At 38.4% G+C, this 136,816-nt stretch overlaps 21 protein-coding genes and 2 long non-coding RNA genes across 32 annotated transcripts in view; 19 read left to right on the top strand and 4 right to left on the bottom strand.

Annotated features, from left to right (window-relative positions):
• LOC145889778 (uncharacterized) overlaps positions 1-512 on the top strand; it is a 1,700-nt gene extending 1,188 nt beyond the window's left edge. Inside the window, exon 5 of the mRNA XM_082980809.1 lies at positions 1-512. This exon is cut by the window's left edge and continues 15 nt beyond it. Within this exon, the coding sequence (XP_082836935.1) occupies positions 1-175 (175 nt within the window). The 3' untranslated portion in view covers positions 176-512.
• A 9,152-nt stretch (positions 513-9,664) lies between these two features.
• On the top strand, positions 9,665-10,392 carry LOC145890394 (uncharacterized). Its single transcript, XR_014399553.1, has 2 exons — positions 9,665-9,769; positions 9,884-10,392. It is a non-coding gene; the product is annotated as an uncharacterized LOC145890394 (long non-coding RNA).
• Positions 10,393-12,517: 2,125 nt separating this feature from the next.
• On the top strand, positions 12,518-14,196 carry LOC145889789 (uncharacterized). Of its 2 annotated transcripts, none has more exons than XM_082980821.1 (4): positions 12,518-12,642; positions 12,706-13,268; positions 13,333-13,534; positions 13,642-14,196. In XM_082980821.1, the coding sequence occupies exons 2-4, from the start codon at positions 13,142-13,144 to the stop codon at positions 13,700-13,702; spliced, it is 390 nt and encodes a 129-aa protein (XP_082836947.1). In that variant the 5' UTR covers positions 12,518-12,642; positions 12,706-13,141; the 3' UTR covers positions 13,703-14,196. The 2 variants fall into 2 exon arrangements, with proteins under 2 accessions (XP_082836947.1, XP_082836946.1); XM_082980820.1 differs by having other exon boundaries at positions 13,610-14,196.
• A 13,134-nt stretch (positions 14,197-27,330) lies between these two features.
• Positions 27,331-28,099, top strand: LOC145890587 (uncharacterized). The gene is made up of 2 exons (XR_014399564.1): positions 27,331-27,443; positions 27,847-28,099. It is a non-coding gene; the product is annotated as an uncharacterized LOC145890587 (long non-coding RNA).
• A 3,967-nt stretch (positions 28,100-32,066) lies between these two features.
• Positions 32,067-33,552, top strand: LOC145889498 (uncharacterized). 2 transcript variants are annotated; one of them, XM_082980462.1, is made up of 5 exons: positions 32,067-32,159; positions 32,237-32,437; positions 32,731-32,796; positions 32,891-33,062; positions 33,118-33,552. In XM_082980462.1, the coding sequence occupies exons 1-5, from the start codon at positions 32,120-32,122 to the stop codon at positions 33,290-33,292; spliced, it is 654 nt and encodes a 217-aa protein (XP_082836588.1). In that variant the 5' UTR covers positions 32,067-32,119; the 3' UTR covers positions 33,293-33,552. The 2 variants fall into 2 exon arrangements, with proteins under 2 accessions (XP_082836588.1, XP_082836586.1); XM_082980460.1 differs by having other exon boundaries at positions 32,494-32,796.
• Positions 33,553-40,041: 6,489 nt separating this feature from the next.
• Positions 40,042-41,717, top strand: LOC145889659 (uncharacterized). Of its 2 annotated transcripts, none has more exons than XM_082980652.1 (5): positions 40,042-40,313; positions 40,370-40,582; positions 40,642-40,947; positions 41,116-41,356; positions 41,501-41,717. In XM_082980652.1, the coding sequence occupies exons 1-5, from the start codon at positions 40,247-40,249 to the stop codon at positions 41,676-41,678; spliced, it is 1,005 nt and encodes a 334-aa protein (XP_082836778.1). In that variant the 5' UTR covers positions 40,042-40,246; the 3' UTR covers positions 41,679-41,717. The 2 variants fall into 2 exon arrangements, with proteins under 2 accessions (XP_082836778.1, XP_082836777.1); XM_082980651.1 differs by having other exon boundaries at positions 41,495-41,717.
• A 4,076-nt stretch (positions 41,718-45,793) lies between these two features.
• Positions 45,794-55,328, top strand: LOC145889583 (uncharacterized). 2 transcript variants are annotated; one of them, XM_082980560.1, is made up of 3 exons: positions 45,794-46,057; positions 54,571-54,811; positions 54,934-55,328. In XM_082980560.1, exons 1-3 carry the CDS (start codon positions 45,931-45,933, stop codon positions 55,130-55,132), a joined length of 567 nt encoding a protein of 188 aa, XP_082836686.1. In that variant the 5' UTR covers positions 45,794-45,930; the 3' UTR covers positions 55,133-55,328. The 2 variants fall into 2 exon arrangements, with proteins under 2 accessions (XP_082836686.1, XP_082836688.1); XM_082980562.1 differs by lacking the exon at positions 45,794-46,057 and adding an exon at positions 54,093-54,375.
• LOC145888872 (uncharacterized) lies at positions 46,077-46,813 on the top strand. Its single transcript, XM_082979740.1, has 3 exons — positions 46,077-46,143; positions 46,297-46,477; positions 46,615-46,813. Exons 1-3 carry the CDS (start codon positions 46,077-46,079, stop codon positions 46,811-46,813), a joined length of 447 nt encoding a protein of 148 aa, XP_082835866.1.
• LOC145889582 (uncharacterized) lies at positions 50,163-51,918 on the top strand. Its single transcript, XM_082980559.1, has 5 exons — positions 50,163-50,279; positions 50,336-50,551; positions 50,605-50,907; positions 50,987-51,194; positions 51,277-51,918. Exons 1-5 carry the CDS (start codon positions 50,240-50,242, stop codon positions 51,461-51,463), a joined length of 954 nt encoding a protein of 317 aa, XP_082836685.1. The 5' UTR covers positions 50,163-50,239; the 3' UTR covers positions 51,464-51,918.
• Positions 55,329-55,880: 552 nt separating the features above from the next.
• On the top strand, positions 55,881-58,332 carry LOC145889546 (uncharacterized). 3 transcript variants are annotated; one of them, XR_014399514.1, is made up of 6 exons: positions 55,881-55,915; positions 55,982-56,212; positions 56,323-56,607; positions 56,870-56,987; positions 57,113-57,734; positions 57,857-58,332. XR_014399514.1 is itself a non-coding variant. In XM_082980525.1 (5 exons), exons 1-5 carry the CDS (start codon positions 55,894-55,896, stop codon positions 57,234-57,236), a joined length of 777 nt encoding a protein of 258 aa, XP_082836651.1. In that variant the 5' UTR covers positions 55,881-55,893; the 3' UTR covers positions 57,237-58,332. The 3 variants fall into 3 exon arrangements, 2 of the variants coding, with proteins under 2 accessions (XP_082836651.1, XP_082836650.1); XM_082980525.1 differs by having other exon boundaries at positions 56,873-56,987; positions 57,113-58,332; XM_082980524.1 differs by having other exon boundaries at positions 57,113-58,332.
• Positions 58,333-58,883: 551 nt separating this feature from the next.
• On the top strand, positions 58,884-60,855 carry LOC145889665 (uncharacterized). The gene is made up of 5 exons (XM_082980658.1): positions 58,884-58,910; positions 58,980-59,210; positions 59,320-59,604; positions 59,867-59,984; positions 60,113-60,855. Exons 1-5 carry the CDS (start codon positions 58,889-58,891, stop codon positions 60,243-60,245), a joined length of 789 nt encoding a protein of 262 aa, XP_082836784.1. The 5' UTR covers positions 58,884-58,888; the 3' UTR covers positions 60,246-60,855.
• Positions 60,856-61,275: 420 nt separating this feature from the next.
• On the top strand, positions 61,276-63,720 carry LOC145889558 (uncharacterized). Of its 4 annotated transcripts, XR_014399516.1 has the most exons (6): positions 61,276-61,303; positions 61,370-61,600; positions 61,711-61,995; positions 62,258-62,375; positions 62,501-63,122; positions 63,245-63,720. XR_014399516.1 is itself a non-coding variant. In XM_082980537.1 (5 exons), the coding sequence occupies exons 1-5, from the start codon at positions 61,282-61,284 to the stop codon at positions 62,622-62,624; spliced, it is 777 nt and encodes a 258-aa protein (XP_082836663.1). In that variant the 5' UTR covers positions 61,276-61,281; the 3' UTR covers positions 62,625-63,720. The 4 variants fall into 4 exon arrangements, 2 of the variants coding, with proteins under 2 accessions (XP_082836663.1, XP_082836662.1); XR_014399517.1 differs by lacking the exon at positions 63,245-63,720 and having other exon boundaries at positions 62,241-62,375; positions 62,501-62,522; XM_082980537.1 differs by having other exon boundaries at positions 62,261-62,375; positions 62,501-63,720.
• Positions 63,721-64,268: 548 nt separating this feature from the next.
• Positions 64,269-66,243, top strand: LOC145889695 (uncharacterized). The gene is made up of 5 exons (XM_082980697.1): positions 64,269-64,298; positions 64,368-64,598; positions 64,708-64,992; positions 65,255-65,372; positions 65,501-66,243. The coding sequence occupies exons 1-5, from the start codon at positions 64,277-64,279 to the stop codon at positions 65,631-65,633; spliced, it is 789 nt and encodes a 262-aa protein (XP_082836823.1). The 5' UTR covers positions 64,269-64,276; the 3' UTR covers positions 65,634-66,243.
• Positions 66,244-66,770: 527 nt separating this feature from the next.
• LOC145889353 (uncharacterized) lies at positions 66,771-67,479 on the top strand. Its single transcript, XM_082980296.1, has 2 exons — positions 66,771-66,988; positions 67,099-67,479. The coding sequence occupies exons 1-2, from the start codon at positions 66,979-66,981 to the stop codon at positions 67,401-67,403; spliced, it is 315 nt and encodes a 104-aa protein (XP_082836422.1). The 5' UTR covers positions 66,771-66,978; the 3' UTR covers positions 67,404-67,479.
• A 557-nt stretch (positions 67,480-68,036) lies between these two features.
• On the top strand, positions 68,037-71,143 carry LOC145889351 (uncharacterized). Its single transcript, XM_082980295.1, has 5 exons — positions 68,037-68,956; positions 69,124-69,336; positions 69,477-69,800; positions 70,150-70,288; positions 70,733-71,143. Exons 1-5 carry the CDS (start codon positions 68,923-68,925, stop codon positions 70,902-70,904), a joined length of 882 nt encoding a protein of 293 aa, XP_082836421.1. The 5' UTR covers positions 68,037-68,922; the 3' UTR covers positions 70,905-71,143.
• Positions 71,144-71,328: 185 nt separating this feature from the next.
• Positions 71,329-72,266, bottom strand: LOC145889962 (C-reactive protein 1.4-like). Its single transcript, XM_082981010.1, has 3 exons — positions 72,093-72,266; positions 71,603-71,781; positions 71,329-71,506 (listed from the first exon to the last, which is right to left on the bottom strand). The coding sequence occupies exons 1-3, from the start codon at positions 72,264-72,266 to the stop codon at positions 71,329-71,331; spliced, it is 531 nt and encodes a 176-aa protein (XP_082837136.1).
• A 1,746-nt stretch (positions 72,267-74,012) lies between these two features.
• LOC145888473 (ARF GTPase-activating protein GIT2-like) lies at positions 74,013-81,395 on the top strand. Its single transcript, XM_082979228.1, has 17 exons — positions 74,013-74,148; positions 74,800-74,888; positions 75,382-75,539; positions 75,667-75,844; positions 76,162-76,387; positions 76,449-76,531; positions 76,756-76,931; positions 77,382-77,482; positions 77,796-77,906; positions 78,037-78,143; positions 78,340-78,529; positions 78,949-79,064; positions 79,421-79,557; positions 79,806-80,001; positions 80,478-80,597; positions 80,899-81,015; positions 81,255-81,395. The coding sequence occupies exons 1-17, from the start codon at positions 74,091-74,093 to the stop codon at positions 81,342-81,344; spliced, it is 2,253 nt and encodes a 750-aa protein (XP_082835354.1). The 5' UTR covers positions 74,013-74,090; the 3' UTR covers positions 81,345-81,395.
• A 1,827-nt stretch (positions 81,396-83,222) lies between these two features.
• LOC145888474 (methylthioribose-1-phosphate isomerase-like) lies at positions 83,223-85,531 on the bottom strand. Its single transcript, XM_082979229.1, has 6 exons — positions 85,343-85,531; positions 84,971-85,197; positions 84,674-84,849; positions 84,337-84,513; positions 83,839-84,063; positions 83,223-83,359 (listed from the first exon to the last, which is right to left on the bottom strand). Exons 1-6 carry the CDS (start codon positions 85,472-85,474, stop codon positions 83,223-83,225), a joined length of 1,074 nt encoding a protein of 357 aa, XP_082835355.1. The 5' UTR covers positions 85,475-85,531.
• A 342-nt stretch (positions 85,532-85,873) lies between these two features.
• On the bottom strand, positions 85,874-89,095 carry LOC145889223 (protein downstream neighbor of son homolog). The gene is made up of 13 exons (XM_082980126.1): positions 88,865-89,095; positions 88,608-88,756; positions 88,370-88,487; positions 88,172-88,254; positions 87,927-88,023; positions 87,669-87,853; positions 87,473-87,590; positions 87,280-87,412; positions 87,124-87,204; positions 86,961-87,001; positions 86,767-86,901; positions 86,288-86,431; positions 85,874-86,215 (listed from the first exon to the last, which is right to left on the bottom strand). Exons 1-13 carry the CDS (start codon positions 89,033-89,035, stop codon positions 85,880-85,882), a joined length of 1,791 nt encoding a protein of 596 aa, XP_082836252.1. The 5' UTR covers positions 89,036-89,095; the 3' UTR covers positions 85,874-85,879.
• Positions 89,096-89,977: 882 nt separating this feature from the next.
• LOC145889961 (aminopeptidase Ey-like) lies at positions 89,978-99,390 on the top strand. The gene is made up of 25 exons (XM_082981008.1): positions 89,978-90,092; positions 90,281-90,399; positions 90,794-90,868; positions 91,163-91,341; positions 91,793-92,026; positions 92,408-92,564; positions 92,739-92,870; positions 93,139-93,265; positions 93,436-93,590; positions 94,183-94,296; positions 94,637-94,750; positions 94,897-94,962; positions 95,049-95,114; positions 95,529-95,722; positions 95,977-96,071; positions 96,414-96,544; positions 96,713-96,768; positions 96,855-97,002; positions 97,284-97,372; positions 97,438-97,548; positions 97,829-97,981; positions 98,217-98,399; positions 98,529-98,604; positions 98,836-99,091; positions 99,371-99,390. Exons 1-25 carry the CDS (start codon positions 89,978-89,980, stop codon positions 99,388-99,390), a joined length of 3,165 nt encoding a protein of 1,054 aa, XP_082837134.1.
• A 424-nt stretch (positions 99,391-99,814) lies between these two features.
• On the bottom strand, positions 99,815-107,093 carry LOC145889261 (aminopeptidase Ey-like). Its single transcript, XM_082980182.1, has 19 exons — positions 107,047-107,093; positions 106,593-106,724; positions 106,188-106,314; positions 105,747-105,901; positions 105,346-105,459; positions 104,772-104,885; positions 104,550-104,615; positions 104,398-104,463; positions 103,761-103,954; positions 103,416-103,507; positions 102,917-103,047; positions 102,577-102,632; positions 102,342-102,489; positions 101,963-102,051; positions 101,787-101,897; positions 101,376-101,528; positions 100,883-101,065; positions 100,645-100,720; positions 99,815-100,419 (listed from the first exon to the last, which is right to left on the bottom strand). The coding sequence occupies exons 1-19, from the start codon at positions 107,065-107,067 to the stop codon at positions 100,180-100,182; spliced, it is 2,268 nt and encodes a 755-aa protein (XP_082836308.1). The 5' UTR covers positions 107,068-107,093; the 3' UTR covers positions 99,815-100,179.
• Positions 107,094-113,536: 6,443 nt separating this feature from the next.
• On the top strand, positions 113,537-119,458 carry LOC145889960 (uncharacterized). Its single transcript, XM_082981007.1, has one exon. The coding sequence runs from the start codon at positions 113,537-113,539 to the stop codon at positions 119,456-119,458; it is 5,922 nt and encodes a 1,973-aa protein (XP_082837133.1).
• A 10,194-nt stretch (positions 119,459-129,652) lies between these two features.
• LOC145890730 (methionine--tRNA ligase, cytoplasmic-like) lies at positions 129,653-136,594 on the top strand. Its single transcript, XM_082981876.1, has 22 exons — positions 129,653-129,819; positions 129,896-129,959; positions 130,240-130,432; positions 130,673-130,840; positions 130,894-130,983; positions 131,049-131,143; positions 131,363-131,479; positions 131,566-131,671; positions 131,865-131,962; positions 132,069-132,173; positions 132,450-132,546; positions 132,608-132,682; positions 132,862-133,032; positions 133,357-133,449; positions 133,517-133,637; positions 133,699-133,782; positions 134,154-134,283; positions 134,454-134,585; positions 134,908-135,012; positions 135,228-135,417; positions 135,780-135,914; positions 136,174-136,594. The coding sequence occupies exons 1-22, from the start codon at positions 129,717-129,719 to the stop codon at positions 136,327-136,329; spliced, it is 2,628 nt and encodes an 875-aa protein (XP_082838002.1). The 5' UTR covers positions 129,653-129,716; the 3' UTR covers positions 136,330-136,594.
• The last annotated feature ends 222 nt before the right edge of the window (positions 136,595-136,816 follow it).

The raw sequence follows: 136,816 nt of genomic DNA, 5'->3' as shown, positions 1-136,816 counted from the left end.
TCTACCAGGCAGTGAACAGCTGCCTGAAACCCACAACCAAACAACAGGAAGCAACGTTAACCATGAAAATCCTTACATCTTGGCTGATCAGGAAAGAGAAATGGTTGAAAACCAAATCTATGACTCGGGTCAAACCAAAGAAACTGTCCACAATGAGCTTTACCATATGAGCTGAAATGTCGTTGTTGTCTCTTTATGTTTAAACACAGTCCTATGGCCACCAAGGGTTGCTCGACCCGCGATATGGTATGATAAAGCATCATTGCTCATTCCCAGTCAATTTTGTGGCTCTAACTGTGATTCATATTATTATTTATTTTTCCGCGACTGAAAGGCTTATTCGGTCAGATAACTACACGTGATTTTTTATTTGAGAATAGCAGCATAGTTTGTTGATCAGCGTTCTTGAAATAAAGCGTCTTACTTTACTTCATTGACATTTCAACAACTTTCTAAACAGTCCACATGTTCGAAACTATACGATGAATCACTTCCTTGTGAGCATTATAAATAGGAACACGGAACAAATCCTTCCACTGATATCATTACTTTGCAGCCTAATCAAGCGTCAATCGTGTGCTACGTTAGCGTCATGTTTATTATAAATACATTTATAAAAGATTTGACAATATTTTTCGGAACAAGGACATCGTATGATAGCTGTATATAAAAGGCATGTTACTCGTATCGTTTTTTTTTAATTTTTATTAGATATATTTTCTATCGCGACAGAAAGTCCAGTATTTATTAGACCTGATTGAATTGCTGTGTTTAATACATTAAAGTGCGATGCAAGATACAGTGAACTACATCATTTTATTTCTTTGTGGTGAGGGATAGTATCGACCTGTATTTATAAGCATGTATTTCTCTCGCTCCAACAAACAAAATTTTCTCTTGTTTAATTTTTATTTGGGGAGTTTGTGATGGATGTCCGGGTGATGTCGTCAACAACAATGGTTCAATGGAATGCCACAAGTATCATCATGACAAGTGTACATGGATACTTGGCCAGGAAAATATTGCAACTGACGTAATTCTTCCGATTACCTTTCTGCGGTACCACAGCTTGCGAGGTGGTCAATCAAACAGAACTTTACCAAACGGTAAATGTCTGTAGTTTTTTTCAAGACAGTGCCAAAATAAAATCTTTTTTACAAGGCGATGCACTCGAGGATCAAAATTTGTACAACGACGGATATTGGTGTGGATTGTACGTAAAAAAGAACTCAGGAAGTGAAAAAACCTGCAAACCCGATATTCCACTTCCCACATCTTATAGAAATAATCCAACCACAACTATAAGTAATGACTGGCCACCGGTTATGAAAACCATAGCTAAGAACACCTATATTGCGCTGCAATACGAAATATCTCAATGCTCCGGAAACCAAGTTATTTCTATAACAACTCCTATTAAAACAACGCAACGCATCGTTACAACAACCAAAGGTTATATTACGATCATTTTGAAGATTGACCACTTCCAAAATTGATGCTGTAATGATGTACTTATATATTTATTATTAACAGTCCAACGTCTATCGTCAACAACGTGACATTGGCTACAACAAACACAGTAACGTTGTTGCACCAAGATCCAAATGAGAAAAATATAAGTCAAAGCTTCAGCAACAAAACATTCACCACAGCAGGTGTAATCTTAATAATTGCGGAATCGGAATTCTTGCTTTCAAATTAAGGTGAGATATTTGAACCAGTTGGTAGAATCACTTCGTTTGAAGGAAAGTACACAGAATCATTCACCATACTCAAGGAATAAACACAGCTGCATCAACGCAACGGAGGAAAATGGCAATACCAACTCACACATCGTCAGTGCGTCCGGAAGAGAAATAATTGACAATGAAATCTACAACTCTGGAAATGAAACCAAACAGACTGTTTACAACGATATATACCATAACTCATAGGTACAATGCCAATTTATTGTAAAATTCGGAATATTTACGTTGTTATTATTTTAGTGACACAAAATACCATGATACGAATATCCTCTCGTGAAATACAACTACTTGTCGTTGCTTGTAATACTCGTTTATTGAAAAGCTGCAGACAGGGTGGGTGCACGCACTATTTCGACCTGTAAGGTCTCATCAGTGCAGCTGTTGAGTGGCACTGTGCTAGCTTTTACACTAGCAGGCACACTAATCTCCACTTTGTGGTACCTTTCGGTCAACATCGAACTGCAGGGTACCCTATACTGTACTTAAGCATATTTTGCAATTTAAGTAAGCGAAACTTTATCGGGTAAGTGCGATGCAAGGAGTGTGCGATACAGTTTGTATAGCTTGTTATCAAAAACAATTAATAACTTTATTTTCATAAGAGTTTATTCTTCGTTATTGTGTGACACAAAAAACAATCGACTTACGCTTCGTGGTTGATAAAAACTATTGCGATGCAAGGTTAAGCGAAAAGCAACTTCATTGCTCTTTGTGGTAATGGATATTAGCATCTTGTAGCGATACGTATGTACCATTATTAACCCAGAAGACGTTTCGCAGTTTTACTGTTGACTTTGGCAGTTGACAATAAAGCATGCCAGAGGCTTGCCAGCAGCATCAGGGGTGGAATAGCTCATTATTCTCCCACCTATGAATATGAAAAATGCACATGGACATTTGACAGGGAAACTAGACCAACTGACGTAATAATCGTAAGGTTTGAAATTTACTACAGCACGACGGGAGGCCATGGAACTGGAACACTGCCGAATGGTAGATGTTTGCGGTTTATTTAACAAGCAGTGTCAAAGTTATGATTTTCTGAAGGCGATTCATTCGAGGATCACAATTTGTACAATGAAAGATATTATAACAAACCCTGGTGTCGGTGTAGATCGTACGTAAACTCGGGCAATGAAAAATCTCGCAGGCCCAGCATTTCATTTCGCACCGGTTGTAGAAACAATCCAACCCCAACTGTAAGTAATGACTAGCCACCGGTCATGAAAACTAATTTAAGGAGCATGGATTTGAAAGTGGAATATGAAGAACATAGATGCTTCGGAAACTTTGCTTTTCCTGTTACATCTGCCATTAATACAACACAACCAACTACTAGCAAAGGTATTGCGGTATTTTTAAAGGTTAACTATTAATTTTATGACTTCGTAACATGATATTGGATACAACCAAAACAATAATTTCATTTCTTCAAGGGAATGATGATGCCGTAACAACCATCCGGCGCTGCAGCAATATCCCTTGGTGTATTGCTAGTAGTTGCATTGGTCATGATTGTTTTTTAATAAAGGTAGGACATTTTGGCAGCATCAATTTGTTTAGGGAAGTGCATAACACAAAAAATGTCGGCTTTAAAGGTCAAAGATCAAAAACTGGTTCAAAAACTCAATGCAAAACAATTTTAATGAAAAAGCCACCAACCCCTACATTTCTGATGAGTTGAAGAGAGAAATGGTTGACAATCTATACTGGACAGTCGTAATGCTACTTTGATGCAACAAAACAGCTTTATATTAACTTGTAGTGAAAGCATTCTTGCTTTACTAACAAAAGACATAAGTGGATCATGTTTAATTTGATGCTTGATTGTTTTAATACTCGTTTGAAAAAAGTTCAAAGTTCAATATAGTTTCGACACTGTAGCAACAAAGCAGCAGGAATCAGAGAGCAAAGTTCACTGAATCACGTCACTGTGTTCATTGCTACAAACCTGTCGTGCTAACCAACCAACGGAAGTGCGTATAGGGGGATAGAGCAGGGTATTTTACTTGCAAGAACATTCAGTGCGAAATTTCAGATCTTTAAATCCTCAATACGACACGACATTCGCTAGTAATACGTTTTCACTTGGGGTCAAAATGCATATATTTTGCCATTTTCAAGAAATTGCGTCACCGAAACCATGTGTCAATTTGTATGTATATCTTGTTGTTTGAACATGGACATTAATATCAGCGCAAGCAGATTTTTTTAAAAAAAGGGTCAGCGACTGGTCTGACGTTAAAAGGAGTATGTCGTCTTTCAAATAAATGACATAAGCAGGGACTGTTTAATTTGGTGATTGATAAATGTATTTTTGCAAAACTTGATTTAATTTTGGAGTTCAAAATCGCTTATGTTTCTGCGTTTCTGTTTCAATTATACCGCAACAAACAAACCATAAGGACCAGTATGTATAGTTTCCACACTTCAAAGACTATACTGTGAAAAAAACGTGCTACTAAGGCTGCAGCTTTTTGTACAAGCATAAAAACCGTATCAATCATTGAATAGATCGTATGCCCTATAGACTATCATAAACCTGCTGAGCTAGGAGAAATCATTCAACGGAAGTACGCAGAGGAAGACAGCGTAGGGTAATTTGGTTGCAACAACAAGGAGATTTAATATAGAAGGTCAACTCTTCCCGACATACACCGTTTTTAGAACTTTTTTGCCAGTGTATCTGCCAAAGCAAAGTTTACAGTAGCAGAAAGGAATTGTCCTGATGTGCCTGGTTAACTGTGTTTCACGATGTTATTATGAGTCTACGCAGTACATAGAGTTAAATGCCTTGTTTTGTGCTCTGTTGATATCTTAGCAAAGTCAAACCCGTTTGGCAGTTGAAGTTTTGGGTTGCGTATGCCAGGTGTAATAGTGGACACATGTGTATGATAAAGTTAGAAACCTTTGTAGTATGGTAGTTATGTTATTCATGCTGTGTTAGACCCATACTTTTTCCTGCTTAAATACATTTGTGATTGATATCTAGTAGAGAGCCTAATCAACTTATAGATAAGTAACTTAGTCTTTACCGTTCAACCCTACATAGAATTGTGTTGGCTGCAAAGAATGTCAATTTACCATAAAGTTATTTTTTTCTTCAGAATTCTGTTGTATTGCTGTCGTTGAAATCATGGCGTGTTAAAATTTTCTTTCCTTTTCTTGTGTATAAAGGTAAATTGTTCGATGTTTAGGTTTTAAGCAATTCAAACAGTTGGCTGATGTTTGCACAAATTTGGCTTATTACTTTCGGTAGGAAAAAAATAACTTTGTTACAACGCTGCAGATATATAACAATACAATCGATTTTGCAGTTATTTTTTTCTGGAGCTCAACGGAAGCAAAATGTCCACGAAACGCCACAGGGTTGTTTGGCTACATACGGTATTGGGAACTGAAATATAGCTTACAAACTTGTGTGTGGGTGCTCGGAGCAAAAGACATTAAAAGCGACGTAATGGTAGCTATTAAATTCTCAAGACATTATAACATCAATAACGGGAAGGAAGCTTCAGCAGTCGTTACGCTACCAAACGGTAATTGCGTGTTTCCTTTCTTCAATATTACATCTCATTTATTATTTCAACATTTCAGGGAGAACAATAAATGGAGATGCCATAACAAGTCCTACTCCCAGCGAACCGAACCCCTGGTGTGGTTTGTACATTAAACAAAACTTGGGAAACGAAACAACTTGCGCACCAGGAATTACAGTTAAAGACGCTTGTCGCAACCAGCATGTCTCGGTGGTAAGCGAAACATGGCCACCTCGCATGACCTCTCACATGAAAAACACACAAACAGATCTAACGTATGCAGTTATTCCATGCACTGGGCACCTTATACAACCAACAACAACAATGAACGCTGTGATACCAACAGGCAAGTAGCTCAGTGAATACAAATTATTTCCTTACAAATCAAATTAATTCGAGAAACCTTAAAACGAACCAAACGATTCGTTAATAAATAACTTAACTCATAATATTTGAACCAATTTGTTTCAGAGCGAACAAACGTTCCGGCTATTCCTGCAAACGTATCCCACACAACAACTGTCGTAAAAACACAGAGCAACAAATCACTCATTAAGGGAAAAGAAAGAGAGAACGACTCCATGATTGCAGCAATAACTCTCGGTTTACTACTAGTTATGACAATCATTATTATTGCTGTGTTACTGATGAGAAACAGGTTAGAAGTTTGCAATATATCTTTTGTGTAACAACAATACAAGCAATTGCAAGAAAGGGGTTTGTACAGGGCTTCTTAACCGCGGGTTACTGTACCTTAAAGTACCCATATATCGCTGGGGCACACAGGACTTTTTCAATCAGTGTTATTTTAAGTGAAGAAGGTCTTTTTGCATACGTAGATCACCAAAAAGGTTGTCAAAACTTTTGCAGGAGATGGGGATCCACAGAGTTTACTATATTGACCATGTAGTCCACGGACCCATACAAATTTAGAAACTATAGGTTAAACTAGAGGTTGCACAAAGTATGAAATATAGTGGCATGCATCTAATACACTGATTTGCTGTGGTGTTAAGAAGTCGACAAAAAAAAACGTGGTATGTGTTGTAGATCAATGAAGGAAAAATCACCAGATGGCGAGGAACACCTTCATAAAACCCACAACCATAATAGAGGATTGAGCGGTAACCTCGCCTTGGCTGAACACGAAAGAGAAATGGTTGACAACCAAATCTATCACTCGGGTCAAACCAAACAAACCGTCAACAATGAGCTTTACCATATGAGCTGAAATGTCGTGCTTTGCTTAAGGATGTGCTTTCCATATGCCAGGAACCAAGCGCTTTTTTATTGTCAACTTGTTATTTATGATTCTCTGCTGATAAGACATCTATATTTAAACACGTGACTGTCTACACTCAGGGATGTAATTACGATTCATGTATTTTTATTTCTTTAAAGTGTTAAAATATTACTTATAGGTGACGAAATGTTATTAGTTGCAGACGGAAACGAACGTCTTATTAACAAAACAAACTTGGCGGTGAGTTTTTTGTCCTTGCGAAACCATTGTCGTGCTTGCCTTTCGTGTATTTATTACGCATGTTTGATTTACATGGATTGAAAAAACATGGATGCTTCGAAAATCTGTGTCATGTGTGTTTAGCCTCAGTCATGAACTGTGATTGCCTTACAATAAAATGCATCTTGTGATATATGTGATAGAAAATGTGGATTTAGACGCACAATACGGAGAACACGGTCAAATAATACTGCTGGGGGGCTTTTTCGCATTTCGTTGCAATGAACTATTCCGAAATATAGATTCGGGCTTTCATTGATAACTAATAGGTAAAAACTTAGAGAGTATGGACGATTATAAAGTCTTTTGCATTCGGTCGAATTCAAACATTACATTTAGCTGATAGAGAGTACCATTCACCAGGGAAAGATGAAATAGAGTTATTATTTGGTACCATATACGATTTCTCTATCTAGTGGCGCGTGATCTACCTCTCGTGTGAAATGCGTGCGCGCGTGGAAGTAGACAAGACAGGTTCCAATCAATAGCAACACAAACAACACGACATGCCTATAGTTTTTTTGGGTCAGTTGGACAGCTATGATTTTTCGTTTTTTTATTGTCCAGAGCAAACAAAATGTCATTTGTTATTTATAGATTCTACATTTATTTTCGTTTGGATGAGACCTTCAGCAAATCGAAATAATCCATTGTGAGTGGTTGGTGACAAAAAGCATTGTATATAGGGGTGGTGTTTTATTACCGAAAATTTTACTGCTATTTACATATGCAAATATTCTATGACCAGTTTAGTACCACGTTATTAGCATATGCTGTGAGTATAAGCGCAAGCAACACAAAGTGACAAGACTAATGGTCTTCACGGGTTCAGTAAGAGAGGGTTGGTGGAAGAGTTTGAGTTTTTTTTACCAACGGCTGCCATTCTGCAAATTGAATCATTGATATAGTATGAGCGTAATCAACTGAAGATTTGCATTAAAATGTCCGAAACGTTGGGATAAGTCTAGGAACAGTACAGTTATTTTCTCTGCGGAGAAATTTAATCAAGTTTGTTTGCATGCATCTGAATGAGGTGGGGCCATTTTTAAGAACACATGATGTAGAAAGTATGTATTTTGTTTATGCTAACTATGGGGCATTAAGCATATCTTTTCGCTTTAAACGGCATTGTTTTGTGTTGAAGAAAAACAACTTTAAATGTTAACCGTTATTCTCGCCAGGTATAAATTTGTCCACAGTCACTAAGTACTACATTTTCTGTGCCTACATTAGGGCATCGCATGCTTGTGCTTCGTTTCATAATACCACAAAACGGTTGAGGAAGGTGGTCGTTAGGTGTTTCTAGTTAACTGATATATTATAGTGTTGTAAAAGCCTCGTATTTAGAATGTTTTCAGATCATTGGTACAGGTAAAATCTCTACCTGCGCAATGTTGGTAGAATGTTAAACTTGTATTGTGTCAAAGCACCTAACAGGAACAAAATTTAACCAAATTAAGTAGTTGCTGAATATTATGCTCAGTTTTGATTCCAATCGTCCATATAAGACTCTATAAAGCTATTGTTGGCATTGAGTCGATATCGCTATATAAATGTATTTGTTCAAGGCAATGATATGGCAACAGACACAGATTAGTCATACCACGAAGGTGACGTTGGGTGCCCTGAACTCACGATAGGTCAAAAAACAGCCATAGTCTCGGAAATCGTTGTAGAAAGAAGGGTTGAACTTTGCTGGAGTTAGCGGAAGTAGTAAAGACATTGGGGCCAAACCAATTTTGGGTGCGTGAGAATGGATAAACAATTCTGCACCGCCAGAGGTGTAAAAATAAGTATATTGCACTTCGTATTTGTCAGTTTATAAATTAGATGGCAAACAATATTACTACATCGTAGGACCAACATTTTTGGATGAAACCTGTTGCATTATAGAAATCATGGTTTATTTTGTTGATAGATTTTTATAAATTTTTGGATGATTTTTCCTGCTAGGATTGGGGAAAGACGAATTATTTGAGTAATGATGTCACAACAACAACTTATTACTTTCGGTAAAAAAGTTCAATGTCAAAGCAAAATACTACAGTTTTGTAACAATACAATTGTTATTGCAGTTATTTTATGGAGTACAACGGGAGCAAGATGTCCACAAAACACCACAGCATTGTTTGGTTCTCTGTGGTACCAAGCACCAAAAGAACGTTCGGAAATTTGCGTGTGGATGCTTGGTGCAAAAGACATTAAAAATGAAGCAATAGTGGCAATTACGTTTAACCTACATTACAAATTTAATAACGGCCTAGGAGGCTCAACAAACGTTAAATTGCCAGACGGTAAATCGAAGTTAATTTACATGTTTTTATTCCCAACATCAACACCAAACACACATTTTTAGACAAAGAAATTAAATACCAAGACATAAAGTATTCAAGCACAAAACCAAACCCCTGGTGTGGTTTGTACGTTAAACGGAACATGGGAAACGAAACAACTTGTGCAACAGGAATTTCGATGTTGGATGCTTGTCGCAACAAGAAAGTCGTTACTGTACAAAGCAAGACTTGGCCACCAATCATGACTTCTCAAATGAGAAACACATACACGGCTCTATCATACGCAGTTTTTTCGTGCTGCAAAGACAACCCTGTCCAACCGATAACAACGAAGACCGAAGCGGTATCAACAGGCAAGTCATATGGTTGATCAATAATCAATCAAGAATAAATGGTACAATTTATGTCAAAACATTTTAATCCAGAACAAACAACCACAAGAGGGCACCAAAGTACCATGACTAACTTTTCTACAAATTCATCATCCAAACTTCTACCTGCAAACGGAACAGTCGATTCAGGCACATCAACCGCTGCAAATACAAACCCCCATAATGATGCCATTCAGATTAATGATGGAAAAGCAGCAATGATTGCAGCAATAACTCTCGGCTCATTGTTGGTTGTGGCAATCATTATTATTGCTGTGTTGCTGATAAGAACGAGGTTAGAGGTTTGCAAAGTTTAAATCAACAATCCAATTCAAACGACGAAATATCGAAATAAACGTTGCAATTTTACCAATCATGCGAGGACCAACGGTAAACAAATGTTTTGTAGATCAAAAAAGAAAAATCTGCCAGGCAATGAACAGCTGCCTGAAACCCACGACCGAACAACGGGAACCAACGCTAACCACGAAAATCCTTATGCCTTGGCTGATCAGGAAAGAGAAATGGTTGAAAACCAAATCTATGACTCGGGTCAAACCAAACAAACTGTCTACAATGAGCTTTACCATATGAGCTGAAATGTCGTTGTTGTCTCTTTATGTTTAAACACAATTCCATGCCCAACAAGGGTTGCTCGACCCTCGATATGATATGATAAAGCATCATTGCTCATTCCCAATAAATTATGTTGTTATTGCTGCGATTTTTATTATTTTTAATTTATCTGGGCCAGGCTCAACATGATGGGAGAATTCATTTGTGGAATCACATTACTGTATGTCGACCAGCTTTCTTGAAGTTAACGTCTTACTTTACTTGATTGACATTTCAATAACTTTCTAAAGAGCCAACGCGTTCGAAACTACCCGCTGTATGGCTTCCTTGTGGGCAGCGACACTGTACAAAAGTTTTCACCGATTACATTTCGTTGAAGCTATAGCAAGCGTTAGTCATGTGCTACGTTGGCGTCTTTCATTGTTAATTTATTTTATACCATAGATTTGACTAAGGGTATTGTTTATTGTGCTCTTAGAACATATTATGGGTGATAGCTTTATGAATGAAAGGCAAATGAAAGGTTTCATATTCATCAGGTCATTTCTGTAGTGTGACAAAATTTATGAGACTTCTTTTAAAGTGCTGTGTTTGATAAATACGAGTGCGATGCACGATAAAGCAAAATATTTCCCAGGTTTACTTTTTATCTGGGAGTTTGTGAAGGATGCCCAGTATATGTCAACCTAAGATGTCCTGTACTCACGATAGGTCAAAAAGCAGCTATAGGGACGGAAATTGTTGCAGACAGAATGGTTAAACTTTGCTTGAGTTAGTGGACGTAGTAAATACATTGGGACCAAACAATACAGTATGGGTGGATGACAATGGATAAACAAAACTGCGCCGATGTATTGCTGTAAACCTAAAGCTTTTGTGTGTTCGAAAAACAGTTGTGCTGAAGAGTGTAAAAGTATAAAAATAGGTATATTGCACTTCGCATATGTCAGTTTATCAATCGTATTGAAAGCAACATAACTGCATCGCAGGACAAACATTTTTTGGATGGAAACCTGTTGCATTGTAGAAATCATAGTTTATTTTGTTGGTAGATTTTTGTACATTCTTAGATGCTGTTTTTACGAATTATTTGACCAATGATGTCACAACAACAACTTATTACCTTCGGTAGAGAAGCTCAATGTTAAAGCAAAACATTGAAATTTTATTAACAATACAACTGTTATTGCAGTTATTTTATGGAGCACAACGGGAGCAACATGTCCACAAAACGCCAAAGGATTGATTGGTTCTCTGTGGTATCGTGTGGTATTATTTGTGGATCTTTCGCAAATGAAATACCTCAAAATTTGTACAACGACATACAATTAGTGCATATACAATGACATTTTCCTCCTTTGGTGCCAATTACAAGAATTACAAGACTTACATGATTTAATGCAACACGCTTGTATGTTTAGTGGCGCATCATAAACTATAGCTCTAATATCGTGTGAAATGCGTACACGCGTTGGTGTCGGCATAACAGGTAGGCGACCATTCAACAGAAGATAAATAAACTACAGGTCTATCTTCAGTGTTGTCTTTGTTAGTACATTGTTTTCCAAACCAAACGACGCACCGTCTTCAAATGCATAATTCACACAATTTGTTTGCTTAACAAAAGCGTTTTGTAATATGTTTGAAACAGTCTCAGTTTTTTGATAAAACGCTTTTGTATGGGGGAATTTTGCACTTAATCTTTTGCCCCAGTAAATATTTGTTCTATAACTCTATCCATCTGCAAAGTGTGTATACACAAGCATAGTAAATAAACGCCTCACTGTGTGTAGTGAGAGGTGACGGAAGTACCTTCTACAGAAGGAAGTGTTGGACTTCAGCGTGGTGAATCATTCAAAGAACCTTTGCGTCACTGGCCCACTGATGACGAACATACCAGTGTTAGAAATGTTTAGATAGGTCTATAAACAGCTTACTCAGGCTCATCTCTTTGTAGTTCGTTATGGTGCTTGTATTTATGTGTGATCGAACACATATAACTGTTAAGTAAACTGACAAAGATAGTGCACTTGATGTAATGTTTTAACATATTTGCGTCAGTTAGGAAGTGTATTTGCAGTACAGAAACGAACAGCTTTCTCGTGCTTTGAGGCGAGTTTTCTCTTTTTCTTCTCAATTCTTGTCGTGTGGTAATAACCCTCACGATACTCCGGTGGGATATGTTGTATATATGTATAGCGAAGCTTAGGGGCTATGCAATTGTAACTGCTGTGCTGTCAGCAAATATTTCAAAACAAACGCCCCGGTACTGTAAGGACTAATAGTGAAGTTATTTGGTGGTTGGAGTAACATGCTAAATTTGTGAAAGTTATACATTACCTATGCCGACACTGCATGAATGCGCAGTCCTAAATTGATTGTAAGACTGCGTAAAACAACCTGACTTGCAGTTCACCACACACATGGACTGCAGGCCATTCAAGTAGAAATGTGTTTTATTTTCATTAGATTTTCTGTTTAGTATTATGCGTCAAAAATAGACAGGGAATATGCCCTTGGTGCTTCTCTTTTGATTAAATAAAACTGTTATGATGCAAAATAAAGCTAAGCACACCTTTACAATTTTCTGTGGTGAGCAGTATTGTTGCTTGTACCAGCATGTACGCTGTTCAATTAAAAAATCTCGTTTTTTAGGTTTACTTTTTATTCTGGAAGTTTGTGATGGATGTCCGGGTGATGTCGTCAACAACGGAGGTTCAAAAGATTACTACGCGTATGAACAAGAAAAATGTACATGGATACTTGGCCAGGAAAATATCGAATCTAACGCAATTGTTAAGATTACCTTTTTGCGGTACTACAGATGGGATGGTGGTGAATCAAAAGTAACTTTGCCAAACGGTAATTGTCTGTAGTTTTTTAAGGGTAGTGCCAACATAAATTTTTTCCACAAGGTGGTGCACCCGGGGATCAGAATTTGTACAGATACAGCTCTTCCACCCAACCTTGGTGTGGATTGTACGTAAAAAGTAACTCAGGGAGTGAAAAAACCTGCAAACCCGATATTCCACTTCCCACCTCTTGCAGGAATAATCCAAACACAACTATAAGTAATCAATGGCCACCGGTGATGAAAACCATTGCTGGGAACTTTCGTATCAGGCTAAAATACCAAATATCCCAATGCCCCGAAAACCACGTTTTTTCTATAACAACTGCTATAAAAACAACACAGCCAATCGTTACTACAGCAAAAGGTATTGCGATAATTTTCAAGATTGACCACTTCCAAAATTAATAATGTAACTACATTTTTTACAGAATTTCAGTATCAAAACAGACAAACATCCATCGTCAACAACGTGACATTGGCTACAACCAATACAACAACATTATTGAACCAAGATCCAGATTATAAAAATATGTGGCAAAGCTTCAGCGATTCGTTTACCGCAGCATTATCACTTGGTGTATTGCTAATAATTGCACTTATCGGAATCGGAATTCTTGCTTTTAAATTAAGGTGAGATCTTTGAACCAGTTGGTAGAATCACATCGTTTAAAGGAAATACACAGCATCATTTATCATTACTTAAAGTTTAAGGAATAAAAACAGTTACATCAACTCAGCGGAGGAAAATGGCAATACCAACTCACACATCGTCGGTGGGTCCGGAAGAGGAATGGTTAACAATGAAATCTACGGCTCTGGAAATGAAACCAAACAGACTGTTTACAACGAGATATATCATACATCATAAGCGAATTACTCGCTGTAGAAGACGGCAGTGTTTTGGATATAAATACAAACAAACAACATTCATTGAATCTTCCACGTCAACATTATTCAAAAACTAATTAACAAAGATTCTGTATTGCTGTTTTTAAAGTTTTGCGTTGTTGAGCATGGCCTACACTTCCTATTTGTACTGCTCTTACAAACAACAGTTGGTTGGGACAACATATAGGCCTACAAGTTCCAGGAATCGCAACGTAAACGACTTTGGGATAATGTCTTGTATATTTGCCATCTATCACGTAACTGTTCTTTGTTATAAAAGCTTTTGTCCAGATAGTAGCATTATACTCTCTGGTCATTGGCACTAAACGTACGCGTGACAAAATTTGTTGTCAAGTAGGTTTGTAGAAGCATATCAGCTACTATCATTTACGGAAAATGCTACTACACCGGGTCACAAAGCTTTTTTCTAACTTAATCCACATATAAGTATGTGTAGAACACAAATCTTTGTGAATTTTTATGATTAGGCGTGAACAGGGCCACCACCTGTTATTTTTGTTTATAAATTTGAGTTGAAATATTACACGGAATTGTATCGTTAATATTTGCACAGATTTCTTTGTTACATGGGCTTATACGTGGATCAAGTTTAGAAAAAACTTTGTGACCCGGTGTAAAAGTATCTTCCATCATTTACGTGCGTACCATGTAAATATATGCAAACTTTTGCCAATACTTTTGCCAAACTGAGTGTTATTGGAGAGTGAGGAGGAAACATTTTGTGTAAATACCTGCTTGTGGCTCAAACACGCCTTTGAGCTTGCTACATAGCTGCTGTGACATCCGCACACGCCATGTCACGTTTGCGCGCGCACAACAGTTTCACTCGTCACACAACCAGTGTAGGAGGCAAGTGACAACGCGCTACACAAAAAAGTCAGGTGGTCTATTGATTGAAGTATGTACAGTTATGTTTATTAATGCCACCGTATCTGTCTTTTATTGTCAGATATCCAAAAATACGCACGAATGAGTGGCAGACGATCAGCACCAGTGCGATATTATATCATCACAATCAACACCAATATTAATTTTGCACAAACGAAATCAAAGTTTTTTTTAATGTATACAATTCTTAAACTTTCGGCAGACAGTTTGGAAAATTCTCATCAAGCGATGCGAAATTTTAAACTTTTGGTGCTACCGTGCAAATCAAGTGTGTACTACACGCATGTTGTAAACTGCAAACATGTGAAGGTGTAATGGACAAACGTAGTTAAGCATATATGCAAAAAAAGCCATATTATTGCAAAGCTGCAGACAGGGTAGGTGCACGCACTGTTTCGACCTGTAAGGTCTCATCAGTGCAGCTGTTAAGTGGCACTGTGCTAGCTTTTACACTAGCATGCACACTAGTCTCCACTTCGTGGTACCTTTCGGTCAACATCGAACTGCAGGGTACCCTACAGTATACTGTAGTTAAGCATATTTTGCTATTTAAGTGAGCGAAACTTTAATGGGTAAGTGCGATGCAAAGAGTGTGCGATACACTTTGTATGGCTTCTTATCAAAAACAATTAATAACTTTATTTTCATTGGAGTTTATTCTTCGTTATTGTGTGACACAAAAAACAATCGACTTACGCTTCGTGGTTGATAAAAACTATTGCGATGCAAGGTTAAGCGAAAAGCAAACTTCAATTTTACTGTTGACTTTGGCAGTTGACTATGAAGGATTCCAGAGGCTTGCCAGCAGCATCAGGGGGTGGAATAGCTCATTATTCTCCCACCTATGAATATGAAAAATGCACATGGATATTTGGCAGGGAAACTAGACCAACTGACGTAATAATTGTAAGGTTTGAAAATTACTACAGCACGACGGGAGGCCATGGAACTGGAACACTGCCGAATGGTAGATGTTTGTGGTTTATTTAACAAGCAGTGTCAAAGTTATGATTTTCTGAAGGCGATTCATTCGAGGATCACAATTTGTCCAATGAAAGATATTACAACAAACCCTGGTGTCGGTGTAGATCGTACGTAAACTCGGGCAATGAAAAATCTTGCAAGCCCAGCATTCCATTTCGCACCGGTTGTAGAAACAATCCAACCCCAACTGTAAGTAATGACTGGCCACCGGTCATGAAAACTAATTCAAGGAGCATGGATTTGAAAGTGGAATATGAAGAACATAGATGCTTCGGAAACTTTGCTTTTTCTGTTACATCTGCCATTAATACAACACAACCAACTACTAACAAAGGTATAGCGGTATTTTTAATGTTACCTATTAATTTTATGACTTCGTAACATGATATTGGATACAACCAACACAATAATTTCATTTCTTCAAGGGAATGATGATGCCGTAACAAACATCCGGGCACTTCAGCAATATCCCTTGGTGTATTGCTAGTATGTTGCATTGGTCATGTTTTTTAATAAAGGACATTTTGGCAGTATCAATTTGTTTAGGGAAGTGCATAACACAAAAAATATCGGCTTTAAATGTCGAAGATTAAAAACTGGTTCAAAAACTCAATGCAAAACAATTTTAATGAAAAAGCCACCAACTCATACATTTCTGATGAGTTGAAGAGATAAATGGTTGACAATCTATACTGGACAGTCGTAATGCTACTTTGATGCAACAAAACAGCTTTATATTAACTTGTTGTGAAAGCACTCTTGCTTTACTAACAAAAGACATAAGTGGATAATGTTTAATTTGACGCTTGATTGTTTTAATACTCGTTTGTAAAAAGTTTGTTTTCAAATAGATCAAGCACCACAACGACAAGTACGTGTATAGTTCCGACACTGTTGCAACAAAGCAGCAGAAATCAGAGGGCAAAGTTCACTGAATCACGTCATTATGTTTATTGCTATACAAACCTGTCGTGCTAACCAACCAACGGAAGTGCGTATAGGGGGATAGAGCAGGGTATTTTACTTGCCAGAACATTCAGTGAGAAATTTCAGATCTTTAAATCCTCAAAACGACACGACATTTGCTAGTAATACGTTTTCACTTGGGGTCAAAATGCATATATTTTGCCGTTGTCAAGAAATTGCGTCACCGAAACCATCTGTCAATTTGTATGTATATCTTGTTGTTTGAACATGGACATTAATATCAGCACAAGCAGATTTTTTTTAAAAAGGGTCAGCGACTGATCTGACGTTAAAAGAAGAATGTCGTCTTTCAAATCAATGACATAAGCAGGAAGTGTTTAATTTGGTGATTGGTAAATATATTTTTGTAAAACTCGACTTAATTTTGGAGTTCAAAATCGCTTATGTTGCCTTTCTGTTTCAATTGTGCCGCAACAAACAAACCATAAGGTCCAGTATGTATAGTTTCCACACTTTAAAGAATATACTGTGCTGATAAGGCTGTTGCAATCATTGAATGCATCATGCCCCATAGACTATCATAAACCTGTTACACTTCTTAATTAACGCTTTCCAAGGTCCTCAGGACGCTGCATTAACGGCCAACTACAAGCCTGTTCCAGCACAACGGTTAAACAATTCAATTCAATCTTGTTCATAAAAACTCTAAAAATGCCACAGACGAATCACAATCTGCCAAAAACGGTCTGTCTCGCGATCTTTTCTTAGAGTCTCGTGTTAGCCCGGTTTATCTTTGGTCTCCCCCGTCATTGGCCCAACCGTGTCACGTGAGAGAAAGGGAGCTAGCGCTGCGATATAAAATCAACGTGTGGTGACTGGTGCGTTCGAGACACTTCGTAAATAAAAATATAAATCAACACAAAACATTTAAATGAACAGGTGGAAGGTGAAATAACAAAAGGTGAAAAAGAACGTGGCGTAAAAGAATACGTGATATAACAAAGCGTGCAACTTGAAAATGAAACGGAACAAGTGGGCAAATTCTTTTGCGCTACACACTCCCCCCTCTATGTCGAGGCACTCCCGTGCAGACTTATGGGGAATAGCGCTGAGTGGGACGGCGATTTACGCGAAGGCGACTGGCAATTCCGTTGTCATCGCGAGAGTTCGGTGCCTGCGCATTTTCTTCGTTTTCGGTATATTGGTCCAGGTCACCACCTGTGTCGTGGGGTCTCCCGTAGGTTGCAATGTCCGGACTTCCTCTTCCACGGCTGGTCGTCCCTCCGTCTTGTCCGCCCCTCCACCTTGAGTTTGTTTGAGGCGATTATGATGGACGACTTTTCGGTGTCCTTCTTCGTCCTCGATCTCCTACGTCACGGCTGACTTGATGTCCACCACTTTGTACGGGCCTTTGAACGGAAGGTGGAATTTCCTCGCCATCCCTGGCTTCACCGCGGGGTCTGTTAAGAGAACAAAATCACCCACATTCAGCGGTTTGCCCCTCTTATGTCGGTCGTACTGCGACGCCATGCGCCGTCTTTGTTTCCGCAACGTCTCACCTAGCGCGTAGACCTTCCAGTGGTGCCGGGAATGGATCGCGCTGGGCGGGAGCACCGAATAAATCTGCTGGGAGTCGTAGAGCGTGGCCATTTAACAAATAATGTGGTGACACACCTGTACTTTCATGGACAATCGCATTATAGGCGGCGACCACCGCCGACAGCGCCTCATCCCAGCACCGTTCATCGCGCTGCACGTAATTCCGTATCATGGAGAGTATTGTTCGGTTGTTGCGTTCGCACGCACCGTTTCCTTGCGGATGATACGCGGTCGTCCGGGTCTTTTGGCAGCCCATCAACCGTGCTAGCTCTTTAAATAAAATAGATTCAAAGTTTGCACCTTGATCGGAATGGATTACGTCCGGGACGCCGTGTACCGTAAACCAACGATGAAACATTGTCCCGGCTACGTCTTCTGCCCTTTGCGTCCTGAGTGGCCATGCGCGCACGTATTTAGTGAATATGTCGCATGCAACCAATACGTATTGATTACCACTGGAGGCCGCCGGGAGTGGCCCCATTATGTCCACCTCGACCCGCTCCATTGGTTGCATCTCCCCGGAAGGAACCAACGGAGCACGGGGCCTTGCTGTAAACTTCTTACTTCTTTGGCAGTGGCGACAGGAACGGACATAAGCCTCCACGTCGGGCCTCCAGCCGGGCCAGAAGTGTCTTTCTTCGATCTTCGAACAGGTTTTTGCCATCCCGAGATGGCCACCGTCAAGTGGTGCGTCGTGCAGAACGGACATAATCATTTCTCTAGTGGTTTGTGGAGTGATAAAACGGTACACACACGCGCCCGGTTGATGTAAGATTTCACTTTTTTGATACAACAAGTTGTTTTGAACGATTAATCGCCCGAATTGACCCCAAAGGTGCTTGGTCGTCGTCGAGGCAGACCTAACAGTTCTGTAAGGTGGCCTCTTGCCAAGGTTTAACCACCTGAAAGCCGGGGAAATTTCGGGATCGTCGTGTTGGGCTTTAAATATTTCCTCATATGACAGTCCAATGGAGCGACGCAAGTCCAAGGAATAAACTTCTCCTCTACCGTTGCGGCGACCGTGTGTGCCGTAAGAAGTGTTGGCCCGGAATGGCAGTGTCGGTCTTTGCTGGGCTATGTTCACCACCTGCGATGTGGGTTGTTGACTTGGTCTAAAAGGTATGGATTTGAACGTCCTATCGCCACCGCGTGGTCGACAACAATCTCTTGCCATATGGCCACGTACACCACAGTTGTAGCAATAAAATGTTTTTACTTCATGAAATCTACCTAACCAGCAGCACTTCTTTCACGTGACACAAGTTAACCATCAATTCAATTTTAAATGTTACTAGAACAACTTTGTGTCCACGCTTCTGGTTTTAGAAAACATGTTTCGCTTTTTATTAAAGCATCTTCAGTTCTACAAACAAAATAAACAGAAAAGACATAGTTAGACGCTAAAAATCGTGCAGTATGTTAGCACCAGAGGTTTCTACTGTTCGGCCAGTTTTATCGTTTTATCATTCTTAAGCTACCAAACGGTAATTACGTGTTTTCTTCGTTAATATTACATCTCATTTATTATTTCAACATTTCAGGGAAAACAAGAAATGGAGACGCCATATCGCGCCCTACGCCCAGCGAACCGAACCCCTGGTGTGGTTTGTTCGTTAAACAGAACTTTGGAAACGAAACAACTTGCGCACCAGGAATTTCAGTAAAAGACGCTTGTCGCAACAAGCACGTCTCGGTGGTAAGCGAAACATGGCCACCTCGCATGACCTCTCACATGAAAAACACACACACAGATCTAACGTATGCAGTTATTCCATGCACGGGACACCTTATACAACCAACAACAACAATGAAGGCTGTGATACCAACAGGCAAGTAGCTCAGTGAATACAAATTATTTCCTTACAAATCAAATTAATTCGAGAAACCTTAAAACGAACCAAACGATTCGTCAATAAATAACTAGACTCATATTATTTGAACCAATTTGTTTCAGAACGAACAAACGTTTCGGCCATACCGGCAAACGTATCCCACACAACAACTGTGGTAACAACACAGAGCAACAAATCACTCATTAAGGGAAAAGAAAGAGAGAACGACTCAATGATTGCAGCAACAACTCTCGGTTTACTACTAGTTATGACAATCATTATTATTGCTGTGTTACTGATGAGAAACAGGTTAGAAGTTTGCAATATATCTTTTGTGCAACAACAATACAAGCAATTGCTGTGTTGCTAGCCAGAAAGGGGTTTGTACAGGGCTTCTCAACCGCGGGTTACTGTACCTTAAAGTACCCATAAATCGCTGGGGCGCACAGGACTTTTTCAATCAGTGTTGTTTTAAGTGAAAAAGGTCTTTTTGCATACGTAGATCACCAAAAAGGTTGTCAAAACTTTTGCAGGAGATGGGGATCCACAGAGTTTACTATATTGACCATGTAGTTCACGGACCCATACAAATTTAGAAACCATAGGTTAAACTAGAAGTTGCACAAAGTATGAAATATAGTGGCATGCATATAATACACTGATTTGCTGTGATGTTGTGAAGTCAACAAAAAAAACGTGCAATGTGTTGTAGATCAATGAAGGAAAAATCACCAGATGGTGAGGAACACCTTCATAAAACCCACAACCAAAATACAGGATTGAGCGGTAACCTCGCCTTGGCTGAACAGGAAAGAGAAATGGTTGACAACCAAATCTATCACTCGGGTCAAACCAAACAAACCGTCAACAATGAGCTTTACCATATGAGCTGAAATGTCGTGCTTTACTAAAGGATGTGCATTCCATATGCCAGAAACCAAGCGCTTTTTTATTGTCAAATTGTTATTTATGATTCTCTGCTGATGAGACATCTATATTTAAACACGTGACTGTATACACTCAGGGATGCAGTTACGATTCATGTATTTTTATTTAAGTGTTAAAATATTACTTATAGGTGACGAAATGTTATTAGTTGCAGACGGAAACGAACGTCTTATTAACAAAACAAACTTGGCGGTGAGTTTTTTGTCCTTGCGAAACCATTGTCGTGCTTGCCTTTCATGTATTTATTACGCATGTTTGATTTACATGGATTGAAAAAACATGGATGCTTCGAAAATCTATGTCATGTGTGTTTAGCCTCAGTCATAAACTGTGATTGCCTTACAATAAAATGCATCTTGTGATATATGTGATAGAAAATGTGGATTTAGACGCACAATACGGAGAACACGGTCAAATAATACTGCTGGGGGCCTTTTTCGCATTTCGTTGCAATGAACTATTCCGAAATATAGATTCGGGCTTTCATTGATAACTAATAGGTAAAAACTTAGAGAGTATGGACGATTATAAAGTCTTTTGCATTCGGTCGAATTCAAACATAACATTTAGCTGATAGAGAGTACCATTCACCAGGGAAAGATGAAATAGAGTTATTATTTGGTACCATATACGATTTCTCTATCTAGTGGCGCGTGATCTACCTCTCGTGTGAAATGCGTGCAAGCGTGGAAGTAGACAAGACAGGTTCCAATCAATAGCAACACAAACAACACGACATGCCTATAGTTTTTTTGAGTCAGTTGGACAGCTATGATTTTTCGTTTTTTTATTGTCCAGAGCAAACAAAATGTCATTTGTTATTTATAGATTCTACATTTATTTTCGTTTGGATGAGACCTTCAGCAAATCGAAATAATCCATTGTAGAGTGGTTGGTGACAAAAAGCATTGTATATAGGGGTGGTGTTTTATTACCGAAAATTTTACTGCTATTTACATATGCAAATATTCTATGACCAGTTTAGTACCACGTTATTAGCATATGCTGTGAGTATAAGCGCAAGCAACACAAAGTGACAAGACTAATGGTCTTCACGGGTTCAGTAAGAGAGGGTTGGCGGAAGGGTTTGAGCTCTTTCAGCAAAGGCTGCCATTCTGCAAATTGAATCATTGATAAAGAATGAGCGTAATCAACTGAAGATTTGCATTGAAATGTCCGAAACGTTGGGATAAGTCTAGGAACAGTACAGTTATTTTCTCTGCGGAGAAATTTAATCAAGTTTGTTTGCATGCATCTGAATGAGGTGGGGCCATTTTTAAGAACACACATGATGTAGAAAGTATGTATTTTGTTTATGCGAACTATAGGACATTAAGCATATCTTTTCGCTTTTAGCGACATTGTTTTGTGTTAAAGAAAAACAACTTTAAATGTTAACCGTTATTCTCGCCAGGTATAAATTTGTCCACAGTCACTAAGTACTACATTTTCTGTGCCTACATTAGGGCATCGCATGCTTGTGCTTCGTTTCATAATACCACAAAACGGTTGAGGAAGGTGGTCGTTAGGTGTTTCTAGTTGATATAGTATAGTGCTGTAAAAGCCTCGTATTTAGAATGTTTTCAGATCATTCGTACAGGTAAAATCTCTACCTGCGCAATGTTGGTAGAATGTTGAAATTGTATTGTGTCAAAGTACCTAAAAGGAACAAAATTTAACCAAATTAAGTAGTTGTCGAATATTGCGCCTAGTTTTGATTCCAATCGCCTGAATACGAATCGATAAAGCTTTTGTTGGCATTGAGTCGGTATCGCTATATAAATGTATTTGTCCAAGGCAATGATATGGCAACATACACAGATTAGTCATACCACGAAGGTGAAGTTGGGTGCCCTGAACTCACGATAGGTCGAAAAACAGTCATAGTCTCGGAAATCGTTGCAGAGAGAAGGGTTGAACTTTGCTGGAGTTAGCGGAAGTAGTAAAGACATTGGGGCCAAACCAATTTTGGGTGCGTGAGAATGGATAAACAAATCTGCACCGCCAGAGGTGTAAAAATAAGTATATTGCACTTCGAATTTGTCAGTTTATAAATTGGATGGCAAACAATATTACTACATCGTAGGACCAACGTTTCTGAGATGGAAACCTGTTGCATTATAGAAATCATGGTTTATTTTGTTGATAGATTTTTTTAAATTTTTAGATGATTTTTCCTGCCAGGATTGGGGAAAGACGAATTATTTGAGTAATGATGTCACAACAGCAACTTATTACTTTCGGTAAAAAAGCTCAATGTCAAAGCAAAATACTACAGTTTTGTAACAATGCAATTGTTATTGCAGTTATTTTATGGAACACAGCGGGAGCAGCATGTCCACAAAACGCCACAGGATTGTTTGGTTCTCTGCTGTACCTTTCCCCAGAAAATAATTTGGAAACTTGTGTGTGGATGCTTGGTGCAAAAGATATAAAAAATGATGCAATAGTGGCAATTACGTTTAGCTTACATTACAAAATTGGTTGGGAAAGCACATCAAACGTTATATTGGCTGACGGTAAACCAAAGTTAACTTACGTGGTTTTATTAAAAACATCAACGCCAATCACACATTTTTAGAGAAGGAAATTACATACCAAGATATAAAAATGTTTTCAAGTACAGAACCAAACCCATGGTGTGGTTTGTACGTCAAACGAAACATGGGAAACGAAACAACTTGTGGAACAAGAATTCCAATGTTGGATGCTTGTCGCAACCAGAAGGTCTATACTGTAGAAAGCAAGACTTGGCCACCAATCTTCATCTTCAAAATGAAATACACATACACAGTTCTATCATACGCAGTTTTTCCGTGCAGCAAAGACAATCTTATCCAACCGACAACAACGAAGACCGAAGCGGTATCAACAGGCAAGTCATATGGTTGATCAACAATAAATCAAGAATAAATAATACAACTTGTATCAAACAATTTAATCCAGAACAAACAACCACACAAGGGGGCCAAAGTACCATGACTCACTTTGTTACAAATTCATCATCCCAACTTCTACCTGCAAACGGAACAGTCGATTCAGGCACATCAACCACTGCAAAGACAGAAACCTTCAATGCTGCCATTCAGATTAATGATGGAAAAGCAGCAATGATTGCAGAAATAACTCTTGGCTCATTGTTGGTTGTGGCTATCATTATTATTGCTGTGTTACTGATGAAAATGAGGTTAGAGGTTTGCAAAGTTTAAATCAACAATCCAAATAAAACGACGAAATATCGAAATAAACGTTGCAATTTTACCAATCATGCGAGGACCAACGGTAAACAAATGTTTTGTAGATCAAAAAAGAAAAATCTGCCAGGCAATGAACAGCTGCCTGAAACCCACGACCGAACAACGGGAACCAACGCTAACCACGAAAATCCTTATGCCTTGGCTGATCAGGAAAGAGAAATGGTTGACAACCAAATTTATGACTCGGGTCAAAGTAAACAAACTGTCCACAATGAGCTTTACCATATGAGCTGAAATGTCGTTGTTGTCTCTTTATGTTTAAACACAATCCCATGGCAAGCAAGGGTTGCTCGACCCGCGATATGATATGATAAAGCATCATTGCACATTCCCAGTAAATTATGTGGCTCTAACTGTGATTCATATTATTGTGCATTTTTCCGCGACTGAAAGATTTATTTGGTCAGATGACTACACGTGATATTTTATTTGGGAATAACAGCATTGTATGTTGATCAACATTCTTGAAATAGGGCATCTTACTTGTTTTACATTTCTATAACTTTCTAAACAGCCAACATTTATACGATGTATCACTTCTTTTGCGCATTATATTGCAACACATAACAAATCTTTCTAGGCATGCGTTAATCGTGTGCTACGTTATCATCTTGTTGATTATCAATGCATTTACAAAAGATTTGACTAATGAAAATGTTTAGTGTGTTCGATGAACATATTTTGCGAAAATAGGACATCGTATGATAGCTGTATATAAAAGGCATGTTAATCGAATCGTTTTTTTTTTGCTGTGTTTAATACATAAAAGTGCGATGCAAGATACAGCGAACTACATCATCTTAGTTCTTTGTGGTAAGGGATAGTATCGACCTGTATTTATAAGCATGTATTTCTCTTGCTCCAACAAACAAAATTTTCTCTGGTTTATTTTTGTTTGTGGAGTTTGTGATTGATGTCCGGGTGATGTCGTCAACAATAATGGTTCAATAGAATACCACAAGTATCATCATGACAAATGTACATGGATACTTGGCCAGGAAAATATTGCAACTGACGTAATTCTTACGATTGCCATTTTCACGTCGACGAAAGAAACTGCATCACCGAAACCATGCGTCAATTTGCCTAATACTTCGTTGTTTGTACTTTTTGTTTCAGTTGTGCCGCAACATACAAACCATAAGAACGAGTATGTATAGTTTCACACTTTAAAGACTAGGCTATATGCTGTGAAAGTAACATGCTGCTAAGGCTGTAGCTTTCTGTATAAGCATAAAAACCGCATCAATCATTGAATAGATCGTATGCCCTATAGACTATCATCAACCTGCTGAGCTAGGAGAAATCATTCAACGGAAGTACGCAGAGGAAGACAGCGTAGGGTCTTTTGTTTGCAACTACCAGGAAATTTAATATAGAAGGTCAACTCTTTCTGACATACACCGTTTTTATAACTTTTTTGCTAGTGTACCTGCCAAAACAAAGCAGTACATGGAGTTAAATGCCTTGTCTTGTGCTGTGTCGATATCTTAGAAAAGTCATATCCGTTTTGCAGTTGAAGTTTTGGGTTGCATATGCCAGGTGTAGTTGTGGACACATGTGCATGATACAGTTAGAAACCTTTGTCGTATGGTAGTTAAGTTAGTCGTGCTGTGTTAGACCCATACTTTCCTGCATAAATACATCCGTGATTTATGTCTAGTAGAGACCCTAATTAACTTATAAATATGTGACTACGGTATATTTACACATCCTATGTTATAAATAATCTGAAAAAAACCCTGTCAACAATTTTGTACATATTTAGTAAATAATGTACAATTACTGTGTACACGTGCAGTGAGTAACACTTTGTTCATGACGTTTCCTTCTTGTTTTTGCACCATTCAACTCGAATTATGTCTTGTTATCTAGAGACGCATGAATTATTGAATCCAAATTTTCTGCAGCGTGTAGAACAGCACATAGTGGTGGTAACTTAGTCTTTACCATTTAACTCCCCCCTTGATATCTATGGGTTCCCCATATAGAGTTGTATTGGCCGTGCGCCTCACTTGCTGCATTTACTTTTGTGGGCCCTAAGTAATGGCAATACTACCGTAAAGAATGTCAGTTTACCAATTCGTTGGGTAATTTCTTTCTTCAGAATTCTGTTGTATTGCTGTCGTTGAAATCATGGCGTGTTAAAATTTTCTTTCTCTTTCTTGTGTATAAAGGTCAATTCTTCGATGTTTAGGTTTTAAGCAACTCAAACAGTTGACCGATGTTTGCACAAATTTGGCTTATTACTTTCGGTAGGATAAAATAACTTCGTTACAACGCTGCAGATGTGTAACAATACAATCGTTTTTGCAGTTATTTTTTTGTGGAGCTCAACGGAAGCAAAATGTCCACGAAACGCCACAGGGTTGTTTGGCTACATACGGTATTGGGAACTGAAATATAGCATACAAACCTGTGTATGGGTGCTCGGAGCAAAAGACATTAAAAGCGACGTAATGGTAGCTATTAAATTCTCAAGACATTATAACATCAGTAACGGGAAGGAAGCTTCAGCAGTCGTTACGCTACCAAAAGGTAATTAAGTGTTTTCTTCGTCAATATTACATCTCATTTATTATTTCAACATTTCAGGGAAAACAATAATTGGAGATGCCATAACAAGTCCTACGCCCAGCGAACCAAACCCCTGGTGTGGTTTGTACGTTAAACAGAACTTGGGAAACGAAACAACTTGCGCACCAGGAATTGCAGTAAAAGACGCTTGTCGCAACCAGCACGTCTCGGTGGTAAGCAAAACATGGCCACCTCGCATGACCTCTCACATGAAAAACACACACACAGATCTAACGTATGCAGTTATTCCATGTACAGACAACCTTATAAAACCAACAACAACAATGAACGCTGTGATACCAACAGGCAAGTAGCTCAGTGAATACAAATTATTTCCTTACAAATCAAATTAATTCGAGAAACCTTAAAACGAACCAAACGATTCGGTAATAAATAACTTGACTCACAATATTTGAACCAATTTGTTTCAGAACGAACAAACGTTTCGGCCATACCTGCAAACGTATCCCACACAACAACTGTCGTAACAACACAGAGCAACAAATCACTCATTACGAGAAAAGAAAGAGAGAACGACTCAATGATTGCAGCAATAACTCTCGGTTTACTGCTAGTTATGACAATCATTATTATTGCTGTGTTACTGATCAGAAACAGGTTAGAAGTTTGCAATATATCTTTTGTGTAACAACAATACAAGGAATTGCTGTGTTGCTACCCAGAAAGGGGTTTGTACAGGGCTTCTCAACCGCGGGTTACTGTACCTTAAAGTACCCATATATCGCTGGGGCACACAGGACTTTTTCAATCAGTGTTATTTTAAGTGAAGAAGGTCTTTTTGCATACGTAGATCACCAAAAAGGTTGTCAAAACATTTGCAGGAGATGGGGATCCACAGAGTTTACTATATTGACCATGTAGTCCACGGACCCATACAAATTTAGAAACCATAGGTTAAACTAGAGGTTGCACAAAGTATGAAATATAGTGGCATGCATCTAATACACTGATTTGCTGTGATGTTATGAAGTCAACAAAAAAAACGTGCTATGTCTTGTAGATCAAAGAAGGAAAAATCACCAGATGGTGAGGAACACCTTCATAAAACCCACAACTATAATACAGGATTGAGCGGTAACCTCGCCTTGGCTGAACAGGAAAGAGAAATGGTTGACAACCAAATCTATCACTCGGGTCAAACCAAACAAACTGTCAACAATGAGCTTTACCATATGAGCTGAAATGTCGTGCTTTACTTAAGGATGTGCATTCCATATGCCAGAAACCAAGCGCTTTTTTATTGTCAAATTGTTATTTATGATTCTCTGCTGATAAGACATCTATATTTAAACACGTGACTGTATACACTCAGGGATGTAATTACGATTCATGTATTCTTATTTCTTCTAAGTGTTAAAATATTACTTATAGGTGACGAAATGTTATTAGTTGCAGACGGAAACGAACGTCTTATTAACAAAACAAACTTGGCGGTGAGTTTTTTGTCCTTGCGAAACCATTGTCGTGCTTGCCTTTCGTGTATTTATTACGCATGTTTGATTTACATGGATTGAAAAAACATGGATGCTTCGAAAATCTATGTCATGTGTATTTAGCCTCAGTCATGAACTGTGATTGCCTTACAATAAAATGCATCTTGTGATAGAAAATGTGGATTTAGACGCACAATACGGAGAACACGGTCAAATAATACTGCTGGGGGGCTTTTTCGCATTTCGTTGCAATGAACTATTCCGAAATATAGATTCGGGCTTTCATTGATAACTAATAGGTAAAAACTTAGAGAGTATGGACGACTATAAAGTCTTTTGCATTCGTTCGAATTCAAACATAACATTTTGCTGATACAGAGTACCATTCACCAGGGAAAAATGAAATAGAGTTATTATTTGGTACCATATACGATTTCTCTATCTAGTGGCGCGTGATCTACCTCTCGTGTGAAATGCGTGCGCGCGTGGAAGCAGACAAGACAGGTTCCAATCAATAACAACACAAACAACACGACATGCGAATTTTTTGTGGGGGGTCAGTTGGACAGCTGAGATTTTTCGTTTTTTTTTTGTCCAGAGCAAACAACATGTCATTTGTTATTCATAGACTCCACATTTATTTTCGTTTGGATGAGACCTTTTACTGCTATTTACATATGCGAATATTCTATGACCTGTTTAGTACCACGTTATTATCAGGATATGCTGAGAGTGTAAGCGCAAGCAACATAAAGTGACAAGACTAATGATCTTCACGGGTTCAGTAAGAGAGGGTTGGCGGAAGGGTTTGAGCTTTTTCAGCAAAGGCTGCCATTCTGCAAATTGAATCATTGATAAAGTATGAGCGTAATCAACTGAAGATTTGCGTTGAAATGTCCGAAACGTTGGGATAAGTCTAGGAATAGTACAGTTATTTTCTCTGCGGAGAAATTGGATAAAGTTTGCTTGTATCTGAATGAGGTTGGGCCATTTTATAAGAACACACATGATGTAGAAATTATGTATGTTATTTATGCGAACTATAGGGCATTACGCTTTTCTGTTCGCTTTAAAGAGCACTGTGGTGTTTTAAAGAAAAACAACTATAGATGCGAACCGTCGTGTATAAATTTGTTGTCGTGTATAAATTTGTCCACAGTTACTTAGTAGTTTCTGTGCCTACATTAGCGCATAATAACACAAACGGTTGAGGAAAGGTGGTCGTTAGGTGGTTCTCGTTAACTGATATAGTATAGATTTGTATTTAGAATGTATTCACGATAGGTCAAAAGGCAGTCATTGGATGGGAAATTGTTGCAGAGAGAATGGTTAAACTTTGCTTAAGTTAGAAGAAGCAGTAAATACATTGGGGCCAAACAGGACGTTATGGATGGGTGACACGCAGCCATCTATTCTGCTGTGAAGCTAAAACTTTGGTGTGTGTTCGGAAAACAGTTGTACTGAACAGAGTAAAAGTATAAAACATGGTGTAAAATTAGGTATATTGCACTTCGCATACGTCAGTTTATCAATTGGATTGCAAGCAACATTACTACATAGTAGGACCCAGACATTTTGGGTGGAAACCTGTTGCATTATAGTTGAAATATGCGGCTTGTTGCAACCCATCACCGCCTACGGTGCGACTTGCTGCGATTTTACAGCAGACGGTTATTCTTCGTCAGATCGCCTTTACATGGGCGCCTGACTCGACAACCTTTATGGTTTTATTGGTGCGCCATGCCATTTTATATCTGTTGCATTTTGTTCATATGCGTAGTTGCTTTTTTTCACAATCAACAATGGATTCGGTTTTGATTTGAAACCGTGGTTTATTTTGTTGATAGATTTTTATAAATTCTTAGCTGCTTTTTCTTACCAGGATTTGGGAAACACGAAATATTTGAATAATGATGTCACAACAGCAACTTATTACCTTCGGTAGAAAAGTTCAATTTTAAAGCAGAACATTGTAATTTTACTAACAATACAATTGTTATTGCAGTTATTTTATGGAGTACAACGGGAGCAGCATGTCCGCGAAACGCCGCAGGATTTTTTGGTTACCTGGTGTACAGTGCACCACACAATAATTTGGAATCTTGCGTGTGGATGCTTGGTGCAAAAGACATTAAAAATGATGCAATAGTGGCAATTACGTTTAGTCTACATTACAAAATGGATAATAGTTGGAGAGGCTCAACAACCGTTACGTTACCAGACGGTAAACCAAAGTTAATTCACATGTTTTTATTCCAAACATCAACGCTAAATACACATTTTTAGAGAAAGAAATTACATACCAAGACATAGAAAAGTATTCAAGCACAGAACCAAACCCCTGGTGTGGTTTTTACGTTAAACGGAACATGGGAAACGAAACAACTTGTGCAACAGGAATTTCAATGTGGGATGCTTGTCGCAACAAGAGAGTCGTTACTGTACAAAGCAAGACTTGGCCACCAATGATGACTTCTCAAATGAAAAACACATACACAGTTCTATCGTACGCAGTTTTTCCGTGCAGCAAAAACAACCTTGTCCAACCGATGACAACGACGACCGACGCTATATTAACAGGCAAGTCATATGGTCGATCAACAATAAATCAAGAATAAATAATACAACTTATATCAAACAATTTAATCCAGAACAAACAACCACACAAGGGCGCCAAAGTACTATGACTAACTTTGTTACAAATTCATCATCCCAACTTCAACCTGCAAACGGAACAGTCGATTCAGGCACATTAACCACTGCAAATAAAGTCCCCCACAATGAGGCCATTCAGTTTATTGATGGAAAAGAATCAATGATTGCAGCAATAACCCTTGGCCCAGTGTTGGTTGTGGCAATCATTTTTATTGCTGTGTTGCTGATGAGAAAGGGGTAAGAGGTTTGAAAATTTTGTGTTTCTTTTATCAACAAACCAAACAAAACGACGAAATATCAAAATTAAACGTTGCAATTTTACCAATCATGCGAGGACCAACGCAGAAACAAAGTGTTTTGTAGATTAAAAAAGGAAAATCTACCAGGCAGTGAACAGCTGCCTGAAACCCACAACCAAACAACAGGAAGCAACGTTAACCATGAAAATCCTTACATCTTGGCTGATCAGGAAAGAGAAATGGTTGAAAACCAAATCTATGAATCTATGACAAACAAACTGTCCACAATGAGCTTTACCATATGAGCTGAAATGTCGTTGTTGTCTCTTTATGTTTAAACACAGTCCTATGGCCAGCAAGGGTTGCTCGACCCGCGATATGATATGATAAAGCATCATTGCTCATTCCCAGTAAATTTTGTGGCTCTAACTGCGATTCATAGTATTATTTATTTTTCCGCGACTGAAAGGCTTATTCGGTCAGATAACTACACGTGATTTTTTATTTGAGAATAGCAGCATTGTTTGTTGATCAGCGTTCTGGAAATAAACCGTCTTACTTTACTTGATTGACATTTCAATAACTTTCTAAACAGTCCACTTGGTCGAAACTATACGATGAATCACTTCCTTGTGCGCATTAAAAATTGCAACACGGAACAAATCCTGCCACTGATATCATTACTTTGCAGCCCAATCAAGCGTCAACCGTGTGTTATGTTAGCGTCTTGTTCATTATAAATACATTTACAAAAGATGGGAAATGTTTAGTGTGTTCGATAGACATATTTTTCAAAAAAAGGATATCGTATGATAGCTGTATAAAAAAGGCACGTTACTCGTATCGTTTTTTTTTTAATTTTTAATAGATATTTTTTCTATCGCGACAGAAAGTCCAACATTTATTAGACCTGATTGAATTGTTGTGTTTAATAAATAAAAGTGCGATGCAAGATGCGGTGAACTACATCATCTTGGTTCTTTGTGGTGAGGGATAGTAACAACCTTTATTTATAAGCATGTATTTCTCTTGCACCAACAAAAAAATTATTTCTCTGGTTAAGTTTTTATTTGGGGAGTTTGTGATGGATGTCCAAGTGATGTCGTCGACAACAATGGTTCAATAGATTACTACACGCATAAACAAGAAAACTGTACATGGATACTTGGCCAGAAAAATATCACAACTGACGTAGTTCTTATGATTACCTTTCTGCAGTACTACGGCTGGCGAGGTGGTCAATCGAAGGGATCTTTACCAAACGGTAAATGTCTGTAGTTTTTTTTAAAGCCAGTACCAACATAAAAAGTTTTTCACAAGGCGATGCATTCGAGGAAGAAAGTTTGTACAGATACGGTTATTCCACCCGACCTTGGTGTGGATTGTACGTAAAGAGGAATTCAGGAAGTGAAAAAACTTGCAAACCCGATATTCCACTTCCCACCTCTTGCAGAAATAATCCAAACACAACTATAAGTAATGACTGGCCACCGGTCATGAAAACCATAGCTAAGAAAACCAGTATTGTGCTAAAATACAAAATATCTCAATGCTCAGGAAACCAAGTTTTTTCTATGACAACTGCCATTCCAACAACGCAACCCATCGTTACAACAACCAAAGGTATTGTCTTTAGCCAGACGTTTACTGTCACTCAAGTTATTGCAACGATTGTAACATTTTATCGCAAATGAAGGCCATAAATATACATAAACAGAGATTCAAAACCCTACAACTCCACTGAACACAATACACAGTTATCCCCAAGAGACAGAAGATAAAACGATGAATCAAAGCTTGAGAAACCAGCTATTCACTACAGCAATGTCACTTGGCGTGTTACTCATCATTGCATTGATCATCATTGGGATTCTGGCCATCAAATTAAGGTGGGTTCTCTTGACCAACCACACCTTTTGCGTGATAAAAAATTTTGCTTTGAAGGTTGAGGAATAAGAACAGCAACTCAACGCATGAAAACCGACCCCGTTCACCTGTCAATCAACAAGCGATGGACCCATACGTTGCTGATCGAACGGAAAGAGAAACGGTGTACCAACAAATCTACTCAGGAGATCAAATGGCACAGACTGTCCGCAACGAAATATATCATATCTGAAAGAAAAGAAAGTGGTTTTGATACAAAAATACAGTTTCCAAATTAACCCTTATTTTCGATCAATACAGGAAGATTTTTTTTGTTTTCAGACGCGATCGAATTATATCAAGTATTACTTTTTCTGTGTGCAGCATGTGCACATATTGTCAATCTAACTGTTATATAGTGAAACATTGAATTTGCATATCGGCAAACCTAAATATTCACCAGGAGATAAACCAAATCGATACACATGTTCACCTGAAAGTTACCAGCAAAGATTCATTTATTCAGGAATTTATGTTTGGTTGCTGCACCTTATTACAACATTTTAAGTATAATTTTATTGTGCAATCCATTGTAACATAGTTTCTTTAAATTCGTTTTTTTTTATTGGATGACTTTTTTCAGCAAAACTCCTGTGGGAAAGGGGTTCTCTTTATCAAGTGTAAATCAAACGTATTCGAAAATATATTAATATCGCTGGTTTGCAAAGAACGCAATACTGAATCTCTATTGAGTTTACTTGTAACCTGGCAAACTCTTCCGCATCCCCATGCAGCCCACAAACATCTATCATGGTGACAGAATGTCGTTTGATTTATTGGGTTTAACGATATTTAAACGTGATTTCCTGGTTTAGTTTGGAAACCAAACCAAACCAACCGTTTCGATACGCAGTTGGAAGTGAAGTGTTTACAGTATGGAGCAAAACCAACCCGTGTATCTTTACTTCCTCCACATGTAGTATTCTCTGTTTTCCACGTTAATGCATTTACATTTGACCAATGCTTTTCCATGGTTCACAGTGGTGGCAGTTGTATACTTGGGGTGTTCCAAGCGCGGTTGGAGCAACGCATACAACGTTATTTGAGTAACTTGCACTTATTTTAACCACCTTACTTACTCTTGCCTCGTGTCTCATTTATCGGACTGATGTTATATTGACATTTCAGACATGTTACGTAGTTGTATTTGCTTTATCTATATTTGCTAACCATGTCGTTTGGCGCGTGGATTTCTACTGTTGATCAATGTACAAATAAATCGTTTCCTGGTCTTGAATTACAACTGAAAGGCTGAGTTACAGATGCTGTTTCAACCAAAATATGGCTGGTTGTGATTTAACCATGTTCACCATTAATATTTGTGAGTTGACGATAGTATATGTTTCACCCTTCCATTAAATTGCGGAGGAAAAAGGAATTTTGCTAAGGGATTTTTCATCTTAAAGCGTTACGTTATGGCATAGATAGAGGCTGTTCAGTCTAACGATACAGGCACGCCAGACATCGGCACCTTTTGCGTCACTGGCTAAAGGTATATCAGCTGAATGATGATTGGGCCGAAAAAAGACCACTTCACTTTGACTTTTAATCAAATAAAAGCTCATATATATTTGAATGCTTGGAGCACAATTGACTAAAATGTATGTAATCGTGGCATTACATAATACTGAGTCGTCGTTGTATAATCGCAACTGATTGTGGATAGTGCGTCTCAGCACTCGTTACCACACGGTAAACAGAAACTAGTGGACGTCTTTGCTCAGTAAATATCAACGTTTCTAACACAGCGCCCAGCACGTCTGGACTAAACACCGGGTTTTATACCAAATAAAACTTATAAACAACACGGAAAAGTAAGAAAAAGGTGCAATGTTATTCTTAAACGACCAATTCCACAACACAAGGCTGTGTGTGATTTACTGTACGACACAAGGCTACGTAAACTATGTTGTTAATGCGTTGACATCGACGTATAACGTTTATCATGTGGATTCCTGCGCCCCGATAAACTATCACTTTGTTTTCATGGAAAACGCTCACGCTCATACCGGCGCAAATAGGCCTTCAGGCAGGAACGATTGTAAAGCGGAAGAGGAAAAACATTTACAAGTGAACTGTAGACAGTTCACACTGTTTCGACCAAAAAGGTCTCATCAGCAGCTGGTGACTGAAAAGTTTCTTGTTAATGAACTAGTCAGGCACAGACATTTGTACATTGTGGTGACTGCCGACGTCCATCCGGAGGGAATTTTCTGTTTAGTTTCGTGATCTGTGTGTAGGTACTTCAAAAGCAGTCGACAAGTTTTGTTTGTTTTGTCCTGCGTTGAACGACGAATTGCTGATATTGCCTTACCAGCGATGCACCTTAGCTAGTATGCTATTTGGTCACTACACATCTGCTTTATTTCTACATGCAGAAACACATTTTTATAAAAAGTAGCGATGAAACCGTTTACGTTTGCATAACATAGGTGATCATAACCCGGATTATTCTAATTATCAAATATAACCTTCACAGCAAACCTGGATAAATCAGTAATTGCTGATGAGCAATCCCATACATGGACGCCAATTAAAACCGTATAGCACCAGCAAAATACAATGTTCCCAGAAGAGCAAGGATTTGGTTCTGGTGCAAATTTGTTTGCTTGTCGCAACTCTTTGTTTTTTATCAAGTGAAATTGTTTGCTCAGAAATTAGACATATAGGAAAATTGTATTCCTGATTTAGTTCCCACGAGATGCAAGGAAAAGCAAAACATTTCTTCCCATTTCTATGTGGTAAACACAAATATATGCTTGATAAACAAATATATGTTAAACTGCAGTGATATCCATCAGTTAAGTCGGAATTACTTTTGCAGGTTTCCTTTGTTTTCGACCTATTTATTCCATATGTCCGGGAGATGTAATTGACAACAAAGGTTCAATAAGCTATAAAACCTATTATGATTCTGAACCTTGCATATGGACGCTCGGCCCAGCAGATATGCAAACGAACGTAATTCTTTCCATTAGCTTTATTGAATATATAAACAACAATCCTGGTGGTCAAGCCAACGGTACATTACCAAACGGTAAATCATTATGGTGTATATATGCATATTAGACTTTTTTAGTACGGCTTTCGTACGTAGGCAATGCACTTGAGGATCAAGATTTATCCAACGACGGATCGACCGAACCGTGGTGTGGATTGTACGTAAAGGGGAACAACGGCAGTGAAATAACTTGCAAGCCCAGTATTCCACTCTTCACCACCTGCAGAAATAATCCAAAAACCTCTTTAAGCATTCAGTGGCCCCCGGTCATGGAAACCACAACCAGGTACAAAGACATTGTTCTTGAATATGAGGTATATCAATGTTACGGAAACCAGGTTTTTCTGACCACATCGCCTTTTATTGAAACAACACGAGGAATCATTACAAGTAAAGGTATTGTTACATTTTTGGTCATCCGCTACATTCTAAAGAAATGCATTTTTAAAAGTAACATCTTCCGGGAACCTGGTTTACCCGACCACATCACCTGGTAATGAAACAACACGACAAATCTTTATAAGTAATGGTATTGTTACAATTTTGGTCATCCAATCCATTCTAAAGATATGTATTTTTTTTAAATAACAAAAAAAATGCTTAACATAAAAATTTATTTTCTCCCAATAGCGGAAGTAACGAGTGACAGCTCCATCAACGGAACCTTGGCCGCAGCAATATCATTTGGCGTATTACTGATAATTGCATTAACTATCATTGCAATTTTGGCTTTTAAACTGAGGTGGGTTCTCTAGATCAGTTTGTAGACACTCGTTTGTTCTTAGAAACACATTTGATTAACGACAAAACCGTTAAAGGTCCAAGAATGCGAAGAACAACAACAACTCAACAACGCTGGGAAACCAACCCTGGGAACAAATCAATGATCAAGTCACCAAGCCATATTTTGTTGAGGGATCGCAAAGAGAAATGGTTGTCAATCAAATTTACGACTCTGGAAATCAAACCAAACAGCCCGTTAACAACGAGATATATCCTAACTGAGAGGGGACCGGCTGTATTATACTGCTGCAAAAAAGAGTTTTTTAAAGCAACTAGAAACATACCTTTTTGCTACTTATTGTGTACGTGCGAGCAACATACTTATTTTGATTTCTGTTAACTGTTTACCAACGTTAGCGTCAATTTCCATTAGAATATACCTACTGGTCTTTGCCTCAGAACTGCAATCTTAGTTTATTATGAGTGTAGGATTCATGTTTTAATTCAAGCAACACTGACTGCAATTTCAGCAACACTAGTTTTAACCTTAAGCATGTGCTTCCATATTTCATAACATTTGCATACATAACTTTGGCCGAGAGATTTATGGTGCTAAGGATGACTTTTCGCGCGACTTTTCTCGGCAAGAGTTCTACAGTAAAAAGTAAATTAATCTCTCAAAAGCGTAAATGTTGTTTGTTTGAGGTTGATTAATCGGGTAACACGTTCCTTCCGTGATGTAAAATGCGTAATTTCCTCTTGGTGTCGTTAGGGACGCGGAAAAAGTTGCTCAGTTAAACGTGTGAAGTGCTCGACATTAGGTTGAAAGAAAGCAATTGCGAAACAAATGTATGAAGATTTGGGAGAAAGCCAATGGAAACTTTGTTGTAACTGAATTTTAATCATTTGTCTATTTAATATTTATTTGGCAAACCAGCTGGTTCGACTGAATCTTGGTGTCTACGAGCATTAGGTCTACTTCCAACTGTTATTTTGATAACTGCTTCTGGAATGTATTTCAAAACCAAGTACAACTTCAATGCTTTTTGTGGTAAGTTCATTATTACCTTACAATTAAACTTGTTGTATTTCTCCTCACTAAAATCTACCGCAGGTTTACTGTTAGTTTCTGAAGTTTGCTCAAGATGTCCAACGGAATTAAGCAACAACCAAGGTTCGGTAAACTCCATATCATATTCACAAGAACGCTGCATTTGGAAACTTGGACCAGAAAATATGCAAACAGACGTTATCCTTGCCATCAAGTTCATAAAATATAAAATATACGACGGTCGGAAAGCCAACAGCGCAATCGGATATCTACCAAACGGTAAACGCTAGCATGATCTATACTTTTTTAGGGGATTCACTGCAATGCCAAGACTTGCTCCGCGACGGATCTAGAACTAAACCTTGGTGTGGATTGTATGTGAAGAGGAACTCGGGTAATGAAAACACTTGTAGCCCTGCTATTCCACTTCTTACCTCATGTAGGAACGATCCTAACACAACTATAAGTAAGGACTGGCCTCCGGTCATGACAACCATAATGAGGAACATGTACATAACGCTTGAGTATGAGGTATTTCATTGCATTGGGAATTAAGTTTTACCTGTCACATCTTCAGTCCCTAATACGACACAGACACTCAATTCAACTCAAGGTATTGCGGTTATTTTATAGTTGAACAGCTTCATTCCGAATACATGCTTTGGCGACTGTGTTTTGTGTACAGAATTTCAGAGCACTCCAAAACCGATGTCGCTTCTCCTTGGCGAAGTTACCTTTACTGTGACTGTTGCAGCAGTACTTCTTGACGTTGTACTTGTGGCTGTACTGGCCGTCAACGGCATTATTATCTTCAAATTTAGGTGAGGAAGTGGATTGAATCACTTTGCCAATAGTCACAATTACTGGATTTACTTTACAGGTCGTCCAATAAAAACAGCTTCAACTACGCAAAGTATGAAAACCAACACTGCTCCTTCGCTAACGAGCAAGCCACCACCTCAGGCGCTGTTGCTGTATCGCAGAAAGAAGTGGTTGACAATCAAATTTACAAAAGTGCAAACGAAGCATAATTTACGACATTTATGCCTGTTTGCATGATTATATGTTCTTAACTATCATAAATGGAAATAGCGACAGGGGTTATCAGGGTTAACGTAGTACGCAAAAACCACAAGCGTTACGTGCATGACGTCATTAAATGCAGTCATATCATGCTTGTGCGTCAAACAATGTGTCTTCGCAACAGGAAGTTATGCACATTGACAAAACTAAATGAGTTTCGTACCGTCCTTCACTTTATTTGAAGTAGCCTAGTAGTTTTTATAGTGATGGTAAAGTTTAGTACGTTTATAAAGTTACATTATAAAACATACATTTGATGATAGCCAGAAATAAATGTATATCACATCCAGTTGTTGCGGTGCTGTAGGTCAGTGTCACCAAATACTAGACAAATTTATTTTAAATTTGCGAAATATATGTGAGAGGTTACATTTCTGAACGTGACAAACACTACTTTGAGTTGTCTACTAAAACCTGGTGACAAGCAGTGTAACTAAAGCAAAGACCAAATAAGTTTGGTGACTACTTAAAATTGCCGGAAAAGCCTGGTAAAGGACTGAAGCTTCTTCAGAGTCTCCTGATTTTTAATTGACAGCATTTAATCAGCAAACATTCGATAATTTTGGTTTCAAGTAGCACCCCTATGTGGTGTAAGTAATATACAGCGATAGTATCACGAACTACATGCGGCAGTGCAATGTGACACAAATTAACATATACAGCAAAGCACACAACAGGTGACATTCATGTTATAGAAATGCAAACTTTGTTTTATGGTATTTTAATATTTCTTCTTTCAAAAATATCACAAGAATATCACTTTTATTGTTTTGACTTTTATCAAAACCAGCAACTAACAATTCTCCCAACCACACGTGGTTAAATATTCTCCAGAATGTTTACTGCGAGGTAAACAGGGAAGTAACTGATGTTGGGACAGTGACGTAGATACGTGAACAGTGACATAAGGACGATAAGTGTATCGTATATTTTATCACACATCTAGAACATGTCGTTAAAGGTTTAGCAACACGTGGTAACATAAACAGACATACCGAGAATAAACGCAGTGTAACGATGAAAGCAACCTTAAAAATCAATTCTATAGCACTGCTTTATAGCGTATAAGAATTGATTATGACCTTTTTGCTGCCAAAAGCATAACTTTAGTCAATTAGAGGAAATAACAAGCAAATACTTAATATGTGACTTTCCTTGCAATAGACGCGTATAAGAATGTTGTGAATAACTGGCAGTTTTTTTCAGGTTAAAAAGCATTTAAAACGTGTTGTGAAAGTTTGCTTAAAAAGTGCTGTTTTAAACAGGTTGATACTTGTGAAGTGTTGTTCATGTATTATAAAAAAGAAGATAAAGTCAAAGCAACCATGTTAACGCGGTTGACATGCCTGACATTCGGTACAAATGTGTTTTTTTGTGTCAGAAAACACACGAGTTAATTGGGACACTTTTAGGTTTCATCGTGTTTGAGATGGTCTCAGCAAAGTGCCCGGCCGCAGTTACAAATACATGGAGCTTGATGGACCATAATGTTAAATGGAGAGAAGTTTGCGATTGGACACTAGGCGCCTCTGCGATGCGTAGTGACGTCATTGTTTCAATACGGTTTTTGTTGTTTTTTGCAAATTCTGACCGGGAAAACTACGCACGAGGGATTTTACCAAACGGTATGGAGCTTTCTTATTCTATTTTGCCACAAAACACACACTAGTAAAGTTTGTTTCAGGGGATTCTTTACAAAGTGAAGACTTATACCACAGCTGGTCAGAATCAGTGAATCCGTGGTGTGGGTTGTATGTTAAGGCAAATCTTGGGACTGAAACAACGTGTGCAACTAATATTTCGCTGCCAACTTCATGCCGAAATCAGGCCAAGACAGTAATAAGTAATGACTGGCCCCCAATCATGAAAACCACTGCAAGATATAGATACATTTTGTTGGAATACGCAATTTTCGAATGCATTGGAAACCAGGTTCTTCCAGCAACTTCACGTGAAATGACTACGACAAATCCTTACACAGCTTCCACAGGTACTACTTTCATGAAATAATAAAGATTTTAGTATAGGTGGCGAGTAAATATGTTACGGAAATAAAAACATAGAGAAAACATTTAGATTGATGTTTTATGTTTCATTCCAAATAGCATTTCTAGTTTTAGTAAACGTATATCATTATATGTTTCGTGGTTTATTTTAGGTGGTTTAACTTTGGGTACAAGCAACTCAGCCACCACCTTAGTCGCACAACAAGTCAACAAAACTACTGACGCACAACTAGTAAATGCATCCCAAATATCAACCCCGTCTCATCCAACGACAGACAAAAAAGTTTTCAGTAGTCAGAACACCGGAAGCGAGGCGGTTGCAGCAGCAGTAGTGCTCGGTGTATTACTGATAGCAGCTCTTCTTGTTATTGGGATTCTTGCATTTAAAATACGGTGAGGAATCTTATCCGTCACGTCGATAAATACGTTTTTGTGCATTGACATCGTAAAGTACATGGATTATAAGTTAATTTACTGTTTGTGTAGCTTGTAACAATAGCTTGCTTATGTTACATCATCCTTATTTTCAAGCTACAGTAACATAAAAGGGACCTCCGAGAATAGAAACCCCTTGCCTGCCAACCCTACTGAGCCATCCATCAATCCGTACGCTTTCGCTGAACCAGGAAGAGAAGAAGTGAATAATGTGATTTACAGCTCCGACCCGGTCGACCAAACCAAACAAACTGTTGACAACGAGTTATATGGCAATTGATTACAAGCTGGGACTCAGCCGTAAAATTGTCTTTTTTGATGCAACCATGATTTTGTTCAATGATTTACTTGTGTATCACTGTTTTGCAAGATCCAAATACATGATGTTTTGATAATGTTTTAAGAGGATTCATTGCAATGCCAAGACATACTCGGCGACGGGTCTCGCACCCAACTGCACCCATCAGATCAAACTTAATCTCGCACCCATCAGATCAAACTTAATTTGATGCTTCACAAGAACCTTTCTCTTGCAATTTGTTGGTAGATTAGGACAGCAAACTGTGAATAAATACACTCATTGCGTTTTATTCTAAGGCATAAAGAAAGATTTTAAGGGAAAATTATTCTCAACTATAAAATTAGTACGCAAAAGAGTGAACGGGCGATTTAAACACCCAGCGTTGCGTGGATGACATCACCAATGCGGTCATATCATGCTTCTACGTAAAAAATGCCTTTGACGTAAGTAAAAGGCCTAAATTTTCTTATCGTACTTCACTTTATGTGAAGTAGCCCAGTGGTTGTGATAGTGATGGTAAAGTTCAGTACGATCATAAAGTTACATTCTGAAACAAGCATTTGATAGCCAGAAATAAACGTATACCATATCAATTTGTAGCGATATTGTAGTTCAGTGTAATCAAATATTGCACAAATTTATTTTAAATTTTCGAAATGTATGTATGAAGTCACATTTCCGGACGTGACAAACACTACATTGAGCAAGGTAGGCGTGTAGTGTTTACCACTACCAAACACTACGTTACGTACAGGTTTGAAGTAATGAGCTAGTAACTGCTTAGAATTACCTGAGAAGTCTGGTAAAGGACAGAGACATTATCAGATCATCCGGGATTTTTTATTGCCAGCATTTAACTTAGTTAACAAACATTTATGTGAAAGAAATTCAAACTTCGTTTTAATGTATTGCAATATAGTCCTCTTTAAATGGCAACGGTATTTGATTTTAACTGCAATAACACGTCATGTTGATGACGCACGGCGCCTGCCTATCCATTGTGATTAAACAATAGTTTTTTACAGTCGTAGTTAAGGGAAGATGCACTGTGCGCACACATAATACAATTGAGAATTACCTTTTTTAAAAATGAACACAGGTTTACAAAACAGGTCGCAGTTTCCACAACAGAACATGTATGAAGTAGATATGAAACACTTTGTTCTAATTATCAAAGAAAGGTAAGGAAATGATTGCGTTCTGTAGTCAGGTCGTACAATAAATACAATGGCGGTGAGCCAGTCCACAGACGTTAATTCGATTGTATTTACTGTGGCTTTGTATTTGTATTGTATTTTGCAATTTGCAATTTGCATTTTGCATTTTGCATTTACTGAATAATAAAAAGATATTTCTGTTTCAGTTCTACGTAATTAGTTTGGAATATTTCGCAGAAAACGTTTGTGCAACAACATGGTGCATACAATTAGATCATTGCCTTACGGTAAGGGAAATTCCTTGCAACTGCATTTCGAGAAAAAAGTAAATTTATTTTTATTTAATTCTGCAGGTTTCTTTCTGATCGGTACAATATTTGCCGCGTGTCCAATTCCAGTAAACAATTTACATGGCACGATTACTCACAACGTATTCGATACCAATCATTGTAATTGGACGTTTGGAGATATAAACATGAGAACAGATGTAATTTTGACAATCAAATTTACTAAAAACAGAGTAAAAGACGATAAATATGCGACTCTTGCAAATGGAACCCTACCAAACGGTAAGAAGGAACCAACATTTTTTATTGATACAAAAATTTTATTACTTATTAGTGTTTCCAACACAATGATAGAAAAACTACTGTTGTTGTGCAGGTGAAGTATTTGAAATCGACAAATTTCCATTAAGTTCGTCCAAACCCTGGTGTGGCATGTATGTTAAGCAAAACAACCGTTTCCAAACTACTTGTGCGCCTGGAATTGCTTTGTTTGCATCTTGTCAAAATCATCCATTAACTACTGTTAGCAACAATTGGCCGCCAGTCATTGAAACTCTAGTGTACAACAGGATAGTAAAAGTTGAGTATGAAGTATTTGAGTGTCTTGGAAACCTGATATTTCCAGCCACTACAGCTGGAGAAACTACAGCACAGGGTAAGAGGTGGTCACCAGTACAACATTCTTTTATTTAATAATACAGCAAAATTAGACTTGAATTGACAGAAATTAGACTCACGCAAACAATATATTTCCTCTACAGAAACAATCACTTCGCCTTCCTCCACAGCATTAAATGATTTGACAACTAATCGGACAGAAATCCAAAATATTACAACGGCGCCAAATATGACAGACAAGAAGAAAAGTTTGTTAGTTCGTGAAATCTATTCCAATGAACTACTTATTCCAGCAGTTCTTCTATCAGTTCTGCTTCTATTGGCTGTAATTATTATCGTTTTTCTGGCATTTAAGTTGAGGTAAGGTACCTTTTTTAGTATAGGTTCTTAATAATTGCGTCAGCCATGTAATAATATTATCTCATAGCTTGGAATTCATGAATTCTTTCTTATAGTTGTTATTATTATTACGCAAATTTCATTTGGATTGGATACAAATAGGAAACATTTGTTGAGTTACAGCTCACACAAAGCCAAATCAGACACCGCCAAATCTAACGGGATAACCAATGATATTGGAATCCATAACGAACATCAAAGCAACCCTTACACGTTCGCTGAGCAAGAACGAGAAACAGTGAACAACCAAATATACAACTCAACTTCAGATGAAACTCCCTGGAAAGAAACTGTTTATAACCAGCTATATAGTGTGACGTAATTTTCCCAGTTGGTTGGTAACGGACGCGTAATGACCACAACACAAGGCAGTGACAATTGTGTTTGCAAAATGAAGTGTTTTGTGAGGTTGAAAAACAATAGAGCAGCTTCGAACTGTTATGAAGTGACGCGTACATAAAAAAAATACTTTGAATAGTTCTTCTAATTGCTGTATTTTGCTCATGTTGGTTCTTAATGCATCATTACGCGTGTTACAGAGCAATATTTCTACCCAAAGAAACGTAGCGTTCATTATAAATAATTTCGATTATTGCTTTAGTCTTCGGGGTTACGTACAATGTTTATTAAAAGTATCATGAGAATATCAGCTTTATTCTTTTGAGTTTTGGCAAAACCAGCAACTAACAAATCTCCCACCAACACGTAGTTAAATATTCTCCAAAATGTTTACTGCATGGCGGACAGGGAAGTAACTGATGTTGGGACAGTGACGTTAGATACGTGAACAGTGACGTAAGGACAAAATGAGTCTATTGTATTTTTTTGCAATTCTGTCCCATGACGTTAAAGGTGTAGCAACAGGTGGACACATAAACAGACAAAAACAAGCGCAGGGTAAAGGAGAAAGCAACCTTCATTACTCGGTTCCATTGGGTGTATGGTTTTACTGTAACGTTTTTTGAGGGCAGAAGCCTAACTTTTGTCAACACGTCGAACAAAAAAGCAAATATTGGTCAAAGCATGACTTTTAAGGAATAGACGCGTGTAACAATGCTGTTATATTGATACTTTTTTAGACTTAAAGGCCAACTCTTGCAGTAAATAATGCTCTTATACGTAAAAAAGGGAAGTTTGCCATGCTGCTTAAACAGTGTTGTTTTAAACAGGTTGATACTTGTGAAATGTTGTTCATGTATTTTAAAAAAGAAGATAAAGTCAAAGCAACCATGTTAACGCGGTTAACATGCCTGATATTCGGTACAAATGTGTTTTTTTTGTGTCAGACAACATACGCTTTAATTGGGGCACTTTTAGGTTTCATCATGTTTAAGATGGTCTCAGCAAAATGCCCGACCGAAATTACGAATACATGGAATTTGATAGAGTATGATGTTGGATGGCAAGAAGAAGATTGCGTTTGGAGACTCGACGCCTCTGGAATGCGAAGTAACGTCATCGCGTCAATACGATTTCTATTGTATCGTAAAAAGAATTCCAATCAGGATAATTACGCACGAGGGAGTTTACCAAATGGTATGGAGCTTTCTTATTCTATTTCCCCACAAAACACTTGCACTATTTGTTTCAGGGGATTCCCTAGAAAATCAAAACTTAGATCGGAGCGGGTCTCAATCAGTGAATCCGTGGTGTGGGTTGTACGTTAAGGCAAATCTTGGTAATGAAACAACGTGTGCAACTAATATTTCGCTGCCAACTTCTTGCCGAAATCAGGCCAAGACAGTAATAAGTAATAAATGGCCCCCAATCATGAAAACCACTGCAAAACGTAGATATATTTTGTTGGAATACGAAATATTCGAATGCCTTGGAAACCAGGTTCTTCCAGCAACTTCACATGAAATGACTACAACAAAGCCATATACCGCTTCAACAGGTACCGTTATTGTAAATTAATGGAGCGTGAATATATTATATTACTGAAAAAATTCCTGCAAGTAATCCTAAGTCGTTTGTCTGACGGTAAAACAAAACAAAGAATAAAAAAGCTTTCCCGAAATTTGTTGGAAAAAAGCAAACATGAACGCTTTATGTTTCGTGTTTCCTTTTTTTCCAACAAATATCGAGATCTAGTAAACGTACACATATCATTATATGTTTCGTGGTTTATTTTAGATGGTTTTACATTGGGTAAAAACAACTCAGCAACCACCTCAGTTGCACAACAAACGACGGATAGAATAGTTTTCTATGAACAACAAATGACCGGAAGCGAGGCGGTTGCAGCAGCAGTTGTGCTTGGTGTATTACTGATAGCAGCTCTGATTATTATTGGGATTCTTGCATTCAAAATACGGTGAGGAATCTCATACGTCACGTCGATAAATACGTTTCAATGCATAAAATTTTTAAAGTAAACGAATTGTTAAGATTTTTAGTGTTTCTGTAGCTTGTACAATAGCTTGCTTTAGTTGCATAATCCATATTCTCTAGCTACCGCAACATAGAAGGAAGCTCTGAGAGTAGAAACCCCGTGCCTGCCAACCCAAGCGAAACAGTGAATGCTGAACCATCCGTCAATCCGTACGCTTTTGCTGAACCGGGAAGAGAAGAAGTGAATAATGTAATTTACAACTCCGACCCGGTCGACCAAACCAAACAAACTGTTTACAACGAGTTATACGGCAATTGAATACAAGCTGTGGGACTTAACCATGAAATTGTCCGTTTTGATGCAACAATGATTTTGTTCAATAATTTACTTGTGTCTCACTGTTTTGCACTATCCAAATACATGATGTTTTAATAACTGGAAAGATGTGCATGTGTATGATCTTGTATTACATCACAACAAAATCCGTGTTGTTTTCCGTACACCTTAATAACTTCAAGGAAGTCATAAGATATAAAATATCTAATAGCTGGAATGCTATCCGCGCAACCGGAAATCTACCAAACCACCCAAATGCCAGCATGATTTTTTTAACAGAGTAAGCAGCTTAAAGTTTTTATGGGATTGCATTGCCAATTTGCTGCGTGACGGATCCCCAATCCAACCTTGGTGTGGATTGTATGTGAAAAGGAACTCCGGAAATGAAAACACTTACGGCAATGCAATTCCACTTCTTACCTCATGCAGGAACAATCCAAACACAGCTATAAGTAATGACTAGCCTCAGGTCATGACAACCATAATGGACAACATGTACACAACGCTGGAGTAAGAGGCGTTTTATTGCATTGGGTATCAAATTTTTTCCGTCACAACTTCAGCCTCTATTACGGCACAGACTGCGAAAGTTATTGTAGTAATTTCACAGACTTCATTCTGAGTGCAGGCTTTGGTGATGTTGCTTTGTGTACATAATTTTAGAACAGCCCAACATCGACGCCACTTCTCCTCAACAGAGTTGCTTTTGTAAACCTTTGCAGAATTATCTCTTGTCGTGTTTCTAGCAATTGTACTGGCCGTCAACGGGTTGAGTCGCTTTACGAATGGTCACAATTACTGGATTTACTTTACAGGTCGTCATATAAAAGCAGCTTCAACTATACGCAAAGCATATGAAAATCGACATTGTTCATGTGTTAACGAGCAAGCAAAGAAGTGGTTGACAATCAAATTGACAACACTGCAAACGAAGCGAAATAATTTACTGATTTTTGCCTAATTGTTTTATAGTTAGTTGATAACACAGATTATAAGTGGAAATAGCGACAGAGTTATATAAATCTTTTAAACTGCTCGTGAAACCGCATAACTATGTAGTTAATTTAGTAACTGGCAATTTGTGTAATCTAAGCTACATTAACTGATCAGACATTTCTGTGTTTTGTTATAAAATCGACGTAAATCTATTTCTGTTTCCGTTTGATGTCTGTGACTATGCGTCGTATTAAGACGGAACCCCTCTCGACAGGGGTAAAAACACGTAAAGTAATTGTGCACAAATATTGTGCAAAATAGAAGGACAATGGCAACTTTATTCCGGCATCATATCATACCATAAAGGGGCACTCTAAAAAAGTTTATATTGATTATTTTGGGTATACTGACATTGATCCGGTGTCCAGATTAAACTTAATTTAATGCTTCACAACAACCTTTTTCTTGCATTTTGTTGGTGATATAGGATAAAAATCTCTTATACGACAGCAAACTATGAATAAATAAACTCATTGCGTTTTATTCTAAATCATAAAGAAAGACTTTAAGGGCCAATTCTGCTTAACTATAAAACTTAGTACGCAATAGAGGGAACGGGCGATTTAAACTCCAAGCGTTACGTGGACGACGTCACCAATGCGGTCATGTCATGCTTGTGCGTAAAAATGTATCTTTGCTACAGGAAGTTGTGGATATGACATTAGTAAATGAGCCTAAATTTTCCTTTCGTACTTTACTTTATGTTAAGTAGCCCAGTGGTTGTGATAGTGACTGTAAAGTTCAGTACGATTTTACATTTTGAAAGAAAATTTTATGATAGCCAGAAATAAATGTAAACCATATATCCAGTTGTAGCGATACTGTAGTTCAGAGAAACCAAATATTTCACAGATTTATTTTAAATTTTCGAAATACATGTATGAAGTCACATTTCCGGACGTGACAAACACTACGTTGAGCAAGGTAGGCGTACAGTGTTTACCACTACCAAACACTACGTGACATACAGGTTTGAAGTAACGACTAGCTGTGAGTCAATTAGGAGTAAATGAGTTTAGCAACTGCTTAGAATTACCGGAGAAGTCTGGTAAGGGACAGAGACTTTATCAGAGCCTCCGGGATTTTTTATTGCCAGCATTTAATTAACAAACATTGGCTTAATTTGTAATTATTCTGTTATGCTTAAAAGTAGCACTTATGTATATAGTGTGTAGGACTCTTTACAAGCGATAACATCATATACTATATGCGACTGTAAGTGCAATGTAACAACGTAACATTCACAACAAAGCATACATAAGCTGTCATTCACGTTATAGAAATTCAAACTTCGTTTTATTGTATTGCAGTATAGCCTTCTTTAAATGGCAACAGAAACTTATGAGTCATTTTACGCAACTGCAATAGTAAAACACGTCATTTTGATGACGCACGGCGCCTGCCTAACCATTGTGATCGAATCATTTTAGGCGTTCTACTTAGTTTTATGTGAACAGTTTATTAAAGCCGTAGTTGAGGTAGATGCACTGTGTGCACACATAATATAATTTAGAATTACCTTATTTTTAAATAGCAACACAGGTTTAGAAAGCAGGACATGTATTAAGTCGATATGTAACGCGTTGTTCTAATTGTCAAAGAAGGACGAGGAAATGCTGGCGTTCTGTAGTCAGATTGTGTGATAAATACAATGACCAGTCCACTGACGCCAACAGTAACATTTGATTGTCTTATTGTAGTTTTGAGTTTAATTTCTTTTCATTGTAATTTGCTTTAGTAGTTCGTACGCAACTAAAAGTACATTATCAGTGCTATGTATGGGAACTAAAATGTTACCGGTTTTGGACTGAAATCCCTATATATGTGCTTTTAATTAACATAATGAGAGCTGCAGACAGGGTGTATAATATTTATGTTAAATATTGTAATTATAAGTCATTACACTTTCGTTCTGTCCTAAAATTGGATTTTAAAGCCCCCTGTAACTGGCTGTGGTATTTTCTTAAAATTAATATATGCAAGGACTACTTATTTAATTAAGCTTAAACGACCAATGGTAAAGCCTTCTTTAAGCATCTAATAATATTACCTTATTGTCAAACAGCATAAAAATAGATAGTTACATACTAACGCGGTAGTTACTGTAATGTAAGCACGGAGTCCGAGAAATACGAGCAGAAATCGAAAAATATTGACAAATTTAAGCTTGCTTTTATTTGACAAATTTGAGCTTGGCCGAATCGGCTGAAACACACGGTTGCTCCTATCCGACTTTGTGACAATATTTACAACAAACTTTAATTACTTTGGTAACTTTCAGTAAAACTATAACTTAAAAGAAAATACTCACAAAAGTTCTTTTACTAGTTTTAGAGCATTCTTTAATAGGGTGACGCAAAATACAATTCGCTTTAAGAAAACAGATTTCCGTCACATTTGAATGCGAGTAAGATGCAAGGAAAAGCAAAATACAACCTCACACTCTTTTGTAGTAAGTAATTTTATGATCCTTTGCTTGTGCAGTTCTATTAACCCAAATATCCGCAGGTTTACTTTATATTTGTGCTGTGGGTGCCCAATGCCCAGATGATGTCATCAAAAATCAAGGTTCAATAAACTACTACACTTACGGACAAGAAAAATGCACATGGGTACTTGGCCCGCAAAATATGAAAACAGACGTAGTCCTTGCTATTAGGTTTTTGAAATACTCTGATTGGTTGAAACAAAAAGTCACCGAAACAACTGGAACTTTGCCTAACGGTAAGGTTTCGCAACTGTTGGAACAGTCTCATTGCAAGCATGTATTTGTTTAGGCGATGCACTCGATAATGAAAAATTTTTCCGCGTCCGAAAATCCACACAACCTTGGTGTGGTTTGTACGTAAAAAGGAACTCGGGAAATGAAATTACTTGCAAACCCAACATTCCATTTCTCACCACATGCAAAAACCATCCAAACACGACTGAAAGTAATATGTGGCCACCGGTTATGGATATCACAGCTACGTACACAGAAATTACTTTGGGGTATGAAGTATATCATTGTTACGGAAACCTAATTTTTCCTGTCTCAACGTCTGCATTTGTAACAACTCAACCCATCTTCACAACCAAAGGTATTTGCGATGGTTTTATTTGTTGACAAGTTTATGCTTCATTGTAACCAAATAAGTTAACGAATTATTTTGTTTACAGAAACTCAACACAGTTCAACATCAATGGCTATCCCCAACGAAACTAACATCCATGTTTCGAGTACAGCCAATAAAACAACTTTGTCTCGCCAGGAAACGGAAGTAATCAGTCAAAGCTCTTATAACCAGTTAGTCACTGTAACAATATCAGTTGGCACATTACTCGCAGTTGCATTAATCGTCACTGGAATTCTTGCAATCAAATTGGGGTAGGTTGCCTTTGATCAATGAGTGAATCACTTGCTGGTTATGAACCACACCTTTTATATGATGAAAACCTTGACTTTAAAGGACAAAGAACAAAAACAGCCACAACAACTCAACGCCACAAGAAAACCGAACCCGTCTACAAATAAACGATGGAGCCAACAACCCACACATTGCTGATGGATCAGAAAGAGAAATGGTTGACAATCAAATATACGACTGTGGAAATGAAACCAAACAGACTGTTTATAACGAGATATATCATACCTGACAGAAGAATCCGCACTGTTGTTATTTTGCTGCAAAAAAGTTATCAAAGTATCTCAAAATACAATACTATGCCATCTGCAATAATAACCCATGTATTGTAAGCTTTTTATAACTTGGTTCCAAATTTTTTTTAATTTACAGTTTACCTCCTGTTTTGCAAAGATAAGATCACTGTTATGCGTATTGGTAACGCCCTTATTAAATTATCATTATGACAAAACTTGTTCGTACAACGCAATCATTGTTTGCTTTCAAAATGGCCCAAGTAATTGTGTTGAAGATGTTTCTTTGCCTTAAACTTTCACTTTATTGTCACGTTTAAACCTTTCTTACGTGGTTAAGGACAGTGTGTTTATTAGGTTATGTGAAACAAGAGGAGCAAAACGCATATACGCACATATGTTTAAATGTACTAATTTGCAACAACACTTAACTTTCTTTGAACTAAAAGCTGTACACTGTTTTCTGCGTTGCGATTTTTCAAATGTGTAGTTGGTGTTACCTAAATTTTGTTAATTGCTCATTGAATGTGTTTGAATTTGTGTTTGTGATGCCAAATAAGGGAACGAATGAATGAAGAACTGAATGATGCGTTACCGGACATGACGAACACAGAATCGTCAAGGAAGTTAGACGTCTATAAGTGTTTATCACACGCTAATAGTATCGAGTATGTCACGAAAAAGGCCTATTCTTGGTCAATTACGACTAATTTTTTTTTGTGTACAGGTAGCTTCGAGTGCTTTATTGCATTTTATTTGCAGAAACTGATGATGTCTTTGTAGGCGAAATCGATTTTTTGTATTTTAAATATAAACCGACTGACGGTAATCCGAAACACTTGGTTTTAAACATTTGCTTTCCGCTATAATTGCTGTCGCTGGTTTTTAAGACATTGACACATCAGGGGCTAGATTCTGTGCACTTTAGAAATTTGATTTCTGGACTAAATTAATTTAGTAACCGCTCAAAAATTACTCAAAAACCTAGATAATATTTTTTTGTGTGTTGCGGCTCACACAAAGGCAAGTCAGACTGTGCCGAATCTAACGGGATAACCAATGGTATTGGAATCCATAACGAACATCAAAGCAACCCTTACACGTTTGCTGAGCAAGAACGAGAAATAGTGAACAACCAAATATACAACTGCGTCAGATGAAACTCCCAGGAAAGAAACTGTTTATAACCAGCTATATAGTGTGACGTAATTTTCCGGGTTCGTTAACGGACGCGTAATGACTAAAACACAAGGCAGTGACAATTGTGTTTACAAAATAAAGTGCTTTGTAACGTTGAGGAACAATAGAGCAGCTTTGAACTGGTATGAAGTGACGCCTACGTAAAAAAAATAGTTTTAAATTTTTGTTCATGTTGATTCTTGGTGCATCTTTACGCCTGTTACAGTGCAATATTTCTACCACAAGAAACGTTGCGTTCTTTTTCAATAATTTCGATTATTGCTTTAGTCTTCGGGGTAACATACAATGTTTATTAAAAGTATCATCAGAATATCAGCTTTATTCTTTTGTGTTTTTTCAAAACCAGCAACTTACAAATCTCCCACCCACACGTGATTAAATATTCGCCAGAATGTTTACTGCGTGGTAAACCGGGATGTGATTGGTGTGTTTTTTATTACACATCTGTCCCGTGACGTTGAAGGTGTAGCAACAGGTGGATACATAAACATGCATGCAATGAATAGGCGTAGTGTAAAGGTGAAAGCATCCTTCATAACTCAGCTCCATTGAGTGTATGGTTTTACTGTTACTTTTTTGGGGGCCCGAAGCTTAACTTTTGTCAACACGTCGAAAAAAAAGCAAATATTAGTCGGAATATGACTTTCAAGGAATAGAAGTGTGTAATAATGCTGTTATATTGTATATAGACTAATTGTCACTTTTGGTTTAGGTTTGAAATCATAAAAGCGTGATGGTAAAGGAAGTGCAAAATATGTTGACATCAACAGACCTGCAAAGAATAAGAACAGTGTAAAGATGAGAGACTTGTGATTAAGTCGGAATAATAAGCAAATATTAGACAGAATAAGACTTTCCTTGGAATAGACGCGTGTAACAATGCTGTTATATTGATGTTTTTTCAGGTTTATAGGCATGAAAACGTTTAAAAGGTCAATTCTTGCTCTAAATAATGCTCTTATACGTTAGAAAGGGCAGTTTGACATGCTGCTTAACGGTGCTGTTTTGAACAGGTTGATACGTGTTGCTCATTTGTTTTATAAAGTAAATGATAATGCAACCATGTTAACGCGGTGGACATCCGTGTTATTGGGTAGGAATGTGTTTCTTTGTCATATTAAAAAAAACGATTATAACTTTTAGGTTTCATCGTGGTCAAGATAGCCTCGGCAACGTGCCCGACCGAAATAACGAATGCGTGGAATTTGATAGAGTATGATGTTGGATGGCAAAGAGAAGATTGCGATTGGATACTCGGCGCCTCTGGAATGCGAAGTAACGTCATTGCGGCATTACGATTTTTATTGTATCGTGCAAATTCTGACTGGTCAAATTATGCCACAGGAAATTTACCAAATGGTATATATCTTCCTTATTCTATTTTGCCACAAAACACTGGCACTATTTGTTTCAGGGACTTCTTTAGAAACTCAAGACTTAGACCGAAGCGGGTCACAATCAGTGAATCCGTGGTGTGGCTTGTACGTTAAGAAAAATCTTGGTAATGAAACAACGTGTGCAACTAATATTTCGCTGCCAACTTTTTGCCGAAATCAGGCCAAGACAGTTATAAGTAATGACTGGCCCCCAATCATGAAAACCACTGCAAAACGCAGATACATTTTGTTGGAATACGAAATTTTTGAATGCATTGGAAACCAGGTTCTTCCAGCAACAATGACTACAACAAACCCTTACCTCGCTTCAACAGGTACTATTATCATGAAGTAATATACATTTTTAAGTATGTGTGGTAGGTGAATATATTACGGAAAACAAACAATGAATAAAACAGTTAAATTTAAAACTAGAGGCATACCAGTAACGCTTTATGTTTCTTGTTTTCTTTTTCCAAAAGTTTTCGAGATCCAGTAAACGTATTTTTGTCATTATATGTTTCGTTTAGGTGGTTTAATTTCGGGTACAAGCAACTCTGCCAACACCTCGGTTGCACAACAAGTCAACAAAACTTCTGACGTACAACTGGTGAATGCATCCCACATCTCAACCCCGTCTGATCCAACAATAGACAAAAATGTTTTCAGCAGTCAGAACACCGGAAGCGAGGCGGTTGCAGCAGCAGTTGTGCTCGGTGTATTACTGATAGCAGCTCTTCTTGTTATTGGGATTCTTGCATTTAAAATACGGTGAGGTATCTCATACGTCACGCCTAGGAAACATGCAATCATTGTAAAGCACACGGATTATAATAATTTTTTTATTGTTGGTGCTACTTGTTAGTTTTAGTTACTTCATCCATATTTTCAAGCTACAGTGACATAAAAGGGAGCTCCGAGAATAGAAACCCCTTGCCTGCCAACCCAAACGAAACAGTGAATACTGAGCCATCAATCAATCCGTACGCTTTCGCTGAACCAGGAAGAGAAGAAGTGAATAATGTAATTTACAACTCCGACCAGGTCGATCAAACCAAACAAACTGTTTACAATGAGTTATACGGCAACTGATTACAAGTTGTGGAATTTAGTCATGAATTTGTCCGTTTTGATGCAACCATGATTTTGTTTAATGGTTTACTTGTGTCTCACTGTTTTGCACGATCCAAATACATAATGTTTTGAAAACTGGAAAATATGTATGTGTATGATCTTGTATTGCATCATAACAAAATGAAACTTGTTCCCATAAACCTTGTTAACTGTAAGGACCAGTGCAATAAACTTAATGTCAAAACAAAAATATGTTCCAATTCTTTATTGCTGTACGTCCAAACAAGTGAAGCAGTCACAGATACGGATTTGTCGAGAACCTTGTCTAAGCATAATTTAAGTGTTTTTCGAAATCGTCACAATACGTTTACCGACAGTAGTTAAAACCGTTGCTACCCTTGTTATCTGACTCGGATTAATAATACTGTTTTTAAAATAAATACCCCACTTGGTAGAAACGTGTGGTAGAAACGTAGAAACGTAATATGCAAACGTTGCTAATACGGTGTGCAGAGATGTCCGTAAAACGTTGCTGGGCAACGTTTTGTATATCGTTGTACAGACGTTTTTGAGAGTCTACACTTTTACGTATATAAAACTTTCGACTGCACGTAATAATGACGTTGTTGGTAACTCAAAATAAAAAGGTTGCGAGGACTTATTGTGCTAGCTGGGTATAACCTTTATTTAATTCTAATATGCAAATAATCTCATCCAAATAATTAATTCATTTAACTTCCGGGAAAACTTATTTAGTCTAAAGATCCACAGCTGAAGGCATGAGGAAACTGATTTTACTAGGTAAGAGATAAAACTAAAGGAAAAACTAGCATAAATAATTCTATTTGGACATTCTGTCACTTACAGCTGCAGCGTTAAGGTTTGCTTTTCGTGGAGTAGTACTTGGTTGTCCAGAAAGAGTCAGCCAACACCACGGTGTTTTGCACTACGAAGTAACATGGAAACAGGAAAACTGCACGTGGATTTTCGGCAAAGAAAATCTGCCAAGCGATGTCATTTTATCTATTGCCTTGTTCCACTATAATGCTGATGCGCTATCTCCCAAATCCAATTACAGAACATCAATTATGCCTGACGGTGAGTACAAAACACTTCTAATTCAAAATCGTTTAAAAATGTATTGGAAACCAATTTAGTAAACTTAAACTTTGGTTTTCATAAGAATTATGACGCTTTCGTTGTATTAGGATCTGTTCACAACTTTGCAAAACGCGAACTTCCGGAACAAATTCCATGGTGCGGTTTCTACGTGAAACGCAATTCAAGCAATGATACTACATGCCCTAGAGGTGAATCCCCTACCATGAATTGCTCAAACAAAGCGAACATTTCGGTCAGTCGAACTTGGCCGCCTGAGATGAAGACCAGTCTGAAGCAAACTAAGATGATGATTTCCTTCGCTTTACTTGAGTGTCCGGAACTCGATGGAGAGCATATTTACACCGCGCAAAATACCAGCAAAGATAAATTTGGTAATCATCTTACGTTGTAAGTTATAACGGCAAAATGAAGTTGACTGAAATGTAGCATGAAGTTAAAATTTCTGTGCTTGCTAATATAAAAGCTATTACAGTGCTACTGCCTGCACTTATGAGACCTAATGGGCCGAAACAGTGGTACACATCTGTCTGTTGTTTGGTGTTTATACATTTGCATTGCTTCTATCCGCAAAAGAAATCTATCAATGCATATTAATATCAATAATTCTTACGAGCAGTGTAATCGGTTATTCAGCAGAAGAAGAGATTCAGCCTCAAAACGAAATACAGACTTTGACCATAGTTTCGATCAGTCTTGGTGCATTGCTTTTCTTGACCTTCTGCACAACTATCGTGTTGGCCGTAAAACACAGGTGACTTTAATTTGGTTTACTTTTGCTACAATGTTTTTACTGTTTATGGCCAACCCAGAGTGTTGCAAGCGAAGTTGTGCAAATTGCAAAACTTTCAGGTTCGAACTAAATATATCATTTCATAGAAAGCAAAACGAAGACAGAGGCGGTAATTGGTCCATTGCATACAGAAGTCCCACGGAACCAACTCCTGATCTTCAACAACAAGGATACGTTGTTTCAAACGATCCGTATAGTTTTGTTGTTTAATTTTGGCGCAATTTCGGTCAATTGACACCTTTAAACTCTTGCACCGAATATCAATTCAACTGTCCAAAATCAAACTTTGTTTGGACGTGAATCAAACGTGCATTGTGTAGCAATGCGGGCTCCACTGCTTACGTGCTTCGTTTTTCGTTGGCATTGTGTCGTCACATGGTCACCGAGCAATGCCCTTAAAATAAACTTCCTCTTGCGAAACACCGCTTTGCATCTTAACTACGTCTTTAAGTGTCTACGTGGCAATTTTGCCACAGTTCCAAAATGAAAACGTTTTGGAAACATTGAAACACTTTAACCCGTTTACGAATGTGTACACCTAAGGTGAATTCAATTGCTCGACTCTTATCGTTTGGATAAATGCCATCGTGACAAAAACGTTTTCAGCAGTCAGAACACCGGAAGCGAGGCGGTTGCAGCAGCAGTTGTGCTCGGTGTATTACTGATAGCAGCTCTTCTTGTTATTGGGATTCTTGCATTCAAAATACGGTGAGGTATCTTATCCGTCACGCCTAGGCAACATGCAAGCACTGTAAAGCACACGGATTATAATAATTTTTTTATTGTTGGTGCTACTTGTTAGCTTTAGTTACATTATCCTTATTTTCAAGCTGCAGTAACATAAAAGGGAGCTCCGTGAGTAGAAACTCCCTGTCTGCCAACCCAAGCGGAACAGTGAATACTGAGCCATCCATCATTCCGTACGCTTTTGCTGAACCGGGAAGAGAAGAAGTGAATAATGTAATTTACAACTCCGACCAGGTCGATCAAACCAAACAAACTGTTTACAACGAGTTATACGGCAACTGATTACAAGATGTGGAATTTAGTCATGAATTTGTCCGTTTTGATGCAACCATGATTTTGTTTAATGGTTTACTTGTGTCTCACTGTTTTGCACGATCCAAATACATGATGTTTTGAAAACTGGAAGATATGTATGTGTATGATCTTGTATTGCATCATAACAAAATGAAACTTGTTCCCATAAACCTTGTTAACTGTAAGGACCAGTGCAATAAACTTAATGTCAAAAACAAAATATGTTCCAATTCTTTATTGCTGTATGTCCAAACAATTCAAGTGGTCACAGATACGGATTTGTCGAGAACCTTTTCTTAGCATAATTTAAAGTGGTGTTTTTCGAAATCGTTACAATATGTTTACCGACAGTAGTTAAAACCGTTGTTACCGTTGTTATCTGACTCGGATTAAAATTACTGTTTTTAAAAATAAATACCCCACTTGGTAGAAACGTGTGGTTTAAAGGGACAAAGAAATGATTTTAAAACGTCCATATTACGTTTATGACGAACGTGCTGTTTGAGTAGTATAAGTTTGTCTGAAGTACGTGCAAACGTTGTCAATACGGTGTGTAGAGATGTCCGTAATACGTTGCTGGGCAACGTTTTTTATAACGTTGTACAGACGTCTTTGGGAGTCCACACTTTTACGTATATAAAACGTTCGACTGCAAGTAATAATGACGTTGTTGGTAACTAAAAATAAACGTTGCGAGAACGTAATTGTGCTAGCCGAGTAAAACCTTTATTTAACTCCAATATGCAAATAATCTCATTCAAATAATTAATTCATTTACCTTCCGGGTAAACTTCTTAGTCTAAATATCTACAGCTAAAGGCATGAGGAAACTGATTTTACTAGGTAAGAGATAAAACTAAAGGAAAAAAATTAAGCATAAATAATTCTATTTGGACATTCTGTCACTTACAGCTGCAGCGTTAAGGCTTGCTTTTCGTGGAGTAGCATTTGGTTGTCCAGACAGAATAAGCCAACAACTCGGTGTTTTGCACTACGAAGTAAAGTGGAAACAGGAAAACTGCACGTGGATTTTCGGCAAAGAAAATCTGCCAAGCGATGTCATTTTATCTATTGCCTTGTTTTACTATAATGTTGATGGGCTATCTCCCAAATCCAATTACAGAACATCAATTCTGCCTGACGGTGAGAAAAAACACTTCTAATCAAAAGTATTTTAAAAATGTGTTGGAAACCAATTCAATAAACTAAAACTTTGGTTTTTAAAAGAATTTGGACGTTTTTGTTTTATTAGGATCTGTTCACAACTTTACAAAACGCGAATTTCCGGAACAAAATCCCTGGTGCGGTTTCTACGTGAAACGTAATTCAAGCAATGATACTACATGCCCTAGAGGTGATTCCCCGCCCATGAATTGCTCAAACAAAGCGAACATTTCGGTCAGTCGAACTTGGCCGCCTCAGATGAAGACCAGTCTGGAGCAAACTAAGATGATGATTTCCTTCGCTTTACTTGAGTGTCCGGAGCTCGGTGGAGAGCATATTTACACCGCGCAAAATACCAGCAAAGATAAATTTGGTAATCATCTTACATTGTAAGTTATAAGGGCAAAATGAAGTTGTCTGAAATGTAGCATGAAGTGGAAATTTCTGTGCCTGCTAATATAAAAGCTATTACAGTGCTACTACCTGCACTGATAAGACCTAATGGGCCGAAACAGTGGTACACATCTGTCTGTTGTTTGGTGATTATACATTTACATTGCTTCTATCCGCAAAAGAAATCTATCAATGCATATTAATATCAATAATTCTTACGAGCAATGTAATCGGTTATTCAGCAGAAGAAGAGATTCCGCCTCAAAACGAAATACAGACTTTGACCATAGTTTCGATCAGTCTTGGTGCATTGCTTTTCTTGACCTTCTGCACAACTATCGTGTTGGCCGTAAAACTCAGGTGACTTTAATTTGGTTTACTTTCGCTTCAATGTTTTTACTGTTTATGGCCAACCCAGAGTGTTGCAAGCAGCAATGTTGGGCAAATCGCAAAACTTTCAGGTTCGAACAAAATATATCATTTTATAGAAAGCAAAACGAAGACAGAGGCGGTAATTCGTCCATCGCATACAGAAGTCCCACGGAACCAACTCCTGATCTTCAACAACAAGGAAACGTTGTTTCAAACGATCCGTATATAAACTGTAGTGTTGTTTTTTAATTTTGGTGCAATTTCGGTCAATTGACACCTTTAAACTCTTGCACCTAGTATCAATTCAACTGTCCAAAATCAAACTTTGTTTGGACGTGAATCAAACGTGCATTATTTAGCAATGCGGGCTCCACTGCCTACGTGCTTCGTTTTTCGTTGGCATTGTGTCGTCACATGGTCACCGAGCAATGCCCTTAAATAAACTTCCTCTTGCGAAACACCGCTTTGCATCTTAACTACGTCTTTAAGTCTCTACGTGGCGATTTTGCCACAGTTCCACAATGAAAACGTTTTGGAAACATTGAAACACTTCAACCCGTTTACGAATGTGTACACCTAAGGTGAATTCATTTGCTCGACTGTTATCGTTTGTGTAAATACCATCCTGGGCATTTGAATTTGATGAGGTTTATGATTGATGTCGCAGTTTTTCTTTCGATTATAATTTGTTCGTTCAGATTTGGGGGAGCAATATCAATTTACGAGTACACCGCAATGCAACCGGAACGACAACAGAACAACCTACTTTGCGATTGCCCTTGCCGTGTTGTTGTCTGCGACTTACATCGCCATCCTTGTAAAACCGTTGCTACCCTTGTTATCTGACTCGGATTAAAAATACTGTATTTATAAATACCCGTCTTGGTAGAGAAACGTGTGATTTAAAAGGACATAGAAATGATTTTAAAACGTCCATATTACGTTCATGACAAACGTACTGCTTGAGTAGTATAAGTTTCTCTGCAGTACGTAATATGCCAACGTTGCTAATACGGTGTGCAGAAATGTCCGTAATACGTTGCTGGGCAACGTTGTGCATAACGTTGTACAGACGTTTTTGGGAAGCTACACTTTACGTATATAAAACTTTCCACTGCACGTAATAATGACGTTGTTGGTAACTAAAAATAAACGATGCGAGGACTTATTGTTCTACCTGGTTATAACCTTTACTTAACTACAATATGCAAATATTTTCATCCAAATAATTGATTCATTTAACTTCCGGGTAAACTTATTAGTCTAAAGATCTACAGCTGGAGGCATGAGGAAACTGGTTTTACTAGGTAAGAGATAAAACTAAAGAAAAAACTAGCATAAATAATTCTATTTGGACATTCTGTCACTTACAGCTGCGGCGTTAAGGTTTGCTTTTCGTGGAGTAGCACTTGGTTGTCCAGAAAGAGTCAGCCAACACCACGGTGTTTTGCACTACGAAGTAACATGGAAACAGGAAAACTGCACGTGGATTTTCGGCAAAGAAAATCTGCCAAGCGATGTCATTTTATCTATTGCCTTGTTCCACTATAATGCTGATGCGCTATCTCCCAAATCCAATTACAGAACATCAATTATGCCTGACGGTGAGTACAAAACACTTCTAATTCAAAATCGTTTAAAAATGTATTGGAAACCAATTTAGTAAACTTAAACTTTGGTTTTCATAAGAATTATGACGCTTTCGTTGTATTAGGATCTGTTCACAACTTTGCAAAACGCGAACTTCCGGAACAAATTCCATGGTGCGGTTTCTACGTGAAACGCAATTCAAGCAATGATACTACATGCCCTAGAGGTGAATCCCCTACCATGAATTGCTCAAACAAAGCGAACATTTCGGTCAGTCGAACTTGGCCGCCTGAGATGAAGACCAGTCTGAAGCAAACTAAGATGATGATTTCCTTCGCTTTACTTGAGTGTCCGGAACTCGATGGAGAGCATATTTACACCGCGCAAAATACCAGCAAAGATAAATTTGGTAATCATCTTACGTTGTAAGTTATAACGGCAAAATGAAGTTGACTGAAATGTAGCATGAAGTTAAAATTTCTGTGCTTGCTAATATAAAAGCTATTACAGTGCTACTGCCTGCACTTATGAGACCTAATGGGCCGAAACAGTGGTACACATCTGTCTGTTGTTTGGTGTTTATACATTTGCATTGCTTCTATCCGCAAAAGAAATCTATCAATGCATATTAATATCAATAATTCTTACGAGCAGTGTAATCGGTTATTCAGCAGAAGAAGAGATTCAGCCTCAAAACGAAATACAGACTTTGACCATAGTTTCGATCAGTCTTGGTGCATTGCTTTTCTTGACCTTCTGCACAACTATCGTGTTGGCCGTAAAACACAGGTGACTTTAATTTGGTTTACTTTTGCTACAATGTTTTTACTGTTTATGGCCAACCCAGAGTGTTGCAAGCGAAGTTGTGCAAATTGCAAAACTTTCAGGTTCGAACTAAATATATCATTTCATAGAAAGCAAAACGAAGACAGAGGCGGTAATTGGTCCATTGCATACAGAAGTCCCACGGAACCAACTCCTGATCTTCAACAACAAGGATACGTTGTTTCAAACGATCCGTATAGTTTTGTTGTTTAATTTTGGCGCAATTTCGGTCAATTGACACCTTTAAACTCTTGCACCGAATATCAATTCAACTGTCCAAAATCAAACTTTGTTTGGACGTGAATCAAACGTGCATTGTGTAGCAATGCGGGCTCCACTGCTTACGTGCTTCGTTTTTCGTTGGCATTGTGTCGTCACATGGTCACCGAGCAATGCCCTTAAAATAAACTTCCTCTTGCGAAACACCGCTTTGCATCTTAACTACGTCTTTAAGTGTCTACGTGGCAATTTTGCCACAGTTCCAAAATGAAAACGTTTTGGAAACATTGAAACACTTTAACCCGTTTACGAATGTGTACACCTAAGGTGAATTCAATTGCTCGACTCTTATCGTTTGGATAAATGCCATCGTGACAAAAACGTTTTCAGCAGTCAGAACACCGGAAGCGAGGCGGTTGCAGCAGCAGTTGTGCTCGGTGTATTACTGATAGCAGCTCTTCTTGTTATTGGGATTCTTGCATTCAAAATACGGTGAGGTATCTTATCCGTCACGCCTAGGCAACATGCAAGCACTGTAAAGCACACGGATTATAATAATTTTTTTATTGTTGGTGCTACTTGTTAGCTTTAGTTACATTATCCTTATTTTCAAGCTGCAGTAACATAAAAGGGAGCTCCGTGAGTAGAAACTCCCTGTCTGCCAACCCAAGCGGAACAGTGAATACTGAGCCATCCATCATTCCGTACGCTTTTGCTGAACCGGGAAGAGAAGAAGTGAATAATGTAATTTACAACTCCGACCAGGTCGATCAAACCAAACAAACTGTTTACAACGAGTTATACGGCAACTGATTACAAGATGTGGAATTTAGTCATGAATTTGTCCGTTTTGATGCAACCATGATTTTGTTTAATGGTTTACTTGTGTCTCACTGTTTTGCACGATCCAAATACATGATGTTTTGAAAACTGGAAGATATGTATGTGTATGATCTTGTATTGCATCATAACAAAATGAAACTTGTTCCCATAAACCTTGTTAACTGTAAGGACCAGTGCAATAAACTTAATGTCAAAAACAAAATATGTTCCAATTCTTTATTGCTGTATGTCCAAACAATTCAAGTGGTCACAGATACGGATTTGTCGAGAACCTTTTCTTAGCATAATTTAAAGTGGTGTTTTTCGAAATCGTTACAATATGTTTACCGACAGTAGTTAAAACCGTTGTTACCGTTGTTATCTGACTCGGATTAAAATTACTGTTTTTAAAAATAAATACCCCACTTGGTAGAAACGTGTGGTTTAAAGGGACAAAGAAATGATTTTAAAACGTCCATATTACGTTTATGACGAACGTGCTGTTTGAGTAGTATAAGTTTGTCTGAAGTACGTGCAAACGTTGTCAATACGGTGTGTAGAGATGTCCGTAATACGTTGCTGGGCAACGTTTTTTATAACGTTGTACAGACGTCTTTGGGAGTCCACACTTTTACGTATATAAAACGTTCGACTGCAAGTAATAATGACGTTGTTGGTAACTAAAAATAAACGTTGCGAGAACGTAATTGTGCTAGCCGAGTAAAACCTTTATTTAACTCCAATATGCAAATAATCTCATTCAAATAATTAATTCATTTACCTTCCGGGTAAACTTCTTAGTCTAAATATCTACAGCTAAAGGCATGAGGAAACTGATTTTACTAGGTAAGAGATAAAACTAAAGGAAAAAAATTAAGCATAAATAATTCTATTTGGACATTCTGTCACTTACAGCTGCAGCGTTAAGGCTTGCTTTTCGTGGAGTAGCATTTGGTTGTCCAGACAGAATAAGCCAACAACTCGGTGTTTTGCACTACGAAGTAAAGTGGAAACAGGAAAACTGCACGTGGATTTTCGGCAAAGAAAATCTGCCAAGCGATGTCATTTTATCTATTGCCTTGTTTTACTATAATGTTGATGGGCTATCTCCCAAATCCAATTACAGAACATCAATTCTGCCTGACGGTGAGAAAAAACACTTCTAATCAAAAGTATTTTAAAAATGTGTTGGAAACCAATTCAATAAACTAAAACTTTGGTTTTTAAAAGAATTTGGACGTTTTTGTTTTATTAGGATCTGTTCACAACTTTACAAAACGCGAATTTCCGGAACAAAATCCCTGGTGCGGTTTCTACGTGAAACGTAATTCAAGCAATGATACTACATGCCCTAGAGGTGATTCCCCGCCCATGAATTGCTCAAACAAAGCGAACATTTCGGTCAGTCGAACTTGGCCGCCTCAGATGAAGACCAGTCTGGAGCAAACTAAGATGATGATTTCCTTCGCTTTACTTGAGTGTCCGGAGCTCGGTGGAGAGCATATTTACACCGCGCAAAATACCAGCAAAGATAAATTTGGTAATCATCTTACATTGTAAGTTATAAGGGCAAAATGAAGTTGTCTGAAATGTAGCATGAAGTGGAAATTTCTGTGCCTGCTAATATAAAAGCTATTACAGTGCTACTACCTGCACTGATAAGACCTAATGGGCCGAAACAGTGGTACACATCTGTCTGTTGTTTGGTGATTATACATTTACATTGCTTCTATCCGCAAAAGAAATCTATCAATGCATATTAATATCAATAATTCTTACGAGCAATGTAATCGGTTATTCAGCAGAAGAAGAGATTCCGCCTCAAAACGAAATACAGACTTTGACCATAGTTTCGATCAGTCTTGGTGCATTGCTTTTCTTGACCTTCTGCACAACTATCGTGTTGGCCGTAAAACTCAGGTGACTTTAATTTGGTTTACTTTCGCTTCAATGTTTTTACTGTTTATGGCCAACCCAGAGTGTTGCAAGCAGCAATGTTGGGCAAATCGCAAAACTTTCAGGTTCGAACAAAATATATCATTTTATAGAAAGCAAAACGAAGACAGAGGCGGTAATTCGTCCATCGCATACAGAAGTCCCACGGAACCAACTCCTGATCTTCAACAACAAGGAAACGTTGTTTCAAACGATCCGTATATAAACTGTAGTGTTGTTTTTTAATTTTGGTGCAATTTCGGTCAATTGACACCTTTAAACTCTTGCACCTAGTATCAATTCAACTGTCCAAAATCAAACTTTGTTTGGACGTGAATCAAACGTGCATTATTTAGCAATGCGGGCTCCACTGCCTACGTGCTTCGTTTTTCGTTGGCATTGTGTCGTCACATGGTCACCGAGCAATGCCCTTAAATAAACTTCCTCTTGCGAAACACCGCTTTGCATCTTAACTACGTCTTTAAGTCTCTACGTGGCGATTTTGCCACAGTTCCACAATGAAAACGTTTTGGAAACATTGAAACACTTCAACCCGTTTACGAATGTGTACACCTAAGGTGAATTCATTTGCTCGACTGTTATCGTTTGTGTAAATACCATCCTGGGCATTTGAATTTGATGAGGTTTATGATTGATGTCGCAGTTTTTCTTTCGATTATAATTTGTTCGTTCAGATTTGGGGGAGCAATATCAATTTACGAGTACACCGCAATGCAACCGGAACGACAACAGAACAACCTACTTTGCGATTGCCCTTGCCGTGTTGTTGTCTGCGACTTACATCGCCATCCTTGTAAAACCGTTGCTACCCTTGTTATCTGACTCGGATTAAAAATACTGTATTTATAAATACCCGTCTTGGTAGAGAAACGTGTGATTTAAAAGGACATAGAAATGATTTTAAAACGTCCATATTACGTTCATGACAAACGTACTGCTTGAGTAGTATAAGTTTCTCTGCAGTACGTAATATGCCAACGTTGCTAATACGGTGTGCAGAAATGTCCGTAATACGTTGCTGGGCAACGTTGTGCATAACGTTGTACAGACGTTTTTGGGAAGCTACACTTTACGTATATAAAACTTTCCACTGCACGTAATAATGACGTTGTTGGTAACTAAAAATAAACGATGCGAGGACTTATTGTTCTACCTGGTTATAACCTTTACTTAACTACAATATGCAAATATTTTCATCCAAATAATTGATTCATTTAACTTCCGGGTAAACTTATTAGTCTAAAGATCTACAGCTGGAGGCATGAGGAAACTGGTTTTACTAGGTAAGAGATAAAACTAAAGAAAAAACTAGCATAAATAATTCTATTTGGACATTCTGTCACTTACAGCTGCGGCGTTAAGGTTTGCTTTTCGTGGAGTAGCACTTGGTTGTCCAGAAAGAGTCAGCCAACACCACGGTGTTTTGCACTACGAAGTAAAATGGAAAAAGGAAAACTGCACGTGGATTTTCGGCAAAGAAAATCTGCCAAGCGATGTCATTTTATCTATTGCCTTGTTTCACTATAATGCTGATGCGCTATCTCCCAAATCCAATTACAGAACATCAATTATGCCTGACGGTGAGTACAAAACACTTCTAATTCAAAATCGTTTAAAAATGTATTGGAAACCAATTTAGTAAACTTAAACTTTGGTTTTCATAAGAATTATGACGCTTTCGTTTCATTAGGATCTGTTCACAACTTTACAAAACGCGAACTTCCGGAACAAAATCCATGGTGCGGTTTCTACGTGAAACGTAATTCAAGCAATGATACTACATGCCCTAGAGGTGATTCCCCTACCATGAATTGCTCAAACAAAGCGAACATTTCGGTCAGTCGAACTTGGCCGCCTGAGATGAAGACCAGTCTGAAGCAAACTAAGATGATGATTTCCTTCGCTTTACTTGAGTGTCCGGAACTCGATGGAGAGCATATTTACACCGCGCAAAATACCAGCAAAGATAAATTTGGTAATCATCTTACATTGTAAGTTATAACGGCAAAATGAAGTTTACTGAAATGTAGCATGAAGTTAAAATTTCTGTGCTTGCTAATATAAAAGCTATTACAGTGCTACTGCCTGCACTTATGAGACCTAATGGGCCGAAACAGTGGTACACATCTGTCTGCTGTTTGGTGATTATACATTTGCATTGCTTCTATCTGCAAAAGAAATCTATCAATGCATATATCAATAATTCTTACGAGCAATGTAATCGGTTATTCAGCAGAAGAAGAGATTCAGCCTCAAAACGAAATACAGACTTTGACCATAGTTTCGATCAGTCTTGGTGCATTGCTTTTCTTGACCTTCTGCGCAACTATCGTGTTGGCCATAAAACACAGGTGACTTTAATTTGGTTTACTTTCGCTCCAATGTTTTTACTGTTTATGGCCAATCCAGAGTGTTGCAAGCGAAGTTGGCCAAATTGCAAAACTTTCAGGTTCGAACTAAATATATCATTTCATAGAAAGCAAAACGAAGACAGAGGCGGTAATTGGTCCATTGCATACAGAAGTCCCACGGAACCAACTCCTGATCTTCAACAACAAGTATACGTTGTTTCAAACGATCCGTATAGTTTTGTTGTTTAATTTTGGCGCAATTTCGGTCAATTGACACCTTTAAACTCTTGCACCGAATATCAATTCAACTGTCCAAAATCAAACTTTTTTGGCCGTGAATCAAACGTGCATTGTGTAGCAATGCGGGCTCCACTGCTTACGTGCTTCGTTTTTCGTTGGCATTGTGTCGTCACATGGTCACCGAGCAATGCCCTTAAATAAACTTCCTCTTGCGAAACTCCGCTTTGCATCTTAACTACGTCTTTAAGTGCCTACGTGATAATTTTGCCACAGTTCCACAATGAAAACGTTTTGGAAACATTGAAACACTTCAACCCGTTTACGAATGTGTACACCTAAGGTGAATTCATTTGCTCGACTGTTATCGTTTGTGTAAATACCATCCTGGGCATTTGAATTTTATGAGGTTTATGATTGATGTCGCAGTTTTTCTTTCGATTGTGACGTGGAGGTCATGGGTCACCCGGAACAGTATATGTGGTGCATAATTCCAACACTTATAGACAGAGTTTTGTTCTCGGCATGAATAACAAAAGCAACATTCACCGAAGATGACATTGTGCAATCATGTTATTATTTTCTATGTTTCGTTCAGGACGCACGTTCGTTCGTTGAAGTTCCTGGTTTCGAAATAAAAGCGCATCATATCTAAAAAGTTTTGCTTAGAAATCAATTACGCCACCATTCATTGTTGTAAAAGACGGGCGAGCCGAGGGAAACAATTGAAGGGGAATTTCAAGCACACAGCGAAGGGCTTTACGTTAAGCAACCAGGAAGTTTAATACGAAAGGCCAAGTCAAGAGGACAGGCCAGTTTTATAAGAAATCAATAAAAGTTCGTAGATATTGCATGCATGCATGCTGGCTTGTAGACTCAGATTTACAGTTTTATCTGGTTAATTTCAGTCATCAAAATCACATGCCATGCGTACCATGCTTGCTGCTTGCGTCATATCAGGTAAGGCGGTTGTGTTGTACCTCCACAACTATATATGGTAACTATACATAGTAGTGCTTTTTATGCTGTTCATACCTTGTCAGCACATGCTTTGCATTTGTATTTGTAACTATAAGGCTAACAAAACAACCGGCACCCGCCTACTTACATATGATTGGTTTCTGCAGCTCTTTGGAACACAGCGGGGGGTAATACGACGTATGTGAATGAAACTCAACCGTTCGGCGAACACTATCTCGTTTCTAACCATACTCATAAATCGTACGTTTACACCTTCAACTGGGCGCAATCAAAATTAAGCGCTTTTAGCATAAGGATTCTACATCTAAAGGCCTTCCCACCAAAACATCACAACAATATCACCCTCACTCTGCCAGACGGTAAGGTACTCCTTATATTTAAGTTTTAGTTTGGCAGTCCAAGTTTGGCGAATCAAACCCAAACGTCTAATTTTTGCTGAAGAACCAAGTAAATCCTATGTAGAAATATACAACACATTGAGGTATCGTTGTCGTTTTAGGGACTCTTTTTCATCCCAAGAAGAATTTTCCTTTTCATCGCAGCCAACAACATTTGTGCTTCTATTATCAACAAACCAAACTGGGCGGCAGTCCGTGCTTAAGAAATGGTGTTAAATACAAGTGTGGAAATATTTCGAATCCGAACAGAACGTATGCTTGGCCTCCTACGTTGAAGGTGGAAGCATATTCGTACGCGCTTTTTTTCTCATTTGCTTTTATAAGATGCACGTCGGACAGGTACGCGGCACAAGAACGTGGTGAAAGTTTTACAACTGAAGCACTCACAACGACCTCTGACCGAACGCTTGAAGAAACTACCGCCGGTAACGTTTGTTGCTTAAAATAATGACCAAGCGCTAAACCACGTACCAATGATAGTGGTTTTAGGTGCGCTCTTGTTTCAAAAGGCGATTTTTTTTATATATATATGGCCAAAATACACAAACAGTATCCAACAAACTATAACAATCTTCAACAAAAAACGCTTGAAAGAATTTCTGCTGTTTCAAATGCGAAAAACCTAAAGTATGATATTTATAATAAAAACTTATATGCAAGTATTATCTAGCTACTACAATGCGACGACTTTGTGCTGACCAACAACACATCACTAGATTTTGTCTTGACATAATTACTGTTCAATAGCTAAAATTTAATAATTTGTTCGTTCAGATTTGGGGGAGCAATATAAATTTACGAGTACACCGCAATGCAACCGGAACGACAACAGAATAACCTACTTTGCGATTGCCCTTGCCGTGTTGTTGTCTGCGACGTACATCGCCATCCTTGTAAAGCTTGGATGTGACAGGTATATAGCCTTAAACCCGACGAGAACGGTTCGCTTCCTATATAAGTTTATTTTATTCCAAGCTGTCGAAGCTTTGAATCGGGCACGGGCGTGATTTCCGTGTGCAAAAGTAGCTTTATGGAGTGCAATGGTCAACCAGGAAACATTCAAGCCCTTTCGATTCGACCAAAGTCTTCTAAATTGTCAAAGTATTGCCGATATGAGCTTATAGGGTCAATGTGACACGTGGGCGCGCTGCTAATATATGGCCATCACTGTTTCGACCGAGGTCAATAACGCATTACATTAAGCTAACCTGTAAACTCTGATTTTCATCATTGTCCAATAAACCGGTGTTCAACGCATGTTTTACAATAAAACTGCTGTATAAATGGATTGTCTATACTCTGGCGTTTATGACTAAACTTATCCATACATACGCCTGAAATATATTGGTATATGCAGGCAACAATCTCAAAACAAAAACCAACCGACCGTGCGGTTTATCCGCTACAATGAAGGTAACCAGGTGACAACCGAAACAGAGGAATCACCCTACAGCTTTGCGAACAACGACGAAAGAGTGATCGTTAACAACATCATCTACCAGACTACTAAAGACGTGACGTCATCATAGTGTGTGTCTGAACCATATATGCATGTTTGTGATCGCCGAGTGCATAAAACGTTTGTTTTTTACATTTTTACTGTAACTTTTAAAACTCATGTTTTTTATGGTGAACTCATGTTGATTTATTTTCGCTGAAGGTTGTCTTTGTGATCCTATTGTCAATTGCCATGAATATTATAATAGTGCACAGTGGTAAACATCCTCGTTCTATATTTCAATAAAGCTGTAAATGATTTCCAGTGTAACGACGCGATTTTTGAGATGTTAAAATTAAGTAGAAGTGATGTTCCAGCAAGGCAATGACTTTCGTCGTAAAGGCAAACTATATCTGTGCGCAACTTACGCAACAGTTTTATTCATCATTTCAATTACAGTACAGGAAAACGATTTTCAACCAGCTATATAAAAATATAGGAGAATACAAGGCACATTACATTGTTCCTGGACATTTCCCGGGTATGGTGTACGTGGTTTGCCCCAAGAATTCCACCCTGTCCAACGTCATCGACACCATGTGATCAATCGGGCACTGACACAAAACTCTCATGCGTTGGATTTCGACTTGCGTCAACACCCGCGGGTAGATAACCAAATTCTCAATTGTACCCCTTGATTTGGAAACAAGATAAAGTTGAACTATGGACTAATATATGTATGTATAGAGCTTGAATAGCTTCAGTTTTAAAAACAAATATGGGACTGACTTTAAAGACTGGTTTTTGCCGATTCCTCCAGCAACATTTCGATCTTCATCCTGACCGATAAGAAAGCTTCCTCCTCCACTCACAAACCCTCCTGCGTAACCTTTGGGACCAAATTCCTCTCCATTCACGTAAAACCCAAGTATTCTGTCCTCCGAGTTAAACCAGGCACAAATGTGATGCTAAAGAAAGAAGTTTAAAAACAAGGTTATGCCAAGCTTCTTGGTGAGGACAAGTGTGAAGCATTTGTTGTCTAGGTTTCTACAAAGAAAAGCTTACGATCAAAAACTCTTTTGTCACGCAGAAATATGGATTTTCGACGCTTATGGATGATCTTTCGCCAGACAAAAGCACGCATAAAATGTTCCAATGGGTGTGATAGTTACCATCTCAAAGGATCCATGGATCCGTTCCTACGTTATACACACTACTGCGCAAATTACCTTACAAAACAAATAGGCCGAACTGTCGTGAACAAATAGGCCGAACTTACGTTGACTGTAGTTTGAAGATCAAAGTCAAAGTCTGCGCGTGATCCATCCACTATAAGCCGCAGTATTGACGGTGGCCGAAGTTCAATAAGAATGTGGTTGACATTTGTTGAAGTTTGATAACTCACAAGTGCGACCAATGACGACAAATCCTCGACAGTGTACCAAAAGCACATAGTACCCGATTTAAGGGTGGGAAAAAAACGCTTGTACCTGATATAGTCTTGTTGCTGATTATGCCTCGGAAAGACAAACTGTGTCAAAGCGCATTCTGTTGGAAACACAGTTGTTTGATTGCGTTTGACAAATTCCTAAATACACATTATACTCACGCTTGGAGGGAGTGCTTGGTGTTGCATAGATAGCAGAAAGCACATTGTTCAGCCGTTGTACATTTTGTCTCAGTTGACTTATTTCATCTTTTAATGCACGATATAAGATTTACCTTACAAACCATTCAAACATATTCAAAACATTTTCTATACCTTCATAAAGAGATCGGTTTGGACAAATCAACTGAGTTTCTACGGAAAGCCTGCTGGTCTCGGAGTCACTTTCCCTTGGAGCAGCCAGACCAAAGTTGGGAACAGAAATTATTACAAATGCTACCAGCCAAATCATGCTTCTTGCAATGAATTTTTTACAGCTACCCACTTCTTAGCTTCTTTTTCAAGGTGTTGTTTCTCTACAGTGTGATTTACTCTTGAGCTGTGGCGTGCTTTTATAGAGGCAAAAAACAACCGTTCTAGGAATTTCAGGCAGGAAGCAGAAAAACACTTCAAAAATGCGCTTCTGGCACGATTCACATCACACTCTGGTAAACATGTACATTAAAACAAAGACGAAACAAAGTTGGTGATTGCCCCGACCCAACTGTCGACTCTTGGTTTTTGTTGACTTTTGCACTTATAGTTACCGCTACTGTCAATATTACGTTGTATCGGAAGTACTTATTCTACATACTCGTACGTCATTGGGAAAAACTTTGCACAAAACAGTTCAACGTGGTCGTTTGTGGCTACTGGTATTTGGAAGTCCTTTATTAATAAACTAGTTGTTGTCCAAATAAACGAATCCAAAATGCAAAGTAAGCATTGCATGATTTGCAAACTGCAAATATCCCGTTTAAGAAAAATGAAATGGGTTTTGTCGTTGTTTTGACAAGCAGTGTCTTAGTATGTGCATTTTTGCTTATTTTTGAGAAACGTGCTTATGTGGACCTGCCTGCTCAGTTTTCGATCCCAAACGTGCTTTAAAATACAGATTATTGGTTATATGGCGCGATGCTGGACATTATTACATTGACTATCTTTAAAAAAAGTCAACCATCCTGGATAAAAACTAGAAATATCCCTAAATTTGGATAGAGTTCTGACATAAATGCAATATTCCGGCATCAAAATTCAGCATGGTTATGATTTGTCCAACTCGATGGTAACGCAGCTTAAAGCACATAAAAAAACGGCATCTTTGCCAGAACTATTACATCATCTCATTTATTTAAAACGTTCCCCATTTGTGTTACTTTGCAAAACAACACAATATTATTTTTTAATGCGATGAGACAAAAAATAAGGTACTTTGTCTTTTGCCCAATAATGGTTCCCACAGAGATCAGTACACTATTCACCAGGTCTCATTGGATTAGAGCAGAATATTGGCAGAAGATTATTGAGTTTTATGAAAGAAGGTGTTTTGTTTAAAAGTGATGTTTCCTTTTAATAAGAGCAAAATAGTATACAAATATACATGGCTATGCTACTTACAAGCATATCTTTGCAATCAAGAATGGCAAAAAAATTTTATTAATGTTGTAAATTTAAAGGTTTCTTTGACTAAAATAGTTAAACATCACAGGACCGGACATGTAAACAATAAACCCAGCTACAGAACAAATTCACTAAAAACATTTTATTTCTACTAGATATTATTATATTGATAACATTCGTCTTATGTGTGTATGTCAATGGTGTGAACAAGCATTTTAGACTTGGGCGACCATGTCAAAGCCTAAGTTCCGGTCTCCTGTTGATCTGTGTGCTGATTGTGGTGCCCAAGGTATATCTGTTATTTATATAATTACTTGTTTATAGTTGGTTTCCAGTTTAATTAGCTAAATGTTTGACTTTCTCATGACTTTATTGCTGATGTCGGCTATTACACCTTGTAGGCAGTAGCAAAGTGGTGTTGTAGGTTGTTGTGCGTATTAACTTTTTTTATTCATGGTTCTGACTTCATGTCACCAAAGGGTCTGATGTCACAATGCTGCAGGTGATAATTGGCTGAAAATGCATTGGTTTGGATAGGAGTTCTTCAACAAAACATAACTTTTAATTTGTGAACTCCTATCTAAACCAATGCATTTTCAGCCAATCTTAACCTGCAGCATTGTGCTGTCAAACCCATCATGACGCGAAGTCGGAACCATGAATTAAGGAAATCACTGACTTTCAGTGAGATCAAATAGTGGTCTCACAGACTATTCATAAATACAAATATCATACAGTGCCAAAGTATGTAATACAACCTTCAGACTGCAATTAATGCCACATTTTTATTAGCAATTAAAACAGAAAAAAAACAAATTAATGACATATAAAAAATCCCTGTGCAAATTACAAACTTTCCATTGTGGTAAAAATCACTGAGCCATGCAGTTAATATTATAACACAGGCACTTGTAAATACTGAAACCTGTGTTATGTGCAGATCCATGCTGGTCATCTGTAAATCGTGGTGTTTACATGTGCAGTGAGTGTGCAGGCTTACATCGCAATCTAGGTCGCCATGTGTCTCAGGTATGCAAATATGTATATATACATGTTTTGTTTTTTACTAGTGATGCACTGAAACAACGTTTTTTTCTGTTCAGTGAAAACCAAATATTTGGCAAAAGTTGCTGAATAACACAAAACTATGTTTGGTATCTAATACAATAAATTTTAACAAAACATACGTATATATATACTGAATGGGATCTACTCCCATCATCATGTTGTTTCGTACTGTTTGAATAATGATTCTAACACATCTGAACTCTGCATACCACCAATCCATTCAGTAAATGGCCAAAACCAAATACTTGTAGAAACCTTAGATTCACCCGAATAAACTCCAAATGAATAAATTCGGCAAATCTGAACCGGTGCATCCCTAGTTTTAACTGTATACAAAGTTACCATCTCGTCCGGTAACAACATGATTTTAACAAATGTTGCAGTGGACTTTTCTTCTTTTTAATCTGCAAAAGCATACTTTGATGTAATAAAATTGACCATGTCGGTTGTTTAGGTCAAACACATACACAAAAGTGTGTGGCATCAGAACCAGTCAAATATGGTTCACACTCTTGCCATGCTTGGGGCTAATTCCATTTGGGAACATTCTCTGTTAGATCCAGCACAAGGTCGCAGTGGAAAACGAAAACCCAATGCTACAGATCCAGTCCAGTAAGTTTATATTTTGTGATGTCATCAATGAAAGTCACCATCTTTAATGTGCATGATATTTATTGATTTTATGAGCTTTATATCACCTTTATACATTTGTTTGTGAGGTTGGACAATTGTATTTCAGCACCATCAAAAGTGAGTTCATCAAGGCCAAATATGAGCAACTTGCATTTGTGCATCGCCCCCCACGACGAGATGATGAGGATCTCGGTAAACAACTTCACTCAAGTGTACGTACTGCTAACCTTGACACAAGCCTCAGACTGCTTTCACTTGGTGCTCAAGCCAATTTCTATCACAATGTAAGTATAAGCATGAATACCAAGTACTGCATCATATGCATTATCAATGAGGTTATTTACTTATGACCTTTTGGTTATAATAAACATCCTTTCTTTGCCATCTTTTTCAGCATATGTATATAAATAATATGTAATGAGTTTTAATACATTTGCAAGGTATATTGTGTTCAGTGCAACCCGTCACATATATCATATTATAAGTCCATACATTCTTGTTTAAAGTATATAGATTAAACTTAAACCATCTATTTACAATCTTTGTCAACCCACTCAGAAGTATGTCTTTGATTAAACAAGAACAATATGTTGACATACAGGAGCGTGGTAACACGCCATTACACGTAGCCGCTAAAGCTGGCCAAGCTCTACAAGTCGAACTCTTGGTGACTTACGGTGCTGATCCTGCTGGTCTAGACTCCAACCAACAGACACCTGAAGATCTGGCAAGAGCTGAAGGCCACACTGACCTTGCAGACAGAATAGTTGAACTACAATATGAATTATCTGACAGACTGTCCAACTTTGTGTGGCACATAAAACCAGGTGGGATTAAAACTTTTTTGAACTGACTGAGGTTATATGAAAGAAATGTGCAATTTTTCAGACCACAAAACACCCAAACACTTTGCGATTCCAAAATCAAGAGATAATGGAGTTGGTCTGGATGGAAGAAAACGCCTCCAAGCTGTATGTTATACATAAGTTATATTGCTATGTGTGTAGTCTTTTCTTGCTGTATTTTCCATCTGTGAGTGTGTGGCATTGTCTGATTCAAACACCCAGTGTGATAAAATATTCGATAAACATGGACACTGACATTTGGGCATGAGTCTGGTTCAAACCATGCTTTCCTGTGACGTAGAAGTCACTGTTTCAATCCCCCTTAAGAGGTAATAATTGTTTGCGTGCAGCTGAGCAACCAGATATTTGAGGAACTTGCAATGGATGTTTATGATGAGATTGATCGAAGGGAGACTGAACTTGTCTGGCAGGAGTTGCGACAAGTGGCTGCTGGAAAGATTGCTCCTACAGCAGATCATGTAGCCGTACCCTTTCTCCCTGTTAATCCAGAGTACTCAACCACAAGGCAAACCACATATACATTGCTTTAATATTTGTTTGCCACAATCTGTACCTCCTATATATGTCTTTAATGTAATACAACTGTCATTGCTGAAATAGCCCTTGCCGATTAGATGGCATATGTGATTTAATGACAGTAATGTTTACGATCGTATGGGTCCATACATATTTCAGAAGCTGCTTAATTGAAACATCTGTCACATGTTAGAACACTTTGTGAAACTATGTAACTTGATAGTTGGCATGTCGCTTTATCCTGTATATTGTTTTGCATTAAACTAGGACAGATCATGATAACTATACTGTGTTACAAATATTACAGAATAAAACTGACCTTAAACTAAGTTAGTTCAGTTGTAATGTACATTCCCCTTTAAATTAATATCTTTAAAATGTACTGGAACATCTTATGTGCAGGTGCTTTTGTGTAAAATGCTTTTTCTGGTATTTGCAGGAACCAAGGAAGACAAAAACTGGCAAGATTCAGTCTCCCCGAATTCCACATTCTGGTGACAGATATTCTGCATGACATTATCAGGCGGCAATCCATGTCTGGTGAGCAAGCACAGATGATCATGTTTTCATGTGTAATTACATGGCCCCTATGGCCCCTAAACAATGTTACATTCAACCTTTACAACCTGAAACATGCAAGGAATCGTGTGTCATCATATCAGACTTTTATGACACTACGTTCCACGGTTTTCAGGAAAAATGGCCTGTGATGTATGCTATAATGATACTATGTATGTGTTACAATTGTTCACATTGACTTTCATTTAAAAGGCCATATCGAAAGTGTTAGGATACATTCTGTTCTGTCAATAATACAGTTTACCCAAACCCTAAATTAAACCCTGTTGCTCAGATGGCACATGCTTACCACAAATACCAGTGCAATCACCAGCCAATGAGGAACCAATTTATGATTTGCCACCAGATGGCAACTTGGATTACCAATCCATTGAAGACTCTGCAAGTATGTTGTTCTTTAATGACATTTTATGACTTTAAATCATTTAGTGGGTCAATGTGCTGGTGTCAAGTACTTTGTTGTTTTGTGGCAACTGATTAGCTTGTTGTTGAAAGTTTTGTCATACATTTACCAGAGCCAGCTATTGGATTGAACAAGTTTCTTGCACTGAAACAAAAGTTAGAGGATGCCCAAAAGGAGATCACCAAACTTACAGAACAAAACAAGAATCTTTCCAATAAAGTATGTAACAGACTGACATTCGTTTTTGGCAAGTTGTTTGTAACGTCCTTTCACAATTTCATCTTTTCTAATATAATTTAACATGACTTTTGCTTGTCTGTGGACAATGTGTTGCATTTGCTTATGTAGAAGCGTCCGTTTAGAAAATATAATTGATTTTTCTTGTAACTAGTTTTTACTTGTGAACTATTTCAAGGTTACCAACCTTGCAAAGCAAAACCATGAGTTGACCAAGAAACAACAAAACTTCCCATCAGCATTCAAGCCCCCGGCTGTTCCGTTTGCTGGAAAACCTCCCTCTGTACCAAGCGGACAATCTCATAGTCCTAAGGGTGACAACAGTGGGGTGTTGAGGCCTACTTCTGTTTGTAATCCCAATGAGTCAGGTTTGTACACTTTCAGTAGGGTATTGTTTTGCTAAGACCATTCAGTATCACAATGGTTCTTAACCTTTTTTATCTCATTTCCCACTTTCAGTTTAAACTGAATCTTTATTTCGTACAGTGAATACAAAACATAATATTTCCTTTACTATTACTTTTGTACAATCTGTGACCGACTGATTACCCACCTACAACCCTATAATTTCCCTTTGGTTAAGAACCACTGCAGTATCACATACAACCTAGTGTGTGTAAGTACTTTATGGGTGAATAATACCATTTTTGGGCAAGCAGTTTATATAAACAAATGACAGTGCAGGAAATGCCCACATACTTTTTGTTGGAATTATCAGCTTTAGAGTCATGACAGTGACACGGCACCAATCCTAATGATTTCAAAAACCTTTGAACTATGTTTGCAGGTGGCAGTCAGTCTTCACTGGCATCTGCTGACAGTCAGCGGCCCCGAACTATCCATGGAACTCCCCCCGAGACAGAACTGCCAGTGGGTGACAAGGAACCTTTTGAGACAGGAAGTGTATGTTGGATAAAAGAATTGTGCCCCTATTAAACTTTTTTTCACTGTAGTAGATATGGCAACTATTTAGCTGAAAAGTTTAAATTCAGTTTAATAATGATACTGTAAACTCTACAATGTTTTTTAGTAAGCACCACTTATTTTGTTGAATGCAATTTTAAACATTCCATCAGATGATTCCTAAACTAGGTTCCACAGAGCCAGCGGTTATATGAACTACTATCTTGGTTTGGACAAAAACTGCTGGAAATGACCCAGGGGTTTTGTGGGATCAACTTAAATTTCGTTGCTGGGTCCTGCAGACAATAAATTTAGGAAACACTGCTCTAATTTAACCTATTTAATGTTTGCTATAGGGAGACAAACTAAGAAAAGCTCCACATCTTCGAGACCCCAGTCCTCATAACAGTGTTGGGAGCGATTATGACAACAACACCACAGATCCTGCCGGGGCCAGAAGTGGAAGTGTTGGCCCAACTGAGGGAGACAAGAGGTCTGCAAGTTTTTGTCAACTTTTGACCAATGTTTTAACTTAAAATGTGGCTTTTTGCACATGTTTTAACTTAACTTTCATGGTATTTTCTATTGTGTAGTAATGACAATAGTCCTAGAAAGGATCATTGTGTTATCGTAGGACTGTATGAATTCACAACCGTGTTAATCACCCAATGCAGTTACTTCAGCATCAAAGCACAAGTTTTGCAAACCTTTAGTTTCATACCTCTGTTAACTTTCCAACAGTGCTGGAAAGAATTTAAACACAGTCGAACCTGCCAATACCAACAAAAATAACAACCGAGAAACATCCCCAGCATTGGCGGCCTCTCCTAATCCTACAGAAGCTGAGGTTAAAGATCCATCTCCTGATGGTCAGGACAAGTCTTCCGAACCCGGATCTCTACCAAAATCTGAGGATGTGATCAAAAAAACTGAAACGGTAGAAATTTGATGTAAAACTACATATTCTGGTCAGCTGAAGTTGCTTATAGGAAGTAATTGATTTATCAATCAACACTTCAGCTGACATTGAACTTAAGCTTGTTTCTTCATTGATTTATTTGATTTTGCATCATTATTTGATTTGATGACGATTAGTGTGATCTAATGTTATCCAAACAATGATATTTAAGATACTCCTTAAATTGTGGAGTTTAATTTTAGTTTCAATAAAGAATAAGTGACATTTTCTATTTCCGTTAAATAACAACCGCACCAACTTTGTTGTGAACTTGATCATGTAATTGGCTTTAACGACGCTTTTGTAACTAACTTGCCCTTGTTTAAACAGTGTCACAGTAAACACAGACGTTTGTGTGCATTTCGTCAACACAGCCCCCGACTATGGCGCAATACTAGCATTGAAACAACATATTTGTGTCCTTTGCTTGACACAATGAATTTCCTTCATTTCAGGTCACTCGCATAATTCAACAGCTCCTTCAAGCAGCTCAAAAAGGAAAAATTGAGAGCTTCTCAAACTGCGCCGAAAATATTCTCACCGCCGTGCAAGAAATCATCGCGTTGTTTCCAGAGGTAACCTAAAGTCTGTTCGAACTTGGGTTTTTTATTTCATTAAAAAAATTCTGACAAATTTCCGAAATGGCAGTAAAAATTTCTGACTTTTCAAATTTTCTTCGGACATTTACCACGTATATTTAGTATTCAAAACAAGTACCTTCTTACAGTAATTTAGGCTATGTAATAGCCAACTTTCGTTTGCAAAGCAACACAATTCGAACGAAAAAAAAAATCCTTAACAAAAAAATCCTTTTCTATTGTTACTTGAGTTTGATTTTTCAGCAAAAGTTTCGCCTCAAAATTCTTACATTGACAGGAACTCCTTGATCAAAAACTCCAGGGAGTGATAAGCAAGTTACGGAACGGAGCTGTGGGTTTAAAGAACAGATGCAAGGAGGTAGCAGAGCAATCAAGCAGCATCAATCCCAAACAGGTATAGTTTAGTTATATAGGCACTATGTAATGTTTGTTTCCATTCGAAACAAAACCATTTAGGATAAAATGGAGCATTTGAACACCGAAGACTAATTACGCACTGTGGCCAATAACCTGTTTACATGCTGACGCTTTTTAATTTTTTATGGCAGACAAATATTTATTAAATGTTGCTCTGTGTGTATTTCGTATATTTTTATGTATCTTGTGACCACATGACGTGTTTTTTTTCTTAAGATGGCTGAGAGCATTATCAAGGTCGCATACGAGATTGCCAAAGCCGAGAAGGAGCTTGTAACAATGATGAACTCACCAACCTCCACATGACGTACCTCGGCGTCTTCGTTCGCTTGTCCGCGGAAATACGCAGACGAGATCCCGGTCGAATGACCCTGTTCGTTCCTTCTTCAAGTCATCGGAAACAGAGACTGGTCTGAATGCAATCGGTGTTCACCAATACGACTTTAATAGGGAACGAAAGTCTAGCTTGTAGCGAAATAATTTATGCTGCTTAGTGCTTGTTTTTACATTGAGATATACAGGCCACAATTCTCCACCCGGGGTTCCACAGCTTGTAGCAAATTAACTTAAGCAATATCACGCATGAGCATTTGCATCAGGGCTTTCCAAACTTTCACCAGGTTGAAATTTTACGCGATATCTGACAGTAATATTCAGATATGTTATGACAACCGCTAACAGTTGTGAAACGAGTGTAAAATTCCCAGGATATATCGCACCTAATAATATAGTACAACCAAACGTTGTATTTTGTGTGATATTTTAATCCATTTAACATAACGTGTGAACTCTAATTTGGGAAGCCCTGCTTTACATCTTATTATGAAATGAAATTCACCCGCAACAAAGTGAACCCTTCTTGCGTGACACAATTCTCAAATCTATTCGAAAAAACGCGTGCTTTATAAGGTTTTTTTCCTGTTCCCAGTAAGCACTTTCAACCTACAGTATAAAACATCACACTTTCCTTTCAGTGTCGCGTCGTAGCTTAAGATTTTGTTTTTGGTTAGTGCTGCTTACGGTAGACTAAATTGATTTGTGTCACTGGTAACTGCTATCGTAGGTAAGTTGTGCGTTCGGTGTTTGTAGCATGTGGAAACGGCTAAAATGTTGGAAAGTTTGTTTAGTTCATAACTTGGCAGTGAATCCATTTCGTTTGTTTGGTGCTTTGTTCAATTAACGCAAAAGTAATTTTCCAGCCATCCGCTCCAACGTTTCAAATAAATGGGATGCGGTTTCGTTCTTTTCTCAAAGCACATTTGTTGAACCAAAAAAATTATTCGAGTGCCATCGGATGGGACCATTATTGGCTCTATTGCTTAAATATATTCTGTCCAAACAGTGGAACGCACGACATGTCGTTGTGAATCATATTTCCACCAACACACGTGCTTTGTTTAGGGGAACCACCGCAGAAGGTGTAAACGTCAACTTGACGAAATAAGTTGAATTTTACACCTTCTGATTCCCTTAAACACCTTCGAGCCAGGATCTTCGTCGGTATATTTTCTTGTCGTAGTCTTCTTGTTCTCATTTCTTTATTATCACTAAATTCATCTGTTTACGTAACCTTCCATAGTTAGTTTTCAATGTTAATCGTGCTTACTCGCTTTTAATTGAGACATAACAAAGACATTGTTTGTCGTGTCACAATGTGAAAAACGGCTCCCATTGCTGTACTTCCCAAAGTTATCGTTGCTACAACTTACATAGCCTCGGATTGGAAAGATCAAGCCGTGACATTTTCCCCAGCCATAATGCTTCTTCTTGACATTTTAATTGAACGAAATACCCCAAGACGATGTTATAGGATATTTTTCTCGGCACTGTTCACGTGGCTATTCTTGTGCAAACGTTACTAGCATTTTTCTTAGTTTTATCGGCTTTGCCGATATCATAGCCACACATATAATTACATGTATACTGTTCGTGTACAGTGATATTATTCAGCGGAGTGTAACAGTCACTCCAACATACTCCAGTGGTTCTACGGGAGTTATTACTGTATCAGCGTGTATTACTGCCGCCACCACGGATGAAATGCTACAATAAATATATTCACATGTGACAGTCGAAAGCGTGTATTACTGCCGCACTTTCCACTCGCTGAAACTTCCACAATTGTTGAGCAGCAAGCGAATAAAAAGTAATTAGTAATTCCGAGGAGCAAAGTATAGGGTCGGCTTAGGTGGAGTCGATTTTCTGATCATCCTTTAATGTTTTGATATCGCAAGGGTCGTAGATTCCCTTTTCGGTCACAATTCCCCCTGTGATGAGTTCAGCTGGTGTGACGTCAAACGCTGGGTTCCAACAATTTATGCCTGAGCAAACAATTTAGTTTTCTGTGCGGGGGAAGGGATAGCTAAAGTTAAGTAAAAGGTTTTAACTAAAGTACAATATAAATAACCTTGTGTCAAAACGCAGTTGCTTTAACTAATATTGAAGGTTTTAACCAAAGCACCGACTTTTAAACCAACGAATGAGCAAACAACTACTTGCTTGTTTATCATTTGCAATTATGAGAGATTATTAAATAAAACACCGATTGGGAACATTTCGTTTTCGGAATCGGGGCCACCACCAGCTACGCGGTTATTCATTGTTCATGGAAAATAGAAAGGCGAATATATATGGCAATACTGATGTCGCGATAGCAAGGCAAGAATAATTGCTACACGAAAACCCACGACGCAGCATTCCTTTTTGAACATACAGTTAGTACATATATATCGCTATAACCATAATATCGACATTATCTGCAATACTAACGAAGCAATAAACTCTGTTAAAAGAACCCTACCTTTGGCTGCTATTCTAACCCCGGCAATGGTAGTCAACTCGTCGGGCGGACGCTCTTCAATTGTGATGTCATCGCCATGCTTTATCAAGTCATCGTGGCAAGTGAGGGGAGCAGCGACATAAAATGGAACATTGTGGTGCTTTGCGAGCACAGCGACCTGGTAAGTTCCAATCTTGTTTGCAACATCCCCGTTTACGGACACACGATCAGCTCCAACAACAACCGCTAATGAATATTTTCCAACACAACAAAATAAATAGTTATGGCGCCGCTTCTATATTTTGAATACAAAACAGGTGCAACTTTTAAAGCAAAAAAGCAATACATTTTCGAGGAAACCATAGTTAAGTCCTAATCTTTACTGCAATAACAATCAGGGAAAATACTACAGCTAAAATCTCATCTACTTCAACATTGACTGTCTTCTCTGATCGAAACCATGTTTAAAAATTTTACACACACTCCCTCCCATTAGAAAAAATATATATTTTCTCTTACCTGAGATCTTTCTGGTTCTCATCAATACTCCCACCATGCTGTCAGCAATGAGTGTTGCAGGTAAACCATCATGCACAAGCTCATAGGCTGTAAGCCTTGCCCCCTGATTGTAAGGCCTTGTCTCTGTGCAGTAAACATGCTCAAGAACCCCTTGATTGTGCAAAGATCTGACAACCCCTGAAGTAACAACAAAGGTTTTGGCTAAAAAGAAAAACCTCTTGTAAATGTGCATTTTTGAAATAATTGCAAATGTTTTGCAGCAGAAATAATTTAAAACTTTTCACACAAAGATTTGAAGTAAAAATAATTGCACAAAACCACTTTACCATGCACAAACCTAAAGCAGTGCCATATCCTGCTGTTGCTAGTGATCCTGTATTGCAGTGGGTGAGGATTGTGTATCCAGATTTGGCTTCACTACAATTTGACTGGATATGTTTAGCCGCATGGTTGCTAAGACATTTGTTATCATTGATATCATCGTCCAACATTTTTTCAATATGGTAAAGTATTCTATAAAAATAAGTAATGTTCAAACCAATGTTCATATCATTAATTGGAGCAATCAAGAAACACAAACATGACACACCATGCAAAAAGCCTGTTTTGATATATGAAACTATTCAAAACTTACACTGTCTTCACTTCATCAACTTCTTTAGATTCCATGGAGTCCAATAAACTACAAATCTCCTTAGCTGATTTCGACATATTAACAGCTGTTGGCCGAGCTGTAACCAAATAATCAAGACTCTTTTTAGTAAATTGATTTAATTCCTCAAAGGTTTCAAACTCTTTCCTCCTCAATTCAACAGCAAGACTTAAACACCCCACAATTGCAATGGCAGGTGCCCCTCTGACCTTCAAAACGTTAAAATGTTCAATTATTTGTATATAATTATATACATTTCGACATGAATCAAGTTCTTAACATCAGTTCTTGATACAACTTGTCCAAGAAAATCAAAACTTGCCACTGTGCCGTAGGGAAACTTTCACTCTTTACCTGCATAGTCTTTATTACTTTCCAGCCATCTTCGATGCAACGCACATCAATATATGCAGTGCTATGAGGTAAAAGAAGCTGGTCCAAGATCCGTAGATTTCCGCATTCGTACTTTATCGCTTCTAAAGTCATTGTTTTGTCTGGAATGTCACAACTACAAAGCAGAATTGCAAGTCAAGTGCAAGGAGCTGCTGCTGCTCTTGAAAGTAGGGGAATTCCCAAGCCATGATTGACAGTATTACATGGTCGCTGCAGCCTTTCGTTTAAAAAGAAAAAAATCTAATTTTACTCACTTTCGTCTAAAATAAGGGGCTAACCAGGTTCAAGGGCCTGCGCAGTGGGGCGATCCTGTCTTGTATGGTAATACTTCAACTTGAAAAATGTTGTGCATTGACAAACTTTCCACACAAACTCCAACGTAACATGTCATCGACTATAGCATTTCAAACGTATATTTGTTTCTAATATCAATTATCGCAATCAGAATGAGGAAGAATACAAATAAACTCCATAAAACCACAAGAATGGAAAAAAAGTTTACGAACTCCAAGTAAATTTTCGGTTTCTCGCTGTGACCTGGCGCATTGTGACGCAACCATCACAGGCGCGCAGCCACTCGCAACACTCTTTTGACAATCCACAATCACTGACGTCATCGTTGGTGACGTCAGTCGTTTTCATGCACGGTGCGTTAAACGGTATGGTGTACGCCCTAGTGCTCAATGCAGCAGTGTATTCGCTAGGTGTTTGGCTTCGGTTCAAAAGGGACATAATTCCGAACACGTGGTGGGGTAGGAGAGGCCCAGAAACGTCCAAACTGAAGTTGTGTTTCATTGATGTTGGAGCAGAAAGACGTGGCACGTCTGAAGTCGTCTGCAAACAGTTGAACAAAATGAGCACCCAAAAATGCAATGTGACATTTGTTTTAGGCCCTAGTTATCATACCCTTGCAATCCCTGCTTTATAATCCAGTTTCTTCATAGTGGAACCCATGAAAGCGTGTGGAGAGATTATGGTGGGTGGGACACCTGCCTGAGGCCCTGAGTTTGCGATGCTGCTTCGACAGTTAAGGAGGTAGTTGAACAACAGCTGCAAAAAAATAAAACAAGTAGTAAAAGAAATTGCGGACAAGGTCGCGCTTTCGTTTTTGTTTGTTGCCCTTGGTGTGTGCCGCATACCCTGAATTTACAAGAACACATGTAGTTATGCTCGTATGCAAGTAGCGAACATTGTTTGTTCTATGTTGCACCACTGACTATTACTTTGCTACTCTTACCCTTGCCAGCAATATCCTGCTATTAATCTCTATGGAATTTGTAATTCGATCACAACTTACAATATTCATCCAGCTGTACATTGGGTACAATAGGGGGTTCTGATTGGTTCTCACACAGGTAATATAAAAAACACTAATAGGTTTATACTTGTGTGTTGGAGGTGCCAGATACAAGGACAGCAGTACGAGGCAATCCATCGCTTTGTGTTGCCGATGCTATTTCTCTGCACTGTCGCAAGTTAAGACCGTCACTAATTGTCTTCCAACTTATTTCTTCATCCTCCTGAAATTGTTAGCGTGGTGTTTCTATGGGAATTTGCAAAAAGTTTTTCTTAACCTCACCTCCTCTTGAACACACTTTTCCTTGGATTGGCCGCAAGAATCTAGAAGCAAATGTTGGAAGTAATGCCCAGATTTTACATAGATTCTGTGTCCAAACTTAAATTATGAACTCAGGTACTACTGCATTACTTGAAAAAAAAAACACCATTAATAATAATCACACCTCTGTTTTCTTTATCTGAGCATTCCTGTGGGCTCTGCTGCATAGGCGACTTTGACTTAATGGCTTGATTCTTAATCTCTTCTTTAACAAAAAATAATTACATTGTCAATTTAACAAAAAACTACAACGACCTTAAACACAAACATCCAACTGTACCTTTGGTATCAACCTCACTTAATTCTTGTTCAGCGATAGTTCGTGCCTGTTTAAGAGGCATTGTAAACGTTATACCTTCAGCAGAAAGAGAGTTTCTGAATCCAAGTGAGGTGGGTGTTAGAATGCAATTAACCTTCAAAAATTTTTGGAATTACTTTAGAAATTGCAGCAATGCCCACAGACGTTAACTTACTCCACTTTGTGACACATCTGAGCTTCGGAACAATGCAGTATACATTTGTGAACAAACATAGAAATACGGGCAAAGATTTTGCCGCAGGAGTTGGTAAACTGACCGGAAGGCTGCAGCCCTGTACAATGATACAGTCATACAAAATTTGTACAGCATTTGCCTCAGAACGACTAAAAATAAATTGAACTGTATTTACCAGCTATCATACAAGCTTGACTTGATCCTGTCATCAGTAACTGCTTCACCAGACCCAAGAGAGGTCAATTTGCACTCAGCACCAAATCTTGGAAACAAATTAAACCATGGAATGCTGGGGTGTTGCCAGAAGACAAGGTTTTTACCAAGCTCAATTCTTAGGTCGGTCTGTGTGCAGTTATCAATCTGAAGTATACCATACATCAAATTTACAAACAGTGCAAAAGAAATTAAATAGCATTTAAACAAAGACAAAAACCTTGTCTGGTTGCAATGTAGTTGAATTTCTTACAACTTGTGCCTCTTCTCCACCTTTCATTCTTGCACACCAAGCAAACGTCGAAGGAGATAAAAACCTACGAGTGGTTTATTACGATTATTATTATCATAATTTGTCAATAGCAAACTTATGTATATAGAATCCCACCTTATATTATGTGATACATATCAGTATGTTTTACTAAATTAATTATATACAATAAACTTAATATTAAGACATGTTACCTGGCTTTTGTCTTTATGCTCCAATCTGGGGGAAGAGTATCTTTACCAGCATCTACAGTTGGCTCAGATTTTGGCAGTGTTTCCTATATAAAAAGTTGATTCAAATCATGTAAAAATCAGTGACCTGCAGACAGTGCACACTGTTTTAGCCATCATCTCAACAACATTGCTTCTATAGTATAGATACAAAAATCTCACCATAAATATTCCTTGTATAGAATCTTCATTCAGATAAACAAAACCGAGGTCATTGTTTGACAGTTCCTTGTTCCCCTCTGGACTTGCATTACCAATGTCAAACACTGATTGAGATGAACTACATAAACAAGGGTAAACTGACAAAAGCTTGTTATTATTCGAAACATACAACTTGTATAGTATGGATTAAAAAATATGGTATCATCTGATACAACACTGGGTGAGGTACAAATATTACTTGTCATTATAAATGTCCGAGATGTTTGATACAATTGTGGCTTCAGGTGGAGCCGACAGAGAATCACTAACAGAAAGAATTCTTCGCTTTCCCCCATGATTTGTTTCTGAATTTGAACGTTTCTTGGCAAACGGATTTATTCTTGGTTTCTGCTAAAAAAATTAATTTGCGATGACCATTTTTATGTTGGCTATATCTATAATTACATTCGACCTATTGACCATGAAAATTTTGTTCAGGTAAAAAAATTTATATACCAATGCTCTGTCATCAATTCTTGGCACGTTTCCGTGAGGCTGTGATAAAGACACACTGCGGGATGAAACGTTTTTCCTCCTTTTAATGCGTAGTTTTTTCATCAAATCGTTTGGTTTCTTCCATTCTTCAGTAGAAACAACAACGCCGTAGCTTACATTGTCATCAGACATTTTGTTCTACCTTTCGTTTTACAGCCTTAATTCATTTTAAATTATGAACCATAAGAGCAAAAAAACTGTAACACAATGGCAAAAATAAGATGAAACAACATTGCAAACCAGGGCTGCCAGATGGTCAAAACACTTGACGGCCAATTTTTTTTTCTCTTACGGCCAAAATTCGGCCAAATCACGTTATAAGTTTGATGATTTCCTTGAGAAACGACTATATAGCCGGAAATAAATTCGTAAATTGTATGTTTAAAACACTGTTATCTATGCTTATCAGTGGTTTCAAAACCGGTTATGTTGCTAAAACATTACGATTGCAGCATAATTCTTTGCCAACTCAGTCAAGATTAGTTTATGACGTAACAATTTTTTTGAGACATATTTATGACAACACAATCGTCCACAAATCTATTGATAACCTGAAACCAGCAATGCCTTTTGTGGATTTATATAGTACCAAGTGAAATTCGGCCAAATTCGGCCAAATATCTGCCTTACGGCCAAACGATTTTTTCGCGGCCAGGCCGATTTTCAAACGGCCAAATTTCTGGAATTTGGCCGTGAAGACGGCCAAATGGCAACCCTGTTGCAAACTTAAGATTTTTAAAAATCCCCTCTCTGTATTTTGTTGATATGCATGATTGAGCAACTTTACGCAACAGTGACTTTCCATTTGTTCCTGAAAGATGCAGAGCATGAGTAAGTAAAAGATTCTACGTCTGTAGCGAAAAAGCTTGTGAAGATTGTCTCTTTTATCGGTAGGAGCATTGAATGAAATTAAATAGATGTTTTAAAATATTTTGCCAATGTGCATTTTAGGCGGAAAAGGAATCGTAAATTCTACCTATTCAACAGTCAGCGATGCAATACTGGCTCAGTCATGCATATTTTTGTCAAATTAAATTGTTTTTTTGTGTGCAGTGATTTGTAGTTTTATTCAACATGGGTGAGTCGATGAAAATAGTCGATGGGGAAACTGTCAAGAAGGGGTTTTACATCAGTCAATTTTCCGCTGCCATTTTCGGTATCGTAATCGTGCTCATCTTGGTGGCCGAAGGTAAGTGTACTTACAGCTCCGGTGGTACAGTCTCGTAAGATATACGTATTTAGTTCTTTTTACATATATGACAATGTGACGTCAAACCAACATCTAAACGAGTTAAAATTTGTGCTAATCAGAAAGTGGAAAGTCATTTGCTTGAAATAAGTTTCGGACAAAACTTGTTGTCATTTTTTTTATCACAGGTCTTATCATTGGCTTGGTGGCCCGTCCTACTTGCACAAATGTTGCAAGCCCTGACACAACGACCACTACGGCACCAGTGAAAACCACAACGTTTGCTGCACCTGACACGACAACAATGGTATACCTAAATATCCACGTTATTTTTGTAAGCTTGTTTGTTTTGTGCATGGGGACATTAAAAAAATATAAAAAAGAAAAAACTTCATGAATCAATAAGTTCCAGTTCAAGTAAAACACCTGTTAGGAAATGAAAATCATTCGAAATCACATGAAAATCATTCTAAGACCTATTGGTTGCGCGAAACGTGGATTTTGAGATTTCAAGAATATCTTTTATAGATTTGCGATTCCCTGGCGCTGGCGTAACACCATTTAGTGTTGCAATCTTTTGTTTGATTACGCTGGCAGCGACAAATCGTGCTTTAAAATCTAGACATTTACGATGCACAAGTCGTAACTTGAACTCAAAATTATAAACTAGAATCGTTACAACCGTCAACGTGATTTAATAGGCGTCATTGCAATCCGCTCAACTCATAAAAGAATGGAACAGCGAGGTCGGGGACCCAATGATTCCGTTGGGCAAAGTACGTTTAAGCTAATCTGCTTTCACCCAACCAAGGGAATGCGCAAGCGTAGGAGGGGTCGAATTAAGATAACAGCAGGCTCGCAAAACTGGTTAAAATTGTTCGCAATCGTTGCAACCGGAGGCGCTGACACGACATTTGTAGGAATTTTTATTTCCTTGCCAATAATAGCTGATCGTTTCTGCATCGAAATCACCGGCCGGAAAAAGGACACAAAAATATTTTTGTATGACAATATTATTGATCAACACAAAGTTGCTTGGTTACGTCAACTCAATAAATGTTGCGTCGCAGGCTCCGGGAATATGGGACAACGAGCGTCTGCCCTTAGACCTAATTCCAGAACATTACTGGGTCGATCTTCGGCCAGTTTTCGACGAGTTTCCGACTCCTGAAACCAACATGTTCTACGGATTTTCGTCTGTTCGATATCGCTGTGACAAAGCAACTGACTACCTCATTTTGCACTCCTTGTAAGTGCACGTTTCGAAAGATTTTTGAGACAAGTTCGAGAAATGGATATGAAATTATGTTAATACATGATAGTAAATAAACACCAGTCACTAATCAACTACACGCAGCAAGTTCTAACCATTTTCATGCATTTGAGCGTCACTGACTAGATATAAAACTCTCTGGTATACCTTGTGTCAGTAATTTGTAACTGTGGAATATAAATATAGAGAGTGTTAATTTAAGACCGTGTCAATTTTTTCTAAAAATCATTGCTGTATGGTAAAGCATATCGGATTAGATAAACGTTAGGCTTAAAAACACTTTGTTGTTCTTTTTTGTTTCACAGAAACATGGACAAAGCAGCATATCATGTTGTTTATACCAATAATTTAAATCAAAATTTGTCCTTTGTTGAAATATATCCATTTTATGTATACTTCAGTTTTTCAAAGAGTGTTATGTTTGCAGTGAAATCGAATATACAGCTGAATTTGCGATCACAGACGATGACACCGGCTTGTCTGTTACTATCGTTGATTGGTTTTTCCACCGACCGAACCAGTATCTTGTTGTTCAAACCGCTTCATCGTGTGTAGAAGGAAAAAAATACATATTTAGTGCCCCTGCTTACGAAGGAATTCTCGGCAGTGGTTCGGAAGGACTCTACAGAAGCACTTACACCAACGAGAATGGCGAACTGAGGTATAAGACAATTTGGAATGCTCATAAAATACTCAGTAAAGTTACCACATATAAATGGAACTTTAAATCATATAAAACCCTGCGCTCGTTTGCGTTAATGAAAGGTTATTTCCTTTATATTTTACTAATTACGGAGAAACTCAGAATTCACTTTAATATCACAAAAAAATCATCGTTTACTTTTTTTGACTCAACAATAAGTGTACATTAGTTGCTTCGCCAAACAATGAAGTCGGCCTATAGCTTAAATAAGCCTAAAATAAGAAAAAAATCAGCAACCTTCACATACTCTAGCAAAACCACTAGAAGGCAAGATAGAAAAAACATAAACATGCAAATCAAACAAGAACACGAAAGATTTTCTTGTATTCACATACACAGAATAATCGCGGTAAGCCAGATGGCAAAAACAGGCGCAAGACATGCCTTCCCCTCATTCGACGAACCAGCGATGAAAGCAACTTTCGACATCACGCTGCGTAACCGAGTGGATGACGGCTATGTCGCCATTTCCAATATGCCCGTGCTGAGATATGAGGTAGTTTATGGACTAATGCAAGTTAATTGATAGAAGCTTGCAGCCCAAGCAGCAAGTTATGTAAGATGGGGATACTTTGCCCGCATGTCCCGTCTATTTTGTTTGGGCGCTATCTGTTTCAATGTGTGAAGCTTTTTTTTGCTTTAACGAAGTTTGCTTCTTGTTTTTTAACAGCCGGAAACATTCAAAGAACAATCATGGAATGCCACCGCGTTCGACACCACAAATATAATGCCAACCTACTTGCTCGCATTCGTGGTGGCCGACTTTACATTCGAATCGGGCGCTACACCGAATGGAACTCAGGTACTTGACACAGGAAATTTGTTAATCGCCAGTAACATATATACAGCTCATGCAACAACCACCTTGTAGATTTAATTGTGGCCGCAATATACATTTCAAGTAATATTCTTATGGCAGATTAAAGATTATCAATGTTTCCCTTGACTGTATAGGAACTTGAATAACACATGTGTATGATCAGTGCTACCAATAATGAACATCTTTTTTGATTAAGACCTACATTAAATCCACGTAAACAGCGTACAGTTTGGTTCACAACTGTGTGTAGACCAGAATATACGCGAGGAAAGAAGCGATTGACAACGGGGAAGGAGTTTACTCGGCGTGGGCCACCCCGGCTATACTGGACCACCTCGCTAAAGTTTACAAAATTCCGTACACCTGGCCAAAATCCGGTACAACTTTGGACATAAACATGTATAAACTATGTATTTTTCTCGTTTCTTTGAATTGAATTTGAAGTTGCCTTGGAAATGACAACGGGGTTTGTTTTACAAGGGTATTGCATTGCCTTCAAGGTGGTAAAGTACACTAGATTAGAGCAAGTTGAAATTTTGTTTGTCAGATCAACTTTCGGATCCTAATTTTGCTGCTGGTGCAATGGAAAACTGGGGCTTGGTGCTTTACAGAGAAAGTTTACTGCTTGTCGAGGATAACGTCACCACAGTCCGTAGCAAGTACTCTGTGACGTCAGTGATCGCCCACGAGCTCGCTCACCAGGTGGCGCCAGTGTATATTTACATACCTTTTTTAATTGGAGTACTTTTGCCAGTCATTAACTAATATGCGTGGAAAGCCCGAACAATTCGTAGGGAAAAAGAATTTTGAAGGATTTAAGCGAGTAAAGGTGTTCAGAACTTGCAACGTAGCCTCACACAAGCAGAATACGAAAAAAGCTTAAATAGCAAATTAAGTTCAATAAAAATTAAACCACATTTTGGTAATGTAGGAAAACACAAACCGACAAGTCTTTGGGGGGGTTTATGTCCCGTTTGATACTGCCATTGTTTCCCCAATGCGTTTGACTCCCACATTTATTATACTTGTGTTTTTATTAAAGAGATGTTTTGTGAAATATAATGTTTTTGTTGCTGCCAGGCATACAACTTAATAATCTTAATAATCTGTTCTTCTGGCAAAGATAAAACGTAACTTTATTCACCGACGTTTCGCCTGTTATTCAACAAGGCTTCCTCAAGGTAATGGTACAGCACACAACTAACGCCAAAAAACGTGCCAACACGAAAAAGGGGATAACGCTGTTTTGTGAAAGTATGAAAACTAGGACTTTGTAAGTCTGCATTGATTTTAGTGGTTTGGAAACTTGGTGTCTTGCGCTTGGTGGAATGAGATCTGGTTGAACGAGGGATTTGCGACCTACGTGTCTTACATTGGAGTTGACGGAGTCCAACCCACTTGGCACTCAGTATGTATCGGATCATAAGCCCAGCAATCTTCTTTACAACTAATCAAAGCTATGTCATATAAGATCTTATCAGTGCAGCTGTTTTTTGTGGCCCCCAGGGCTAGCTTTTCATCTAGCAGTGTACACTGTTTTCTGTAGATCTCAATGATTATTATGGCTCTTTAAATTAAAGTTAGTTTGGCAAGAATTGTGCCTCTTGAACTCTATGCTATATCCACCTTTCCCTGGAACAACCCCTCCCACACTTCCCCTCTTTTCAACGTTCTCTTTGTCTCTGTTTGTATGTGTCTGTGTTTAAGATGGATTATAAACAGCTTTATTCCGGCGTTTTCATTTACAGGATGAAATGTTTATACTTGACGATCTACAAGAAGCACTCTCGTCCGATTCTCGTTCTACATCCCATCCTCTAGTACATCCGGAGGGTTATTTCTCGACTATTGTCTACTCAAAGGTACTTGATATTTCCAAACATGTTTTACAATTTTCACTAACTAAACGTTATGCTCATGCAAATTGTAGGTTATTTCATCAATTTATCGTTTTCAAATTTTGTAGAAAGTTTACAGTTTTTCATTTTTAGTTTAATATATTTTGCAGGGCTGTTCTGTACTTAGAATGATAAACGATTTCTTGGGTGAGCTAACATTCACAATTGCTCTCACAGTAAGTACATGACCATATGTTCGATTAATAAAAACATGGATATTATCAATGGGTCCTTGGCGAATCTTAACAAAACGTCTTTTCAGAACTATCTGTTGGAATTTCAATACGGGAATGCTGAGCACGATGATCTCTTTAAACACTGGATAAATGTAAGTGTAACCAAGCAAATACAAAATAGATCTGTGTCAGTACACGGAGTACAGGTCTAGTTTATGTGCACTTGCATGAAATCGTTTGAAACTCATAGTTTAATGGAGGTATTTTCTACTCTAAAAACTCGTTTAGAACCTGAGTTGGCCAGTACTGTTCATATTTGTTAAAATCATACAACAATATAAAGTTGCAATATCATGCCGTTGCTACACTACGTTCACGACAGGTCTGCACGTATCTCAACCACATCCAAAGGCGTCACACAAAGCACAAACGCAAACGCTAGTGGTGTAGGCGTATGTTTATACCTAAGCATGTAGCATTGCCGTAATCACACATAAAGGTCAAAGAATAAATGGATCGGTTTATAGTTCACCATTCGATTTGAGATTAATCAAAGATTTTTATAGCAAGCGGCTGCAGATGGACTCACATTTCCTTACGACCTTCAACTGGTTTTTGAGAGCTGGACTTTGCAAATGGGATATCCCCTCATCACCGTAACACCAGGAACTAATCTCGGTGAATTTGATCTCAAACAGGAATACTTTCTGGTTGACCCTGATGATAGTCCTGTTAGCACACCTGGAAGCGATACATACAAGTTGGTTTAGTTTGAAGCCAAAATAATATTGATGGAGTAAAAGTTTTTGTCATTTAAAGTGCTAGATGTTTGGTAAATAAAGAAAATGATAGCGTGTTAAGCAACGCAACATTATTTACACTTCTGCTCGTGCAAGTAAAGGCCAAGTTTAAGAGATTTTGCCTTTACTTAATCTTCTATTCAATCAAAGTAATGTATGTCATATGTGATCGTATGAATGTCAACATTTACACAAAACATACTGTATTTTTTAGCTACCAGTGGTACGTTCCATTTACATACAAGACGGAGAGTGGCATTGGTATGAACACTAAAAACACCATTTGGATGGGACCAAAAAACGAAATAAGTAAGATAATTTCCATGCTGTTTGTACTAAATCATAAAATAAAGTTTATTTAACCTTTAAGTAATGGTTATTACATCATTGCTGTCCATTGAATAGGATTCGCCATGGTTAGACTTAAATAATTTACACCTTGTTTATTAGATTCCCTTCCATCAGCGAAATGTGTCATAGGAAAACTTATTGTAATTACGTAGTGCTAACAACTCGAATATAACTAGATGCGGTTCCGTACAACAAAAAATGCTATCTTATTAGAACCACGAAATGACGCGTTGCTTGGCGTAGTGACGTAATCACTTCAGCACTCTTTTGTAGAATATGACCCTTATTTTATGTTCACAGCAACAATATCAGGATCTGCCTCAGATACTTACATTCTCGGCAACATTCAGGCGAAGGGATTCTACAGAATTCATTACCATAAGACACTATGGGACAAAATCGTTGCTAAACTGAACAGTGTTTCCTTTACGGTATGAAAACTTTTTCAAACGGGTTGTATACTCTTCAGCACATTCTGATTGATTTGGTATAATAAAATTTCTTAATTATCCCGCGTTATTGTCTCTGAATTTGTAATAACATTTGTGTCCACAAAAAAAACTTTTTGGTGATTCATCGACAGAACTTTTGTGTTTTAGGATGTTTCGCCACAGACGAGAGCACAACTTATCGACGATGCCTTTAACCTAGTGAGGTTAGTCAAGTTTGAGTCAGCGGAGCTAAATACTGAGATTAGATGTTGGGAATTGGACTATATCTATTTGTATGTATTTTGCGTAGAGCCAACAAAATGGCAGTCACCGAGGCTTTGGCTGTGACTGACTACTTGTACCGTGATGTTGATTACATACCATGGAAGTCCTTCATTGACGAAATGATTTATTTCGGAGATATGTTGTCGAGGTCACCAATCTACACCGACTTTAGGGTTAGTTGAATCACTGAATAAAGCGGGGCCATTTTCAATGCTTTGTAGCAAATCTATCGCTGTCTGTAAAAAAAATGTGTGGCCCTTTCGGGCTCCTTAAATCTTATCACTTGTTCAGGGCCAAACACTGACATGCCCTTATCACTAAATAAAGTTTTTTTGCATTAAAATAATTCGGCCTATTAATATTTTATTGAAGAGAGGGCTCAAATTTTTAGATTAAATAAATCAATCTCGTTCTAAGTTTTCTACAAGATGGCCAATTTCTGTTTTTGTTTCAGAGAAAAATGGTGGAACTGATTGAACCGTCACTGTATTCGTATTATGGCTGGGACGACTCGAATACAGACGACGATCAGTTTATATCTAGGTTGGATGTGATATTTACTAATCACTACAACAAACATATAACTCTTGCACAATTAATCATACCAGAATGGCCAGAGACGAGGCCATAACATTTGCGTGCGATTACGGGAGCCAGGATTGCATCATCAACGCAACTAGGAGGTTTGATGAATGGAAGATGATGACACCAGTGACAAGGTTCATAAATGTTTAATTTCAATTTCTTACCTAAACACGGGTCAATTTACTTTTGTAAATAATGTATAAACGACTATATGCTTGCTAAATACAAACGTTTCTACATGAAGCTGGTTTGATTTAATACCGTTGCAAAAAATTATACTTTAGAAGTAAAATAGTAAAGAATTTAACGAATGGGTATTGAGATTATTGCAGGTGGCTAAGTTTGCAACGAACGAAACTGGCATTTTCATTATTTGTTAATAAAATAACTTATTATTGAATGTACGTGTTGCAGTCCAAGCGGAAACACGTACCTCCCCAGTCTTACAACAGTTTATCGCACCGACGTTTATTGCAACGGGATACGCGAAGGAACGGTTGAAGATTGGGACTTTGTGTTCAATCAGATTCCTAATATCGAAAATTACGATTATCAAGTTAGTCTAAGGTAAGTATTTTGTTCCCGCTTTTAATTTGCGTTTCCAATAATTTACAAATTACAAAAAAAGCTTCGATCCACGATCGAAATATTCACATTATTTTTTGTTTTTCCAAGCTTTATCTGTTGTTGTTGTACAACCAGGTAAAAAGGGTTTGAAATGCGGCATGTCATCGTTCAACTTCTACTACCTCGCACCATCAACTTGTACTTCACTTCACGTAAAACCACTTGATTTTTTCAGATGGGCGCTGTCTTGCAGCAAAGACCCGTGGGTGCTTCACCGTTATCTGGAATACGCATTGGATCCAGCTAAAATACCAGCAAGCGAAATGTCCAAGACATTTGTGTATGTGGCGGGCAAAGAAAGCGGAAAATACGAAGCCATGTCATTCCTTTCTAACAACTGGGACGCCGTCGTTGCTGCGTAAGAGCCCATAGTCACTAAAGCAACCAAATTACTTACTGACGAGAGTTATGTTGAAAAAGACATATTGGCTTAATTAATCATTTTTTTAATTCGTGTAAATGTAATTAATCTAACGTATGTTTATAGTGGAACCATTAATGCCTCAATTGATCTTATTGACTCTGCTGTGGATCTTTTCTCGACAGAATTTGATGTTTCTCTTGTGAGTGTTTTCTTTCTTTCCTTGGGATCCAATTTTGAGACTAAATTGTTCTTGCACCGTGATAAATAGGGTGGCAAAAACTCCATTGTGAATGTATTTAGCTTTTGGCATTTTTTGTCACCAATCAAAAACCATTTTCGACCAAAAACATTTTCAAACAATATTATTTCATAGAACTTTTTACGTATATGAAAACCTGGGTATTCGTATTGACCAAGTATGTGTTTTTAGCTTGAGTCCATGAAAGACGTAGCCCCCGCTTCGATGACCGGCACCCTCAACTCGTACATTGACATTGTGCAAGAGAACATTCTGTGGAGAAGTACGCACGAAGCGGATATCGGAGTTTGGGTCGGAAGTGCAGCAAAAGTGAATCCCGCCACACCACGCAAGAGGATGTACGTGCGAGAAAAACTACCAAACTTTAATTTTGCTTTCAGAAAGAAGTACAGATTCTCCAAGCCATACTTACTGAATTTTAGTTATAGTGTGATCGTATATATGTTTAAATTATTTATTCAACTTGCGATTTACCCTATGATTTCAATGTTATATCAGTTTGTTTCCGTGGTTTAATGTCTGTGACTTTGTACAAACATCTGCATCAATCTCGTATAATTTGTCAATGCTGTGATACAGACCCATTGCGGGATTGAACGTTTTTCGTAGTTTTACATCAAATCGTTTGGATCTTCCATTCTTTATTGAAAACAACTACGCCATTGAGTAAATTTTCATTTGACATTTTGTTCTATCTGTTTCACAGGTTTATTTCATTTCAAATAATAAATTATAAGAGCAAAAAAACTGTAACACAATGGCAAAAAATATATATGAAACACCATTGTAAACTTTACATTTTAAAAATCACCTCTCTGTATTTTGTTGATATACATGATTGAGCAACTTTACGCACCACTGACTTTTCACTTGTTCCTGAAAGATGCAGAGCATAAGATACTACGTATGTAGCGTAAAAGCTTGTGAAGATTGTCTCTTTTATCGGTAGGAGCATTGAATGCAATTAAATAGATGTTTCAAAATATTTTAAGCGAAAAAGAAGACGTAAATTTCTTCTACAGAACAATCTGCAAAGTACATTCCGTTTGATCTCGGACCTTTCTTCCAATTTCAGGCCTTTAAGTTACACGAAAAGAAAGCTTTCAACATCCACACGTGTAAAGTTACATTTTTCTTTATTTGGGTGTAATTTTTTAATTGCCAAAAAGAGTAAGTATCCCATGCAGCACCGTCGTATTTCTTGCTCTCACCATAAACAAATTCCACGACACCAATAGACGGTTCGCTAATTGCAACACATTTCACAAATTATTTAAAAATATAACAATTTCACATTGAGAAGAAAAATTTTTCTGCAGAACTGTACAGGCCTACAAACACTCGCTCTAACAAACTGATCAACAAACTGAGCCGTTTGTGCAAGGTCGCAGATGTTAGACCACGGAAACAGATTGAAATAACATTCAACAATGTCCAGCGCAAATTATAGGATTAATCGCAATTTGAAGAAATAAATTGAAGACATATGGTCAGCACACTACAACTAAAATTCAGTTAGTAAGGCTTGGAGAATCTGTACTTCTTTCTGAAAGCAAAATTAAAGTTTGGTAGTTTATCTCGCACGTACATCCTCTTGCGTGGTGTGGCGGGATTCACTTTTGCTGCACTTCCGACCCAAACTCCGATATCCGCTTCGTGCGTACTTCTCCACATAATGTTCTCTTGCACAATGTCGATGTACGAGTTGAGGGTGCCGGTCATTGAAGCGGGGGCTACGTCTTTCATGGACTCAAGCTAAAAACACATACTTGATCACTACGAAAATACCCAGGTTTTCATATACGTAAAAAGTTCTATGAAATAATATTGTTTAAAAATGTTCGTTGGTCAACAATGCATTTTGATTGGTGACAAAAATGCCAATAACAAAATACACCCACAATGGAGTTTTTGCCATCGTATTTTTCACTGTGCAAGAACATTGTAGTCTCAAAATTGGATCCCAATGAAAACACTTACCAGAGAAATATCAAATTCTGTCGAGAAAAGATCCACAGCAGAGTCAATGAGGTTGACTGCAGCATTAAGAGTTCCACTATAAACATAACTTAGATTCAATACATTCGCACGCAATAAACGTTTAACCCAAAAGCCAATATGTCCTTTTTATGACTTAAGTTAACTTTGTTCTATTCATTTTTAATACAATTTTTGCCAAAAATTACTTTGGTTGTTTTTACTGGCTATGGGCTCTTACGCAGCAACAACGGCGTCCCAGTTGTTGTAAAGGAATGACATGGCTTCGTATTTTCCGCTTTCTTTGCCCGCCACATACACAAATGTCCTCGCTATTTCGCTTGCTGGGATTTTAGCTGGATCCAAAGCGTATTCCAGATAACGGTGAAGGACCCACGGGTCTTTGCTACAAGATAGCGCCCATCTAAAAAAATCAATTGATTTTACGTGAAGTAAAGTACAAGTTGATGGTGGGAGGTAGCAGGAGTTGAACAGTGTCATGCCGAACTCAAACCTTTAACATGACTATATACAATAACAACAGATATAGCTTAGAAAAAAACAAAAATAATGTGAATATTTCGATCGTGAATCGAAGTTTTTTTTGTAATTTTAAAATTATTGGAAACGCAAACGAAATCCAGGAAGGATACCATTTTGAACGATACTTAAAATCTCATAAGATGGCGTGTGTAGAAGACAGAATCGTTTAAAAGCGGGAACAAATTACCTACCTCAGACTAATTTGGTAATCGTAATTTTCGATATTAGGAATCTGATTGAACACAAAGTCCCAATCTTCAACCGTTCCTTCGCGTATCCCGTTGCAATAAACGTCGGTGCGATAAACTGTTGTAAGACTGGGGAGGTACGTGTTTCCGCTTGGACTATAACACGAAAATGGCATAATCGTTCGTTGCAAACTTAGCCACCTGCAACAATCTCAACACCCATTCGTTAAATTCTTTGCTATTTTAGTGGTAATTTTTTTTTTTGATTTACTAATAATTTTTTGCAATGATACTAAATCAAACCAGCTTCATATAGAAACGTTTGTATTTAGCAAACATAGTCATTTATACATTATTTACAAAAGTAAATGGACCAGTGTTTAGGTAAGAAATTGAAACTAAACATTTCTGAACCTTGTTACTGGTGTCATCACCTTCCATTCATCAAACCTCCTAGTTGCGTTGATGATGCAATCCTGGCTTCCGTAATCGCACGCAAATGTTATGGCCTCGTCTCTGGCCATTCTGGTATGATTAGTTGTACAAGATTTACACGAATGTTGTAATGGTAAGGAAATGTTTCGACTAACCTAGCGATAAACTGATCGTCGGCTGTATTCGAGTCGTCCCAGCCATAATACGTATACAGTGACGGTTCAACCAGCTCCACCATTTTTCTCTGAAACAAAAACAAAATTTGGACAACTTATCGAAACATTGGAACGACATTGATTTATTTAATCTTAAAATTTGAGCCTTCTCTTAAATAAAGTATCAATAGGTCGAATTGTTTTAATGCAAAATAACTTCTCTATTTATTGATAAGGGCATGTCAGTGTTTGGCCCTGTATCAAGTGATAAGATTCAAGGATTTTGAAGGGGCTATACCTTACGATTGTATTATGTACAACGATAGGTTTTCTGAAAAGCATTGAAAATGATCCCGCTTCAATCAGTGATTCAACTAACCCTGAAGTCGGTGTAGATTGGTGACCCCGACAACATATCTCCGAAATAAACCATTTCGTCAGTGAAGGACTCCCATGGAATGTAATCAACATCACGGTGCAAGTAGTCAGTCACAGCCAAAGCGTCCGTGACAGTCATTTTGTTGGCTCTACACAAAAATACATACAAATAGATATAGTCCAATTCCCAACATCTAATCTCAGTATTTAGCTCCGCTGACTCAAACTTGACTAACCTTACTAGGTTAAAGGCATCGTCGATAAGTTGTGCTCTGGTTTGTGGCGAAATATCCTAAAACACAAATGTTCTGTCGATGAATTACCAAAAGGTTTTATTGTTGACACAATTGTTATTTCAAATTCAGAGATAATAACACAGGGTAATCAAGTAACTATAGAGTATCCCAACTGTTTTGGATGAGGTTAAGATAGTGCGCGGCAGTAACGCATGGAAATTTCGTAGACGTAGTGTATCAAAGGCTTACTTATCATTGTTTTATGATTTCAATAAAAGAAACTTAAGTAATTCAATTAGAATGAGCTGATGATTTCGTGTCTTTGTAAAAGTATACAAACCGTAAAAGAAACACTATTCAGTTTAGCAACGATTTTGTCCCATAGTGTCTTTTCGTAATGAATTCTGTAGAATCCCTTCGCCTGAATGTTGCCGAGAATGTAAGTATCAGAGGCAGATCCTGATATTGTTGCTGTGAACATAAATTAAGGGTCATATTCCACAATAGAGTGCTGAAGTGATTACGTCACTACGCCAAGCAACGCGTCATTTCGTGGTTCCAATAAGATAGTATTTTTGTTGTTGTACGGAACCGCATCTAGTTATATTCGAGTTTTTAGCACTACGTAATTACAATAAGTTTTCTTTTGACACATTTCGCTGATGAAATGAAATCTAATAAATGAGGTGTAAATTATTTTAAGTCCAATAACCGTGTGGAATCCTTTTCAAAGTACAGCATTGGCGTAATAGCCATCACTTAAAGGTTAAATAAACTTGACCTGATGTTATGTTTCAGTATAAAGAGCAGGGGAAGCAAGTCTTCAATACAGATCGTACTTATTGTGTTTGGTCCCATCCAAATGGTGTTTTTAGTGTTCATATCAATGCCAATCTCCGTCTTGTATGAAAATGGAACGTACCACTGGTAGCTAAACATTGCAGTATGTTTTTATATGAATATTGGCATTCATATGATCGCATATGACGCACAGTATTTTTTTTTTTATAAAAAGAGATTATATAGAAGCAAAATCTGTTGAATATAGCAAATACTGGCACGTGCAGAAATGTAAGCAATATTTGGTTGGTACACACTCTACCATGGACCAATTTTCACTACTTTGCAAAAGTTTAACGCTTTACAAGATGCATTGATTTAGTCACAAACTCGTCAAAACCAACTTGTATGTATCACTTCCAGGTGTGCTAACAGGACTATCATCAGGATCAACCAGAAAGTATTCCTGTTTGAGATCAAATTCACCAAGATTTGTTCCTGGGGTTACGGTGATGAGGGGGTATCCCATTTGCAAAGTCCAGCTCTCAAAAACTAGTTGAAGGTCGTAAGGAAATGTGAGTCCATCTGCAGCCGCTTGCTATAAAACAAAATTTGATTAATCCCAAACCGAATGGTGGACTATGAAGCGAGTCATTTATTCTCTGACCTTTATGTATAATTAAGGTAATGCTACATGCTCGTTAATGGCCAGCTAGTTTTGACCTACACCTCCAGCGTTGGCGTTTGTGCTTTGTATGGCACCTTTGGGTGTGTTTGAAATACTATGTGCGTGACAGTAACGCATGACCTGTCGTAGACGTAGTGTAGCAACGGTTTACTTTTCAATACGTTTGATGATTTCAAAAAAATAAGCAGAACTGGCATAAGCAGGTTCTAAACGAGGCTCAAGAGAAGAAACAAATATTCCTATACATCCTTCAAATAATAGGTTTCAAAATATTCTGTAGAAGTTCACATAAACTAGATCTGTACCCCATGTACTGACAGAGCTATTTTTTGAATTTGTTTTGTTACACTTACATTTATCCAGTGTTTGAAGAGATCGTCGTGCTCCGCATTCCCGTATTGAAATTCCAACAGGTAGTTCTAAAAAGACGTTTTGTTACGATTCGCCAAGGACCCATTGATATTATCCACGTTTTCATTAATTAAACATATGGTCATGTACTTACTGTGAGAGCAGTTGTAAATGTTGGCTCACCCAAGAAATCGTGTATCATTCTAATTACAGAACCACCCTGCAAAATAAATTAAACCTATAATGAAAGCCTATAAACTTTCAACAAATTTTCATTTTCAAAAAGAAATAACCTTACATAAACATTAGCTGCATTTGCATGGGCATAACGTTTAGTTAGTGTACATTGTAGAATATTTTTGGGAACGTAAAGTACCTTTGAGTAGCTAATAGTCGAGAAATAACCCTCTGGATGCACTAGAGGATGGGATGTAGAACGAGAATCGACCGAGAGTGCTCCTTGTAACTCATCAAGTATAAACATTTCATCCTGTAAATGAAATGGCCGGAATAGCAGTTACTATAACCCGTCTAATACACATGCAGACATCGGCAAAGATAGAGGATGAGAGAGATGTTAGGCGAAGGTTTAATATGGCATAGAATTAACGAGGCACAAATCTTGCCAAACTGACTTTAATTAGCAATGTGGAGCCAATAATATGAATTGTGTAAAAGCTGCAGACAGACGGCCACTGTTTCGTCCTAAAAGGTCATAAAAGGTCTCATCAGTGCAGCTGGTGTGACTATAAGACGACTTTGCTGACCAAACGACCAAGCAAAGACTTCCACTTTGTGGTGACTATACAATCACCGTCATCCGTTGGGCACCAAACTAGGTGCAAGCAAAACGGAGAAAACAAGGTGGAAACACTATGGCCAAGCAAAGCTCAACCAATAGTTTACATCAGTTGTAATGAAGATTGCTCGACTTATGATCTTTCACTTACTGAGTGCCAAGTGGGTTGGACTCCGTCAACTCCAATGTAAGACACATAGGTCGCAAATCCCTCGTTCAACCAGATCTCATTCCACCAAGCGCAAGACACCAAGTTTCCAAACCACTAAAATAATACGTTCAAAATAACACTACTTCATTACAAGCACAGGTGAACTGAATCTGTAAGTCAAGCGCTTGACGTGGCAATGAGGGTATCAAACGGGACATAGCCCCTTCCAAAGTTGAAGACTTGTTGGTTTGTGTTTTCCCATGTACCCAAAGTGGTATTGAACTAATATGTCATTTAGGCTTTTTTCGTATTCTGCTTAGGTGAGGCTACGTTGCGAATTCCATAAACTTTTTCTCGCTTAAACCCATGAAAAAAGACATGAAAATGTACACTAACGCCACCTGGTGAGCGAGCTCGTGGGCGATCACTGATGTGACAGAGTACTTGCTACGGACTGTGGTGACGTTATCCTCGACAAGCAGTAAACTTTCTCTATACAGCACCAAGCCCCAGTTTTCCATTGCACCAGCAGCGAAATCAGGTGCCGAAAGTTGATCTGACAAATAAAATTTTGACATGCTATAACTTTGTGTACTTAATCACATTGAAGGCAATGATTGATCATGCTCTTTTAATTGTTTTTCAATCATTAGTTTCAGGCCCGGCAGTAGCCTGGATAAATAAGCCCAGTTGCATGTCATTTTCAATTTTCAAGCAACGAGCAAAAATACATATAGTGTATACATGCTTAGGCCGAAAATTAAAACTTCAGTTGTGTTGCAAAGTTAACATCTACGAAACAATACACAAATTGCATTTGTTGTTAAACAGGAAAACTGTACCAGATTTTGGCCAGGTGTACGGAATTTTGTAAACTATAGCGAGGTGGTCCAGGATAGCCGGGGTTGCCCACGCCGAGTAAACTCCTTCCCCGTTGTCGATCGCTTCTTTCCTCGCGTATATTCTGGTCTACACAGTTGGGAACCAAATTGTACGCGGTTTACGTTGATTTAAAGCAGGTTTTAAACAAAGAAATTATCAAACAACAACGTTTGGCCAACATCGTTAGCACATATCACACATATGTGTTATTTAAGTTATTTAAGTCCCTACAGTCAAGCGAAACATTGATAATCTTTAATCCGCTATAACCTAAAATCCAAAATCTAATCTAGAACTTAAAATCTTTATTGAGGCCACAATTAAATCTACAAGGTGGTTGTAACATATGCTTTACAAACTTGTACCTGAGTTCCATTTTCTGTAAAACCCGGTTCGAAGGTAAAGTCAGCCACCACGAATGCGAGCAAGTAGGTTGGCATTATATTTGTGGTGTCAAACACGGTGGCATTCCATGATTGTCCTTTAAATGTTTCCGGCTGTTGAAAAACAAGAAGCAAACTTTGTTTCCTGTTTTTGACCACACCTGTATTTGAACCCGGGATATCCTGGCCATGAATCCCGGGCAGGATTTCTTCATGGTATATGGGTTTTGGGCTGGTAATTGGTAGCATTGGTCAAGCGCCAGACCCATATAACAAGTACCAAACTTCTTTAAAGCAACCCAAAACATTACAAATTGAAACAGATAGAGGCCAAACAAAGAGCAGTGCCATGGGGTCAAAGTATTCCCCATCTTACATAACTTGCTGCTTGGGCTGCAAGCTTATATCATTTAACTTGCATTAGTCCATAAACTACCTTATATCTGAGCACCGGCATATTGGAAATGGCGATATAGCCGTCATCCACTCGGTTACGCAGCGTGATGTCGAAAGTTGCTTTCATTGCTGGTTCGTCGAATGAGGGGAAGGCATGTCTCGCGCCTGTTGTTTCCATCTGGGTGACCGCGATTATTCTGTGCACGTGAATATAAGAAAATCTGTCGTGTTCTTCTTTGGTTTCTATGTTTAGGGTTACAAAAGTAGGTAAAAGTTGCTAAATGTCTCCTCATTTCAGGCTTCTGATGTCCTTGGCCTGTATTGTTTGGCAAAGCAACTAATATTTGTCTTTCACTGTTTAATCAGAAAAAATTAAACGATGTTTTGTTTGTGATGATAACGTGAATTCTGAATCCGCCTTAGTAAGGGATAGAATGCAAATAATATTTCATGGACGCAAACGAGTGCAGGGTTTTAAGTTATTTAAAGTTCCATTTGTGTGGTAACTTTACTGGAGTATTTTATAAGCAATCCAAATTATACCTCAGGTCGCCAGTCTCGTTGATGTAGGTGCTTCTGTAGAGTCCTTCCAAATCATTGCCGAGAATCCCATTGTAAGCAGGGGCACCAAATGTGTACTTTTTCCCTGCTACACATGGTGACGCGGTTTGTATAACAAGATACTGGTTCGGTCGGTGGAAAAACCAATCAACGATAGTAACAGGTGATCCGGTGTCATCGTCTGTGATCGTGAATTCAGCTGTATAATTGATTTCACTGCAAACACAGAATTTTTTGAGAAACGGAAGTTTACATATAGGGATATATTCCAACGATGAAAAAAAATTATTTTGAATTATTGGTATAAAAAACATAATATGCTGCTCTGTCCATGTTTCTGCTTTCACATGTGAAACAGAAAAGACCAACAAAGAGTTTTGGAGCTTAACGTTTATCTAATCCGATATGCTTTACCATACAGTGATGATTTTTTTCAGAATAAAAGTTTATACGTTTTTCAGTCGTTTTGTTAAATGGACTGACTACGAGATCTAAAATTAACTTTTCCGTATCTATAATGCACGTTTAACAGATTACTAGCACGAGTTATACAAATGACTTTCATATCTTTTCAGTGAAAAGTAACTGCATCAAAATAGTTAGAACTTGTTTCGTGTAGTTGATTGGCGACTGGTGTTTATTTATTATCATGTATTAGCATAATTTCATATCCATTTCACGAATTTGTCTTACAAATCTTTTGGAGCTCAAACCACACTATGATATAGGAAACGTGAACTTACTATGAGTGCAAAATGAGGTAGTCGGTAGCATTGTCACAACGATATCGAACAGACGAAAATCCGTAGAACATGTTGGTTACAGGAGTCGGAAACTCGTCGAAAACTGGCCGAAGATCGACCCAGTAATGTTCTGGAATTAGGTCTAAGGGCAGACGCTCGTTGTCCCATATTCCTGGAGCCTGCAACGCAACATGTGTTGAGTTGACGCAACCAAGCAACTTTATGTGGAATAAAAATGTTGTTAAAACAAAAGTTTTTTTTGCATGGCTAAAATTTTGGGGCCCTTTTCCGGCAAGTGATTTCGGTGCTAAAACGATCAGCAAATATTGGCAAGGAAATAAAATTCCTACAAATGTCGCGTCAGCGCCTCCGGTTGCAATGATTGCGAACAATTTCACCGGATTTACGAGCTTGTTGTTTCAATTCAGCTCCGACACGGTCGTGTTATCGTTTGTTTGTCCAACAGATAAGTGGCTATGTTTGCGTACAACTTTGTGCCTGTCACAAGTGTGTACAGAACTAAAAACGCGGTGGTTTGCGTTTGCTCAATCCCTTGGTTGGGTGAAAGCAGGTTACGCCATAACGTACTTTGCCCAACGGAGTCATGAGGTCACCGAACTCGCTGTTCCATTCTTTTATGAGTTGTGCGGATTGCAATGACGCCTATTAAATCACGTTAACGGTTGTAACGATTGTGGTTTATAACTTTAAGTTTAATTTACGACTTATGCATCGTAAATGCCTGGATTTTTAATGCACGTTAAAATGCCAGTTACGCCAATTCTCGCTGCCAGCGTCATCAAACAAACGATTTCAACACTAAATTGTGTTACGCCGCCAGAAAATCACAAAACGTCCAACTAAAAAATATTCTTGTACCGAAAATGTTACGTTTTTTTTAACTTTTCTATTTCAATAAGGTGCGATGTAACCATGTGAATGCATATCTCAAATTCCACGTTTCGCGCATCCATTAGGTTTTAGAATGATGTGATTTCGAATGATTTTAAATTCCGACAATATTTTTTTACTTGAACTGGAAATTATTCATTCATGAAGTTTTTTCTTTTTTTAGATTTTTTACCTCATGAAATTTGTTACCTTTTTTAGATTTTTTATTACAAATGTTTGCCTCTTTTGTATGTTACTAATGTTCCCCTACACAAACAAGCTTGCAAAAAATAATGATATGAAACCTATAGGATGTACCATAGTTGTCGCATCTGGTGCAGCGGTCGTTGTTGTCACTGGGGCGGTAGTGGTGGTTCCTGCTGCAATCGTTGTGGTTTTTACTGGTGCCGTGGTCGTTGTGTCAGGGCTTGCAACATTTGTGCAAGTAGGACGGGCCACCAAGCCAATGATAAGACCTGTGATCAAAATAATGACAACAAATTATGTCCGTGTAACATACGTCACAGAAACCAGTGTTTGTATTGCGTAATGTTTTGCGTGTGTAACATACGTCACAGAGGCCAGCGCTTGCACAATCCCATACTGGGGCCCATATGATAAATTCATCGAATGTTCTCGAGTAACATAATACAAGGAGGATCAACTCCTTCAGCTAGTGTGCAACAGAATGTGTGAACAAGCGACTGCTAGTACAGCACGCGTGAATCATCTATATCCGCTCCCACAGATAATCTGGATGTGTACTGTATTTTATGTTCCTGCAATATATTACTTCAAGCGCCTCATGATATCACGTGACATTATTGACCAATCAGCTCTCATAATGGAGAGCGTTAAAGAGCCCAGTTTAGACCGATAAATTCATTCTATTTGATTCTACTTGATTCTATTTGATTCCATTCGATTCTACTTGTTTTATCGTATTACTGTTACACTGCTAATATTACTGAGACTCTACAAGCTATTCGCCGGCTTGGGATTTATTCCCATAGCCTGATAATAAACTGTTTATTTGGAATCAGCTGTTTGCTGGTGAGAACGAGGCAGAAGCAGATTTAATAATCGAAGAGACTCAATAACCGCTCAGGCCATCGAGACACTGTTAAATATCTCAGAAACACTTCGAGTTATTTACAATAGTGCCCCGTCTTCGGCAACTCCCTTGAGATCAGAGAGAAGAAGCAGACGTGTTTCACCAGCCAGTAGACCAAGATACCCGGCAAACCGACGACCCGGCCCGTACAACCCCAGGCGACCAGCACGCCAACCCAGACGCCCAGGTGACAATCTGTCTCCAACTTCTCAAATATTTTTCGACCAGGAATTCCAGCTCTATTCCCGTCCTCGCAACCACTCAACCTTGGACCCCCCCAAGGATTTACAGGAACAAGCAAATCCAACACCCAAGAATCGACTTTCCGGAAAATCCAGAACAAGAACCGGCGGACATCCACAGCCCGTGAGGTACAATGTAAAAACAATTTCAGCGACGATCGCCCTGTACAAACTCTAAACGCGCCGAAAACCATGTTGTAATTCGCATTTAAACGTTTTAATGACATACTATATATATGTGTATGTACAAAACATGGTTAAACACTTATGTTCATAATTCGCCTCCTGAAAGCCACATAACTTTTTTCGCATTGATGACGGTCCGTCCAACATTTTAGCGGATCCAGGAGGACAACTAAGTTCGGTATTGTGCATGTTTTCATTTTTATTATACGGTGATGCATCACTCGTTGCTACTTGCAACTAACGCGCGCATTAACCTCTCTCTTACTTTATCATTACTCACGGGACAACAGAAAGCAGCCATTACTGGAGAAACTATCACAGAGATAGGCTGCACGTACCGAAATGTACGTATACGCTCTTTACAATACATTAATGTGTATGCCACAATCCATTGTTTACCGAATTAGCAGGGCCCGCTAAATCGAAGCAAACCAAGTGGCAGCTGTATTCTAACAGAGAATTACACTCAAAGGTACAGTTTGTAGAGCACTACCAACCAAATAGGATTTTTCACTTTAAAATACAAGGAAAAATCTTTCGGTTTATTAATTGTACAATGTCCCCGCAATTGCTTCCTATAAATAAGTCGATGAAGTAAGATAACTTTATCGAAGCTTCCAACATTCTATAGAATGTCCCTATAGGAACCCCTCATTACCCGCTGAGGGATCTAGACTCAATTCTTGCGTCACTGGCACAGACCAAAAGGCAGAATGAACGCTTAGACTCGTATTTTGGAGGCAAAAGGACTTCTCCAAAACGTCGGATGTGGCAAACTTGCGCATCAGCAAGCAGCATCCATTCAGTACTTAAACAAACGTTATTAATGACACTCTCCTCTATAACAGACCCATTTTGGAGCAGTATTTTGGCTATTTTAGTCATTTTATCCTTAATTTGGGGTGTCATATTAACAGGCATTGCAAATAAGCATGTCTGGCTACGCCTATACCCACGTATGACCGACTATTGCTCATCATATAGCACGGGCTCGGACAAACTTAAATCTCTTTGATAGGAATGCACCAGGTAACGAACCTGAAGCAGCAGTACAAAACGAGGCTGAAAATAATCCTTTGCATCAATTGTACCCTGATTTACAAAATGTAAATGCCCAGCAAGAACCAGCCGCGCCTCCTACTGCATAGGCGCATGGCCCTACCCATAAATATTTTTTTTTTAAGGGTGAAGTTTCTCGCATTGTTATCACCCCCACGACATAGTAATGACCCTTTGTGTATTCGCATGTCATTGCACATTTGTTGTGACTTTTCCTTGTGCACCATTATAACCGAGATTTCTCTATTAATAACTTACCAAATTTGCGTATTATATCATTTTTTTTCGCACCCACCATTTGCAATTTACTCGTTTAATCGCATTAACAACCTTTTTAATCGTAAACAGCTGATGTTATATTCATCACCTGCAAATCTGGGGGGAAGTACTTGTAACATACGTCACAGAAACCAGTGTTTGTATTGCGTAATGTTTTGCGTGTGTAACATACGTCACAGAGGCCAGCGCTTGCACAATCCCATACTGGGGCCCATATGATAAATTCATCGAATGTTCTCGTGTAAAATAATACAAGGAGGATCAACTCCTTCAGCTAGTGTGCAACAGAATGTGTGAACAAGCGACTGCTAGTACAGCACGCGTGAATCATCTATATCCGCTCCCACAGATAATCTGGATGTGTACTGTATTATGTTCCTGCAATATATTACTTCAAGCGCCTCATGATATCACGTGACATTATTGATCAATCACCTCTCATAATGGAGAGCGTTAAAGAGCCCAGTTTAGACCGATAAATTCATTCTATTTGATTCTACTTGATTCTATTTGATTCCATTCGAATCTACTTGTTTTATCGTATTACTGTTACACTGCTAATATTACTGAGACTCTACAAGCTATTCGCCGGCTTGGGATTTCTTCCCATAGCCTGATAATAAACTGTTTATTTGGAATCAGCTGTTTGCTGGTGAGAACGAGGCAGAAGCAGATTTAACAATCGAAGAGACTCAATAACCGCTCAGGTCATCGAGACACTGTTAAATATCTCAGACACTTCGAGTTATTTACATCCGAAACGTATTTCAAGCAAATAACTTTCTACTTTCCGATTAGTTCAATTTAACTCGTTAGGAAGATGTTGATAGGACGTCACATTGTCATATATGTGCAAATAACTAAATACTCATATCTTACGAGACTGTACCACCGAAGCTCTATGTACATGTAAGATTTCTGTGCGCGTAACTTTCCATGTGAGAAAATTTCACAACAATAGAAACGTCATAATGCCCCTACCAACTGTATGATGCAAGGCTAGTGCCAGCAGTCTTAATGTTTGCCTGGTGTTGAACTTGTCCGCGTGCATTAAACTGTTTTGGTGGTTAAATATCTATTTGAATTGCAGTGAATTGACTTAAGTTGATAACTTAATTAGTGACTGCCTAACGTAAATTTACCTGGTGCAACCGAATGCTATTCGAAGTCGGTCCTTGTGCATCTTGTATTGGTGAGTTAAATGTTGTCTGTCATGTTGCATGTGACTGTTCGCTAATATGTGTTTGTTTGTTTAGTGAACGTGTCACAGTTTGTTAACTGTGCCGCAGAATAAAAGAAAACTGTTCTTTCCTGACGGTGCGGTCAAACCCCTGTGACAAGGCTAACTGGTCGTGTTACATCGTTAACAAACTAGGAATCGTCAACAAGCGAAGGATCGACGATTGATTTGGTCACCACGGACATTGCCGTGAAATTGCATCACAAGTAAACCGTATGACGGAAGATCAAGAAAACGAAATAGTAGAGGCTTTAAAGGCTCTACAAGATAGCTACGCTTGCGCAGAGAGTCTTATGAAAAAGCCGCAAGATCTTTCAGCGCTACGTGAGTTCCTGCCCCAAGTAAATGCAAACTTTGATAAGCTAATTGAACTTCACTCAAATATGTCGGATAGTGATAAACTACCTGAGATAATCTCGCGTGAGCGAGATTATTGCCGAGACAAACAAGAATTCGATAAAAGGGTCGCAACGTGGATATCGAAGCTGCATGACCCGCAGCCTAGATCCGTTCCCCTACCATTGTCACCAGCCGACGCGTTGTCTGTTCACTCGAGTAGAAATTCAACCTCGAGTTCTATACGAAGTGAAATTCGACGCAGTAAGGTGAAACTGAAGCTTGCGAAATTCGCAAGTGCTCAAGAAGCCGAAAATGTACGAAGGGCCTCAGAAGAAGCAGATAGACTACGTCGTGCGGCAGAGCTGGAAGCAGATCGTGCACGTCGTACGGTCGAGCTGGAAGCAGATCGTGCACGTCGTACGGTCGAGCTAGAGGCGGAACGAATTCGACGTGAGGCGGAGAATGAAGCCCGGCGCATCAGCGAAGAAGCGGAGAAGCACGCTGCGCAAATGTGCCACGATTTGCAACTCGCTGAAGCTGAAGTGGAGGCATGGGAGGAAGAGTCTATCGGTAATTCAAGCCTGGCGTCTGTTACAAAAGGTAGTTCAATTTCTATCCCTCGCCCACGATTACTGTCAAATGTTTTTCAACATACGAGCTCACAGTTGCCGTCAAATGCTGTACGGGGCTCGTGTCCACAAATTAGGTCAAATGCGCAACACGTGGAAGCGCCCGTAAACGTGCCCGCACCACGCATCAAGAAGCATAGGACTGGTACGTTTGGTGAAATCCCTCGTGCAGACGCAAATAGATGTTGCCCTAGTCCCCAAAATATCTCGCCACTACCAAAGACGTATCAGGACGCATACCATGTGAACTTGCCGAGTCCTGAAGTAACCAAATTTGATGGTGATTCACTAAATTACTGGCTATTCGTACGACAGTTTGATACCTACATTGCTAAGAAGGCCCACAATGATGAGATGCGGCTGTTGTATTTGGTACAGCACTGTAAACCCCATATTAGGGAAAAAATTGAACGCTTTAACGCGAAAGATCCAGCCGAAGGGTACAGGCTTGCCTGGCAAACCTTGTATAACGAATATGGCCAACCTCACATTATCGCACAAAGATGCGAAGAACAGCTGATGTCAGCTCCTGTTGTCAAGGACAACGACCCCGATGGTCTTATGAAATTATCTGTGCTGTTGGACAAATGCTGTACGGCACTACATGGTGAGATAAGACATGCTTCTAGTGTTGATTCCATGGATGTCATGTTGGCTGTTATCAGGAAACTCCCGTTTAGCATGCGAAAGGACTGGGTTTCGATGTCCGCACAGATTGAGCATGACACTGAAAAACGAGCTACCTTTGCGACTCTTACAGAGTTTGTAGCACTAAAAAGCAAGGTTGCAAACTCGATTTTTGGTAAGGCGCTGTATTCATCAAAGGAAGACAACAAAGGAAGCCACCGGCCGAAGGCAATTGCGCACAGCACTGTGGCGACTTCTGCGCCGAAAATTAAGGACAAAACACACGTGCCAATGAAGTGTTTGTTGTGCAACGGGAGCCATTCTCTTGGCGCATGTATCCAGTTTAGGAAAATGTCGTGGAATGATCGACGCAGGTTCGTGCGTTCAATGGGTTTGTGTTTTAAGTGTTTAAAGGCTGGCCACCGTGCTAGAGACTGTGATTCCAGTCAAAGTTGTTTAGTCAACGGATGCGATGGTAAATCGCACCACAAATTGCTGCATTACCCAGCCCCTCCTACTGTATCCGAAGGGGTAAAGAATGACAATCCTGCTTGTGCTACGATCCGAAGTCGCGAGTACAGTGCAAGTGTCAACGCGTCTAGTGTGTACCTGAATGTTGTACCTGTCGTTGTTCGCCATGGGACCACTTCCATTGCCACGTACGCTTTTCTGGATCAGGGTTCAACCACAACGTTTTGTGAACGTAAGTTGGTAGACAAATTAGGTGCGTCTGGACGACCCAAACAAATTTTGTTGAACACAATGACGACACCGCAAAAACTGGACACAATCGCAATTTCCGTGTCAGTCGAACCACTTGATGGAGGTGAGCAAATAAACTTGCCAGAAGTAGTGGTTGTTGAACAAATACCTGTGAAACCGAACAAGTCTCCCACCTGGAAAACTCGGAAGATGCACCCATCAATAAGGAGTCTACAACTGTCTTCCATTGCTGGTGGAACTGTCACATTGTTGATTGGTGCTAATGTACCTGTGGCACATCGTGTACAGTGCAGTCGTCCTGGAAACGACGAATGCCCAGATGCTGTGAAGACGCCTCTTGGATGGTCTTTGCTAGGTCGATCGCTCGAGGCTGTCCGCAAATCTGCTGCAGATGCCAACTTTACTTGCGTCATGGACACCGCCCATACCATGTTTCTAAGCGACGAGAGTGACCTGATCCCCAAAGAAGAAGACGAATTGTTTGGAAGTCCTTTCTCCAGGGAAGATCGGAGGACGTACCAATTGATGAAGGACTCCGTCCAATACATTGATGGACATTATGAATTGCCACTGCCGTGGAGACATGATCACCAAGTTTTGCCTAACAATCTGAAGATGGCCAACAAAAGATTGGAATCGCTGAAACGTCGATTGAGCAACGACGAGAAAATGCATCAGAAGTACGCTGAGCAAATGCAAGCAACAATCGACAAAGGATTTGCCGAAGAAGTACCGGAGGAGGAACTGATTACCAAACATCGGACGTGGTACATACCTCATCATGGTGTTGTGAACCCTCACAAACCTGGTAAGTTGCGTGTTGTGTATGATTGCGCAGCTCAATACCGTGGACTGTCTTTGAACCAAACGTTGATGCAAGGTCCTGATCTTGTCAACAGTCTACTTGGCGTCTTGTTGCGTTTCCGCAAGTCGCCAATTGCCTTGGTAGCTGACATTGAGGCCATGTTTTACCAATTGAGAGTTGCCCATCGTGATCGTGACAGTTTGCGTTTCCTTTGGTGGCCTGGTGGGAACCTGTCAGGTGAACCTGTGCCCCACAGAATGAATGTACATCTCTTCGGGGCAACTTCGTCTCCAAGCTGCGCAACCTTTTGTTTACGTCAAACCGCTAGTGATTTTGGGAGTGAATTTGAACCCATTGTTGCCTCTACGGTTGAACGTAATTTCTACGTCGATGACTGCCTCACATCGGTAGCAGACGTTGAAACTGGATTGCAGCTTGTCGATGGTCTGCGCTCCTTGCTTGAGAAGGGTGGATTTCGCTTGACCAAGTGGTTGTCAAACTGCAAGGAGATTCTTGATCGCTTACCGGAAAATGAATTATCAATGGCTTTGCAGGTGCGCCCACTGGATGCTGAATTACAAGAGCGTGTGCTTGATATACAATGGAATGTTCATGCTGACGCATTTCTGTTTGCTGTTTCGTTGCCAATGAAGCCGCGCACTCGCCGAGGCCTCTTGTCAACTATGAATTCTCTATTCGACCCATTGGGTTTTGTTACCCCCGTCGTGTTGCGAGCCCGGCTCATTTATAGGAGCTTGTGCAAGCAAGAAATTGAATGGGACGAAGAGATGCCTGCTAAGGACTTACGAAAATGGGAGAAGTGGTTAGTCTGCTTACACAGCCTGCAGGAAAGGCGCATTCCACGATCATTTGGATTTGGTGTCAGCGCCAATGTGATAAGAAGTCAACTTCATGTGTTTGCTGACGCATCCAAAGAAGCCTACGGAGCTGTGTGCTACCTCCGATCAACGAATAAAGAAAGCGAAGTGACCTGTACCTTGGTTATGAGTAAATGTCGCCTAACACCCCAGGGTGAAAATTCTATTCCACAATTGATGGCTGCTGTTCTGGCTGTGGACGTGGAACTGATTGTCAGAAAGGAAATGTGTTTGGACCTGCGTCCCTCTATATTTTGGACGGATTCGTCTGTGGTGCTGCAAAGCATTAAAAATGATAAACGAAGATTTCCGTTGTTTGTCTCTCGTCGTTTGGCAATGATCGAGAAGAATACCTACGTGAAGAACTGGAAACATGTTCCGACGACGGAAAACCCTGCTGATTTGGCTTCGAGGAGAGTCTCAGCCGATGCCCTGGTGAGGAGTGAATTGTGGTTTGACGGACCATCGTTTCTCAAGAAGACGCCCGACTGCTGGCCAGATATGTTTGGTGACGCTGCTACAGATCCGGTTGAGGTTAATGTATTTGATAAGAAACCTTGTGGTGTGTTTACTGTGGTAGAGAAATGTCCTCCCACAGATGTTTTAATAACGAAATTTTCTTCGTTGTATCAACTTAAACGTGCCGCTGCATGGTTTTTGCGTTTGAAAGCAATTCTGCGAAGTGCGAGAACCGCGAGATTTGGCTCCTCGGCCCTGAGAGTTGATGAGCTACGGACGGCTGAAGCCGAGTTGGTGAAATATGTTCAACGAGGTCATTTCTCACAATGGATGATAGCAATTACCCCAGATGGAAACTTGAATAAACCAAGCAAGTCATCGGCAGTTTTTCGTATGGATCCTGTGATGATTGATGGAATGCTTAGGGTTGGCGGTCGTTTGGAAAAGGCGCCTATTCCTTTTGAGGCCCGACATCCTGCCATTTTGCCTCACAACTCGTACCTGACTGAGTTGCTAATTTCCCATTTCCATGCAGAGTGTGGACATTCTGGCCTGAACCACATTCTGTCCCAGATGAACCAACGCTATTGGATCGTTAAAGGTGCAGTGGCGGTGCGACGTGTTCTCCGCGCATGTTTGGTATGCCGGCGTCGCAACGCAAAGCCTGAAGGGCAAATTATGTCCAATTTACCGCCAGCTCGCCTGCAAATGAATGAATTTCCCTTTGCATTTACAGGAGTCGATTATTTCGGACCTCTAGTCGTCAAGCAAAGGCGCTGCGAAGTTAAGAGATGGGGTTGTCTCTTTACATGCCTAACTACAAGAGCAATTCATCTCGAGGTGGCACATGACCTAAGCACCGATGCCTTTATAAATGCATTTCGCAGATTTATTGCTCGTCGCGGCGAAGTGCTGCAAATTTATTCCGATAACGGCACGAATTTTGTGGGTGCTGCGCGTGTTCTTCGTGACGCCGTACGTGAATGGAACCAGAACCAAATAGAAGAGTTCTTCAAAAAGAAAGAAGTTCAGTGGCACTTTAACCCACGTGGTGCAAGTCACATGGGAGGTGCCTGGGAAAGGATGATTCGGTCTGTTCGACGCGTCCTCTCCTTGCTGACGAACGAACGAGTCCTCAACGATGATCAACTGCAAATGTTTCTGCTTGAAGCGGAATCAATTATCAACTCGCGACCCCTGACTCCGGTCACACTTGATGACGTTGGTGAGTCACCATTGACACCTAATCACTTGCTAAGGATAAATCCGTCCGGAGGGATGCCTCCAACCGTCACAAGTGATCGTGACTGCTACGCGCGCCGGGGTTGGCGCAAGGTCCAATATATTGCAGATCAATTTTGGAGACGATGGTCTCGGGAATACTTGCGTACAATCATCGCTCGCCAGAAGTGGCATCATGAGAAGAGAAATGTCCAGGTCGGTGATGTTGTCCTTCTGGTTGATGATGCTGCCCCCAGACGTTCTTGGTCGATCGGTCGCGTTGAATCAACCAATCCTGATGACTTTGGTGTGGTCCGCAGTGTTCGAATTCGATCGAGCGGAACGATTGTGCGAAGACCCATTCACAAACTGTGTGTGGTCGTACCAGTTGATGGGAGAGGAGACGATCACCTGCCACATGATGACCCGGCGACAATGGTCGCTGAGAAACACTGATAAACGATTGATACAAACGCGCGTCGAAATTGTGTTGTAAAAATTGAACGTCGCTGCGACTTATCAATTTTGGGGGGGAGTGTAAGATTTCTGTGCGCGTAACTTTCCATGTGAGAAAATTTCACAACAATAGAAACGTCATAATGCCCCTACCAACTGTATGATGCAAGGCTAGTGCCAGCAGTCTTAATGTTTGCCACGTGTTGAACTTGTCCGCGTGCATTAAACTGTTTTGGTGGTTAAATATCTATTTGAATTGCAGTGAATTGACTTCCTGGTGCAACCGAATGCTATTCGAAGTCGGTCCTTGTGCATCTTGTATTGGTGAGTTAAATGTTGTCTGTCATGTTGCATGTGACTGTTCGCTAATATGTGTTTGTTTGTTTAGTGAACGTGTCACAGTTTGTTAACTGTGCCGCAGAATAAAAGAATACTGTTCTTTCCTGACGGTGCGGGCAAACCCCTGTGACAAGGCTAGCTGGTCGTGTTACAGTACACTTACCTTCGGCCACCAAGATGAGCACGATTACGATACCGAAAATCGCAGCGGAAAATTGACTGATGTAAAACCCCTTCTTGACAGTTTCCCCATCGACTATTTTCATCGACTCACCCATGTTGACTAAAACTATAAATCACTGCACTCAAAAAACAATTTAATTTGACAAAACAACATATGACTAAGTCGGTATTGCATCGATGTAATTATGCTTGTAGATTTGATTTGTAATTACACAAGTCATAATTTGAAAGTCCTTCGTACAAATTTTACGTCATGATCTGTAAAGGATTCTTTAAATGACAACGAGCTTGCATTTTGCCCACGAGAGCCAAAGCACACAAAAATATAGTTTGAGCATCACAATATCCATAGTCGAAGTATAACACCTATACGTATTTTAAGGTAAATTGTTTTATTTTTTTTATTATTTTAAGTTACGTTTCATTTACAGTGCACTGGTACTTTGACAAAGGTAAAATAAACGTTGCTTCCCCAGTGCATAAACGGAAACAAAAATCGCGGAGCCTCAGTTTACGCATAGTTAGCATCTATTTCGCAATACTTAAAAATTGCAAATCTCGTTCACGTCGCAGTCGTTCTGCACGAACAATATCCTACAGTGGAAAAGAATACCGCTGGCATATGACTGACGTCTGCAGTACTTGCACTATGATTATTAGCGAGATATGAACCCATTAGCGATTGTGGCATGTTGTTTACTCAGTTGTTTACTAAACCTTCCAGCAAACACACAACGTAGTTTCTACGTTCGCAACGTCGCTGGAAAGTCGAAAATTGGTTGCATACCACGTTATTTTCAAACTAAACGTCGTATGAAAGTTGGTAACTCTGAGTTAGTAATGAACGTTGTCTTCACCAAAAAAGTACGTCATAAATAACGTAAGTAAAACGTTCACTATATACGTTAGATAAAAACCTGAATGCAACTATTAATGTACGTAAATTTTAACGTAACTGGGACGTAACTTCGATACGTTTTAGAAAACCCCAAATCGACCATATTTGCACGTAATTATTGACGTAACCCAGACGTTGATTTGAAACGTTTTTGTTTTCGGAAAATCCTAGTTCCTGTATTCTTACGTTCCGTAAAACGTAGAGAAGATGTTAATTTGATATGTTTAAAAAAAATATAATTGTGAGTATTTTAGCAGGATATTATTATTGACAAGATAGGCCAGATAAGAGTGTTGTAAAATATCGTTAATATTTGAGGCGAAGTGGGCTAGACATTGTTATTAACACGCTTTTGATTCATCATTCAGAAAGTTAAATTACAAACAAACTATCTGGGTTAAGAACAAAAATCATTTTCGCATTTGCTTAAACACTTGGCGCGTTATCCCCCGATGATGCAGCCATTAAATCTTGGCCGCAAACGTTTCACATGGGAAAAAGGTTTTATCGGTCAAAATCTGACAATTGTTTACGATTTAGATATTCCTTTGCTCAACGTCGACCGACTCCCTTCGCGTCAATTCTAGTGCAATAGGAAACTTTTCAGGATTGGATTTCATAAAACTGCTAAATTTGCTTTATTTGAAATCAAACAAACACCTAAAATACGGACTTTCCCATTACAGAGAGCGATTACATTCAAAATGAGAGTGAAAGTCCAAAATTCGTTTTGTACGTAGGTTTTTACAGTTCAACTCAAAATAGAGTGTTCTAATAATGTGCAAAATTTGATTTCGATTGAAGTTGAAACAAACGAATGGGAGACTGACAACTTGTTTGAAGAACAGGCACGACCGTCGCGCTCGGCTATTGACTGGCCCATTGAAATGCTTAACCGTTTCGCTCTTGAAAGCCATTCCAATTAAAAGAAAGCGGTTTTTGCAGTTCAACTCAAAATAGAGTGTTCTAATAATGTGCAAAATTTGATTTCGATTGAAGTTGAAACAAACGAATGGGGGACTGACAACTTGTTTGAAGACAAGGCACGACCGTGGCGCTCGGCTATATGACTGGCACCTAGCAGTGCTTAGTCGTTTTGATCTTAAAAGCCATTAGAATTAAAAGAAAACGGTTTTTGCAGTTCATTTCAAAATAGAGTGTGCTGATACTGTCCAAAATTTTGTTTCGAATAAAGTTGAACCAACCGTTGAGAGACTGACAACTTGTTTAAAGACAAGGCACGACCGTTGCGCTCGGCTATTGACTGGCACCTAACAATGGTTAGTCGTTTCGATCTTAAAAGCCATTTAAAAGAAAGCGGTTTTTGCAGTTTAACTCAAAATAGAGTGTTCTAATAATGTGCAAAATTTGATTTCGATTGAAGTTGAAACAAACGAATGGGAGACTGACAACTTGTTTAAAGACAAGGCACGACCGTCGCGCTCGGCTTTTGACTGGCCCATTGAAATGCTTAACCGTTTCGCTTTTGAAAGCCATTCCAATTAAAAGAAAGCGGTTTTTGCAGTTCAACTCAAAATAGAGTGTTGTAATAATGTGCAAAATTTAATTTCGATTAAAGTTGAAACAAACGAATGGGGGACTGACAACTTGTTTAAAGACAAGGCACGACCGTCGCGGTCGGCTATTGACTGCGCACGTAGCAATGCTTAGTCGTTTCGATCTTAAAAGCCATTTAAAAGAAAGCGTTTTTTGTAATTCAACTCAAAACAGAGTGTTGTAATACTGTGCATAATTTTGCATCGCAGGATAGTGAAGGACAAGTCTTTCCAAAATTGTAAAAGAAAACGTAAACGTGATGGAAAGGCCTTTGTGTGGTTTTATCGATGCTTCTAAACATCTGTTTTTAGGAAATGGGGCAAGGTCAGTTGTTTTTGGAGTGATGATTTGCAAATATTAACGTCATATGCGCAGTATTTGTCCCGTACACAGTTCGACAAATTCTACATCCCTTTGACACACACACTGTGATTAATTGGGACTGTCCACCGACCTCGCTGCTCGCTATAGTTCGTCCCTTATGGATTTGCCACAGCGTGTGGTCACAGATCGGCAAGTCAACGCACCGCATACCTCACATGTTCGTGAAAGAAAGTTTGGCGCTATCTGGCCTTGCCGCGGCTTGTGGGAGAGAAGCCGGTTGGCGGGAAAGTTTTTCAAAGTACCGTTGGATTGCTCTCGGGAGGGATATATTATTGGTATTGGCTGCGAGTCAAATCAAACTTATGGGTATCCTCCAGTCTTTTGACATGTCAGAAACAGAAATAGCATCAGATGATATTATAGCATTATACTATCATAGCATACCCTTACAACATATATTTTGTTTGGTTCTATTTAGCAATCGTTGTGTTTGTTGTTGGCCTTTAGTGTACTTGGATTGTTTTGCAGATTAATCGTTTGTAAATGGCTTTGGTGTGAAATTATTTGTTTGTTAAGTTCAAAAGTTCCATGAGAATCATTTTGAAAAGCAGGACAAGGAACCTACAGAAAGTAAAGGTAATTTACCTTTATCGTTGTATTGTATATATTGCTATTTTTCATATTTCATGTACAGTTACGTTGGTTCCAAAATTATCAAAGACATGTGTTTTAAATCTTACACCAAAACCTGATTTTCAGATATTCTATTTTCTCGGCGGTACTTCTGGGAATGTGGAAAAAAAAACACCCACAGGACAAATGAATAAGCAGGTGCTGTTTTTGTCTGGATACTATAATAATGAACTTGTAGCGGATTGTTTAAATCAACTATAGGGTGTTCAATTATAATTATAGAGTATAAAAATCTTTTTTCCAGATAATACTTGCTATGCGTATAACATATTATGTCCCGGTACTGCGGTACATGTCACGGCTTGTTTAATGCACTTTAAAGTTAAATTTCCATTTTTACAGGAGCTTGCCAAAAAACTACATTCTGCCCCCAAGAAATCAAAAGGAAGTGGGTTGTTTTTTTAAGCATGCACCGAGAAGACAATGCGTAGAGAAAGGCAATGTGGCGACTTTTAAAGGGTATGTTTTTGTGTAAATTTTAAAACTGTGTCTTAGTGTGTGACACTGCAGTATAAAACTTTAATTATATTGATTGGTGATATTCTTGCTTTGTTTTTGCAGTACCCCTATTCCAGCAGCGGATTATACGACACCACTGTCTTCATATTGACGGATTTAGCATAGTATTGTTGTGCTGGGATTATTTTAATAAATTATTTTATGTTGACAAACTGCAGGTGGTGCTTATTGTGCAGGCGTTGGTAAGATAAATCAAAAATTATTAATTAACAAAATCTAAATTTTTTGAAACGTATATCTGGCGTTGAAAGGAACGTTTCAAAATCGTCAGATCGTTGTCAGATTAGACGTTAATTGCAACGTTAGCCCAACGTTTTGAAACTATGGCTAAACAACGTCACAGTAGTCAATGTTTTTACGTTGAAGAAACATTCGCGTAAACGTTTCAAAGACGAATATTGTGACGTAAAATGTAACGTAAAACAAATGTCCTTTCGCGACGTAAACAGCTACGTCAGGAAAACATCGTTTCGAGTCGACATTTCTACGTAAACATAACGTTGTTACGAATGTCCAGCCAACGTTGGTTTTGAACGTTACTGTACAGAACGTCATTTCTGCGTATGTGGTTGACGTTTTTGAAAACGTATTGAAGACGTAGTTTCGAGTCGACAGATTTACGTAAAACAACATTCCGACACTACGTAGATTAGACCAAAACCTATAGGATGTACCATAGTTGTCGCATCTGGTGCAGCGGTCGTTGTTGTCGCTGGGGCGGTAGTTCCTGCTGCAATCGTTGTGGTTTTTACTGGTGCCGTGGTCGTTGTGTCAGGGCTTGCAACATTTGTACAAGTAGGACAGGCCACCAAACCAATGATAAGACCTGTGATCAAAATAATGACAACAAATTATGTCCGAAACTTATTTCAAGGAAATGACTTTCCACTTTCCGATTAGTTTAATTTTAACTCGTTTAGGTGTTGATTCGACGTTGTGAAATTAACTAAATACGTATATCTTACGAGACTGTACCACCGTCGCTGTATGTACACTTACCTTCGGCCACCAAGATGAGCACGATTACGATACCGAAAATGGCAGCGGAAAATTTACTGATGAAAAACCCCTTCCTGACAGTCTCCCCATCAACTATTTTCATCGACTCACCCATGTTGACTAAAACTCCACGCAAAAAAACAATTTAATTTGACAAAACAATATATGACTAAGTCGGTATTGCATCGATGTAATTATGCTTGAAGATTTGATTTGTAATTACATAAGTCATAAATTGAAAGTCCTTTGTACAAATTTTACGTCATGATCTGTAAAGGATTCTTTAAATGACAACGAGCTTGCATTTTGCCCACGAAAGCCAAAGCACACAAAAATATAGTTTGAGCATCACAATATCCATAATCGAAGTATAACACCCATACATATTTTAAGGTAAATTGTTTTATTTTACAACGCAGAAGTAATACCACGCTTTCGCATAGCATCAAGGCGGGATCGCCCCACTGCGCAGGCCCTTTATATTTGGCGATCACAGCTCTAATATTATGATCATAAGGTTCACAGGCTTCGCAGCCAAGGCATTGCAGCCAAGCTGGATCAGCCACTTTTACCGACAAGTCGACAAGGCTGCGAAGCCTGTGAACCTTGTTTTATTTTATTTATTTTTTTTATTATTTTAAGTTACGTTTCATTTACAGTGCACTGGTACTTTGACAAAGGTAAAATAAACGTTGCTTCCCCAGTGCATAAACGGAAACAAAAATCGCGGAGCCTCAGTTTACGCATAGTTAGCATCTATTTCGCAATACTTAAAAATTGCAAATCTCGTTCACGTCGCAGTCGTTCTGCACGAACAATATCCTACAGTGGAAAAGAATACCGCTGGCATATGACTGACGTCTGCAGTGCTTGCACTATGATTATTAGCGACATATGAACCCATTAGCGATTGTGGCATGTTTGGACCTATACTCAGTTGTTTACTAAAAGCTTGCTAAAAAAATTGGCATGGAATCAAAGGGTTTCTTTTTTATCAGAACTGTGACAAACATTTCCCTTTTCCCGTATCTCGACAAAGTACACATTGTCTCTGGCTTTGCGCAATACGTAATGTGTAAGTTGTGAGACCCACGATACGATTTCTGCATCCCGGTATAGTCAGAATGCAATCGGTTTATCGGGAGAATCGGCAGAATCAGTGGTCTTATGATAAGAGGGGTCAACACCACTTTATCGGAAGTGTATTCATCTGCAACGTTGAACGATGGGATTTCTGATAACATTGTTATAAACCAGATTAGCTGCAGCTAATGATGTCCTTAATGCAAACACAAACCCACATTTAATCTCCCTCAAGTTACTTCAGCAGTTGATTAATTACAAAAAATATTTGTACGTGATGGAATTGTAACACAACATATTTCGCAACTTTTCTCATATTCTCACTATCGAAATCTTCGACCTAACTGTGCAATTTCGTAATTTTGATTCTCACTCGCATAACATGATCGAATGAAACTACACTCACTACTCAAGGTAAAAGTGTAGTAGTTTATTGGTCAATTCTGCGTTTTAGCTGTTCTTGTTTTTAGAGCTTTGTAGACGAGACAACTCAACAAAACACATGCAGCCGATCACAACGAACAAACAGTAGAAAGCCGACTTAAAATGCGACTGAAAAGAGGAAAATAAAGCGGGCCGGTAGCGTGGGAAATAGGCGACCAACGAGTGAACGTGTTGATTTCTTTGGCCTCCACACAGATAAATATATTAATAGGGAGATTATGACTGACGTATCTTCGTGTTGGAAATTTACTTGACTTTGCAATATATTGTCACACATATAAAACATTTACCAACGTCATTGCTAGCAAAAAAAAAGAAACCAGACCCTAATTATTGAAGAGCTGCAGACAGGGTGCATACACGCACTGTTTCCACCTGTAAGGTCTCATCAGTGCAGCTGTTGACAGTGGCACTGTGCGAGCTTTTACACTAGCGGGTAGCCTATACACTAATTTTCACTTTATGGTACCTTTCGGTCAACCCCAATTAACTATCAAAAATGCAATAGGGAATATTGTTGGTTATCAGCAGTGCGAAAAACAGAAAAATAAGCGGCAAATTTTCACATGGCAAACGAATCAAAACGGTTAATTTTTTACCAAAGAGACGCTGGTCGACAAAACTTTTTTTCCAGTCGACAAAACTTCAAACGCACATAACTCTGCTGTTTCTCAATGGATTCCGATAATTTTTTTGGCAAGATCCATAGATTGACACAAAATTTATGGAAATGTAAAATGAAATATCAATTTCGAACGAATTTTGTAACGCATATTAATATGCACTGTCATAAATCCGCTATAACTTTTTTCATAGGTCGACAGGAAAGATAATTCTACCACTGTTGGAAAGCTCTTTAAAATCCCTTTACAGCGATACCTAACGCGATTTCTTGGGGGAAATATGTTTCCCGTTGTGCGCGATTTCTTGGGGGAAATATGTTTCCCGACCGAATATTAAATATTACCGTCATAACAAAAATCAGTCTTTTGCTTATAACTTTAGCTACAGTTCGACGGGAAAGACAATTTTACTACCATTGCAAAGCTTACACAAATACCTTTCCAACGATACCAAACTTGTTCTTTCATTCGTGGGGTAAATATGTTTACCGGGCGAATATTGTTCATAACCTCGCCCCCCAAAAAACAGTTTTTCGCTCATAACTTTTTTTCTAGGCACAGCAGGAAAAATAATTTTAACACCATTGCAAAGCTCATTGAAAAACCTTTCCAACGATACCAAACTTGTCTTCTCATTAGTGGGGTAAATATGTTTACCGACCGAATATTAATTATGACCGTCATAAAAAAATCAGTTTTTCATTTGTAACTTTGGCTACAAGACAATTCTACCACCATTGCAATGCCCTTTTCAGGGCGAAATATATTTTTCTGACAAAAATAAAAACATCTTTAAAAGAGCTGTCTGAAAGATTGATTTAAAAGTTTTACTCAGCTACCATTGCAAAGCTTGCACAATATTTTGTGTATTATAATCATACCATTCCCAACGTAAAATGAGATATCCACATCCTTCACTCAACAGTCCGCAAGATTCTTCGTTTGTCAGAATGATAATTAAGGTTATTTTCAGAACATTTTCAAAGGTTAAAAAACTTCCTACGTGCTAAAACCTGGATAAATATAAAACGAGATGTTGTTATTTGTAAGCATGTGGAAATAGATCTGGTAAATTGAGAAAATAAGGTAAGGTAAATTAACGAAACGTAATATTTCAATAAAACTTCGGAAACCTGAAAAACAAAAACAAATGGTTAGCATTGGCTGCAAAACCAAGGGACACCTTCAATTACGGCGGATTCAGGCAAACAGGTTTTAAGACATGTTGGGTGATACCATTCTTTACATTTAGAACACTCTATTAACATCTGCTGATTGTTTTCAGCCAACCTGCAATTACAATAGATGCTTACTGGTTCAATTTTAGGTTTTCTATTTATAATTAACTTCTTACGCTTGAAAAGTGGAATAAAATGTTTGCGCTGAAACATTTTTTTTATTTCTGACCTTAAATTGCCTTCGTCATAAGTCACCTGATTCGGTTGAATATTCATGCATAAAGCTACAGCAAACGCAATCGCAAAAACACCACAATTCCCAGAACCAGTTTGCCGCGGTATATTCGGAAACTCAACATTAATAGAATTAGCTGTATTTTGTTTGAAAAGCTTTGAAATAGCAAAATGGTCGTAGGAAGTATACCTGGAATATGCACTGTCAAAAATTTGAACACTGTTCTCATCAGCAGAAAATAAACATATTTCCCCCACTAATGAGAAGACAAGTTTGGTACCGTTGGAAAGGTTTTTCAATGAGCTTTGCAATGGTGGTGAAATTATTTTTCCTGCTGTGCCTAGAAAAAAAGTTATGAGCGAAAAACTGTGGTTATGGTTATAAACAATATTCGGTCGGTAAACATATAGCCCCCGTGAATGAGAAGATAAGTTTGGTATCGTTGGAAAGGTATTTGTGTAAGCTTTGCAATGGTAGTAAAATTGTCTTTCCCGTCGAACTGTAGCCAAAGTTATAAGCAAAAGACTGATTTTTGTTATGACGATTAATATTTAATATTCGGTCGGGAAACATATTTCCCCCAAGAAATCGCGCACAAGTTAGGTATCGCTGTAAAGGGATTTTAAAGAGCTTTCCAACAGTGGTAGAATTATCTTTCCTGTCGACCTATGAAAAAAGTTATAGCGGATTTATGACCATGCATATTGATATGCGTTACAAAATTCGTTCGAAATTAATATTTCTTTTTACATTTCCATAAATTTTGTGTCAATATATGAATCTTGCCAAAAAAATTATTGGAATCCATTGAGAAACAGCAGAGTTATGTGCGTTTGAAGTTTTGTCGACTGGAAAAAAAGTTTTGTCGACCAGCGTCTCTTTGGTCATTTTTTTTATACATGTTTTACTACAAGTTATATTTGTTTCAAATTATTTGTGTTTTATGTATCGCAATAGCCCAAAGAATTAAAAGTTTGTGTGGTCTCCATTTTACAAATAAATGGTTTGTAAGCTTTGTTGCCGCAAGTGGATGCTTTATCAAGCATGATCATAGCGCCCTCTTGGCGCTGTGAGCATGATGCAACAGACAGGTGTTTCCCCTTTTTAAACTATGAATGAATGAGTTCTGTAGTAAACTGTAACCCATGGTATTGACGACAAAATACTCGAAAAACATACAACAATGATTGAAGTAAACGGGTCTCCAAGTACTGATGTTCTAAAGGTCTTGTTTGCAGGACATGATGTCAAGGTGCCAGTGAAGTTCTGCCAAGATCTCAAATCAGGTTTTTGTCTGAATGACAAAAATGACTTACCAAACACTTTGATGGAAATAAATTATAACAATTTTTATCATTTCAGATGCAAGTTTTGTTGCAAAACTGCCCAATGGAGTAGTTTTAACCTCATCAAACAGTGTTGTCCGGTAATTAAGACCCTTTATTGTTAATCAATAATTGCAATCATGTTTTGCAGTAAGCATATACCAAGTTGACAACAACACATGGAATTTACAAAATGTCCCTGTTGCAAAAGTTTACTGATAATCTGTGAAATAATCAATAGTTAAGGCATTACAAACTGCTTGCTAGACCACATATTGTCTGAAATATCCATACCTTGCAGACTAATCATAAATATATAACGACATTTTGCTAGACATTAAGTTGCAGTTTAAAATTACTTCCTTTTAAAATAATTTGCAGATATATTTACGAAACAGCGAGAGGTTCTACTTTGTCCGTCCAAGAACTTGCATTTCTGGAATGGGATTCCTCTTGTTGCAAAACTTTCGTGGCTTGTTTTGTTGCTGGGAATAAAAGCTTAAAACAGGATAAAGGGTTTTATAAACTCCTCACTGAACTTGATGCCTTTTTATCAAAAGAAAATGGTGATAAGGTGTGTTTGCATGATAATAGTGGGTCGTTTCTGTTTGTAGGTTAAAAGCCACATCAGCTTTTGTTAACTTGACTTTTCCTTTCTAATATTCCTCCACTTCTGAACAAAGTGTTTCTTTTAAAAACTTATTAACACAAACTTTCTCAAGCCTGTTTTGGGTCAACATGTGTAAAATGGTCTGTTATTTGTGATATCTTATGGCTTGCATTTGTTAATAGTTTGTTGAAATTTTTGTTCCAGAGCGATGTGGTTTCCTGTGTGATTTTATGTGATCTTTATCCTGCAATTAATGGTCTGCAAGAGATTAGTTCCACTTTCCAGCACATCTCTGATTGGATGAAGGAATTTACCAACAAGCCTTGCTTTCAAAAGTCTATAAATGATCTGAATTCTGGGGAAAATTTGAAGGTACTTTTGTTTGGTGGGATATTTTATTTGTTATTTTGTTTGATGTTTTTCAGAATTTCTGTGCCACTGTTGCTAAATCCTGTCCCAAACCTGCTTTCCTTCCACTGCCATCTGTCAACCTGTTGGAATCTTCACAGAGAGAGGTCTAAAAACAAGCCCATAATGTTTGCAAATATATTTTGCACACTTAAAAACATTTGTGTTTCAGGATTCGGACAAGATTACTGCTGAAGAGCTTAAATGTGCTGAAGCATCTTGGGTTTCTGGAAAGGTTCCTGAAGTTAAACCCAGAGTCCATCCAATGTAAGAAGTGCTTATTGCGTAGCAATTTATACTGAACCTTTAGTATTTGTGCTTAATTTTTTTGGCCAGTTTCTTGACAACTACTTTTGGCTTAAAGCTTAGTACTGCATAATTTGTGTGTATTTTAGTGAAAAAATATGAATTTTAACATTAAAATATATGAACTAAAACCATTTAACCTCACTAGTGTTATTCTGCTTTGACTAATATATTGTACAGCTTGCCCAAGCCTGGAGAACGAAACATTTTGATTACAAGTGCTTTACCATATGTTAACAATGTCCCTCATTTGGGAAATATTATTGGATGTGTTCTAAGTGCTGATGTGTTTTCAAGGTAAGTTTTTTCTCATTTCGTGTTAACACTAGTTATTAGTTGAATTATATTAGTGAAAAATATTGTTTAAATTATTTTTGTTTCAGGTACTGTCGCCTGAGGCAGTGGAACACGTTGTATATTTGTGGAACAGATGAATATGGTACTGCCACTGAAACAAAAGCAGCACAGGAAGGAGTTACTCCTCAAGAGGTGTCACAGAAATAGTCTTAGATAGCTTTCCGAACATCACATTAACAGCAAAACTCAACATATTTTAACAAACCTGCTTGCAATGTTTTCCACATCTTGGCATTATCTGCTAATACTCACCTGTACTTTATTCATGGTGGTCATGTTTTATCATTTATCAGCAACAATTATGCAACTACTCATCTTGTTTTAGATCTGTGATAAGTACAACAAGATTCATCGAGAAGTTTATGCATGGTTTAGTGTAGATTTTGACTACTTTGGAAGAACAACAACCCCACAACAGACAACGTGAGTATTAACAACACAATATAAAAACGATAAATTGATTGACTAGGCTGTAAAAGAATTTATTTTGTCAGGTAAGTTTGTAGAATTTGCTCTGTTTGTGTTTTAGCATTTCACAAGATATATTCTGGCAACTTTACAACAACAAACATTTGCTGCAGCAAACTGTAGAGCAACTGTACTGTGGAAAATGCTCTCGATTCTTGGCTGATAGGTAACTGACATTTTTGATCTTGTGGGCGCAGCATGAATTTTGTGATAACAGACAAAGTGTTCGATTTAAAACACTCTGGCCATTTTTATGTAGTTTACAGCAGGTTATAACTTTCTGAAAACTAAAAGCCCATCAATTTAACACATGACCCAATCACATACATTTTAATTTTACTATTCTGAAGTGTATAAGTAGAAAATCAATTTTGTTAATGTTGCAATTGCTTGTTGACATCATAAAATGCCAGGTAATTTGAATCTACTCTGATAATTTTAGATTTGTAGAAGGGATTTGTCCATTGTGCAACTACGAGGATGCAAGAGGTGATCAATGCGACAAATGCGGGAAGTTGATCAATGCTGTGGAACTTAAGGTAGGTTTTGAAACTGAAAGATTTTGTAGTTTAACCCTTTGATCAAATTTAACTTCAACAGAAACCTCGCTGCAAAATGTGTTCGGAGACTCCAGTGGTTAAAAACTCTGAACATTTGTTTGTGGACTTGTCTCAGGTATGAACAAACAGTATCATTTTGTTTCTGACAGCGTACTTGCTGATTTTTTGACGAAGTACAGTCACATCTGTCCAAATATATGTCAACATAAAAAATCGGATTTTCATCTTCATGTGTATATGTAGGGTAGCCTGTCCTATTCAAGTTGATTATATTCTGGTGATTTTACTTTACAGCTCGAGCCGAAGTTACGAGTCGCCCTTGAGACTTCGTACCAAGGTCAAGGCTGGTCTGTCAACGCCAAAACGATCACAGAAACTTGGCTGAGGGACGGAATCAAACCCAGGTGCATCACACGTGACCTCAAGTGGGGAACCCCCGTGCCACTGGAGGGTTTCACGAATAAGGCAATTTTTTTGTCATTTATTTTATTTTTCATTTCCGCTGAAATTGCTCACGCCAACGTGCGTTAATTTTTAGTCACGGAAATAGTATTGCGTTAGTCCTAATTACTTGTAATGTTAAAGAGGTCACCAATTTTCCCATTTTCTATATTACATTGCAAAAGGTTTGGTTTAAACTCTTCATATTCGCTACTATATTCCCCACTGCAAGCACCTGTTGTTATTGGTGATTTCAATCTTATTGCTTCACACGTGTACGGCAAATATGCTTATATATAACATATCCTTATGATCAATTGTGATATAAAACGTGGCATCCATTTGCAGGTGTTTTACGTATGGTTTGATGCACCCATCGGTTACATCTCGATCACAGCTAACTACACGGAAGACTGGGAGAAATGGTGGAAAAATCCAAAGGCACGAATAAGTTGTTTTAAAACTTTGTTCGTGTTCTCAGCGTTTAAATAAGCGTTCGTTGTTTCAGAACGTCGAACTCTACAACTTCATGGCAAAAGATAACGTTCCGTTCCACAGCGTCGTGTTTCCGTGCTGTCTGCTCGGCACCAGTGAAGACTACTCCATAGTCAACCACCTGAATGCAACAGGTTTTTGACATCATTTACTGATATTCCCCATGCTTGTTGACATGTTTTTTTGCTGATGTAGAGTACTTGAACTACGAGGATTCGAAGTTTTCGAAGAGTCGAGGTGTTGGTGTATTCGGTGATCAGGCCGGTTCCACAGCTATAGGTGGGAAATTACAAACAATTTTCGGTTCAGTAGCACCTTATTCAAATATAAAACAAGTAAATTTATGTTAACAATTACATAAAACAAAACAATGTGACTAACATGCACCTGACACAGAGCAAATTTCACAATGAACAACACAAACCAATAATGACCTCCAACAGCAATAACAAAGCACAATTTTAGTTGTCGTTTTGATACAATATTTTTCTCAAAATGTTCCAATATATTATCATTACGTTTGAATTGCACAAACTTAAAATTCACAGATAATTGTCCACCACTATGCCCAAATCGTTGACGTTTTCTTTGAATCGTTGACGTTTATTCAGCTACAACGATGAATGTGTACTTTCAACATTTTTATTTAGATTCGGACATTTGGCGTTTCTACTTGCTGTACATGAGACCTGAAGGTCAGGACACACAGTTTAGTTGGATTGACTTCATGACGAAAAATAATTCCGAACTTCTGAATAACCTCGGAAACTTTATCAACAGGTAGGTAATAAAAACAAGTAAAATTATACTCCTATATTATCTCAACTGTGTTACTTATTCCATAGTGGTTAAAAAATGTATTCTGACTTCTTAAAATTGCCATAATATGGTAATGACCTGTTGAAACATGTGGTTTAAACCAATGCCGTGTAACCATATACAATCAACAGGTCGCTCAAGTTCGTGAAGAACATGTACGATGGGGAAATCCCCAAATATACGCTCACGGATGCTGAAACTGAACTTATGTGTTTGGTCAACCGTGAAGTTAAGGCCTACATTGAGGACATGAAAACAATAAGGTGAGTTTCAGAAACGTCGAATTTTCATGTCAAAACAATAAAGCGTTGTTGTAGGGTTTAAAAGTGGCTTCTAGTATGGGATACAAGTCGGTTTCATGTCACCCATGGGGCAAAACATATTTTCTTATATAATACCAGACTGGCCTTGTAATAAAGCAAAAGCCTCGTGTGTGTATCATATATATATGAGCGTTAATGTACGTTGACAATCGCGTGTTGATTTATAGACTGAGCGAAATGGCAAAAAACATTTCCTACCCGACTTTTTTTTTGTGACAAATAAGGGGATAATTTATGTTGACAATTGTGCGATGATTTACAGACTGAGAGACAACTTGAAGCGAATTTTGACTATCTCGCGACTTGGGAATCAATATTTGCAAGAAAACGAACCGTGGAAGAAAATTAAAGGAACGGACGAAGAGAAGTGGGTGGCTGTGATATTTTGAAACTTATTTTTACAACACAGTTTATCTGTGGGCAGCACAACTCTTACATCGAGTGAGCCAATAGGTTGGAGGACCGCTCATATGAACTTAACGCTGGCAAAATAATCTAATGTCGAACCAAAGTGTTTATTTTTTTAGTAAAATTTCGCCGCAATCAACTGAGTCTTATTCTATAACATGATTATGTTCGTAGAGTTCGCGCTGCTACAGTCACGTGTGTTGCGGCCAACCTATCGTGTCTTCTCTCTGTGCTCGTTCAACCGTACATGCCAATCACAAGCGGGGTTATTCAAGGTCAGATGAACGCCCCACCCTCCGTCAATGTTCTTGCGGAAGAGGCGAAGTTTGTTCTACTGCTACCACCGGGTCACAAAATTAACGAGGTATAACTACATGCCATGAGACTTTATTGATAAGGTTTCGGAATTTGCTACAGTTTGCCATTGATTTCTCGACTGAAATGGTATTTGATATGTAGCGTAAGGTGTAGCTACAACGTCACAAAATGGAATCCAATTTAATTTAATGATAACTTTTATCTATTCGCCACAAATATCAGTTGATCTCCTGATATGATTTAACGTTTTGATATTTACCGTGGCTACAATAACTTTTGCCAGTCCTGATGTGTGTAGATATGAAATGCTTGAAAAGTTTCCAAAAATTCGTCATTCAAAGCATTTTGAAACCTGTGACACGTAGACGAGTATTAACTTCTTACACTTACAAGCAAAACTTTGTACAGCCCTCGCCGCTCTTTCGCAAGCTTGAAGAAAAAGAGATTAACGAATATAAGGAGAAATTTGCTGGTAAGCGGGAAGAAAAGAAGAAGAAAGATGTTGGAGATGTTGGGGAGTTGGAAAAAGAAGTCACAAAACAGGTAATTCGAATTATTGTGTGGCGCGTAAAAAAAATATTGTAGCAAAATTTTGACCAAAATGAAAATAATTCCGGTAGATCCTCGCTTTGAGGCGTCTCTGTAGCAGTAAGTAGGCTTTTTTAACTAAAGTCAGTAACGCTTTGGGTGTTTGAAGAGACAAATTTAATTTGCAACGGCACCCATATCCCTTCAGAATTTCACCCACTCAAATTGATGCCATGGAGGTAAATTTAATTTCTTGCGTTTGTTCGTTATTTAGGGCGAAACGGTTCGAGCTTTAAAATCCAACAAAGCAGAGAAATCTGACGTTGATCGGGAAGTTGCCAAACTACTGGATTTGAAAAAACGTCTGGCAGAGTTGAAAGGAGAGAAGTTTGAGACTAAACCGAAAAAGTCCAAGAAGAAGAAAAATTGAAGCTTATTCGTTGCATCTCTACCCGGGTGTTGGTTTATGTAAAGTTCCAAGTACATGTTATCCATGATTACTTCGTAACGTTTATTGCAAAAGTGTGTTGTTAGACCTTATAGACAAAGCGCCTGCTAAAATGATTTAAGCTATTTGATATGGTATTGAAGTTATATCACAGAATTGTGTGTAGGTTATTGTGTGTTGTAAAGATGTTTCACATGTACGATTGCAAAAAATGTTGTAATGCTGATTACCGAAAAATAAAACTTTCTTGTGGTGAATCAAGCTTCCTGAAATACAAGTTGTCTCGTTGGCAATGCTGAAACCTAGGCCATTTTACAACAGTGGTTCGGGGCTTGGACTGATCCAACAAGCCAGTGCTCGGCAAGACTACGTCTGTCGATTAGTAAACGTTCTAAGAGTTGGCGTTTTGGTGGCTTTTGCTTTGGCCATTACGGCCGGGTGGCCACCTAACGTCACGTGCGACTTGTCG

The sequence above is a fragment of the Ascidia mentula genome, chromosome 2, assembly GCF_947561715.1.
Source record: "Ascidia mentula chromosome 2, kaAscMent1.1, whole genome shotgun sequence".
Classification (NCBI taxonomy): Eukaryota; Metazoa; Chordata; class Ascidiacea; order Phlebobranchia; family Ascidiidae; genus Ascidia; species Ascidia mentula.
This window is presented reverse-complemented; position numbering and strand designations above follow the sequence as displayed.

Bases quoted from the DNA above. Each gene is read 5' to 3' on its own strand.
- LOC145890730 (XM_082981876.1), top strand. From the start codon at position 129,717: ATGATTGAAGTAAACGGGTCTCCAAGTACTGATGTTCTAAAGGTCTTG. The intron at 131,672-131,864 runs GTGTCACAGAAA...ATCTTGTTTTAG, and splicing joins AAGGAGTTACTCCTCAAGAG to ATCTGTGATAAGTACAACAA. The intron at 132,547-132,607 runs GTAGGTTTTGAA...TAACTTCAACAG, and splicing joins TCAATGCTGTGGAACTTAAG to AAACCTCGCTGCAAAATGTG.
- LOC145889789 (XM_082980820.1), top strand. From the start codon at position 13,142: ATGAAAACCATTGCTGGGAACTTTCGTATCAGGCTAAAATACCAAATA. The intron at 13,269-13,332 runs GTATTGCGATAA...CATTTTTTACAG, and splicing joins AATCGTTACTACAGCAAAAG to AATTTCAGTATCAAAACAGA. The intron at 13,535-13,609 runs GTGAGATCTTTG...CATTACTTAAAG, and splicing joins ATTCTTGCTTTTAAATTAAG to TTTAAGGAATAAAAACAGTT.
- LOC145889223 (XM_082980126.1), bottom strand. From the start codon at position 89,035: ATGTCTGATGACAATGTAAGCTACGGCGTTGTTGTTTCTACTGAAGAA. The intron at 88,255-88,369 runs GTGAGATTTTTG...CTTTTTATATAG, and splicing joins CTATACAAGGAATATTTATG to GAAACACTGCCAAAATCTGA. The intron at 87,413-87,472 runs GTAAGTTAACGT...AAATTTTTGAAG, and splicing joins CAGATGTGTCACAAAGTGGA to GTTAATTGCATTCTAACACC.
- LOC145889558 (XM_082980536.1), top strand. From the start codon at position 61,282: ATGAGGAAACTGGTTTTACTAG. The intron at 61,601-61,710 runs GTGAGTACAAAA...TCGTTGTATTAG, and splicing joins AACATCAATTATGCCTGACG to GATCTGTTCACAACTTTGCA. The intron at 61,996-62,257 runs GTAATCATCTTA...TCGGTTATTCAG, and splicing joins TACCAGCAAAGATAAATTTG to CAGAAGAAGAGATTCAGCCT.
- LOC145889695 (XM_082980697.1), top strand. From the start codon at position 64,277: ATGAGGAAACTGATTTTACTAG. The intron at 64,299-64,367 runs GTAAGAGATAAA...TGTCACTTACAG, and splicing joins GAGGAAACTGATTTTACTAG to CTGCAGCGTTAAGGCTTGCT. The intron at 65,373-65,500 runs GTGACTTTAATT...ATCATTTTATAG, and splicing joins GTGTTGGCCGTAAAACTCAG to AAAGCAAAACGAAGACAGAG.
- LOC145888872 (XM_082979740.1), top strand. From the start codon at position 46,077: ATGGAGCGTGAATATATTATATTACTGAAAAAATTCCTGCAAGTAATC. The intron at 46,144-46,296 runs GTAAAACAAAAC...GGTTTATTTTAG, and splicing joins CCTAAGTCGTTTGTCTGACG to ATGGTTTTACATTGGGTAAA. The intron at 46,478-46,614 runs GTGAGGAATCTC...CATATTCTCTAG, and splicing joins ATTCTTGCATTCAAAATACG to CTACCGCAACATAGAAGGAA.
- LOC145889261 (XM_082980182.1), bottom strand. From the start codon at position 107,067: ATGCCGGTGCTCAGATATAAG. The intron at 103,508-103,760 runs GTTGGTTTTGAC...TGCAATGTTTAG, and splicing joins CCTGGAAGTGATACATACAA to CTACCAGTGGTACGTTCCAT. The intron at 101,066-101,375 runs GTAGGTAATTTG...TGATTTTTTTAG, and splicing joins GATTACCAAATTAGTCTGAG to ATGGGCGCTATCTTGTAGCA.
- LOC145889546 (XM_082980524.1), top strand. From the start codon at position 55,894: ATGAGGAAACTGATTTTACTAG. The intron at 56,608-56,869 runs GTAATCATCTTA...TCGGTTATTCAG, and splicing joins TACCAGCAAAGATAAATTTG to CAGAAGAAGAGATTCAGCCT. The intron at 56,988-57,112 runs GTGACTTTAATT...ATCATTTCATAG, and splicing joins GTGTTGGCCGTAAAACACAG to AAAGCAAAACGAAGACAGAG.
- LOC145889659 (XM_082980651.1), top strand. From the start codon at position 40,247: ATGTATTATAAAAAAGAAGATAAAGTCAAAGCAACCATGTTAACGCGG. The intron at 40,948-41,115 runs GTACTACTTTCA...GGTTTATTTTAG, and splicing joins TCCTTACACAGCTTCCACAG to GTGGTTTAACTTTGGGTACA. The intron at 41,357-41,494 runs GTGAGGAATCTT...CTTATTTTCAAG, and splicing joins ATTCTTGCATTTAAAATACG to CTACAGTAACATAAAAGGGA.
- LOC145889960 (XM_082981007.1), top strand. From the start codon at position 113,537: ATGACGGAAGATCAAGAAAACGAAATAGTAGAGGCTTTAAAGGCTCTA.
- LOC145889498 (XM_082980460.1), top strand. From the start codon at position 32,120: ATGCAAGATGCGGTGAACTACATCATCTTGGTTCTTTGTG. The intron at 32,438-32,493 runs GTAAATGTCTGT...GTTTTTCACAAG, and splicing joins GAAGGGATCTTTACCAAACG to GCGATGCATTCGAGGAAGAA. The intron at 33,063-33,117 runs GTGGGTTCTCTT...TTTGCTTTGAAG, and splicing joins ATTCTGGCCATCAAATTAAG to GTTGAGGAATAAGAACAGCA.
- LOC145889351 (XM_082980295.1), top strand. From the start codon at position 68,923: ATGCGTACCATGCTTGCTGCTTGCGTCATATCAG. The intron at 68,957-69,123 runs GTAAGGCGGTTG...TGGTTTCTGCAG, and splicing joins TGCTGCTTGCGTCATATCAG to CTCTTTGGAACACAGCGGGG. The intron at 70,289-70,732 runs GTATATAGCCTT...TGGTATATGCAG, and splicing joins GTAAAGCTTGGATGTGACAG to GCAACAATCTCAAAACAAAA.
- LOC145889961 (XM_082981008.1), top strand. From the start codon at position 89,978: ATGGGTGAGTCGATGAAAATAGTCGATGGGGAAACTGTCAAGAAGGGG. The intron at 90,400-90,793 runs GTATACCTAAAT...GTGATTTAATAG, and splicing joins CACCTGACACGACAACAATG to GCGTCATTGCAATCCGCTCA. The intron at 93,591-94,182 runs GTGGCGCCAGTG...CATTGATTTTAG, and splicing joins CCCACGAGCTCGCTCACCAG to TGGTTTGGAAACTTGGTGTC.
- LOC145888474 (XM_082979229.1), bottom strand. From the start codon at position 85,474: ATGACTTTAGAAGCGATAAAGTACGAATGCGGAAATCTACGGATCTTG. The intron at 84,850-84,970 runs GTAAGTTTTGAA...TTATTTTTATAG, and splicing joins GTTGATGAAGTGAAGACAGT to AATACTTTACCATATTGAAA. The intron at 84,514-84,673 runs GTTTGTGCATGG...TTGTTACTTCAG, and splicing joins AGGATATGGCACTGCTTTAG to GGGTTGTCAGATCTTTGCAC.
- LOC145889582 (XM_082980559.1), top strand. From the start codon at position 50,240: ATGCAAGGAAAAGCAAAATACAACCTCACACTCTTTTGTA. The intron at 50,280-50,335 runs GTAAGTAATTTT...AAATATCCGCAG, and splicing joins CAACCTCACACTCTTTTGTA to GTTTACTTTATATTTGTGCT. The intron at 51,195-51,276 runs GTAGGTTGCCTT...TTGACTTTAAAG, and splicing joins ATTCTTGCAATCAAATTGGG to GACAAAGAACAAAAACAGCC.
- LOC145889665 (XM_082980658.1), top strand. From the start codon at position 58,889: ATGAGGAAACTGATTTTACTAG. The intron at 58,911-58,979 runs GTAAGAGATAAA...TGTCACTTACAG, and splicing joins GAGGAAACTGATTTTACTAG to CTGCAGCGTTAAGGCTTGCT. The intron at 59,211-59,319 runs GTGAGAAAAAAC...TTGTTTTATTAG, and splicing joins AACATCAATTCTGCCTGACG to GATCTGTTCACAACTTTACA.
- LOC145889583 (XM_082980560.1), top strand. From the start codon at position 45,931: ATGAAAACCACTGCAAAACGTAGATATATTTTGTTGGAATACGAAATA. The intron at 46,058-54,570 runs GTACCGTTATTG...TGTTTCGTTTAG, and splicing joins GCCATATACCGCTTCAACAG to GTGGTTTAATTTCGGGTACA. The intron at 54,812-54,933 runs GTGAGGTATCTC...CATATTTTCAAG, and splicing joins ATTCTTGCATTTAAAATACG to CTACAGTGACATAAAAGGGA.
- LOC145889962 (XM_082981010.1), bottom strand. From the start codon at position 72,266: ATGTGCTTTTGGTACACTGTCGAGGATTTGTCGTCATTGGTCGCACTT. The intron at 71,782-72,092 runs GTAAGTTCGGCC...TTCTTTCTTTAG, and splicing joins ATCTTCAAACTACAGTCAAC to CATCACATTTGTGCCTGGTT. The intron at 71,507-71,602 runs GTCAGTCCCATA...TTCCAAATCAAG, and splicing joins GGCAAAAACCAGTCTTTAAA to GGGTACAATTGAGAATTTGG.
- LOC145888473 (XM_082979228.1), top strand. From the start codon at position 74,091: ATGTCAAAGCCTAAGTTCCGGTCTCCTGTTGATCTGTGTGCTGATTGT. The intron at 80,002-80,477 runs GTAGAAATTTGA...CCTTCATTTCAG, and splicing joins TGATCAAAAAAACTGAAACG to GTCACTCGCATAATTCAACA. The intron at 80,598-80,898 runs GTAACCTAAAGT...TTACATTGACAG, and splicing joins TCATCGCGTTGTTTCCAGAG to GAACTCCTTGATCAAAAACT.